Genomic DNA, 121,896 nt, shown 5'->3' on the forward strand with positions numbered 1-121,896 from the left:
TGCTTACCTTATGGAAATGCCTCCTCAAATTCACTAGAAAGCTTTGGCTGATTGGGTATGCCATCAGAGGCATCCCATCAGAGGCAGTGAAGAGTACTGAGAGAGAGCCACAGTCATTCTATTTTTAAGCCTACATTTGAGAGGCAGCAGAAATTCAGAATAGCTCAAGCAAAGCACAGCTACAAGAGCTTGCACAGAGGACAGAAGGTCAGCAATAGCTAATCAAATGTCAGCTAAATGTAAGGTGCTCTATTGATTTTAAGGTCATAAATAAATTTATAGTCCCTACTGATTCAGAATTTCAACAAACAACATCCACCGGGAACAATTATTTACCAGCACACAGAACTCAATTTATGTGGCCATTGAAAGGATATTGTGAGTCACCAAAAAAAGATATAATAATTGAAATTGTGTGTGCAAATTATGTCATCTATGTTTAGTTTGAACATAAGAAAGAATGGACTGGAAATACAGACCAGAGATGATTGACAGAAAGCACAAATAAACATTAAAATAATTTAGCTACTTCTTAATCATAGATCTATTATAGCAGGGACACTTACAAAGGCAGAAATTTTAGCATTTTTACACTTATAATTTTGCAAAAAAACACTCTTCCAACAAAATACAGAAATACATCATGAACAGCAAATTATTTCATTTACTCGGGAGCCTTAAAAACACAACATATTGTTTTTCAAATCACATACTTACATGTAAATTGCTCTACCAAAAAAGACCAGGAGTTCATCTGGTTCAGCTACCTGCTTCTGGCATCAGGAGGTGTAAAAACACACCTCATAATGCCCTTGGACTGCTGTGCCAAGCTGTGTCACAGGGAGAAAATACCAGCCCCAGCCTGAGCTGGCAAAGGCATTTTGCCTTCAAGTAGGAGTCCAGCTCAATTTCTCCAGCGCTCTTTATTTCACTCAATGCCTTATATTTCATTTAAGTATAGACTGCAATCTCTTAAAATCTGAAATCTCACTTTATTTCAGTCAGTCCATGGAGGGACTTTTGTTTGTCAAGCCCATGTTTGTCACTGTGCTCAACGTGTTGCCTCCATTTCACTGCCTGACTTGGAAGGCCATTTCCTATCAAGGAATTAGACAAACCTCTCTCTGTTAGGACAGTGTATGTGATCTTTTATTTCAGTTCTTCATAAGGCCAGACCTTTTCAATGCTGTCTAGCACCTGAGTTTTTAACCCAGGTTCTATTGTACATGTCAGCAAAGTCTTCTAATGTTTCATGAGAGCCTACTCAAAACATTTTTTATTTGTTTTAGATTGTGTTCTTCTGAAAGCAGCACCTAGAAGTGAGGCATTTCAACAAAATATGTCCATTCCCATGAGATCTTTCCATAGAAATATGGCTGCAGGTTTTGTTTAGACAAAGGAAAGCACTCCACTGTGAGATTTTTCTTCCACGTGAGTTTTGATACATTTCAGTTTTTGAGTTTGATTATTTTCTCTAATATATCAGTGAGGTAAGAGTGGTGCTACAGTACATGGCATTTAATGCTACATAAGCTGCACTGTGTTTAATATTGAAAAGCAATAATAAAGTCAAAGCACAGCATCATAGAATCATTAATGTTGGAAGAGACCTCTAAAGCCATCAAGTTCAACCATTAACTAACACTTCCTGTCCACCACTAAACCATGTCCCTGAGAACCACATCCACACACCTTGAATACTTCCAGTGACTGTGATTTCACCACTTCCCTGAACAGCCTGTTCCAATGCTTGACCAACTCCTCAGTGAAGAAAATTTTCTTAATATCCAATCTAAACCCTCCCCAATTAAACTTGGGGCTATTTCCTCTTCTCCTAAAATGTGTACAGATACATGATTATATTCTGAGTTAGAGCAGTATAAATAATAATCACCAGTTTAGGACATTGGAGTAAAATGTGCTTGGCTGGGCTCCATGGAAAACAAAACAAAGCAAAGAGACAAGGATATTAGAATCTACCAGTATAAAAAAATACAATTGATGGAGAAAGGCTACACAAAAAAGGTGATTGTACAGTCTTATACAAGAATTGTCTTCACTTACCATCACCTTAACTCCTGACTCAGTTGTCACAGCTAATCTTCATAACAAGCTGGGTTTGTTTTTTTCCATACCAAAGCAGCAGCATTGATTTCCATTAGGAAATTTCCATTGATTTCCATGTTAGGTTTTCAGAATAAAGAATTTGAAAAGAACTACATTTCTTCTCTGTAGACTATGTAACTTTCCCTTCCTCTATTAGCATCACCTGGCCTGGTTTATGTGTTCTGCTATCTGACATGGTGGCAATGTGCAACAGCTGAGCCCTCTTCTCATGAGCCAGGAAAATGCCCAGCTCACAGTATTGCCTAGAGGATAAAGGACCCAGGAATTAAAGGTCTTTCTCAGGCAGATCTGCAGGCACTCTCTGGATGTTACACTGAACTTCAAAATGGTATTAAACTCCAATCCAAAAATGCCTTTTGTCACTAATGTACGGACACTTCTGCAACCAACCCCATGATTCAGACAGGAGCATCATTAGTCCTTGGCACAAAAACAGAATTCAAAACACAGTGTGCTGGTCCTTCACTGTTCTTGTCCTGAAAATACCTGTTTGGTATTTTCCATGCACTGTAGTAACAGACTCAAGAAAACTGCCAAGGTATATGTCAGCCAAGATGTGAGGAAAATGGTCTTTTGTATTTGAATAAATGCAGCAAATTATTATTGATCTGTTCCTGGAAAGAAAATTCAAACTCTCTTGGCTTTTCATGCTTTAGAAAACAACTGTGTATATTCCTTGCACAGCAAGAACCCTTAAATCTCCTTCCTCAGGCTTCCTACAGACATGGATACAGAAGCTGAGGGTATAGGAGGGAAATTGGCCTCTTAGCAGAAAGGTGCCCTGATAGAAAGGTGCATGATGCAATGAATCAAGCCCCTGAGAGCACCACCCTGGGCAGCATGTCTCGTGGCAATCTGCAGAAGAGCTGCTACAGGCAGCCACAGGAATGCAGGGCATTTGCTGATGGGCTAGTAACAGCAGATTTTTGTAATCACCCTCAGCCTGGGACATGTCATATCTCTAAACTTCCCTAGTGTGGTGGTCAGCATATCTGGAAAAACAGAATTATCGAACTTTGTAAGGTTTAATTTCCTTCTCACCAGCTGTGGTGTTACCCAAGAATGAGCCTTGAATGTCACAGCAGTTTCGCAGGGAGAAAGGTGAGGTGGCAGAACAAAGGCTTCCCATGAGGGTTTTTTGTATTTTTCAGTTTTGCTTTAACTATTCAAAAATTCAACTGTCCAGCCAAGGTCAACCTCCAGTTGTGAAGCTGTCTTTTACCAGGAGATACCTACACAGTGCACATGGATTTCAGCCCCCTGGTGTTCCACAAGCCTCCTGAGTCTCAGCCAGTGTCCATCAGGGGCCAGGGTGGGCAGCCTGCCCAGTGTGCAGGTGTCTCATGGGCACAGATCAGGGGCTGTGCAACAGTCACTCGAGGCCATCAGGTCAGACAGCATGGTCACAGCTCCAGCTGGCCAGCCTCTGCTCCAGCCTCCTGCTTCCAGCTGGTCAGCTCTGAGGTCAGATCAGCCTGCTCAGGGCTTCAACCAGTTGAGTCTTGAAATCATTCAAGGACAGAGACTGGACAGCCTCTCTGGGCAGCCTGACTGCCTGTCCTCATGGGGACACATCCTTCCATTCTGTGCCATCCCCTCAGTGATGCCCCTCCCCAGGGGTGTCCTGTAAGGTCCATCCCCTCCCCAAAGCCATCTCTATTCCAGGCTGAACAAGCCTGGCTCTCCCAGCCTCTCCTCACAGGGTCTGTGCTCCAGCCCCACCACCTTAGGGGCCTCTCCTGAACAGCAGCTGGTTTAATGGCATCAGTCCCACACTGGATGCACAGATGTGGTCTAACAAACAGTGAGTGGATAGGGACAGTGACTCCCCTTGACCTCTGACTCTGTCCCTGTTCATACAGCCCAGGCTGCTCTTGGACAGTGGTGTTCCTGGACTTGTCCTTGCTGCTGACCCACGTCCCTCTGACTAGCAGAACCTCCAACACCTTCCCCACAACCCCAGGCACTTGACCCCAGCCTGTGTTGTTGTGCAGAGCTCATGCATCCATACATGGGGCAGGACTTGGTACTATTCCTTTCTGAATTTCATCAAGTATCTGTCAGTCCATTTCTCCAGCCTGCCTAGGTCCATCTGAGTTATGCCCTTGCCTGCCAGTGACCCAACAGCTCCCCCAATTAACAAATTGCATGTCATCTGAAAACTTGACAAAAATGCACATCCAACCAGCCCCTGCAGGCATGGCTTCCTGCCTTCTCAAGAGATGCATATTTTATAAATGTATTTTATTTAAGAACCAATTCTGTTATCCATCCAATATCCTCTTTCCCACTGTATGGCTGCACTCAGACATGTTGATTTCACATCAGTTTTGTCCCAGATGTGTTTATTCTGGTGTTCTCTATGTATGATGTTTTGCACCCTGTGAGCTCAGATGGGATCAAGGGAAACTCTTTGTCTCAACAGCACTGCTCTCTTTCATTCCCCTTCCTCCTCCTTAGTGCTCAAGCAGTCTATTCAGTTTGCAAACTTTTTGAAGCCAGGACCTGGCTTCTCTCTGCTGGTAAAGCAGCTGGCACATGGTTAGTCCTGTACAAACAAACAATAATAATGCTCTCTAGAACCAGATGTTTGGAACCTGTTCTCAGATGGAAATGGCTCCATCTAATCTGGTGGAACACAAACAATGTGCTACATGCAATTACCTCCATAAGAATGTTGGACTCATTAATTAAAAGGGGACTTGGAGAATTTATTACACACTACGTCAGCCTGGCCTCACGGGTAGATGTTTTCCATACAAATGACTATGGGTGTCAATGCTGGTGTTACTAACACCATTGTGAAAATGTCACTGAATGCACTGGGACACAGACTTGGAATGACTGTGAGTATTCCCTTTTCCCTTCAACGTAAGCATAACTACAGAAATATTATTAAGCCAGTGAGGTTATTACTAGATTCTGATAGTTTTCTTTGAGATTTTAAAAATCTTTAAAGATAGTGCATCAGTACTTGAAAAATTATTCTGTTTCTCCACCCCATAGACAGATTATAGAGCTTCTGAGCTGCTACATCAACCATCAGTGGGCAGCTCTCAGACAGCAGAAAAGCAAAGATGTGAGATAGATGGTATTAATTCTGCTCATCCCATATTTCTTCCTGGATTTTAAAATGCTGACTAATATGCTAGGTGCTGAACTGGAAATGATTCTCCCTTTGGTCACCCATTTGGACCAATCAGGCTTTAACTGTAATCAGACACTCTAGAGACAATTTTAGCAGATTGTTTAACCTACTGGAATTTAGTGAAAACATATCAGAAAATACCTAAGGAAAAAAAGACAGTGTATACACACACACACACTAGAATATATAAATACAGAATTTCAATGTAGCAGTTTTCCTTTCAGCTGAAATTGACTCTTAACTTCCATCATCCCCAGCAGTCTTTCACAGATGTAGCTATCAGACCTGTGTGTCCTTAACTTGGCTTCTGGCTTTCAGAACCAGACTTCACTTCACCCATCACTACTGTTTATAACTGTACAATTTAAGTTATTAGTCATTACCAGCAGCATAAGTCAGAGAGGAATCAGTTTCAATTTTCTGCTAGGACTAACAACAGATTCAGAGCTACAGACACAAAAATATGTGCAGCAAAATACTTGTTTCTGAAGTGTCATCAAATTCACAATTTTTGGTGAAGAAACATGGATAATGGTTCTTCTGGCCTCCCAGGTTAGTGGAGAGATCTGAATCCTGATTCTGACTGTGATAAGTTCTGATCAAAACCTCATGGGACAGGCTTCTCCCAGAAAAAAAAAATGTTTTAAAGCAACAAAATTTGTTGGAAATCACATTCATTTAACAGCATATTCTGTGCTAGGGTAAAATGTTTTCAACATAGAGGAAAATGCTGGAAGACATCATTACTGTGAACAGTTGCACCTCTTGATATTACACAGTCCTTCTCTTTTTTTTCCATTCAGAATATAGTACCATTTAACTAAAATGTGAAGGGAAAAATCATGTGATTTACAGAAAAACTAGAGATGTTTCAAACCCATGCAGAATTATTTTTAAATATTATGTTCTGTATAATAAGGGATGTTCAAAAATTCTGCAGTTCCAAGCTGAGAAGAAAAACAAATACGACAGTGAGAAAAACCCTCATGGGAGGTAATTCTGCATTTTGACCAGCTCTATTAATAGCCCTGAAATTCTGATTAAGTTTGGGCTGCAGGCCATAAAGTTAGGACTATCTTCATATGGAATTTGAAAGAAAAATGGAGCCTGAATATTAGCAGCTATTAACTAATTAAAAAGCTCATTACCCTGGAACAGCATGTCAGAGGAATTCATGGAAGATCTTTGTCCTCTAGCACAGAATACACAGAAGGACAAAAACACTTAGAGAGCTCTGCTATGGACAAGAAGACAACCTGATAGATTAATCCACCCCAGCAAATCATTTCCATCTCCACTATCTGTCCCTGTCAGTGAACAGTAGATGCTGAATTCTATCAAGAACACTGAGTTTGATCTAACTGCTGCACAGCCTTTTGGAGTTTCATCATTTCAACTTTCAAAAATATTTTCTAATCCAAGAAATTTCTCAAACCTGAACGCTGCCTTTCATCTTTCAGAGGAAATTATTCCAAGTGCTGCAAGTGGAGCATTTTCAGCTCTGAGGTTTGAACTCACTGTAGTAATTGGAAATGTGAAATTTTTAAAGTGAGCTAATTTTGCTCCTTGAAGCTTCACTCTCTGAGGCATGTTTCCATATATGCTCTTTCACAGACACAGTGTGTTCCAAATTGTCCTGTCCTCCCATGCACTGGAAATGTTGTACCGGTAAGAACAGCACGTCTGCTTTTCTGGATTTTTGGTTTCTAACACTTCTTTAAGCAGTTGTTTACCTCCATCCAAGTAGCAAAGTTATTTGATACACATAAAGTATTTTCACAATGAAATTTTAAGGATGATCATTCATAATTTTGTTCCATCCAGTTCATTTTTCCAGTTTCCATGGTGAAAACCATGTGATATCCATAGTAAATTCCTTGCCAAAGTTAAAATATAGTCTGCTCTCAATTTTCCAGGAACTCAATATGATCACATTGTACTTCAAGAAATGAAAAATTGATTTTCTGAAAATAAGAAAGTGTCCGAGGCCCCAAATCCCTTAATTTTCTGTGGTTAGTTACAAGAATCCATTCCCTGGAATCTGTGGTCAGGCCATTAGCATCCAGAGCTTTGTTATCTCCTTGTTGCATTGTGAGATAATACAAATAATGTCAGCAATATTGCTAATAAGCAATAGAAACTTTTCTGTAGAGGGGAGAAAAGCTCCCAGACAGCACTGAACATTGATGTGCACTTGCATTGAAACCAGAGACAGTCCCCACCTCCCTGCCTGCTGCTCCCAGGGCAGAGCACATTTCTGTGACCCTGTCTCCTCCAAAAAGAGCCACACTTATGCATATTGCTGCCTCTTCTTTAGGCATCCAAAATTAAACAGCTACCTGGAAAATCTTCAATGGAAAGAAACAGAAATAACATGCTACATATTAGTCACATTAAAGAATTCACTGTCACTGTTCTGTGATGTTGAGAAATAAGCATAGCACAGCATATCACAGCATGGCATAGCATTGCAAAGAAGACAAGTTAGTTTGGCCAATTTCCACTCAAATAAGAGAAATTATCCAGTTCAGACCCTCCCTACATATACCTACAATCTCCTTATTTTCACTCCTTATCTAAAACTGTGATTCACTAGTTACAACAGGAGAGTTCTACCTGAAAAGTGATTTCATTAAGGAAATAAAATGCTTTTCTTACGATGCCTTACCTATGTCAGGGGCAATGGCATGAGTTTCAATGCTATATTAATGAAGTACTGACCATTTTTTAAAATCCAAGTGCTGGTAAATTACAAATACACCTGCATTAAGAACAGATTCCTTGTTTATATGAGGGAAGGTTTTTATCTGTGCAACTGCATCAACCTTGAGTTCTAGAAAAATTAAGGCTTTCAGATAAAATCTGAAACCAGTTTCACTGTAGCTGATACATTCGTAAAATGTCATTTTGCACTGGCCAGGCTAGTTTCATGCCAGCTGAGATATTTGCTTTAAACAGCTATACTCTTAGAGAAATCACAGCACTGAAAAATTCCCTGTATGTGGGCTGGTGTAAGAAGCCTGTTACCACAGACAGCTCAGTGGTGCTCCTGACATTTTTCAATAGCTGCTAAGAATAGGACATCTAAAGCCATTTCCTCCAGTTCCCTGTTTGGGAATGCAGGGAAGTGATTTCAATGATCCAGAAAGCCACAAGAAGTTGCTTTCAGCTCTGTTTTAATTGGACTCCATGGGCAGCAATAAAGAAAAGGCATGGAAAAAAACAGTATTTATGGTAATGTACAGGAAAATATAAAAATGTATGCTAAGATTGCCACAGAAATAAAGATGAGCTGCAGGGGAGAGGGATACACGAGCAAGATGCTGGGCTGAGAGCCTAAAGATGTGGCTTTTCTCTGGGACAGCTTGTGGACTCAAAAAGTCACTTCACTCCCCTGTGTCATGGACCTCTTCTCTGTAAATGGATTTAAGTGACCATTTCTGTAAAACACTTTCAACCCAATAAGAAACAAAATTATGTAAGAGCTAGACATTAGTAAGTTATTACTCATCCACAGCAAATTTGTGATTCAATATCCATGTGTTTCTTGAGACAATACTAGCAGTTGCTGCCAAGCTGACCATGAAAACAGGCAAAAAAATTATTTTCTTTATCAAAAAAATAGGCTGGATTGGCTTTGTAAAGCTGCTCCCAGGAACATCCCAGTGACTGATTCCTGCACATCAAGCTCTTTTATTCCCACCAGGACAACTTAGTGGATGAGAGATGTAGGTTTTGCCCTCTCTGGCTCTTCCTGCAGTGCAGTGTCACACTTCAGAGTATACACAGGTGCTGAGTGAAACATTTACCTGCCAGGTCCAATTCTAAGAGTTCCATGCTCACATCTTAGATGTGTCATCTGTCCTCAGTTCTTCTTGTCCCCTTTGGCCCCATCCCAGTCACATAAAGTGGCTCTCCCAGCTCCTTTTCAGGTCAGGCTCCTTGCACAAGGCAAGAAGAGGCAGATATCTGTCTGACCATCACAGCAAGGGCTCCAGCAGGAAAATTCAAATTATGGGTCACAGAGGAAATGCAGGAAATATAAATAAAGCAGCAATTACAGAACAGGGCATGAGGAACACACTACAAGGATTAGGATCAGAAGAAGCCAGCTGGAAATGGAGACTAGGAACATGGCAGGGCAGACATTTATTCTAGAGGAAGAGATCCTTCATCCATTTAAAGCCACCATGGCTGGCCAAAGGAAGTGAACTTTTGTCCACACAGCAGCCCCACTAATTTCAATGGGATATATAAGGTTGGGCTAGCTGTAGGTCCTGAGCTCTCCTTGAGTTATTTATTGTCTCTAATAGTCTGTAAGGAGCTGACTGTACCATCTCATAGTGGTGTTCCACAAAGATCAAAGCCTTTAGAAAGAATCCACCTACAGGGCAGTGGATTTTGGAAGGCAAGTGTAACCCACTTACTGCTCTGGGTGCTACATGAAAGCCTGCTTTGTCAGAGTAGGTGAAAGGAACAAGAGGGATTTTATTGTCTGGTAAAAACCAATATGGGAAGCTGAAATATTGAGATTAACTTTGGTTTTAACAATTAACAGCAGGGCTTTTTCACTTGTATGTGCTTTGAAGCAAGAGCACTACAGATAGCAACACAGAACATTGAAAAGAAAAACACGCAAGAGAATTTGGAAAAGAAAATGCCCTTTGAGCAAAGGAAAGGCTCAGTAGTTACTCAGGAAGCAAAATCACAGCCTTGTACCATTGGATATCCAATTGAGCAGAAGGAAAGTAATGGGTATGAAAACAAGTACAGATTTCAACCACACCAAATGGAACATTGTGTAAAAGGTACTGTGTGTCTCTGGATTTAGTAGATTTACTCAGATCCAGAGAACAGAAAATCATTCAAAACCTCTCAATAACAGGAAATCAAGATACAGATTTGGGGGGCCTTTCAAACCCTGCAATGCTCATCAAAATAAAGGATCCTCTATTTGTTTAACTTGATGCCTTAGGATTTTAGCTTTTATATTTTTCATATATTTGTAATCCTGCAATTCTTTAGTGTATAACTCTAAACTCCACGTAGAGTGTTAGCTACTGCTCTCCCATTTTATTCAGACAAAACTAGTCCTCTCTGGGCCTGAAACTCAAGGACACTTTACTGTCTTGAGAGATGTAAACAACAGTGAATCATGGGGGGCCAAACTTGGAGTAAATTACTTCATTACCTGAAACTGTAATTGGAGGATTAACCCCTGATATGTAAATGAACCAAACTTTTAACTGCATGAAAACCTCATGACCGTCGAACAGCTTGGGTGTGGCCCCTCAGAGACTTTTTACTGCCCAAGGTGTATCCATTGAAAACCTTCCAAAAATACCCACTTTTATTCTCTTAATCAAAGTTTTAGGTAGCCATTCTCTCTCTGTTTTAGCTAGCCACTCCAAGGCATCATACTGATGCCTCATATCCAGAGCACGGTGTTTTTTCCTGATGCCACTGACATCTTCTTGTCACTATTTTTAGTGGAGAAAGCAGACACATCCCACCCAGCTCTCTGCTCTGCAAACCAGCTAGCTGCACACAGGGACCCTGCCTAATGAAGCAATTACCTTTACCATGGAGCACAATTAGAAGAGGCAAACTCTTTGTCTCAACTTGGTTAACAAAGAAAAACTGTAAATCCTCTGCACAGGAATTTCAGATAGAGTAGTAAATTAATTCTAGTTAAAAACAGTCCATTTCCCAGAAATGAGGGTAGGGATTGAGGTTTCAACTATTACTGTCAAGAAGAATAGGTGATACCTTGCTACATAGCAGCTCCTTAAAAAATATTACCATTTATATAGCAGGAATGAAAAGTGTTCTGATAGACCCTTTGATTTAAGTGACATGCACTCATTTTTTTTTTTTATGCTGCCAGCACTAAGTGATTCCTAAATATTTTAAAGTATGTCTCTCACTTTCCTAGCTTGAAGGAAAAAAAAATCTATATTAGGCTTCATCTTGGCAGAAAAAATACAGCTGATTATGGAAGGGGTTGCTTCACTTGTAGTGGCTGCTCTAGATGAAGTGCTTGTGCATTGATTACAGGTCATGTAGAAAATGTCTTGACCACTAAACTGGTGCAAAGACAAAGATTGTTACTCACTAAATCAGCTGTGACAATGAAGTAAAAAGACATAAATTACCATTGAGAGAAGTTTAGAACACTTCCCAAGGTGCCCAAATAGCCAATGCTCTAACAAAAAATAGCTAATTAACAAATCAGCTGGAGAAAGAGAAAAAGAAAGAAAAGAGAAAGTAACACAGTGATAATGGATATGCAAATAAGGATACTCACATTAACCATCAGAAATTTAAGAATGAAAAGGAAAACAAAAGCCACAAATGCACTTCCATGACCTTCAGACTTATGAATTACATGTTGGGTTTTAAGCACCTCAGGTATAATACCAACTTTAATAACAATTAAGTTCCTGTGCTGTATTTAAACTTTAGTCTTGGGCAACTATGAAGAGTAGGCAGAAATGTTCAAGAAATATTATGATTCTTCTTTGGTTAAAAAATATATTGCCATCAAATTGATGTCAAAATACTTTTATATCGACAGGGCAACAAGTGACAGTGTCAATCAGTCGTTATAATAAATAAATAAAGTTAATAACTAAATAATAGGTTGTGTATTTATTTAACAAGTGAATAAAATAATTAATTTCTTTTAATTAGTTCCTTTTAATTAGCTTTAATTAGTTAATTAATTAATTGTGTAATAAGTAAATAAACATTATTTAAAGCATGTCTGTCTAAATGGCACACAAGAGTTTGAAGGAGCCAGCCCAGAACTTTTCTGCCTTATTTGTGATGATCTTATTAGTTTAGTCCTTAAGGAATGTGGATCCTAAAACACCTAGGGCCTTTAAAAATGTTTTGGCATTAAGAGGAATAGTGTTTGGCTACTGTGACCTGTGCACTTACAAGCTTGTTAGCTTGGCATTGATCCCCAGGAAAGTAAGAATGCCTGTGACATACACTCAGTTAACATAGAATGACAGAAGCTAATGCAATCTTTGAATTCAATGTAGATTTATAGAAAACAGATTTGGTGAAGCAGCTGAATGAATTTTTTTAATGGCTTTATATGTCTGGATGATAAAATGACTAGTGTTGATATAATAACAGCAGACTTAAGTAAGCAAGTTGGCTTAAGACTGCATGACATTTTAAACAAAATATAACCACACAATATCAACATGGCACGTATTATGTGGACTAAAAGCTGCCAAACTGATAAAATCTCTCAATTGTCCAAGAAGGATATTTTAGACAGATTTGATCATCACTTTTTAATATCTCAGATAATGTCATAATGGGGCTCTTTTGACAGTTAGTTCTATTTTTTTCATTATGCTGAAAAACCACAAGTAAAACCACGGATCCACTAGGTGGAAACTGAAGTTAAATGAGTGAGCAATTTCCAGAGGAAAAGAATCCTGCGGGTCACAGTGGAGTCATCCTCTATGCACATTTGAAAATTCAACAGTGTTGCTCTAGATCAGACATACATGAAATCAGCAAAATCTTGTGACTTGTGGTATGAAAAGGTTGGACTAAAGGATGGCCCCATCTGGCCTTAATATATATATATTAATATGTATATGATATCAGAACATGTGCCTGGATAAACCTGCCCAGTCTGTGTGGATTCTCAGGCAGAAACACAGACAAGGGAAAAATAATCTGTGTCTACATAAATTTTGGTTCTGGCTTTAGAGGCAAGATTAAGCAACTGAGAATCCATCTGCTCTGCCTGCCAAGTTAGCTTCATTGCCATTAGTGCCAGCAAAGCAAAGGTGTGGTGGATTCATCAGGCAGCTTCATGCATTGGCACAGAGTCCTTGCTGTTCACTGGGCTCTCTCAAAGGGCAGAGACATTCCACAGAGAAATAGGTTGGATCAGACAGCAGAAATTAATAGCAATTACTGGAAGAGGCTGCCCAGAGAAGCTGTGGATGCCCCATCCCTGGAAATGTTCAAGGCTGGATGGGGCCCTGAGCAAACTGGTCTAGTGAGAGCTGTCTGCCCATGGCAGATGATCTTTAAGGCCCCTTCCAACCCAAACCATCCTATGATTCTGTGAATGTCAGTTTTATCTTCCTTTAATTTGCAACAGAACTATGGGACTGACTTGCAATTTTGAAGTTATAAACTGTATATGAAGATAAATACATGCATCTTTACACAAATAGAGCATTAAGGGAGTATGAACAAAGTCACTGTCAAAAGAGCACATCCTCACTTATGAGGCAGGTAATGATATTAACTGAGAAGATTCTCAAAAAGGCATAAAGAGAGATGACTTCTGCTTGAATAAAAAAATCATACAGGAACAAAGCTGATTTGAAAGACAGACCATGTTAAATTTACCCTTGTGTCCAAAGTTATGCAAAATCTATTCATTCTTTAAGTTTATTTGAATCTCAAATGGGATATAAGAAATGTTAAGACCAGTGCTAAAATGAATTCAAAATATGTCTTTGCATCATTAAAAAAAATCTCAGAAACATTTCATTTTGCAGCAGGTGGCATGTTACTGTGAAAAAGACATGTTATCTCCTGGTGGCAGAACACACGAAACAAAGCACAGGTTTTTGACTCCTGAAGAGAAATTAAATGCCTCTTAAAGCTGAAGGGAAGAACAGTTTCATGAGTATTACCTGATGTTCAGAAGTGGGGGGGCTATCCTTCCTTTTGTCTTTATGAATCCTGATTAGCAGTAGAATTATTCCAGTGTGAAGTAGGGGGAGAAAGCAGTGAGGCCCACATGTCAGAAGACAGAATTAGCCTGTTCTAGTGAAGTAATCATGTACCAGACAAGTGAAAGATGAGAAAAAGAATTAATAACAATTATTATCTCCAAGGCACTGTGCTAACACTGATGTCTGTTCTTACAGCTAGAGGTTATGTTTCATGGCTTCTCCTGTAATAGGGGAATTCCATCACTAATTGGGTTTTTATTTGCTTCACAGACTTAATGGCAGCAGGCAATATTAACTACAAACAAATAATTAGATTTCATTCCTTCTGCCTGTCCATTTTAGCTTATTAGTAAGCCTTAACCTGGAGAAAAACCTCAAAATAAAATCTTCTGAAAAGTATTCTGTTACTGAAATAAAAAAAAACTTTAGGATTCTTACCCCTAGGTTTAGGTAAAATATCCTGAGGTGAACATATTAACCATAGAATAATGCTTGCACACTGTTTTTCTGCTGTATTTATAGTGCATGAGTTGCTAAGAGCCACAGAATAGGTGAGGAGGGAAGGGACATCTGTAGATCACCTAGTTCAAGCCCCTGCTCACAGCAGGTCCATGGCCAGTCTGAGTTCCCTGCCAAGTTGCTTTCCAGCCTGCTGGCCACTGAGTTAATTCTGTGTCTGCTGTTATTAATATATAAACACAGCTTCACTCACCTGACTGGCACCTACAGTGCTTTAGAGTTTGGCTATTAATTTAGGAAGGATGCATAACCATCTCTAGGTATTGCAAATGGTGCTCATGCAAATGCACATCTACTGCAAGAAAAGCAAGACTAGATTGAGTATACAGACATCATCAATGCTGATTTAACATGTGTGATTTAAACATGTGATTTAACATGTGTGACTTAAACAACACAAGTACTGGTGTAAAGCTTGAAATATCTATCAGTTAAAACCATTTTACACCTTGTTTAACTGACCAATATTATTATCTTCTATGATTATGTGACTATGGGACTTCTGTGATCTTCATGTTTGTTCAAAGGACTTGTTCTTCCTCAGGTACTGCCATCTGCCAGTTCTTAAAAAATAAAAAAAAAGCTAAGCAAAAACAACAGCAACAAAAAAATACTGCTCATAGCAAAACACCCATAGAGTCCTGTTCTCTTATGGTTGTGATGAACATCATTTTCAAAAGTATCAGTCAAATGTAACACATACCCTCGACCACCTTGGAAAATCTGAGTTTTTGTGGGTAAGGTTTGGAGTACTTTTAACTCCCGTGTAACATATAGACCTGTGGATTGCACATGGTGAATTTTTGACGATGGAAGCAGAAAGGGTGGAGAGAAGAAGCTTGCAACATCCTGTTGTGACCAGTCAGAAGTTACAGGATTTATGAAAAAAAGAAAAAAAGAAAAAAAAAGTTTTATCACACCAGCAGGAGTGCTGATCCTCTAATAAGCATGCTCAGAAAGTAAACTGACGGCAGGTTGCTGGGAGAGGGTGTGTTACCAGCTAGAGTATTTCCTCTGGCAGAAAAGGAGACAAGAGCATGGATCTGCATCTTCTCCTGTTACTCATGTTTTAACTCAGCTTTCAGCCCAAAGTGAAAAGTTAACTGTGAATACCCTCAAAAAATAATGTAATCAAAGGCAGAATTGTTCACTGCTGCAAACAGAACAAAAATAACCATGTCTGTGCCAGCAGGCATGGAAACCAATGTCAGCTGGGATTTGGAAGGGTAAGAGCTAGGACATTGGAGCAGTCTGCTGGGGAGATGGGAAAAGGGAACTGAGAAATGTACAGGGACAGACAGCACAGCCTGAGCTCTGCTGCTGCACCCCCTGCCCTCTGAGAGCCGCAGGGCACCAGGAGGGACCAGAGAGAAGCAGCCAGGGCAGAGCACAGAGAAGGTCGGGATGAGCAGAGCTGGAGCCGGGCACAGCCGCAGCACCTGATCGCCAGCTGTGCTCCTGAGACAGGCACATCCCTGAGCCAAAACACTGACACACAGCTTGGAGGGACAGGGGGAACTCCTGGGCAGGGCTGGACCTTGTTAGGAAGGCCTGCATTAAGAGAGTCATGAGACAGTAGAAGAGACTAAAAAGTGAAAATAATTTATTTTAAATTGCGAAGCTGATTTTGAAATGCATGACTTGCTGTGCATGGTCTTTATCTGTCACATGAACATGGAGACTGACACAGTGGAACAAATCAGTCCAATTTAATTAATTACTTGATGCTTCATAGAAAACAGAATGATGAAACAGTCTTCTTATGTCCTGTCACTGGCCTATGCATTGAAGCATAAAGATTGCTAGCTTTTTTTTACTCATCCTGTTTGTTTGTGGATGGCCTAATTTTCCATATTATTCTTGATCTCTTGTTTCCTCTTGGGTCTAAAAAAAAATTAAAGAAATAATCAAAATTACTCTGCTTCAAAATGTAATTCATGTTTTGCCTTTCACTTCAGTTCAAAACCATTGCTGTCTATCATGTTTGCCCTCCTTGGTGACAAAGAAAATTCAGCAAAGGGATGCTAAAATACTAGTGAGGGCTACTCAAGTCTTTCTCTGCAAATTACAGATAACTACTTTATTTTTCTGATCACTGCAATCCAGTATATAAAAAAAAAAATCCCCTGTTAATCTTCAAATTATTTATAAAATGTTTCCAAATTGTGTGACATCCCATAAGCATGGTTTTCAAGATATTTTAAGAGTAGGTTTAAATTTACTCAATTAATGCCTCTTTTTAGAGATATCTGAAGTTTCCTCCTTTTCAGAAAGCAATGACCTCTCCCCTCTATAAACTACGTGCTGTCTGAACACAAAAGACAGACTTAAAATCACTGTTAAAATTAAAAATAAAAAATTAAAAAACTCACCCAACACAATTTACTACTATAATTCTACTGTAATGAAGCAAGTTATTTCTCTCCAGTATTTCTTGGGTGTCACTATGTGTAGGAGATCTGAAAAATACTCCTTAAAATAAGCAGTGTCATTGCTTCTGCACAAAGCAGCACCCAGCATCCTCTGGAAATGATTCTTCCCAGAAAAGCCTGCTGCTGTGCTGGGCTCTTCTGAAACTACTTATCTATTTGCTGAGACCACCTAGGAATATGGATGGGGAATTGAAAATTTTATTCACAGCCTATTCAAATAAATAGCATTTCCAGCTTATTCTTACAGGCTCTGCCTCAGGACATTTAGCAAACAGCTTTTAGTTATTCACTTGGCTTGTAGCTAAATCATTTACTTGACAGAATTCCTACACACTGAATCTTCTGCAGCCTGCATCCCATCTTGCAGGCCTTGGTCTTGCTGAGCATCACCTGTGTATAACAGAAATGGAAATAATTTTCAGAGTACTTTGAATAAATTAACCTGCCATGAGAAATCTGGCGTTTCCTTTGCTCTTGTCAGTCTTCTTGATCCCATCTTAAAAGATCAGCTGTTGATACCATTGACAGCTTTATTATTACTAAGTGACAGCATATGTCAGAAAATCAAAAGAAAGTCCAGCAAGAATATGAAAAGGTTAAAAGCAATAGAGACATCACTGTTGCCATGGTACAGCTCAGCATCTAGCAATTCCAGCAGGGCAGTAGCAGTGACAGCCAGTGCTCAGGCAGTTTCCTTGTCTCAGATAATTTCAATAAAGTGCCTGGAAAGAGGCAGAGATCATCCTGCAGAGTCCTAGTCTGAGTGAGGACTCAGTGAGAGCCACACCAACAGCTTGTTCTGAAAAGTCAGAGCTGGTGAGGAAGGAATGCCCAAGTCCTCCTCAAGCTCCAGGGACAGCCACTTAGTTATTTGCCTCAAGGACTGCCAGCCATGTGTTTTGGCAGGGGCTCTGATAAGCCACCAAATAACATTTTATCACTTGCCAATTCTTGGCCAGGTCATGGAGCACATTAGAAGAATGGGCCATTAATCACATCAAAAGAGAAACAAACACTTTGGTATTTGGGACTGAAGTTCATGGGGGAAAAGCAAGTCAAAAGCAGCTTGTTTTCCAGTTCTGAGCTTCCCAACATTCTTTATTTTGATTATTCTAAAAATTTTGCTGCTTCAAGACATAAATATGGTGGAAAGCAAAAAAAATTAGCTGATTTAATGTTGATGGGAAATTAAACCTGGATAAAAAGTTGTATCATGTTATTTCCTATAAATACTTTTATTTCCTATTATTTTCACCTTTTATCTATTTTTGATAACCTGTCTCAGAAGAATTTCTTCCAGTGGAGGGACATAGCAGAGTTATGCATCTGCAGTGACCCCAACAGCTAAACAAGGAAGAAGGATTGTAGGAAAAGGTAAATCTTTTAATGCTCATGACTGAGCTTCCCTGTACCCAAAACCATGGCAGAACACCAACCTTCCTGCAAACAAACCACTCAGAGTGGTTCTCTTTGAAGAACTGAGTATACAGCTTCTACCAAAGCATTTGGCTCTAACACAGTAACAGTCTATAAACTCATTCCTTAGGAAACAACACATATCAATGCTTTATGTACTCCAATTACACATTTTTTATAAAAGTTTTTACCAGAACAAACACATCAGCTCACTGGCAAAAGCAGCCTAAGCATCTTCCCAATATTTTTGGAGGCACAGAGGGCAAACTCAGTCAGGTTCACAGCAGTTATGTTGGTTTAGGCCCATTGGAAGGGACCAGACAGACTGTTACAGAAGAGGAACTTTTATTTCTTCCTCCTCATCTTTGACCTCACACACCTTTTCCTGCTGTTCATACCACACTGGTGGGTCATGAGCAGGCACAACACTGAAGCAGATCAGTCAGAAAACCAACCTGCTGGGCAAGACGTGGTGTCCAGTTTTAGAACAGCCCAATCCACCTGAAGACCATCTCCAGCCTCTGTCTGGATAAACACTGCTGGAAAGGCCAGAGAACACTAAATCCTCCATAGAGCACCCCACATTCTCAGCATGGGACAAGGGGTAACAGGAGTTTTTAGCCTCTCACTCAGTGCCAGGGGCAGTGTGTAGGACAGCCCTGTACATCTGTACATCACATGGCAGGGTGTACCAAATCTATTCCATCAGCCTGCACTTTGGCAGTGCACAGGTGTTCAACCTTTGCTGCCCTTTAGTCTGTCATTCTTGTATCTTCTCTTAATATTTTCCTAACACTACAAATATTGGGCCAAAACAAATTATGTTTTGCAGGGAATACCATTTCTTTGATATGAAAGGAAGCTATACTTGGAAAAATTATGCAGAAACAGATCATTTGTTTCTAGTCCATCCCCATACAAAAAATTCTCCCCATCTATAAGATTGTTTAAAGAATAAAAATCAGTAAATTTCCATAAAATCCCATGGAATGTGACTCAGAGAAGGTTCTATAAAAGTACACATCTTTCATGTCTTCTTTGCAAATCCTGTCCCAGCTCCCACTGCTCTGCAATACTATCAAGAACACAAATTAGACTCTTGGTATATTCATAATTGCAAAGTCATTAATCTGCTTATGGACCACATGAGTTCTGATTCTCACAGAGAACGAAGGAAATTTTGTAACAGGAGAAATGTGGATCATCATATTTACAGAAGCATTACATGAAAATACACACAGAGCAGTTTTGACAGACAGCTCAGTGTGTTTCTTCAATGTTCTCTTTTGTGTATTTCATAGGCTTTGCAATCAAATGAATGGAGATCTCATTTCTATTATGTTCTTAGATTGCTTCCACAGAGGAAGAGCCAGTTCTTAGAACCCTAGCCAAACTAAGAGAGTTATTTGGATTCAAATCCTTCCCCTCACAAGGACTTCTTAATCTTCAACTCAGGAACAATTTTTCAACCTGCCTGCCATGATGCCACTATGAAAACTTCCCAGCTTTGAAAATATCCCTTGGGGTTAGCCTGTTGGAGGCATCATGTGCTGAACATTTCTCAGAATCTGCTAAATATAACTCCAGTTTCTGACTGAGTATTAGCAAGTCACTAACCTACAGAAGGATGGAATGTTCTTTCCCATCTGAAGTACAAAGAAAACATACAAACATGCAGTTTTTCCAAACAGTGGACATTGGCTGCCCAGGGAGGTGATGAATTCACTATCCCTGGAGGTGTTCGAGTTGTCTAGGTGGTGATCAGTCAAAGGGTAAACTCGATGATCCTGAAGTATTTTCCAACCTAAACAATTCTGTGATTCTGTGAAATGTAACTTGTGATATACCAAAATGTTTGGTGAAACTTTGATTCGAGCACCAGGTCTAGGTTTGGGCACTGTACATAAAGAAATAGTCATCACTGGGAATCTAGAAAAGAGCAGGCTGGAGTAAACTCCATCCTTAGGAGCACAGTGAGGCACTGGAAAAGGACAGCTGGGAAGACTATGGAATCTGCAGTCACAGCTTTTAAGAAAATGCAGAATAATTAGGAATCATTAATTATATAGGCACAAGTTAATCCTGGCTGAGTGAGGAAAGACAAACTAAACAGACTCTCAAGGTTTTAGGATTTTTTTGTTTCCGAAAGTGCTTTGTTTTTATGACAATCCACATTCATGTTAAAAGAAAGTCCTGCAGCATTTTACTCAGAGAGCTTGCACAATGTAGGAAGGACAAGCTATTTAAATCAGCTTGCTTTTCTGTGCAAACAAAGCAAGAAAATGGCAGATCCAACACTGCGAGGTCCTAATCCAGTATCTTTATGGGGTGCGTAAGAAAATTATCTGCATTTTAGGGACACAGCCAGCCTCACTTAGCTCCTTTTTTTATTTTATTTAAGCTCACTTATTTCTGCTGAGAAGTAGGATGAAGGGGGTCATCTTCATCTTCAGTCTTAACAATGTCTCTCTAAAGCTGTTTACCATTTCAGCTGAAGTAAGAGTAACTCAGACAGCTCAGTGGTGGGTATTCAGTTTTTTCCAGCTTCCTTTATGCCACACAAATGCCACACACTGTTCACAGAGTAATTTCCATTTTCCTCATCAAATAAAAGCTATCTTTCTTTTCACCATTAATTCTTTAATGAATTTCTAAAAAATTAAATTAATTAATAGATTTCTAGAAATCAGTATCTAATTCCTCTGCACTAGGCATCCATTACTCCACCAAATGATAGCTGTCTCAGGGGATTAAGTCATTGCTGCAAGCAGTAGACAATTGACTGGCCTAGGAGCACACATACTTCAAGCCACTAAGGGAAAAGGGTTGTTAGAAATTACAGACATTCATCTGCCCTGGGACAAATCAAAGATAGATTTCCTAGAAGTTGTTCTCCCAGAAACACTCTCAGAATCTGACCCAGCAATCCATTAAGTTGAAGAGCAAGCAAGCCAGCAACATGCAGCTGAGCCATCTCTCAGACTCAGTAATGACTCAATTCAAAATTATTTATGCCGAATACATCAGCACCTCCTCAGGAAAATCAAATCCCCATAAATCTGGGGAAAAGAATGCCAAGCAGGTTGTTTTTAATGACATAAGTTCACTAATAGCAGAGAGGAGAAAAATTTACAAACCTCGCTGAAGATATTTTTTCTACTAATGTGTTAACAGAGGTCTTCCAAAATTAGTGGATCAAGCATTGATCTCACAGATTACAGGACTTAAACACCTACAGGAAAATGTCTTTTTGATGCCCAGAAATCCATCCTTATTGATCTTGTTAATTTCAGATGGCATACTTGGATTTATTCTTTGCAATATGTGAAACAACTTCACCTATCCTGGGGAGCTACATGTCACCAGTCTTTGACTCCTCAGAACCTTCCCAAACCTTCTCCTGGAGGGAGAGTCCACAATGGAAAATTCTATCCAGTCTTTTAGGCTGCTCACCTTATAAACCTCTTGCTTGACAAAAAATGGCAGCTCTGACTTTAAGCTTGAATGCTGGGAAATTTGGCAGGAGGTTGCAGGATTCTGGACATAGGGGTGATGGCTCCTGCAGGCTGGATCCAGCCTACAAACTTTCTGGGGAGTTTGCTTGGGTTCCTCTTGAACCCCTCACTGGGCACCTCCTGGCCATCAGTTCTTCTTCTGCAATGGTTTTCAGTGTGCCCTTTCCCTTAGAGTTCCTGACTTAACCCTGAGCATCGAGAAACTGTCCTGCAGAGCACTTACTGCTGGCTCACAGCATCACCTCTTGTCACACCAACAAAAGATTTGAGCCTACCAGTGTAGCTAAACCATCTCCGTGCACTGCTGTTTTGTGTCCTTCCCTAACTGATGTCAAAACTGATGGAATAATACAGGAATTAGAATCAAACTAAGAAAAAAAAAAAATGCTGCAAATCTCAGAACCAAATAAATTATCTCAAAATGAAAAAACTAGTAAAAATAAACCCAAATGAAAATTAAACTACCTTCAGCAGAAAACAGTCTCCATATTTCTGTCCTAGACATTTCCAACAAAACTGAATTGAGGAGAACTCAATAGATAGAGTTAAGCCATGCTTGGGTAACAGGAGATATAATAAATAACAGGCATGGTAGCAGAAGCAATAATGTTTTTATACTGCCGTCTGGAAAAACTTATTAGTATTTTTTCCATTTTGCAATTTTCCCCATAGCAGTGATAAAGAATGACACATACTCTACCTGTAGGGTTTATGAGAAAGGGACTGCATGCTTTCTCCATGAGAAGATATTCAGAGTTTTGCACCATCAAATCAGCAGTTTCCTAACTCCATATAACTTGTTGACCCAGCAAATACGTGTTCTGGATGGCGTCCTTGCCAAATGCTGGTCACTGGGCTGTTAGTGCCCATTGTTTCCTGCCAAACAAAACTGAAGTGTGTGCCTTTTTAATGAAATTGCAAAGAAAGACATGTTAGAGCTGGCTAATAAAAAAAAGGAAAAAAAGATACTTTAGATGAAATCACAGCTTTTTATTCAACCAGCATCACAATGAAATTGATAATGTTTCAGTTTCTCTATTACTAACAGCTGTGGATGCAGAGCAAGCCCAAGCTTCATGCAAGATGGTCTCTTTTGTCTAGCATTTTATATGTAAACTGTGTCCAAAGGCTTTACAGAAGTAAAAACACAGCTACAGGGGGAACAGCAGAGTCTGAGAGAAGTGAAAACGAAGAGCACAGCACAGCACAGTTGCACTGGCAACTGAAGAGGCAAATAGGTGCAGGTATTCTTGGAGGCAGCCACTGCAGAGGATGACAGCCAGAAAGACCAGGCTAGGGAAGAGCCTCTGCGTAGAAGTGATGGAAAAGATTCATGGAAGTTTAAGTTCAGGAACCCTAAACCTGACCTTATATCATACCAATCACTTCTTAAAGGTATTTCACTGGGAATGCAGGCTGCCCTAAAGCTCTCAGCAAATCCTTGAGGACAAGGTTCCATATGAAGCATAGCAAAATTAAAGGGAAATAACTTTCCAAGTAATCAATCTAACATAAACTAATAGAGGCAGATGAACCATAACATGCATTTTTTTCAGCAACAAAAGAAATTAATTATGCAACTGTGAATCCAGAACTGCATTTTGAGTCTAATACTAACTGCGTGTTCTCTTCCCTGCCATATGCTTAAACTAATTAGATGAGATAGTAAAGAACAAAACAGTTTAAATTTAATATGACTGCCATTAGAAATGCCTGACAAACTGCTAGTAACCAGGTTATTTCAAAAACAGCAGAGCAACACTAAATAGCTATATTCAGCTATTGTGCAATGTTACATATATGTTAAGCTTAAAAGGAAAATTCCTTAGCTAATCTTTATGATTTACATAGATATTGGTACAGCAGGCAAAATTAACTGCTGCACATTTATTTAGAAGTTGTTCCTATCTTCCTTTTAACACAGAAGTAGTTAGAGAAATTTACCAGAAATGTTTAAATGTACCTGTGTTTAAAATCTCAAAAGAAGACAGGACAATCCTTATTTTAGAAAAGGGATTCATTTTATTTATACATGGTAAAGATACCTGCTTTCACTGCAAAGAAAATGTTCTAGAAACAACTGTTCCCATATCTAGTCAATACAATGACTATGCATTGCAGCAATACCACAGATGCTACAGGGATTTGGCCTTACATACATTTCGATTTCTGGATCTTAAAATTAACACCTTCTGAGTATTCATAATGCAATTACTTAAACGAGATTACTTGATTAGAATGGCATGTTAATATAAAAACCTTGCAGTTTAGATTTTGCTCTTAACTCTCTCCCCTTTTTCCCTGAGTAATCATCATTGCAGTAATGACAACAATAAAGGCCCATATGTTTCTTTGTCTCACACGCTGCTGATTGAGGGAGCGTGGTGCAAGTTAATGCACAATGAGCTTCACAGCTCACTGTGCCAGATAAAGATGCCTACACAGAATTACATGAGAGCAGCCCCAAGAAGCAGAGCATCCTGGAAGGCTGGGGCATGGTTCAGTGGGGGTTGAAGAATCAGCAGGGAAAAGGAGACAACACCCTTAACACAGGCTCTGCCATGTGATTGTTAAATCATAACCACAGATACCTGCATTTGTTGAGATGAAAGAAGCTAATGCTGTCTGATGGGGTATTCATGTTCAATGTGCAGGAAGCACATGCTGCAGATGTCCCAGCCAACACAAAAACCATGTTTTGAAAGCTGGCAGCTCCTTGAATTGAGGTCATTTGTGTCTGTAAGCCACCTCTTGTCTGGAGGCACATTTGCCACTGGTGCAGCTGTGCAGGTGCAATTCTGTCAGGTGTGCATGGTACAGCAGGATGGCAAGCTGGGTCTGCACCAAGGCTTTGCACCAGGAAAGTCTGAACCCAGGTGCAGTTCAGTTGCCAGAGTGTGAAAAATCAGTCCACATTCCTGATCTGCTGCTGTGGCTGCCATAGTGCAGACCACAATGAAGAGCAGATTGAGAGCAAGGTTTATGAGAAGATCTGCTGCCACACAACAGGAAGATCTTTGCAGTAGTTTTACCTGTCCAGAAAGGTTAGGCTTTACTTCAGCACTTCTGCAGCTATGCCAGCAAACAGCTATCCTTTTGTTCTGCCCACAGACGACAGTGGCCCTTGTCACATAGCAGCACAAGCTGCATTCCCAGTTTTGCTTACTTTTTCTCACTTAACCTAAACACTTTTTGCAAGACAGGAGAGCACCTACCTGCCTCCTTCTGTTGTGCTCCTTGCAATGTAAGAAAACAGAAGGTGGTCACCTTTTTCTTTTAAAGGCTAATCTTGATGTGTCATTCCTTGATGCTGGATGCCCCTTGTGTTGCACACCGTAATTTTCTCCTTAGCAATACAAATTTAATCTAGACTTTTTAGCAGAAAAATCCTGTGCACTGCTGGCAATGATCATGTGAGTGAATATCCATGCTATGCTGTCCTCTATGCTTAGCAGCTGCTCAGAATGTCCCCTGCTAATATGCACAAAGATGCCTTGAAAGCAAAAATGCCTTCCTGGCACTACCTTTCTGTTTAAATTTTTCTCATGAGTAATGATTAAAACTTTTGCCCATGAGAAACAGAGAGAAAAGAAATAAGACAGGGAGAAACTACGATGCTAGGTGAACTAAATTGCTACTGCCATTTCAAATAGTTTATGAGGTTCAATGTGTATATGGGGAAATCACTGGCATGCACATTTTCAGACTAAACACTACTTTTCATGAATTTCATTCATGCAAAGAGACTCTCAGTTTAAAATAACTTGGCCTTGGTTTCTATAGAGGTCTGAGCATTACTGTTTCACATTGAGCTGAGTGTCTGCTATGGATGCTTCACTTTTCTGAAAACCAGTCCCATACTGTCCATACAACATTTCTATTTGCATCTGTATATGGGTGCCTCTAGGTGTAGCAAGTAATATTTTTTTTTCCAGTGTTCAAAAGAAGAAAGGCAAAGAATGTCACTGGAGTTCAAAGTATCATTGATTTGATTCACATCTCAGTTTTTGATCTGGGAGAAACTTTCTCTTCCAAGAGAAGCTGGCCTCATTAACACTGACATTAATCCTTGACAGCAGAAAGGAAGGACTGGTTCCTTAATTTAAAACAGCTCTGTTGATTGCATTCATAAAGAAGAAGGAAGAGCAGGGATTTCTGTATAACCTTTGTCTTCCTTCTTCATACTAAATGAAAAAAAAAAATTGAACAATTCTGTTGACCTCAGCAGTGCAATGTTTGTGGGTTAGGGGTAATGACTGTAACCATCCAGCCCATCTTCTTCTGTAAAATCTACTATTGATTGCTAATGGTATTGATGGATTGATCTTGATTTTCTCTTTCCAAGTGAAACCTTATATTTTGCCTCAGAAACAGTCCAAGGTCTCGTTAACTGTCCAAGGAATGGCTTTGGGGTGGAGGCTGCACTCCTTGCCAACACCAATTGCCTTGTGGAAAGCTTTCTGGCTTAGGAAACACTGAATGCTTCAACACCCATCACAGCTTTTCCTTTTCTTTCATAAAAGCTATTAAATCTACATTTGGGCAGGTACTTTAAAGTCTTGCTGGGAAATGGGAGAAGATCTCCTTGTGAAAATAACCTTAAAGCCTCTAACAGCCTTTCCTGAAGGCTGCAGATGATAAACCACTAATTTTGAGGGAAGTCAAGTCCAGCATTAGCAGAATTTTCTAGTTCACATCATATCTGACCTGCCTCCACAATATATACTCAAAGCATATTTGTTGTTTCTGGAAGAATTATGTCTGACAGAAGAGCTGTCTCTTGAAAATTCAGGGTAGCTATTCATCAGAATAGATGTCAAAAGCTTTGGGCATGACCACTCAGCCAAAGCTTTCTTTCTGACAAAAAAGATTTTCTTTATTGATGCAGATAAAGATGACAGGCTTGACTGATCGTTATTCAGTTTCATGCTGTTAATATTTACCTGCTTTTTACAAAAAATCCTGCACTTGCTGCACTTCATGGGTTTGGGAATTACAGAGATTTGAATTTAAAGGCTTTATTTTCAATATCTCCTTATTTTAAAGAGAATAAAATCTAGTGATATTTTGAAGTGATCTGGTGAAGGCTACAGTGTGAACAGAAAACCTGGCTTAAGGAATCAAAGCTTCATTCAGTTTTGCCCCTCTATTCCTGCCTAAACTTAGAGAGAGAGAGTCCAGTATGATATAAGTGAGATCTGTAGTAAAGCAAGATAGAAGGTCACTGAATGGGTCAGATATTCTCATAAAAGTGCTTTAATTTGTAGGGCACCCCTTTGGCTGTCCAAGCCTTGTGACTTTTCTGTAGAAACCACTGATGTGTATGGACATTAGTAGTGCTTTCATTGTCTTGTTTCTTTGAGCATAAAACATTTCTTTAAGGCAACAGAAGACGAAACTTAAGAGCATTTTTTCCATAGAAGTACATCACTGAAAAGGATGTCCAGGGTCACTGGGTCTTGCCTTGCTCTGCAGTAATGTTCCATAAAGACCTTTATGAAGTGAATTAGTTTCACCTCAAGATTTGCTATTTATTTTGGTTCCACTGTTCTTGTTTCAGAGGCTCCTTTCCATGATGGCAAAAAATATCCTTCATATTTCCCAAGTAAAGGTACTCTTTCAGCAGGATGAGGAGTAGGCTGGCAACTGAAGAGGTAGGGGAGGGTCTGTTAAGCCTTGGTAAGGAGGTGGGCTAAGGCTTTCCATTCTCCTGAAGAGCACAAGAGGAAAACAATTAAAGCTCCCCACCTACAAGGAGAGCCTTTCCCAGCAGACAGAAATTGGTGTCTCCCATCACCTTGCCCACATCCAAAGTTTCCCACCAAACTATGACCAACCCTCCCAGCTGACCAACCTAAATTCCCAGAAAAGATACAGGCCTGAATTATCTGACTGAAAGCTTTCCCTAAAACCTTTTTCAGTCCTGCCTTCCACAGCCCCACAGGAACTGGCCAGCCCTTCCCAGCCTTTCCCTGATGCACCCACAGAACCCCAGAGGCACCTGGGAAGACTCCTGGTGCCCATCCTTTCCTGCTCTTTCATTGCATCTACTCTGCCCTTACTGCAAAACTGAATGACTGCTTGAAGATTTCCAGCAGAGTAATTTAATCTGTGTGACTGGGAATTTTCAAGACAAGACCAGGTTTTGTGCCAAAATTGCCTATACTGTTTAAATAATCCTATTTCTTCTCCAGTATAATGTCTCTCTTTCATGTTCTCCTCTCCTTTCTGTCACCTCCAGTTAAATTCTGGAAAGCAATAATGTCCACTTTCTATATTCAGCTCAGTAGAAGAAACTAAGATCTTTTTTGTTTCTCTTAAAGAAGATCCCCTTTATTTCCTCCATTATGCAAACAGCCCTTTTAAACAGTGTCTACTCCTCTGCAATTAACTCCTCCTTAAGCATTCCCAGCAAAAGCAGAGACTCACACTCCATGGGCACACTTGGTGAGATTATATCCAGTGGAAATACCTTGCCATGTTCATTGTTTGAACAAAATTGTCTGTTTCACAGCTGTAATCCAGTTGTTCCTCACACTGGTCCCATGGTGGCTACTGATCACACACATCTCTTTTTCTCTAGTTGGGTCTCTCTCAGTGTTGAATTCCTACATTACTGCACAAGATACTTTTCAGTTATTTCTGCTTTGTATTCTTTCCCTTTGGGTTTTTCCACTTTTCCATTTCTGCACTTTTGAAGACTGTCCTCTTTTGCCATGTGACATACCAAGGTGTGTTTGAAGGCAGTGCCTTCCAGCCTGCCTTTCCATGGCTCCCAGCCACCCCTCACGGTCCTGCAGACCACAGAGCTCCAGGTTTTGTACACAGAGGCTGCTGCAGACTTGGAGGTGAGAGAAATGAGCAGATCTCTCTCTCTCTCTCCCACACGTTCTTACTTGGCACTTTTGCATTTCTAATTTAAATTCTATCATCTGCTCTCTTCTCTGCTGAGCGAGGAAGGTGATTGCATTGACACAGGCCATCTGTACACTGGAAGGTGTAAGAATGAAAAATGTTCTGCTGCCACCACAGAAAACAGTCCAAGGGAGCTGTGCTTTAGGTATTACAGTAAAATGTGTCTTTGGGTAAGAATCCTTTTGGAGTTTCTGTTACCTCACTCTGCAACTACATTTTTAAAAAGGCTTTGGAATAATAAGTCTATTTGTCTCAATCCTAATATTAAACATAATAAAAATGTTTTTTCAGCTTACAAACATTTCCCCTCTGAAATTACTGAAAGTCTCTTGCTGACATCAGCTCTGAGGAATTCCTCATGCTTGTTAGTTAGATTTACATCATACACTATTTAAAGTAGGAGAATTTAGCTAGCATTACACCAGTGTAACAACCCAAAAGCTAGTAGGGTAATTATTTGCATGCTCAATACCACATATTTAATTCCAGGAACTTTGCTCAATCTGTATTTATTTGCATTCTGATTAACCTCTTTATATTTACTTACCTAAGTACTTTAGTTTTCTAAAGGAGAACAAATAAAAAGAAAATGGTTGTTATCAGTGTTTTACTCAAATGACCTGAGGAGTTTTATTTTGAGAGAAGTGCAGATGGCTGGGCAAGAGGACTGTAGACCTAGGATGATGTCTAAGGTGGCACAGAGGTGAGAAGTGTTCAAAAGATGGAATTAAAATCACCATAAACTAAATGGAAAACAAGAACCAAAAAAGCTATAAAGAAAGTGAGGCAGATGGAACTGAAATAAACTGGAGAGGACAGGGGAGCTTCTCCTTCAGACACCTCATTCCAGAGCTACAAAAGCCCAAGGAGAGTCTCCCCTGCAGCTTTCATTGAAGCCAGAATAATTAAACACAAGCACCACTGGCCCTGAGAGAGATTTGGGTGGGCACCAGTAATAATGCTTACAGCACATCTGATTATAAAAAGAATTATTTCATGACACATCCATACAAAGCTTTCCCAACCACAAACTTCTGAAGAGAAGGAATGAAGAATCTGCTAGGATGGCATAACATGTGCATACACCATGATCCTTAAGGTGTTTGGCTTCATAAGGGTGAAGTCTAAAGATAAAAAAGGAAAACCATGTGCTGGTGGAAGTTTTCAAAGATGATAAACACTCAAGCACATAGTGACTGAATGAAAGAACAAGCCATTATTTAAAAAATGTTGAGTGCTTATTGTTAAATGCCATTTTGAATGGTGTCAGAAAAAAATTTCAAAATGAAAGAAGAATTTTTACTACTTGAGCAGCATGCTTAGGAAACTGCATGTTTGACTGAAATAATGTGGTATTACAGTATTTTGAGAAGAAGGACAAGTTCATTTTTGTAGTGAACTCACAATTCTTTCCAAAGCTTCTAATTCATTTTAATGTGATGCACAAGGACTAGACTGACTTTACTATTTAACAAATTCCTAGTTCCCATGTTCCATTGTTCAATATAGAAAGCTCCTCTATGATAAGGACTACATAATTGAAACTATATTGCTTTCTGCTATGTCATTCTTGAAAATACAGATGCAAGAGTATTAATGCATTAAAATATGGTGCAGGGTACAGCTAAAGATGAATGAGACCATTTAGATATGATATTAAAATCCACTGAAAGATAATTTGGCAAAGAAAAGTACTTTTTACTTTATTTATAGATGATAGAGATCTGAGACAATATTGACAATTACAAATAATATCTCTATCATATTGTATGAAAAGAGTACCTAAGCTCCACAAACAACAAAATCAAGTAAGTTTGTCAGCTCAATGCCTGAAAATTATTTTTTTATATGGAACCTCACATATTTCCTTAAAAACAGTGAACCAAGTCGAAGATATTTGTGGATGCCTATGCCTATGGAAAAGTAACTGGGCATTCAAGTGGCATTTCACTGCCACACATGAAACAGTTCAGAGAAAACAAAACATTTAAAATCAAAAATTATAAAAAATAACAGATGACTGGAAATTGTAAAGGGGAATTGTTTTACAAGCACTGAAAATCACTAATTTAACATACTTCTGGAAAAGGGAGTTCATAGTATTCAGTGTTGTTGGTAAATATAGTATGAGACAGCTTAGTCAGATGCACGTGTTTATTCAGATTTTGGAAAAGGTAACATGATGGCAAGCCTTCACTGGCCAGAATTATCCATAACTGTCTTATCAGCAGTAACCCACAGGCTTCATGTGTTCTGCTATTTTGAATCTTGATCTCAAAATATTGAACTATTTCAAGATCATGAAAAAAATGTGCAAAGTATGCTCGCACTTCAAGAGAAGCTATTTTCAAGGATTACATTTGAAAAGTTAAAATGTTTCCTGCTGCTGAAGATGCTTTGATAAGAAGAGGGAATTTTCCTAACAGTGCTGACAGTAATTCTGGAACATGGAGTTACTAAGCAATTTTTCCAATTTAATTTTTGTTTGGAAAAAAACCCCAAACCAAACAAACACAAAATGGAAAAATATTAGAATGATCCAATTCATGAACCCCCAAAAAAGATAAATTAAAAGTATTACAAATACTAAATTTTGTAAAAAACATGTACAGGTGGAGGAGATTAATTATTAGCTAAGTTCATTTCATAACAGTTTTACAGGACTGATATGGGAGAACAATGAAAAACTCTTCATTGTGAAACACCAAGTGGCAAGATCAAAAATTAAATCCTAAGAGCCTAGAAATTCTTTTTACCGCTGGCAATGTGACATTTTCGGAACCAATGTATTTCTCTGAGGAGCTGCTCTCATTTAATACAAGTAAATACCTTACAGAGCAATAGTGTGACACCTGTAAGTCCAAAAGCAGCCCCACTCAGGTACAGGTTATGTAGGTCCACAGAAGAAAACTTTTTCATTTGAAGATAATTAAGTCAGTTACATGGAACTGCTCATCACTACATTTTAACCTATGGTTCCTTCATATTTATAGAAAAAACTTCTTCTGCTGATCTGAATTTTCAGGTTCTTGTACCTTCTGGAAAGATACTCCCAAAATTTAAACAAACTCTCAAATGAGTTTTGTTTGAACTATTCCTGTTATACCTGGTCATGAATCACTCTACAGTGCCAATTTGGATTTTAAAACAACTTTTTCATTCAATTGCTAAATGAAGTGGGTGAAGCAGATGGCAGACTATATGAGGAAAATACTAAAATAGCAGGATGCAGAGTGTTCACACTGGGATTGTGGAGGAAACTTATGTCTCCAAATCCAACAACCAAGTCAGAAGGCTCTACCCTATCACAGCCAAAACTTCCCAGCTGGATGGGTGGAACCACAAGCCCTCTTTGCTTTACCCTGTGCTTTGGAGAATACTCAGAGTAGCACAGACCAGGAGTTATCTTCCTAAAACCCATTTCAGATCAGACATCAGGCCCCTCATGCTGTCATTTCACCTTCACTTTGAACCCTGCTAGGCAGAGTTGTAACTGGAAGGTCGCAGATGTGCAACTTTTGTACTTTTGCAGGCATGTCAGAGCCTGAAACAGGCAAGCCTTGCCCCAGCTTCCTAAAAAGACCTTCAAAATAGGCAAAGCTTTTCATGTGGGTGTGTAAACAGGAAAGCATCTGGCTTGCTCCAAAGCTAGAGAAAGTCCGTGAGAAAGCCCCATAAAGCCCATGGATAGCCACTTGTCAGTTTCAGTGAGATTCAGATCAAGTTTTTATTGCATTACTTATAGCTCTGGAATCTACAGGGGTAAAGAAGCCTTGAACACAAATCCTTAGAAAAGGAAATAGAAAGGGAACACCCTGTGATTTCTCATTCCAATTACAAATTTTGAAGCTAAGGCAAATAGTCAAAATAAACAAGTGTTTTCACAGCTGCTCATAATGGCTTAAAATATATAAAGCTTCAGTTGCAAGTTATTTTTCTATTTTAGAAATGCATCATAACTTCCACCCCCTCATGCATTTGCTCAGAGAGCTTGCTAAAAGAATTTGCTGAGGAGTGCATTGCCATCTGCTAACAGTCAAAAGAGACCCACTTTTTAAAAGAATCTTGTTTTCATATTGCTATCAATTTATCCTCGCCCTCTGTCTTGATGAGACCTGTTCTCAGTTTCTGAAAAAATCCTGAGGTTACAAACACCAGGCAAGAATATTTGGATATGGCAGGGCTAGGTAAATGGTTGGACTAAATGATTCTATGAAGTCAGAGAGGAAGAATACCAAGAGGACAACAAAATCTGCCTCCTCCAACCTACATGATTGCATACATATTTTCTTACTTAAAGCACATTTTATAGCCTGCCAGCTGTCAGTGCTGCAAGTCAGTGCTCCTCCTGCTTCTGTTCAGAAGTGATTCTGTAACTTGCCAGTTCTTACTTCCCCAAGGCATTTCTTCATGTCATGTGAGCATTTAGGATGACCCTTGACATACATGTCTCAGTTGTTGCTTACTTCAGAGAAGTTTTGACTATTCTGGCTCTCAGAGGAAGGAAAGCTGCAGCCCTTCCCTGGTTGCCAGCCATTGAGAGACTGGGCTCTGCAGTTTCCTCTGCAGCATTTCTAAACAAGGTCCCACTGTGGAGCTACACTGATAATGGGGACCTTCCCTTCTCAGAGTGGGAACATCTCACCCATCATGAACAGCACCCCAACTGCTCTGAGTACTGATGATTGAGTGGTTCTTCTGCTCAGTGAGGAAAAGCCATGGCACTTCTGCTGCATAAAGATGTGATTCCAGCAAGCCACATAACCCAAGGCCACAATGAGTTTCCTTTAGGGAAGAGATATTCCCGTACTTGTCAGCTAAATAAGGAGATAGGAAAAGTCTCCATTGTGTTTTGTTGAAGAAGAGTCAGAGGAGAAATTGGGAACAAAGCCAGACTCCTGGATATACAGATGAGGTAATGTATCTCCAAAATACTCATGTAAACAGCAAAGATGCCTCTCCTTGGGGCCAAGATGAAAAACATCACCTTCTGCATCTTTTATAGGCATGTCATTCTGAAGAACTTAATCAAAGGCAATATGTCCTATAAGCAGATGCTGCATTTGTACAATGTATGGCAATTCTGTTCCTACAAATTGATATTATGATATTACATTTTAATAAAGACATGTGTCAGGTATCCTCTTCTTACCTCTTACTCAACTGACTTTCTTTCTATGGTGCAAAGGCAGTAAATTTTCCCAAATTAACTTTAATTGGAGAAGAGAAAGGAATATCTTTTTTATTTCTATTTATTTTCACTGTAGTTCAGACATCAGAACTCACTGTCACTCGAGACAATCTGTGAAACCAATCTACTCAAAACTGACCTGCTTTTACTCTTTTTAAAAGAGGAAAGATTGTAAAATTTGACAGTGGTAGGGCCTCAAAAATTTAATAAACTGAATCTCTGAACTGTTTATCCACACATCTTATATTCTCACATTTTCCTCATTGAATGATTTCATCTGTAATCCAGAATAGATGGAATAGTGTCAGAAGTCTGAAAAGTGAGGCAGGGAACAAAAAGACTCCTCAAGTCTTTCAATTTTGGTATTTTAAGTTTAACATACACTGTACAACTGCTGGGCTTCCAGCAAAAGCTCATAAGCAAAGAATGGGTGTTTCAGCCTTTCAAACTTGATTAGCCAGCTCAATATCATATTCATGAATGAGCCTTAGAAAGGGAAAGCCTGAAATGCCAGTTTTGCCTAAAGACATTTCACTATGTACATCATGTGATGTACTGGGATATGTTTGTGTTATTTTCAGTAATATTATTCCTTACAGTATTCCTCTAGCTGAAAGCAAGAACAAGAAGCCTAAAATTTAAAATGCTCCTGCTAATTTTGAACCCCATATCTTGGAAGTCAACTGGAATAACCTTAGCAAAAAAACAACACACTCAAAAACTGAAGAGCAGGTTTTGTATAAAATTGCAGGTCTAGAACAACAGAACTGATTGGACTGTAGCTGGTACAAGTTGGTACTTGGATTAGTTTCTCTGCCAAGGGGTGAATGATCACTTCATTCGGCTGTGGAGGGGGCAAGTAAGCATTTACATACAAAGCCTTAGAGATGACAAGTCTTGTATTGTTCCTATGAACATGTATCAGACATCTTTTGTGTTCTGAATCAAAAAGGGGATCAGAAAGGGCATGAGGCTGAAATGTTATGTATCATTATTCCTTTATCAGAGACTGAGGTACAACCACATCCTGGGATTGCTAAGCCAACAAATGCAAGATTCTTGTACCTAGAGGTCACAGAAATGCTTTGGCAAATTCAAGGTTTGTAAATCTTCTTTTCCTTTGAAGAGATCACTGATCAACTCTACTGATTTTAGTGTTGTTCTTAGTTTGTAAACAAGACAAGAATGAAAAGCAGATATTTACACAAGCAACAACTCTTGTGATGATAGCTGCAATATTTTGTCAGAGTTCAGGTACATAGAGAGATGAAATCAAATAACTGGAACTGAACCGAAACATGGCAAGAAATAAAAACATCATAAATTTTCAAACACAGTAATAAAACCAAAAATATATCAGACAGTCTGCAGAGACAACAGATGATGATGCTACAACAGAAAGACACAGAAACAAAATAAAACCATAGACAAAAAAAAAGTATATTTTGTAACTGCACATGTTGGGGAAAGGGTGGGGTGGGGAGATGTGCTGTCACCCATCAGGAAACTATTCCATGGTAAGCATGTGGAAGATCTGTCTCAGCCCAAGGTGCCAGTAGCAGTAGTTATAAAGTGAAGCAAAGGGAAGAGTGGTAACCATCAGATGGGACAAGACAATAGGAACTTGCAATTGCTAAAGGTACTCTCCAGGACAAAAAAGCCAAACTACTTAATCCTTTACAGCTGCTTCATGTGCAGAGAAGTGGCAATGGTTTTTACAAAGGTTTTCAAGATAGATTTGAGGAACTCTAAGCAAATAACCCCAACATTTCACTAGGAAATTGGTAGCAACTCTTCCCAGGAATAGAATTAGCAGGTACAAAGTGGAGAAGATCAACACAGTATTTACAGAGATCAAGCATCAGAAATCTGCCAGAATTCTCTGATTATACTTTAATAAACACGTGGGCAAAGAAGATGCATTTAATATAATCTACTTTCATTTCCTTAACATATTTGGAAGGGCTTACTATGAGACACTTTCATAGAAACAAGCTAAAATGCCCAAGAGAAAAGGTCTCCACATGGCTACATGACTAGAAAACAAAGGGTAAGAATATTTACATAATTTTCATGACTGGGAAGTTGCTATGAAGCCCTGCCTGTTCACCATACCTTTAAAGAGACAGATAATATGCATAAGGGTTGTCAGTGTTTGTTAAGAATACCAAGGTGTGCAAAGTAATAGAGATGCCAGCTGACTGCAAGAAATAGAGACGGGTCTCATGGCTAAGTGATCAAGGGAGTAAATGAAATATAGTTTGGTACAGGTGAATCTAAAGTAAAGGAGGAAAATCATAACTGTCTAATTCCTAAGAAATATTTTTCCATGGTTAATGTAGCTCATGTCATTTCTCAGAGGATATGTCACTGTAATTTTCAAGCCCACCAATTTGTGATGAAAACATCTGTTGGAATAACAAACAGCAACCTGGAAATGGCAATCTGAAGTCAAGGAAAATTACCTTTTGGATAAATGGGAATGACATTTCTTGAAAGTAAGCCAGAGACCTGTAGATGCAGATAGGGGAGAAACTTGAACTTCTTTAGAAAATAATGAAGTAAGAGCAAGTATTTTCCAGCATACTATGTACCAGAGCTGCAATCTGATCATTATATCCACTCACTCCCCTGGAACACAGTATATTCTATGATTTCACAACTAATCAGGTCATGTCATTCTTAACCATGTGACTTATCCTAAATACTCTTAGAATGTTTCATAATGAACTGTATTATTTTCTCTTATATCTCTCTAATGGAAACTAAATACATTTTCCCTTTGCTACCAAATATGCACACAAAAATCTGACTCTATATAGATTCATTGTGCAGGCTGCCAGAACCCTGACTAGAGAAGATCCTTCTAACAGCAAATCTTGATGAAGGACAGAAAGGACCATTAGAGCCCAGAAAGCACCACCAGAGCACCACAGAGCTGCTGCACAGGCCAGTGCTTTCAGGTGATGTGACAGCAATTGACTCTCCCAAGGGAGAAGGGAATCTGCTCCCTTGTGAACTGAGCTTTCCAGCCTTTATTTCCCTGGACATCTTAGGAAAGTCTTCACAGGATATGTGCTGAAGAACCAGGGGATGCTACATACTTATTAGAAAATATCTGTGAGACATGTTGCTGCATGTGCTGGAGAGGGGAAGTGGTTTGTCCCCTGATAGTCATGATAGGAAGAATTTAAACAAGTTCTAAAACTGAAGGAAAGTGTGAAGGCTGCAGTAAGCATATAAAAAATTTAAATGGACATCTTTTTTTTTTTTCTTGATATCATGATCTATTCCAGCTTTTAGACACATCTGTCTGTCCCCTTGAAAAGACTGCCTCATGGAGGGAAGGCTGCCACCCTGCATCTCAGACCCTCTAGAATCCTTTGATAAACTTAATAAAGAACAGATATGGCCAAAAAGCTGCTTGCTAGAGTCTGAATAGGGAAGTGTCCACCCTGGCACCTCAGCTGAGACAGAAGGAAGGATAGCAGCCTATAAACCCAAAACTTAAACATGAAACAGCGTCTCCTAATTATCCCTGAGGACCCTGGGTCTTATTGCCCAAGTACTGCCAGCAAGATTCAAATCCCAAAGCCCTCTCAGAACTGCACTAATGGGAAGATGGCTTTGTTTGAGAGGGAATTAGTAATTTTTTTCTTCAATCTGGATAGGTGCCTCAAAAAATCTTATTAGTTCCTTTTCCTCAATAACATGATGGCAGGAGTAATGTGAGTTCCCATCCCTCTAAAATTTTGACCTGAAGAATGCCCACACTGGGCTTTTTCTCTCCCTGCAACACAGAAACCCCAGTGTGAATGTAAATGGTCCCAGGAAAGGGCATTTAGGGTTCCATATTGTCACTGATGATGAGAGGGACTGGACTGACTCTGGGAGCTCTGACTCCCATGGTATTCATCTCCAAGAATTCTCCTGGCCATCGAGGGCACACTGTACTCAGACCCCACAAGATCTGCTGCCAGGCCAAGGCCAGGACCACCCTTGGCCTGGGTGGGTGGCACAGGGCCATGCACTGTCCTTTCCTTCAACAGCATCTGGAAATGCAGCTCAGGCAGCACAAGAAGGGGCAGGGCTGCAACAATAGGGAAGAGTGGGAACACCCTGTGTCCAGAGGAAAACAGCTCCTCTGGCTCCTCTTCCTGGAATGCTGTCTGCACGTTTGTACACATCCATGGAGCAAAGGGTGTGGACAACTTTTGCTGTCTGATGAGAAAGGACAAAAATACCTAAGTACGAACGCTGGCTGCAAGTACATTCAGTAGAAGCTGAAAGACCAAACCACTTCAACTAAATATTCACAGTACTGGCAAAGGCTATCCAAACATCCTGGCACCACTCTGGGCTCCAGTATGGCTCAGATATCCCACTGTGATCTCAGAGCAGGGGAATATGTCATACATACATACACACTGGATGAAGGTTGTGTACATGGGCTGAAGGGCAAGTCTGGGTGTTTTGGATCTGTTGCTCAAAGTAAAAAGAATCACAGAATGGGTCAGGTTGGAAGGGGACACTGGTAGGGTCAGCTGGTAGTCCAACCTCCATGCTTAAGAAGGGTCTTCCTAGAGCATATGGTATAGGAATGTGCCCAACAGCTCTTTGCTATCTCCACAATCTGTCTGGGCAATCTCTGGTCACCCACACTTGACAAAGGTGTTGCCAGGTACACTGGGAGAGCCAGGCACTATGGACACTGCCTCCAGTGGGAGCACATCAGCACATAAGTAACATGGTTTGTTGAACACAGGCCTCTTGTTCTTCACTTTGCTCTTTTTACTTTTTTACAGCTTCATTTCCAAACATACACATTTACAGTAATCTTAATTCTCACTCTTATAGGTAATTGAAGCACAAAACTGAAGTAATAGGTGTTACTTGGAGAAATTCAGAGCAGACTCCACACCATCTGAAATCCCTTGTGCAGTTCTTTGTTCTTTACTTTGGGCCTTTTCCCTCATTACAGATTACATTTCAGTCTTTATAGGGTTGACAGGTAATACATGTTTTTAATATGTGTCCATGGCAACATTTATTTTGTTAAAATACTGTATTTGCATTTGGCAACAAATTGACAGTATCTAAACTAATTCCAGAAATAATAATTACACCTTTCCACATTGTCAACAAAAAGATCACTATCAACATTCCCAGCCTCAGCTGGTGAACTCAGTCCACTCCTGAACTTAATTTTGGTCTAAAACCTCTTCCAGGAAACATTTGAGTGAATGTAAAGCCTTGTACCACTACAGAGGCACCAAAATAAGTCTGTAGTGAGATAAAGAATGAAGTATCTATGAGACCAGAGGATGTTATCAAGGATCTCAGATCCACATTTCAAAAAGAACATAAAATTGCTTTTAACTAAAGCAGTGGGCCTGCATTCAGCCTTCTCACACATTTATACAGTTGCAATGAAGTCCTCTTCAGTGCTTTACAGGTTAACATTTACCTTCTTGGGCTATTTCTATACCAGTTGGATTTACAATGCCTCTAGCAATGGCCTTATTCTCATCTAAATGAAGGGAAAATTCCATATATTGATCACAGATTGTATTTCCTTCATTTACTGCCTTATTTTTCAGATTCTGCTGAGTCCTTTCATGATCTAATGCTCTCCTCCAGGTTAACTCAGCCACAGAAGGATTTTGTTGTGCACAGTACACACAGTACTAATACACCCCTAATTCCTCTAAGTACTGCCTAAACACGTGCCATCTACCACATTCAAGTTTTACCTTTTTCCTGGAAAGCACTGTTCTCATCAGCAGTGACTTTCTTGCCAGGTGAACACAAAGTCAGTATTCTGCTTCTTGTCAGGAAGATTCAAAACAAGTTAGCAGATCATTAGAGATCATTGGCAGAACAGTTCAATGAAAATTAATTAATTCGTGTTCTGCTCTAAGTGGACATTGTTTGCCTAAAATTGACAGGTTTAGAAAATACTCTGCAATGATAATCCTTCATTCTCAATGGAAACCAGATCTCTTAGTGCATATATCTTATCTGTGTTAATCTTCATGTGTGTTAGAATTTACTACCCTTGGCCTCAGACCAGGTAGAAAGGTGCTTACCATCATCCTGAAAAGCATAGTAGTCTTCTGGGATATCAGTGACATTGTAGAGATCTGATATATAATTCCAGCCCATGCCTCCAAGATTAACATGTGTAGAAGAGTTCAGTCATCAAGAAGAGATGATTAAAGATCCTGAGTAAATCTATCTGCCTCACACCCCTCACACCAGTCCTGTTTCCTACACTCTATTAATGAGTGCACCATTGGAAAATTCATTATCAATGTTCTTATTATGCAAAGGTCACAGACTGCATTAGCATTTGCAATACACCATGTTTTTCCTAGAAGCTGTGCAAGTCAGTCACTTGCCAGACAAGCTACCATGTACAGAACCCATCATTTCTCTCACATTCACTCCCACCCAGACTCAGAGCAGAATCTGTGAGAAGTCAAGAAATTCATGAGCATCAAGAAGTCAGTATTGTTCACATCTCTTCTGTAACATTCATTTTCTACAAAACATCTGTCTACAGAGATCTCAAAAGTAGCACAGCTGAAAGTATCTAGCTGTCAGCATGTTTCAACAGATTTCTGTTTGTTTTCAGCATGTGATTTTGTGCCTGCCACCAAGTTCTCAAGCAAATGTCAGTGCTGTTCCCAAAGCAGCAGCAACTCTACTCAGAAGACAAATGGGGAAGGAAAACACAACAGCTTTTTTTTTTTATAGTTAGCAAACTTTGCAGAACTCTGAGGTCAAAGGATGATGACATTCAGATCTCGATAATGAACACGACATTTTCACAGTTACATTATATTCTCTAAATGTCAGAACACAGTACTCCAGTCACAATACATCAGTGCACTCAGAGAGGATCTGCTCTTCCATTCCTTCACATCAGTTTTGTACCAGTTTGACTTAATTTACATTCACAGACCTGTAAATTTTAAAAAATGTCTGAAAGAGGAATATAGCAGAAGGATTGAGCCAATAATGATTTCTGAAATTCTGCAGGGAACATTTCCCTAAGTAAGATATCTTAGACTGGTAACAGCTGTAAAGTCGATTATACTTGAGGAAGAAATCAACTCAGCCATTCTCTAATATTTTAGACAGTACAATATCTGGGGCTGTTCTCAGATGTAAACCAAAACTGACACTTTCCCTGGTGTCTGGAGCCTGCATAAGTGACCCTGAAAATCTGAACTACACTTGCAGAAGGATGCTTACAAACTGGTGAGCAGAAAATGAAAAGAGCAAACCAAAAAAAGGAACCAACTCCCAAATATTGATTCAGCTCCCTTCAATGCAATCAGTTCAGAAACTTTAGCTTTTTGCTCAGAATGATTGAAAATATCAGGCAGCTGTGGGTACATGGACAGTTAGAGGAACTACACTGTTTAGACCATTTGTCATTACACTTTTGGGTGCACATGCAAAACCTATTAGTGAAGCTAATACAATCTCTGGCTCCTTATCTCTATTTATCTTTGGCACATCACACTATTAGATTCATAAGCTTTAGTGTAAGAACAAGGAATAAGAAGGGAGCACATGAATTATAAATCTCTGGTTGTTTCTTCCACATGTTGTCATAAAAATCCTCATTCACTCATAATGATATTTTAAACTACCTTTTTAAAGGTGTAACTGACTAAATAAATACCTAACTTAGACAAACTTGTGTCTGCAAATCTGAGTGGAAAAACAAATTTGTTTGATTTGGCAGGTGAAAGCTTCAGAAAGCAAAGAAAATGGCAGGGATGTGAGTATGAGCTGAGAGTGATTTCATTTTAGTTGAGAGCAACTTAATTTTAGCTGAGAACAAAAAGGCAACCTCACAGTGCATTAGCAGACACTACACAGTTGAAGTGGTGAAGTGGTAATAATTCAGTACATAGCATTTTTTCTGGTACTCATGTCAGAAAAACATTTAGAAAGCTGTTCAAATGGCAGATATAGCTTTGCCATCAAAGAATTAAAAGCAGTTTCTCTCGTGGAAGGCAAACAGAGCCTGATCAGTGTCTAGATATCTGAACAGCTAGAGATATTTCTGAAAGTAGATTAATCTTTAAGCTAACAAAGACATTATGAAATTCAATATCTAGACATGGAAACTGGAGACTTTGGCCTAAAAATAAGTGAAAACTGTTAACAAAGAAATAAAAACTTTTCTTATAAATGTGGTTTATTTTCTTTAAAATGTACAGTATTGAAAGCAAACCCAGATGCAGTTCTAAAGGTTATTGACACTCATAGCCATTAACAACTAGCACAAAACACAGTGAGGACTAGTAAGAGCTATTTTATTTTTAATAACTTTTATTTAATTCAGCATGCTTAAATCACATCTACCACAACTGATAACAAAAGTTACAAGACATAAAAATTATTGCAAGGACTTTCAAACCTATAGAATTAGCACTAAATGTGTTGACCTAGAATATATTTGCGACAGTTTGACTTCCAGCTGACTACTCCCCCAAAGCCAGTGGCTTCTCACCACTTAAAGAAAATCACACATTGCAAGTGTATTTCTCACATGCAACTGCTCAAACGAGTTTTTTCTGTGGATGTTAATCACTAGCAGTAGAATATAAGTAGTCACATTAGGTCTAGAGAAAAAGTAATGAGAAAATATCCATTTTCAGATCAGACAAATGGAGCAAAGTAGAAGAGGAAGAAACTCTAACCAAGTTAATCCTGGTCCCATACAAAACTTCACCTATCCAACAGCTGGACACAGCTCAGCAGGATGCATGGATAGCAGGGCTCAGGCACACTGAGATCTCACTGCCAGAAAAGTAAAACTTGCGAGCAGTAACATTTCTTTGCTTCCTTGAACAATGTGCATTTTTCTTGTACAATGAGTTTTACCTGCTTGATTTAGTTCTGCTTGGAACAAATTGTATTTCTGATAGATGGTGCCTTATATTAGCATAGTATCAAGATACAAGCATTACCTGTTCTTTGTCTTGTGAAATATCATCTTTGACCCTCAAGTTCTTTTGTTTACAAATACTGTTACTTATATCTACAATTCGACAGTGACAGACACAGGAATAAAAATACAAAGACCTGATAAGTACAATATTTATTAAAATGCTTTCATATATATCTTCTAACATAGCCATTACATCTTAATGGCATTATTTTGAAGTGTTTTGATCACTGCAAGTAACTGTCCTCATGGAGTTCTAGCACTCTTTTCAGAAACCCCTTCTTCATCCCTTGTTAGTAAAAAGGAGACAGGAACATAAAATGCCTTCCAAGCATGGCTCTTAAAACATTTTCAATTATAAAGAGAACAGTTCCACATTAAGATTTTCCTTTTCCCATGCACTTTTCCCACACTTTTCATTTCTCTCATCATTTTTAAGATATCTATTCCAGCAGCCCTGGGAGGAACCATCATTCATAGTGACTGCCAAGACTGCAGATCCATTTTAGCATCTGACCATCACATAGCTAACAATAAACTCTTGACTACATATAATTGTGTAAGTATTCAGTAAAACTCTCTTGTCTTCATTGTTGATGCTGACACCCAACCTGCTGATTACCAAATTTATCACTGTGATCAAAGGTTTTGCTTTAATTCTCAATTATATGGGGAACACTTTCAAGTTGCTACATATTAAGACTGTAGGAGTAGTGAGACCACAGTCAGTAGCTCACTGAGAAGGCTGCTCTAAGATACTCAACCATGCACACAAATTCAGTTTTCTTCACAAGTCTGCTGGGGACAGCTATAGCTGTCCCAGCTATACTCCAGCCTGCAGCTGCTGGAGGCAAATCCCCTGCTGGCTTACAGACTGGCAATTCTACATCAATAGGACAAGAATCTGCTCCCAGTGGATTGTCTGTGCTAGAGGCTGGATCTGACAACATTTTGTGTATCTTTCTGTGTTGCTCACATTTCTAAATGGCAGTTGTTAGCTCCTGACTGGCTGGTAGCCTCTGGCAGACTCGATATTTTGAGAACTTTTTCACCTTCATGCAGTAAGAAGTATGCTACTCCATTTGGAATTAATTTATTTATGCTTCTATAGTTACTGCTTAATGTGGCCTACCTGATATTACAAGGATTCACACTGAATCTTTTATTTATTTACTTTTCTTTCAGAATCTTCTTTCTCATCCATGCATTCATTTTCCACCATGAACAAAACAGTTTCACAAAAGTTAAGTAAAATTCAAAAATATATCAGAGAGATAAAAATATAGAAAATTTCTTAGTAGAACAAGATAAAGTAATCCAAAATTTCTGGGCAGTAATGGTGATATTCCCCTTATCCAGTTCAAATTTGCATGCTTGATATTGTCAAAGTAAAGGTAATTTTCTTCTTCCTAGCTCTTTCTAATGAAAACTCCATGATAAACATTATATTAGATGTTATTCGATTTTGCTAGCTGCTAAAATTTTTATTTGTATTTGTGGGAGAATGCATTTATGAAAATCCATCCCTTTCTGTACTGGTTCCCTATCCTGTAATGAGCTGACTGCTGGAAGCCCTCTGTCACAGTGCACAGCAACACAACAGAGTTTAAACTGAGAGGAAAGGCTGCCAAAGGGGCAATCATTTCAAAAGATTCTGACTTTTGTTTCTCCACAGAGATATAATGAAATGCCTTTTTTCCACAGTTTTTTAAAATAAAGCTATTAAAGGAAAAAAAAGTGGGTTCATTATCAATGCTTGTCCTTACTAACCTATTCTACCTCCCTGTTTATTCACAAATGTCTTCTCCAGGGCCTTATGCACAGGTATATTCTTGGGGTATGCAGGGCACTGTTCTGAACTCCAAGAGCATTCCCAGTCTGCAAGGGAATATGCACACTGTGCAAGCCCCAGCAGCTCTGACAGCCAGTGCTGGAGTGTTGTGGGACCTGTGCCTTCTGCCCCACCCCTCCAGCACAGCAGGCCAGCCTTCATGCTCAGCTGGGAAGGTTGTCCTGGTGGAGATGCTGAGAGATGCTTCTGACCTTCTCCACACAGGCACAGCAGGCTCCAGCCCTCCTGTATCTCTTAGGCTGAAAATATCCATCTGCTTGGACTCTGTCACACATGGGAAAGCTGTGCTCCCTGCACACTTGTCATCTTGTAATTCACAGATCAGCAGCCTCACAGAGGGACAAGGGAAGCAGAAAAGTGTGTGAAGGTGATGCTATTAATGCTCTGTAGCTCTGCAGGATGCTGGGTTATATTCCTCTGTGTCTGTTTTGGCTGCTGTGCATGTACCTCACACCCTTGGCAGTGCAATGCAGGGGAAAATTTTCACCAGTAATATTCCTAACCCCAGTCTCTCTTATTTTGCAGTTTATCCTAGTTAAACTTGTATTTATTCTTAATTTTTTCATAATATTCAAGCAATTTTCAAAACTGCACAAAAAAAAGCTGGAGTACTTCCTAGTACACTAAGTTAAAACAAAACAATAATGTTCCAAACTAGCTAAGAGAAATGCAAGAAATTAAAGTCCATAATGATAGCTACTTTTAAAAAACAATATAGATTTTATCCAATATAACTCCAGTTAATCCTTAACCAGGTTCTTTCACACACAAACAATCTTTACTTCAACTGGATCAGGACCAGTTACAAAGCTTTGTTATTTTTGGTAGTGATTGTAGTAACCGCAGCAGTAAAAAAACAGCTTTTGTAATTTAAATGGTATTTCAAACATTTCTAAAAACAGAGTTTATCTTTTACATTATTGAAAATTCATTAGTTATTCATTTTGTATTGCTTGAGGAAAGCTCTAAGAGTAGTCTTCTAAGACTGTAACTCAATATGTGAATTAGATGATGTTGTCCAAGTATAAACATATTCTAATACTAGACTTAGCACTGTATTCTTTTGACTTCACATGGCTTTACAGAAAGATTTTCAAATGTGTGAGATGGCACAATACATTTAGGTAGCCATAGATAAGTATATATAAAGATCTCTAGAAATCCACCTATTAAATTATTGTAGATGTTAGCCTTTACCATGGTTGCAGAGAGGCAAGTTCATCCAACATTATTTTCCCACAGTCCTAACTCCTTTGCTGGATTAACTTCTTTAAAGTACATTAAAGTCATCTGGAGTCAAAACTCTCTCATCAAGAAGCAGTCATGGAAGAGGTCCAGACAGGGTGGGCACCGAGTGGAAATGGCTCCATTAGCAGCTGAGAGTTACACAGATGAGAGAGAAGCCTTTTCCCTTTTGGGTGAAGGGAAAGAAGGAGCAGAGAGATCAAAGCACAGCAAACACAGCAGAAGACCAGATTTTCTCAGTGATCAGCAACTGTAAACAAAAGGCAGTGAATATTATAGGGATGTAAGTGTTTAGCTAGCACAGAGTTACACTCTGACTCCATACTGATATCAATGGCTAAGAACTTTGTGCTTTGGGGAATTCACTGGCCTGATTTTATAGCTCTGGCTGCATGAATTACGTTTTGCATAATCAAATTGTGGCATTCATTATCACAACATGCCAGGGACATCATATGCATAAATAGATTTAAAATAATTAAACAAATCCATGCAGAGAAGAACTATCAATTACTATTAAACATGACTAATACTTGATCTACTGATTCCATAAGCTAAAAGGACTAACCAGGAAAAGAAGGAATATGTACCTCTAATGTTTCTCTATGCACCCACTATTTACCACTGATAGAGTTTCAGATTCAGTAAGACTGGAAGGCACATGTGGAGATCATCTACTCCAAAATATCTCCTCAAAGCATCGTGAATAGGTTGTTCTGTGAGTTTTGAGTAGTTTAAAGTAAGGTGACTTTACAGTCTCTGGGCAAACTTTTCCAACGCTTGACCACCTTTACAGCTAGAAAGCTTTTTCTTAATTTTAAACAGAATTCCCCACTTCTCTACTTGTTCCACTGCCTCTTGTCCTCTCACTGGATACTACTGAGAAGACTCTGGTTTCATCTTCTTTATTCCCTCCCATGAGGTATAAACACTGATTAGAATACCTGAGTCTTCTCCAGGATAGAGTTTCAACTCTCCATGCCTCTTCTCATAAGAAAGATGCTTCAAGTGCTTAATCATCCACATGGCCCTTTGTGGACTTGTTCTAGTTTGTGCATCATATTCTTACATTCCTCTTTCTTGCCTTCCTAGCTTGCTCTCTCAGCACAGCTATCCTACCTCGCTGCTGTGATCACCATGAGATTTAACCTGCAGTTAGATGCAGTGCTATAACTCCTCCTTTTTGCTCCCCGTGGAGCATGCAGCAGCATAGAGGCAACCAGAGAGGTATTTGGTCATGCTGATTTAGTGGCTTAGTTCAGTCTTTGGTCTGATCCTGTAAGCATGCTGTTCTGGAGTGACCCAAATGTTCACTCACTCCACCCTGCAGGTGGAAGAGGGGAAAGAATCAGAAGGGTAAAAGTGAGAAAATGTTTGAGTTGAGATAAAGACAGTTTAATAGTTAAAATTTAATAATAATAGTGATAGTAGTTGTCAGGAAAAACTAACAAGGAAAAAAGTGAATTCCAAGAAACATGATTGATGCTAATGAAAAGAGTTGCTCACCACGAACCAACCAATGCCCTGCCAATCCCTGAGAAGCTGCTGCCCCTTGGCCAACCTTCTCCCCAAACTTTATTTCTGAACATGACACAAAATGGTCTGGGACATTCTTTTGGTCAGTTGGAATGAATTGTCCTGGCTGTGCCCTGTCTCCTTGCACACCCCCATCCACTCACTGGTAGGGTGGGGTGAGGAACAGAAAAGGCCTTGGCACTGTGCAAGCCCTGCTCAGCAATAACAAAAACATCCCTGTGCTATCAACACTGTTTCCAGCATAAATCCAAAACACAGCCCCATACCAGCTAGAAGAAATTTAACTCTATCCAGCCAACATCAGCACAGCTACTCCTATAACCTGGAACTCAGGGTTTTGCCTTTTCCAGGTCAATGTTGCAGGTAGTTACCAAGAATTCATTGGCAACAGGTAGAGAAGAAACATGATAAGGTCATGGTCCAACACCTTGCTCTCAACTAGGGTCAAATATTGTTCCCAAGAGATGCTTTTTAATATATTCTTAAGGTGTGCAGTAGTTTTGAATACCAATTATCCCACTGCTTATCTCTCCCCAACATTTGAACTTCTCCATAGTACTTAACATACTTAGTCTTTGCTTCCACTAAAGTACAAATTCTCACTCCCATTCCTTTAATTTTCTTTTCATTGGCTGTGCTTTTTTGTCCCCTGACAAGTCTGGCTGCTTTCCCTGTGACTCTACCCAGCCAGGCCATCTTTTTCTTCATGCGCTTCCCCAAAAACTGACTAAATAGAGCAGCAAGGCCTTCCAAACACAGAAAGTACATTAAGGATCTTTCAGATGTCACTTGCCTTGTTCACAGTAGCATACCATTAGGTACTCCCATTTACTCTGTGATTTCTAAACTACATGATTGTAAAATCTTTCACAGGATATTTACAGGCATAGTTTACATCTTACCTGAGGACATCCACAATGTAATGTCTAATGGAAAAAAGTAGTACTCGTGGTCTTGGGACAGAAAAACATCTGAAAAAGGCTATCACTCAGAAAACAGATGGGTCACAGGGGAGATATGGCACAGGCAGGAGAGGACATGTTCCTTCTACACAGCAAAACATTTCTCTTTCCCAAAAACCTATTGCACCATGAAGCACCCAGCCCCAAATAATTCCTGCCTTTCTCTGAAGTGAATCTAACAGTGTCATCTTGCATGAACATAGTGTAAAATACCTGATATCTTCCATGCTATTGTTGAAGATAAAGCCCACAAGATCCACCCCTGTAAATAAAGTCTGTATGTCACAAATTAGAGCAAGCAATTCCTCATTGTGAATAACCTATGTTCCTTCCATGACTCCTTACTGACAGAACTTAGAGTTCCTCTGTTTCTTTCAAAGAAAAAATGTGTTCAGTCTATTTTCACTGGCCTGAACTCCCACCAATTCAGGGTAAGAGCAATGTGAAGCAGAAATCCTGTATCACTCATTCAGTAGTAGGCAGCTCCCAAATGGGAGAAGCCAAGGTGACTCCAGTTATACTGAAGTAGCTTCACACTAGAAGAGAAGATGGATGGATGGATGGATGGATGGATGGATGGATGGATGGATGGATGGATGGATGGATGGATGGATGGATGGATGGATGGATGGATGGATGGATGGATGGATGGATGGATGGATGGATGGATGGATGGATTGCTCTTCTGACTCCAAGGGTTTCCAAGCACAAGGGCTGGAAAACCAAGGATGTAAGAACATTTCTTGAACACTGCTTAAAAAGGCTTTCAAGTTGCATTTTTTATTAAGCAGATACAGTTTATATGATCAGAGGTCAAGATAAATATTTAAAAGTATAGATAAATACATAGCTCCATAGGAGTTGCTAAAAGCTTCTGTTTCCATCTGCATATGGGCATAGGAATTGTTTCATGAATATGCTAAGTGCCACTGTCTTCTCCTAGTCTTCTGGAAATGTAGTACTTCTGAAAACCAGACATATCTTAGCTATTTTAAACACAGTAGATTAATTACCTTAAATTAGGTCACTGTGTCTTTTAATTATCATTTTCATTCTCTCCTTTGATGCGGCACATAAGTAAAACTTTCCTTCTGAGCAGAAGTTCAAATGAGTATTAGAATTAGAGCAGGGATAAAAGATATCAATAAAGGGGAATAACAGATATATGTGGATTCTGAAGAGAATTTTTAATATACTGTTTAGGCCTCAAGTCTGAGCCTCAAGCTCTGTTCCTCCTGGTGATTAGGTAAGTGAGCAAGGTAAGATGTTTACAAATTCAGGGTATCTTGAAGGGAAATCCTTCTTTGTAATTAGATCTTCTGTTCCAATAACAACTATTACATATTGCCAAAGCCAAGGTATTTGTCAGACACCTGTAGATTTCTGTGTCATGGAGGGAAGGGAAGGGAAGGGAAGGGAAGGGAAGGGAAGGGAAGGGAAGGGAAGGGAAGGGAAGGGAAGGGAAGGGAAGGGAAGGGAAGGGAAGGGAAGGGAAGGGAAGGGAAGGGAAGGGAAGGGAAGGGAAGGGAAGGGAAGGGAAGGGAAGGGAAGGGAAGGGAAGGGAAGGGAAGGGAAGGGAAGGGAAGGGAAGGGAAGGGAAGGGAAGGGAAGGAAGGGAAGGGAAGGGAAGGGAAGGGAAGGGAAGGGAAGGGAAGGGAAGGGAAGGGAAGGGAAGGGAAGGGAAGGAAGGAAGGGAAGGGAAGGAAAGGAAAGGAAAGGAAAAGGAAAGGAAAAGGAAAGGAAAGGAAAGGAAGGAAAGGAAAGGAAAGGAAAGGAAAGGAAAGGAAAGGAAAGGAAAGGAAAGGAAAGGAAAGGAAAGGAAAGGAAAGGAAAGGAAAGGAAAGGAAAGGAAAGGAAAGGAAAGGAATTACAGTCAATACTTTACCCTAGGGAGACAACAGACAGTGATATCCATCACTCTTTAAATCCCCTTGTTTACTGTACCACTAGACTTTATGTAATGTTGTTTTTCTTCCTGAAATGGGTCTGCCAGTGACATGAAATGATCACAATGTAATATCCTAAATGTTTTCATCGTGTGTAATTATTTATTTTCATGCCATTCTGAAATCCTAGGCAGATTGCCGACTTGATGATCATGTTTTCCCCCACAAAATACTTAATAGACAAGAGACAAAAGCCTTAGAAGGATCAGAAATAGAAATGTTTATATAACCTGCCACTTGAATCATGAGAAAGCAAATGCTATATATTCTTAGAAAAACATAAACAAGCTTTTCTTGTGCATGGCTTTTAATTAATTCTTTGCCATAAGTCTTTATCAACTAATTAGAATAGTAATTACAAACAGAAAACGTAATTACACAAAGAAACAAAGAAAATAAGAAAAAGACAAACTGACTGAATTAATTTTTACTATCTTTGAAAAACCTGGCAAAAAGTTAACATGTAATTTCAGATAATGTTATTAATTTAATTGAATGATTCTAGAATGGCAGTTATATTAATCCAATTTACAGAAAAATGCAAATAAATTTACAGTACAGGACTTTAGACTCAAAGGATAGAAATCAGTAACAGTATTACAATCCTTTTTTTTTTAAATAAAGCTGTAATGCAAATATATGAAAAATAATGTTCTATAAATTTTCATATCAGAAGGATAATTCTGAAATCTGCCATCAGAGTGGATAAAAATACATGACTTGTGGAGCATAAAGATGGTCTCTAATACCGCAGCATGAAAAATGCTCTTTTATCTACTCTGCAAAAAGAAAGACACCCTATAAGTGTTTTCCCTGTGGTCAGATTATTTTACCATTTGGGTTGAATTAATTTGACTTTGAAGTGTCAGTTGTAGACAGGCATTAAATGAAACCTTTTATTTTTCCTGAGATTTTAGGTATGTTCAGCACCTGCTGCATGCTCCTTCAAAATTTCATTTGTAGTAACCAATTGCACTTTGGTCTTTTCTCAGTCATGCTTGAAAGCATTAATAAGTCCCAAACCCAGGACATGGCTCATGTACACAGACAATGCAAAAGAACTTGTACAGGTTGGAGAGAAAATTCTTCCAGACACATTATTAAACAGCTGAATCATCTGGGCAGAATTCATGACAGTGACAGGTTTAAGGCAGATGTCCCAATCTCAGCTGGTCTCTCTGCTACCTCTGTGAAGTCATACTGACATTTTGCCAACTTCATTTTTTTTCCAGCCTTACCAAAATAACTATTGGAATGGAGAGCAACCTTAGCTTAACAGTACTCTGTATTTGCTTTGAAACTCCTTTTGAAGCTGTACCTTTAAATAGGCAGGAAGCCTGAAAACACCATGCTGTCATTAGCCTCAAGAACTCTCACAACTTAGGGAATCTTATCAGTCCTAAGAAGAGTTTCTATGGCTACATCAGCAAAATACAAAAACCAAGGTAAGTAAAACCATTCCGAAGACTATTTTGGGCAGGGATTAATACACTTTTTGTCATTCTTTCTTTCTTTAAGTCCCTTCTTCCCACCCACATTTTCACAAACACCATATCTCTTTTCTACATTCACAAGTAATCTCCCTCAAGTCCACATCCAGAAGCTGCTGAAACAACCTGTCTTATGTAATGGCATTCCTCAGCTGCAAATTGCATGCAGAACCATGTCTGAGATGGATGTTTGTTAAAAGCACCTGGAAAAAATACTCCAACAAAACTACACTTTCAAACCAATGTGTAGGCCCTTTCTTGGACTCATCAGCAACTCCAGGGAAACAACATGATTAGAATTTCTAAACATGTGTCCAGGACTCTTAGACCTATGACCTGCTTGGAAGAACTGAAAACAACTGGCCAAGGATGAACTGATCAACTTTGCCTGGAATGTAACTGAGCACTGCTTTGTAAATACATGGAAAGATAGTTTGAAGAATTTCTAGCATTTCTGCTTATATTCCAGTATTTTCCATTATTTTAACTAAAGTCTCCTTCAAAACTTTGGATTTATTTTTCTCCTTGTTCCAGCCACTGCTCTACCACTCCAATCTGGCTGTGTATGTTGTTCAGTTTCGAAGAACAGGTTTCACATTTTCCATTTAGAAGTCCAGTGATTCCTGGAACATAGGCGGGTTAAGCAAAGAGCTTCCATGCATTGTTTCAGCCTGACAAGTGTGACTGAAAAAATGGAGAAAATAACATAGAAAGAAAATCCAGCAAAGTGTTTACTTCTCAGAAAACAGACACTGGAAAATACTCAAGTTTTTTAGCCCTTGATTAAGAATATGTCATAAATTTTCTCTTTGTATTCTCTACAATACTACAAACCTGAAGCACATTTTAAGTATTCACAAAAAAGCTCTGGTCTAAATGAAAGAAGGTGCTAGAACAACTACCATAAGAAATGTAATCCTAGGCTTTAACTGCTCTTAATGATTCCCCACTGCATTCCAACAGCAAGCAGTCAGTCTACATTGGAAGGATTATATCTTCATGTGAAGAAACCTTTTTTCCATTCTCAACTCACAGTGTCATTTTTGCTAAAGTCAATGTAATAGCCAATATGTTAATTGGAATGTTTACCCAACCATGGAATCCACTAAATATAAAATATATTTCAGTGATGATAACAAAGAGGGTATGTCACTATTACTGCTAATACAAATGCACAAATGCACTTGTTAAAAGTGCATTTAAACAAATACAAAAAACTAATTGCATACCTGAAATAAGTATATGTGAGTTAAAATTTTATTGTATCAATACTTAATAATCTTGTGCCGTGGCTGAATTTAGTTCTCCTAAATCATAGTATCACTCTGTAACATTAACTTTTTGTATTAAACCTTTATTAGATTCCTGGGATCAGAATTTATTAGCATGGAAATACAAGCAAATTAGTGTATACAAAGAGAAAATTAGAGAAAAGTGGCCTTATCTCTTACTGTGACCATAAGTGGGTGTTTAGAGCAAACATATAAAAATAGACCATTATGGAATGGTGCTTCCCTTAGTAAACTCTTTTGATGTGAGCACTGAGAAACTACCAGAATTACAATGTATGTGTGCACCATCCTTTCTAACAGTTCTAATTCATGGACCATAAAATTGATAGATCATATCTTAATGCATTTACAATTCTGTAGGAAGTAGGTTTTGATGTCTAATTACAGATTGTTTTCAAAAGTACATTCTGCTTAAGGTCCATCATTTTATCATGTCATCAGGTGCCTTCTAGTTCTTACATTACTTAGAAGGAATGAACAACCATGCCTGCCCAAATTCTTACAGAATACTCTATTCTATACTCCATTCTTCAGCAACAGCCATCCTAAGAGTTATAGCCCATGGAAGCTTTTTTCTACAGAAATCTCTGTATTTATAATCATTCACAGTAATTTTTACCTTCAAATACAAAGGATAAAAGTGAGTACTCTTGTGATTAGGAGTAATTTTTACTCATGTACAATTACCAACTTCAATTTTAGGCTCAGCATCATATAAATGTACTAAAAGATAGCTTTTACACCAATATAAGTTATTAACCACACATTTCAATTATTATTCCAGAAAACAAGAAGAAAGAAAGATGAAGCAGACAGCTATACCAGCCAAAATAAAAAAAAGACTTTATGTTCCTGATATCTTCTTGTATTTTTAAAGGAAGTGAAAGAAGCATATAGTCATGTTTCTCCAGGCCCACAAGCATATTCTTTCTCGGATTTTTTATATTATGCCTTATGTAGATTGAAAAGTAAAACACTCACAGTCCTGAGAATGTGCTCCACTTACTTAGCAGTCATTTTAAATTCAAATTATCCATTTTTCATTTATTTCATTCCTCTTTTTTATGCATGAATAAAACAAAAACCTTAAGATACAGAGTACCTTCCAGTAAAATATTTTATCTTTCCTAGAAGAGCCAGAATTAATTTGATAGTAATTACAATGACAGGGATTGGAATGGATGTGCCACAGGGTGGTAATCCTCTTCTTTCTACACAACATCATTTTCATCAGTAAAGCAACAGAATTCAGAATCAATGGTATGTGATATTTGTCATCCTAACAGCCATCCAACTCCTTTGTTTATACTTTTGGAGGAACATCACAAAGAAACCAAAATAAATAAGGGGAAATGATGATCAGCTAACTAACTAACTAACTAGCTCAAGGTCCAGCAAGGAGTTAGTGGAGGAATATGGTAATAAATTGTCATTTCAGTGGTATCAGCAGTCAAGCTCTTAATCATCAGAAAAAGCCTTATTAACTATAAACCATACTCTTCCCTCATCACTACCCATTTTCAGTGCTTTGTAAAGAATTCTAACTAGTAAATCCTCTAAATGCCTTCTTAAGACATGAACAATTTACTATGTATTCCTTATAAAAGACAAAAAACCTAATGGTTTTGTCTTATGAGGAGATCTGTTAAGGCACACCACACATGAGCATCTCAGGGGAATGCTGAGAAATTTATACAGATGCACGTGGTAAATATTTGCAACAATCTGCTGTGAAGGGAATATCATTGCAAATTTACACCTTGAACTGCTGAAATCTTGTGTACAGGCACTGAAAAAGTACTGCTGATCTTTTCACTTCCATATTGCATTGGTGATTCCAGAAGATCTTCTAATAAATTTGTTTCTTAACAAGAGAAAGTAATTTGTTAGGAGTAATCTTGATCATAGGACCAGATGGAGTTTTTGCTGTGAAACCAAGTTTTTTAAAGATAAAGCAAAAGAGAAAGCTTAGTTTGCCTAGAGACAGATTTTCATCTTCAATGAGCCTAACAATGGCTGATCTACAGAAAAATTTCAACATCTTTTATACCTTTCCATGCAAACAAATGAAATTGAAAGACCCCTAAAACAACTTCAGTGCCCACACAGAGGCTTCAGTCAGACCCCACAGGATACAGCAATCTCTCAATTTGATATTCATTTGTGTAATGGGACCCAAATCTGTGCCTTGCTACAGATACACTGAGTTTCAGAGATGGAAAACTGAGGTCAGAAGATTTTTTACTTGTTTAACAAGTCTTTATTTCCAGATATCCCTACTTATACTGTGTGGTCAAGGTGCATTATAGTCTTTTCAATAATAAATCAAAATTTATTATTGAATATACATTCAAACCTCACTACTGGCTGGAGCTAGAGAGATGTAGCTTCAACAATCTCACTTCTGTCAGGCTACAGCAGACCCAGAAGCTGAGTATAATAGACAGGCTAACTTACCATTCCATGTCTGGCTGCTTGATTCACACACTAATAGTGTGGTAAAAATCACAGTTACATTTTAAATTAAACACTCTTATTCCTCTGAATTTTGTCATTTTTTTTACTATAAATATATCTGAAGACAGACTCAGCAGATTTCCTACATTGTGTTTCAGACAGAAATAAATCTCTAGAGAAAAGCAGCAGTGTGATTTCAGCACCAATGCCACTAAAGTAGCTAGAACCAAACAGTCCAACCTTACAGATGGTTTGTTAGTTTTAACCAACAGGGTGGATGAGGTATCTGGCACACCCTGCAATTAGTTTCATTCACAGAAAATTAGATAAATAATAGCTACTGAATAGAAGCACCACCACTAAATGGTTATTGGGTAGGGGTGCTACTAAGCCCAAGAACAGCCACTGACTGCATTATTAAGTACAAGGCTCCAAGGCTCTTGGTATGAATTATGAGGGAACTAAAAGGTTACTCAACAGCAACCTGTACAACCAGCCCACTAATCCATCCAGTATGGTGCCAGAAACACTAGTAAAGGGTGAAACACTAGAAACACTAGGAAAGGGTGAACACACATCTGGGATGAGAAAAATGCAAGATCAACCCTTTCAGCAACAGCACAGGTTTAGATCAACACTAACTGGTCATAAAAAGTAATTTTAGGCGCAGTGATAAAAGCAATGTAGGAAATTAATATAAGTAAGCAATAACTCTTAAATTTTATTTGAGTGACTGCTACCAGACACTAGAGCTGTAAAAATTAACTATTTATCATCATATAAACATCATGGAAGAAAACACCAGCTGTACTGTTAGAGCAGAAATTTTGCACATTGAGTCAATCTAGAAATCACGAATGTACACAATGGCTAACAAAAAAATCTGATGATCATGAAAAGTCAAATCTCTTTCACAGTATAAATTACTTAAACCTGTGATACTTCAGAAAGGTAATTGTAAGTACTGTGAGCCAGGAGTTAACATTAAGTACATTTCTCTCAGCTTTCATTGGCTCTGTGTTAGGCCACCACAATATTTTGAAGTTACTCATCTAATGGGTAAACCTTCAATTGTTAATACTACACAATCAAAGAAATCATACTTCCAATACACCTGCACAACCCCTACCTACAAACTGCTGAATTGTGTCATTTGGCCCTGCCTGCAGTAATGTAACAGGTATCCTTCCTTTTGCAAACACACATGGAACCCATCACATAGCATCTAGGGCAAGACTATTTCTGCTTAGCACTTAATCAGTGCTAGTACACAGCCAAAGTACAGGAAAAAAATCTAATAGTGATTACATACCAAATTAACCAAGATACACATTTGCAGAATCTGTAATCTAAATCACAATAAAAAAAAAAAATTGGGCAGTTTTAGTGCATTTAGTAATTAAATTTTGAAAGCAGAAATTATTGCTGAGAAAAGGCAAGATGCAGACAATGAGAAAGGAAGATGCAATTATGCATTTGAAGAAATAACAGATGGCTGGAAAGATTATCAAGAAAACATAGAATCATAGAATAGAATCATAGAATCATTTTGGTTGGAAAAGAGTTCCACCATTGACTTCAGCCTCAGATTAATCACCTCTTTATCTACCAGGACACAGCACTATGTGCACATCCAGTCTCCACTTCCAGGGATGGTGACTGCACCACTTCCCTGGGCTATTTGTTCTAATGTTTGACCCCCTCCCAGTGCAGAAATGCTTCCTGATGTCCAACCTAAACCTCCCCAATGCAACTTGAGGCTGTGTTCTCTTGTCCTGTCACTTGTTACCTGGGAGAAGATGCTGACCCGCCCCGGCTCCCCCTCCTTCCAGGCAGCTGCAGAGTGATGGGTCCCCCCTGAGCCTCCTTTTCTCCAGGCTGAACACCCCCAGCTCCCTCAGCTGCTCCTCACAGCACTTGTGCTCCAGACCCTTCCCCAGCTCCGTGTCCCTTCTCTGGACACGCTCCAGCCCCTCAGTGTCTTTCTGGCAGTGAGGGGCCCAGAGCTGAGCACAGCATTGGAGCAGTGGCCTCAGCAGTGCCCAGGGCAGGGGGACGGTCCCTGCCCTGCTCCTGCTGCCACACCACTGCTGGCCCAGGCCAGGATGCCACTGGCCTTCTTGGACACCTGGGCACACCCTGGATCATGTTCAGCTGCTCTCTGCCAGCACCGCCAGGTCCTTTTCTGCAGGGCAGCTTTCCAGACAGTCTTCCCCGAGCCTGTAGCGCTACATGGGGTCGTCGTGACCTAATTCATGTTTTCCAACTGCACTATAGCTTTGGAACACAACCGCGGAGTTGACACGCAGGCTGGCAGTCTGCTCGGCAGCATCCCCCGATCAGGCCCAGCGCCCCTCTCACCGCAGCGCAGCCGAGGCGCCGCTGCCGCCGGCCAGCGCTAGCCCACGCTGCCACCGGCCAGCGCTAGCCCATCCTGCCGCCGGCCAGCGCTAGCCCATCCTGCCGCCGGCCAGCGCTAGCCCACGCTGCCCCGGCCAGCGCTAGCCCATCCTGCCATCGGCCAGCGCTAGCCCATCCTGCCATCGGCCAGCGCTAGCCCATCCTGCCGCCGGCCAGCGCTAGCCCATCCTGCCACCGGCCAGCGCTAGCCCATCCTGCCATCGGCCAGCGCTAGCCCATCCTGCCATCGGCCAGCGCTAGCCCATCCTGCCGCCGGCCAGCGCTAGCCCATCCTGCCCCGGCCAGCGCTAGCCCATCCTGCCCCGGCCAGCGCTAGCCCATCCTGCCGCCGGCCAGCGCTAGCCCATCCTGCCGCCGGCCAGCGCTAGCCCATCCTGCCATCGGCCAGCGCTAGCCCGTGCTGCCACCGGCCAGCGCTAGCCCACGCTGCCGCCGGCCAGCGCTAGCCCATGCTGCCATCGGCCAGCGCTAGCCCATGCTGCCACCTCGCGGGGACTGCCCGGGACACACCGGCCCTTCAGACAGCACACCGGGAAAACTGCCGTTCTCTTAGGAATGATCAACCCAACTGCCGGTCTTGTCTTCAGATTTTCAGAGGGGCTAAACTGAAGAGATGATGTCTATGTTCATTTATTCTTTCACATACAGGCTGACAGAGCTATAAAACCCCATAATATATACATTATACATAACATAACCTGTATGCACATCTTAATAATTCTTTGTAAATGCATAGAGAGCAGAATGTGAATCTATACATTTTTAAATTTTGACACAATTAATAATAAGAAAACTATGACTTGGGAATGCATTGCTATCGTGCACAACTAAAATATAAGCAAGAATGAGTTGTCCTCCCCAAAAGATCTAATTAGGCCTAATTAGGCTTCTCATAGCTAGCTACAGTGCTTTTCAGGCAATCGTGTTCTGTTAGTTTAAAGCTGCATTTGGACCTCTAATCAGGTAAATCTTCCTATCATTTCCCTTTCTCTGCTACATCCACAGCAGGTCTGCCATCACCAATCCTACTCCTCAGCTGTTACTCATTATGATCTTAAGAAACTGTTTATGAGCTGTGAAAAACAAAATTCACGTTTTAGAATTTTTAAAAGTTTGATAAAAGATAAATAGGGACAATAACCAGTGCTGGGGTGCTTGGCAATTTACCAAAAAACACACACGGTTAGCTTAAAACAATGTTCTTATATATTTTTACATTACATGGGTTAATGCATATTCATGAGCATCTATACATATGTAAACATTTTTTAGTTGTGAGTTTAGATGTTTTAGAGGTTTTTTTGCTTGGTTTTAACCTTTGACTTGTCTGCATGCCATCTTGTAGATTAAATCAATACATTTTATTTCTTTCAAAGCTCCCTTTTGTTGCTTTTACACTACTTAATAATGGAGAGTCTAATTTTTTCTCTTGGTGTCCTGGTTTTTGTCACTGTTATTGTTCAGACAAGATAGTCCACAAATGTGAGAAACAGCATAGCTATTTCAAACTATTTGAGTTAGTTACACAAATAAAATAATTTTAATAATACATCATTTCTATTTTAATATTATGCTAATGCCTAATATTTATTACACTACTATTCATATAAGCTACATGGTACATACAAAAACTGACATACTATGCCAAAAAGTAGTTAAAAGGAAGTACAAATTGTACTATATCAAAAATCTTTGTGATTAATAATAACTTGCAAAGGCTAGTACATAAATGCAAAAGTCAATACTATATTGTCATTTAGAACATGAGTTGAATTTTACATGGAAATTAACACATAATAAGGAAGATGAAGACAAATTTGGGGTGTGCAAGCCTGCCCTCACCTTGCAAGTAGAGGAAGCAATTTCCAAATCTAAGTACATGTTAAGATTTTAGCTTTATTGCAAAAAGTGATGGGAGGATTGGAGAGGAAAGACCACTGGTATTCACAGAGCAGGAGAAGAGGGTTTATCTCTTATGGGTCACATAGAGAGAGATTTCTTAATTTCTTCCCATCTGAGGGAAATTACTTACAAGGGAAATCAGTTTGAGGGTAACTTCTGTTCCACCCCTCATACACAGATCAGGCTCATTCAAGTGTAGATTAAAAAAACTCCATGCACACTTGTTTGATTTGGGTGTTTTACCAAAAAGTGGACAAGTCCCTACTCCACAGAATTGCATAATTTTTGAACTTCACTGCTCCTTTCTTCATGCTTTCTTTCTCATTACTCTTGAATTCTTCTCCTGCCCTTTCAGCAGACAGTACTGTAGTCTCTCCTCCTTTGCCTCTTTTCCACACAAATACTGTTTGCCTTGGCCACACCAACTGCAGTACACCTTGTTATTAAGAAAACCTTGAGTAAGGTTTGTATTTCAGCATTCCCTGTGCCCACTATCAGTGGTATGTCCTTCTTGATAAGTTTTGGTAACCTTGCTAAGCTTTTGGTAATCTTCCCCAGAGCATGTCAAGCTCAAAAAACTTAACATGGTAATTCTACCAATGAGAAGCTTATCGTTTTAACACTTGGACATAGCAGAGGAAAAATCAATGTCATTTTGTTTTTAAAACTTAACTGTATTTCACTAGAGGTGAATAAACAGATAGCTGGAGAGTCTCATGCTACATTTGTGACAGCCAACACACTAGTTGCAAAACACTGCAAAAACATCTCTCACCTCTTCTGCAAGTAACAAGAACCCATATAGAATAAAGTAATCCCAAACCATGGACTTAATGGCTTCTAATCCAGTGCTCTGCTTTCGGATGGGGTAGTGTTAATTTCCATGACAGTGGCTGGTATGGGGTTGTGTTTAGGACTTGTGCTGAGCAGAGTGCTGATATTGTAGAGATGTTTTTGTTATTGCTGAGCAGGGCTTACACAGAGCCAGGGCCTTTCTGCTTTTGAATTGTCAGATTTGTACTGATGTGCTGGCGAGGAAGGTGTAGGTGCACCAGAGGTTGGGAGGGGACACAGCCAGGAGAGGTGACCCCAGGTGACCAAAGTGACATTCGAGCCCATCTGACACGATGCTCTGTGTATAAACTGGGGCGAAAAAGGAAGGAAAGCGGGATGTTTGGAGTGATGGGTTTGTCTTCCCAAGTTACCATTGTATGTGATGGGGCGCTGCTCTCCTGAGGATGGCTGAACACCTGCCTGCCCACGGCAAGCAGTGAATTAATCCCTTGTTTTGCTTCGACCGCGTGCGTGGCTTTTGCTTTCTTCATTAAACCGCTTTAACTTCAACCCAGAGCACCTTTTATGCCCCATGGCGGAGAGACCCGGCGGGAACACAATCCCCTCCGAGCAGGGTATCTGCCGTCCCGCCCCATGGCGGAAGGACCCGACCAAGAACACAATCCCCTCAGAGCAGGGTGCCTGCCGTCCCGCCCCATGGCGGAGGGACCCGGCGAGGAACAAAATCCCCTCAGAGCAGGGTACCTGCCGTCCCGCCCCATGGCGGAGGGACCCGGCCGGGCGTGGCCGCCCCGCCCACGCGCCTGCGCGGTATTGGCCGCGGCCGCGTCGAGAGGCGCCATCTTGGCGCGCGAGGGCCTGGGGAGGCGCGGCAGCCGCGGGTCCCTGGGGCAGCAGCGCGGCGCGGAGAGCGCTCCTGTGGGGCACTGACCGCGGGAAAACAGCCGGGGAAACCACGGGCGGGGCCGGCAGCGCTCCTTGGGGAAGGGAGTCGGGGTCTGTACACGGGGTGGATTGCAGGCAGAGAGTGCTTGTGGAGATGATTGCAGCAAGGAGGAATCGTCCCGTTGGGGATACGGGATCAGGAGGGAGGCTGGAAGAGCGATAGTGGCGCGTCCTGGTGCGCCCGGAGCCCTGGGAGGATCGGGGTGGGAGAGCTGGGCAGTGCAGAGCAGCCTGCTGCCCTGTTGCATTTAGATTTGCTTTTCAAGGAAGAAATAGATGATGTGATTTCTGTGTCTGTCACTTCATTTTACTCTTCTTAAAATTACGTAAACCTGTAGTGTTGGCTCAAGGGATGAACTTGACTCTGTTGAAAAGAATTTGTCATTTTTCTGTTTTGTTTTGTTTTTGTTTTTCTATCAGGCACCACGGGTGGAAGGGAAGAGTTTTTGATGAGTGATATTAATAACGAGCTTCCCAGAAGTACAATGAAAGGTGTGAGGTATGTGAATTTGAGATGGTAGTTTTAATTTTTTTATGGTCTGGCAGTACAACTACCAAGAAATAGAACTGAGAAAATGCAGAAAGTAATGTTTGTGTTCTGCAGTGTTGCAAGTGAGTCCGTGTTATGTACGTGAGCAAAATACTCAGTTTGTGAAAAGTTTCAGTATTTTGGAGTAGGTTCATGGGAAGAGACATTTTAAATGCAGGGTAGTACACTATCAGATATTATATCATATTGGTTGATATGTGTTTATTACAAATTAGCTGTGTTGATCTACTCAGTGTGTTTTAAATAATTGGAAGGAATGTGGTTAAAACTGATTATATAACTATTTATTGGTGCTGGTTTTAGTTACCTGAAATAATGTAATGCCAACAGCTGTAGTGTCACCTTTATGTGTGATGAATTCAGTGTCACAGAGCTAAAGTACTTCCCCAGTTACAAGAAGGTAACCATTTCTGGGTGGTGTGTTTTGTTAACTGCAGTTTCCTCATAATGTCATTTGGTAAAAGTGGATGAGCTTAGCTCTAAAAGAGCTGGAAGTCAGAATTAGGTTTCTTACATCATTCTTGATGATCCTAAATCTTTATTTTTACCTCTGAAGGCAATCCCCTAAGCTTCTAGAAGAGCATTTCACAGAACCACATCAGAGAAATGGTGGTTTGTGTCATATGTCAAAAGCTGTCAGCACAGAAGGTAAGGTTTTGGGATCTTTTCATTTCCAGCAGTTTTATGGTGTGCACTACTCACTGTTAATTTGTATTTCATGTGATCTGTTGAGGACAGTAGATGGACTGCTAGATTTGATTAATACATTGTTTATTTGCTACTTACCCACAAGATAGCAAAAACAATCCTTTTCATTCCTCTCCTACGCCTTTTCTTGATGAAGTGATTGACAAGTTTGTTTTAAAAGAAACTTGTCTTTCTGCATGAGTAACTTTTTTCCAAGGGTTGAAAAATTGTATGGGATGTGTAGTTTTTATGGGTGTTTATGAAGCAATTTTTTCCTGTATGTAACTATGCTTTTTTGAATGTGTGGGGTTTTTTGCCTTTTTTCTTTTCATATAGTTATCCTGTACTAAGTATAGAAACAATATATATAGCTAATAATAATAGATAATTAGTCTGTTAATTAGATAATTAGATCATTATTACACACAGGTCAGTCCTTATAATTCTCAGCTAAGATTTATATCTATCTATCTGGCTATATTACTAGCTCTTAAATTCTCTTACTAAAAAACTCAGGGTTCTAATTCCTGTTGACTTGCTGAGTACTATTTAGAAGACTACAGTGGTGTTGGTGTATTCCTATGGATTAGGATGCACTACAGGAGTGGGGTTTTACTGTGTTTACTTTTGCAGTGTTGCATGGTGATGGGAAGGATGAAGACACTGATTTATTTTGTTTCTCATCTCCAGAAGTAAGTTAATTTAAAGCTTTCAGTTCAGTAGTCACTGTGGTGGTATGAAGTAGCAATATTACATCTCTAGCAAGTGCTGCCTAGCATTTCTCATTACACAGTGTTGCTGTGTAATGCACATCAAGTGTCCAGATCCTGGGTTTAGGAAGGTGCATTTGTACAATTCTCATTAGTGCCCCATGTTTCCTGATCTGTTCCACCCTCTTGTATGCACACAGTGGGCAAGAAAGCGACTCATAAATATTTTTTGTCAGCTCCCACATAAAGAGTTAAAAGATACTAGAAAAACAACTTCACTCTGCCCAGTAGTGCTTAGGTTCTGAGGTTTTCTGTTTCTGCATCTAAAAACAAAAGCTTTGTGTGTGTCTCCTATGTGTTGTGTCATGTTCATGTCATTGCTTCATGGAAATTTGTATTGTGGAAAAACATGATGTGCCTTTTTTTTTTCCTCTTACAAAATTCAGGTTTAGCATTTATTGCAAAATATAGATGAGTCCGATTTTTGGCATTTTAGTTCTTCGATTAGGCCTTATTGAAAAGGTACATTGTAGAATCTGGCTCAGGAATCCAGTATATTACAAGTTTTGCATAATAATGGGGAAGATCTTAAGTGCACCCAGAAAGTCAGGAATCCTTTTACTGGGAATGCTTTTCACACACACTGATGGATGCAGATGTTCTGTTTGGGAGCTCTTTCCTTAGACCTCCCCTTGTACAATTCCACAGCACTTACTTTGAAGTTTGGTCTAATTGAAATGGTGGACAGATGTGGATACTGGAAGTGAAAACAGTTTATAGAATACCTGTTCCTGGGATTTGGCTGTAACTCTGTGGTTGAACTTATTTTCCTTTTCCCTTCTGAATTTAGAGCACAATGGACTTTACGCTTGGCCTGTGTGGCAACAGCTCAGAAAGACAAGCAAGGTAAACCTTTAATAAATCTTTTCATGTCTTTAAATGCCAGCCCAGAGGGGGACCTGATTGATTCCAGTAAGTAATTCCAGATATTTTCCTTGGGCTGATTTTTTAAAGTGCTCTTTAAACATCACTAATGTGTTGTTGGTATGAGTGTCTGATGCTGTGGGAGCACATTGAGTGCAAATATAATTTCACCAAGAGGCAGCAAAAAACAAATTGGTTTGGCTTGAAAATGTATTAAACTGAAAGTTCTAAGCACTGGGGTAGATGGCTGATAGGGGTTCAGAGGAAGAGAGATCTTCTGAAATGCCAGGCTGTGGTATGAAGACTGCCTTCTTTCCCTCACCACCTGATGATCCCATTGCTCCTTCTGTTTTGATAACCAATCACAACTATATAAGGATTAGATGCCAGCAATATTCTGTGGTGTTGCCAAATCTAAATTACATTTACTTGGTTATTTGCCCAGTCTGTGTGAACCTGAAAGACATCTTAAAATGGGCATCTTTCCCCCGTGGTGTTTTTGTTGTGGAGATTAATGTTCATGCAAATAAGGATAGCCCCTGATAATTCTTTCAGGTCTGTTGTATAAGGAGTCTGTTCTGAAAGGAAGTTGTAGGAAATTTTATCTTCTGAGTTTGGTTCATGTAAGACACACTTGCCAAGTTTTCCCAAAGTCAAAGATGTGTGGCTGTCAGTCTCTGCAGCAGTGTTCAGTCAGACACAACAAACTGAGCCCAGGAAGAACAACACAAGGCTTCCTTCCTGGAATAAGGCTGGTTCATGCAGACTGCTTTTGTGGGAGCCTTGCAAGCTGTTGCAGAAGAGCAGCTGTAGAGTAGAATTAAGTAGAATACTGTATAATTTAAGACCCTTCCTAACAGGTTGCCAGTAAATGGTTTTGGTCTTGTATTCCAAAGATTTTAACAGTAACAAAGGAAAAATGAATCCTGGAATGTTCATAGTCATGCGTTTTCTCTCACTGAGGACAACAATCACTACCAGCTACTGAGGTTTTGTTCAGTCTTGCCAAAATCGTCAAATGAAAAATAGCTACTTTTAAGGGGATTGTAGTAAAAAGAAGATTGGTTTTTTGTTGTTGGTGGGTTTTTTTTTGGTTTTTTTGGTTTTTTTTAATGGGGCATTTGCTGTATGTGTGAATTCATCTGTTACACAAATAGGTGTGTGTTATGTATTTAATGGTAGATTGTGAAATATTAGTATAAAGCATTTGTAGGAAGTTTGATACTTTATTTAAAATGTGTAGGTCTTTTCTTCACAAGTTTTTTGTTTGCAGACCCTTCAGTCACAATACCAGAGAAAAAATTGTTCAGCACCCGTTTCCTTCCAATGGTGGACTGGGTGATGGATCAGCTCTAGCTCCATCATCTGACACGGTGTGTTAACATGACATTTCTTTATGTTCTCACTTGGTATACACATAGTTAATAATGCATTTTAATAATGCACTGAAACAAGAAACCCTGCAACCTTAACAATTGCATGTTACTGTACTGTCTTATCATAGAAGGGATGTGCAGCTACAGTGTTCATAAAATAACTTGACAAAATGAGTGCAGCTCAGACCCCTCAATGAGATCATAGCTGAAGACTGTTAGTTCTGTCCAGCTGTTGTGAAATGATGTATTTTGAATTTTGCATTTCTTAAAAGATGTCCCAGATTTCGCATTTGAGTTGGGGACTTCTTTGTTTTTAAATTTGGGACAAAGCTCATGCTCATCTCCTTAAAACAGTAATTCAGGACAGATTGTTGGACAAATGAATCCCTCTTTAAACATTCTATTCAATTTCCTAACCTCATCTTTCTAAATGAGGTTTGTGAAGTTTGAGACCAGGAGAACTTAAGTTGTAGATATTTTAAAGTGACTGGAAATGAACTATATATCCAGTGCCAGTCATGTTTTCTTCTGTGGAAATTGTCCTGTACACTGTTACAAAAAAAATCATAACTTGCAGATGTCTGATGTTATTTTCTTTTTTTTTTTTTAGGTAGTTTTGTTACAGTGCCAGTTAAAATTTGAAAATGGTTTTCTTGTATCGGCAAAATACTGGAACCTAGCTACATTTTTGGGTGGGGGTTTCCCCATGTGATATTCCTAAATATTTTACTGTCGTTCTAGGCTGCAATATTCCTGTTCTTCAGTCTTCCATGTTTTCATTTCTCTGTATTAGTAACTTTATTTTGCTTTTTTTTCATGTATGGTTTTAATTTGGTTTTTGTGTGTGAGTATGCAATTAAACTGTTAAAAAAAAACCATTTGGAATCTGCTTCAGAAATACTGCAGTGGAAATGTTCTCAGTGGAATTCAGGTGAGCCAAGTATTTTGTGCCTGATGGCCATTATGGAGCTGCTCAGAGTCTTCACATAGCTCATCAGTCACCCACATCAAATGCCTCTGTCAAAATGGCAGATTGTTATAGACTATGTTGTCTTTAAGCAAGCAACTGTTATTTCATTGGCAAACCTTTTCTCAGGAGAGCAACACTGGGCAAGATATTGATGAAGCTTTGGATGTAGCTGTTAGTAATCTTGGCCACTTCTGTGATGCAAGCAAGGTGGGTGAAAATCAGTAAAATCAGGAAATTATAAATTCTCTCCTAGACTGAAGGTTCATGTTGTGAGTAGTCACATATTAACACACTATTTAAATGTGCTTTTCCTATCTTTGTTTTGATATCTGTTGTGTCTTTCAGCTGTTCATGTTATTTCTGTGAATAAACAGCCTTAAAGTCCAGGCTGCAGCCTGAGAAGTCTGCAAAGGAGTACACGAGCCTGTGCATGGTTTAAAGTTAATAGCTCAACACATATATTTAGCAGAACTATATGCAAGTCAGTCTAAATACTAAGTTTGTGTTTCCTTGGATCAGGATAAAATTCAGCTTTTGTTTTTGCTCTAGCTACTACTCCAGCTTTTTAATCCTAGTGTGCTTCTTTCTGCATTTAAAGGTGGAAAAGATGTTACGAGGCCAACAAAAGTAAAAATGTGCAGAAAAACTTAAATTGAGTAATTCATTTATATACATGATATAAAACATACAGAGAATCCTAAAATAGTGGATAATGCTGTTAATAGGTTTTATTGAGTAACTTTTGAACTTTTTCAATTATAATTAATTTATTTAAACTTTCTCTTCTTAAGCATACTGTAGAAAAGCTTGGGCTTCTCTCTGACATCAGTTTGCATTTTACTTGTAAGATATTAAATAGTTCTATACTGTGTGTTTCAAAAGCTAAACTCTGTTAAGTATGGTCTGTTCTCCATTCCCTTTCTACTGGCCAGTCTTTCTGTGAAGCAAAGTTGTGTTGAATTCCTAATTCATACACTAATAGCATCTTGTAAAAACTTGTCATTTCAGCAGCTATAATATAATAACCCATGGGTATGACTGTGGTCTTGCAACAGCTTTTCAACAAAGAATGAGAAATTGCCAAAGCAGTATTGCACTACTGGGATTTTTTTTTCCTGTATTCTCTTCATGAAATTAGCTCTAGTGACAAAACTGATGTTTAGCCAGGGGAAGAACTCTAAAAAATTTCCCTTTATGCTCACGAGTTTTAAAAAACAGTGGAAATCTCAGCATGTTGCTGTGCTTGAATGTCAGGTAAGGAAAGTGAGACAATGAGCCCAAGATCTGTTTCTTGCCTCATAGACCTTGAGGAGGATTCAAACAGTGCCAGCTAACTCCAAGTTAGAGAAAACAGTTTTAATGAGCTATAAGTGGTTTAATGTCACTCTATCAGCTGGGGTATCCATCAGTGTCTTACTGTTCATTGCTCCTGTTCTGAATTTAAAAATAAATATTATTGTGAGAATAACAAAATAATAATGAAATAATGCATGTTTATTCATACTGAACAAAATAGGTGCTGGAATACCTGGATTTGAAAGTAAAGCATAAAAAAGACAAAGTTACAGAAGCTGCAGATAGAGCACTGGATGACCTTATTGCTCTTCTGTCAAGGTAGTAATCTAGTTTTGTAGTATGGCATGGGGGAATTACTTTTATCACAAATATCTTTCTAGTTCAGATAAAAAATTAAAATTTTGTTTAGAGTTTTCTCAGAGCAGAAATAGAGCACTTATAGTGCCTGGCTTTCATTTGTGCACTTTCATTGTGGTGTCTTGGAGCTGGTCTGTGTGGTTGGAAAACACTACAGCTTATGCTGTCTCTGTTCTTAAAAAGTCAGAAAAACTAGTAATAATGTTAATTTTCTGAAGAAGCTCAATTTTGAAGTTTTTTTAATGCTGTTATTAGCAGATAATAAATTTTAAAAACAGGAATCGTAAGGGTTTTTAAATTTACTTTCTGTGCATTTTCAAACTGATAGAAGCCCAAGGGCACTTCACTTCTGTATTTTCAGAAATATTTATGCCTTCAGATTGAGGGGAGAGAAGTGTTAAACCTCAAGTTTCCAGAAGAGCCTCTGGGCAAGGGGTCTTCAATCTTATCTTAGTAGAATGAATTGTAAGATCCAGCTGTTTATTTTTCAGTTGGATGTGTTTGGAAATAGGAGGCTGAAATGGAAGAGTGCTCCTAATATTTAATTAATAAATGTATTTTTGGTGTGAGCTCTTTAACTTTTGTGGTTCCTCCAATGACACAGTGCATTTCCCATGCCTCTACTTTGCACTGTTTGGGGAAGATGATCCCTTTGTGTGAGATGTATCCATTTTGTATTGTGTGGCTGGCAGTTGTGTGTTCCTGTTCAGATTTGAATCTGTGCAGCTGAGTGCATATTAAATTCTGAAAAGTAATGTTTTTAACACAGGAAAAGGAAATTGTTTTCAGACTTAAAGGAGAACATTGACAACTACAGTTCTAGTATTGCAAAAGCAAAGGAAATGATCGACGAGAAGAAGCAGCACTTGATTGGTGCTATTAGGACAGCAAATGAATTAAAATTTTCACATTCTCTAAGAAACTGTTGTGATCTCACTCAGGTAGTAGCATTCTTACTCTGTGAAATAATTTATTTTTAAGGACTATATTCAAATTGAAAGTTTGTGGTCCCAGTTTGCTGGCCTCAGTACTGACATTTTTGAGGTATTATGTTGTTACCCTGCCTCTTCACAAACACGGCATTTATATTTGGGCTTGGTTACAAGTTACAGTCTGGTGAATGATGTGAAGCAAAAAAAGTGGTTCTTGCCTTGAGGGGTTTGGCATCTGAAAAAGGAAATGGAAAGGAGGATAGGAAAACTGACACAGTGCTGATCAGTGAAAAGGTGGTGTTTGAGTCAGCTCAGTTTCTCAAACCTTTTCCATTTCAGAGCTCTCCAACCTTCTCACTGAACTACTCCAGTATTCCTAGCCACACTCATTTGATCCTCTTGGTCCCAGGCCTTTACTTGCATTCTTTCTCCTCATCACGTTTTGCTGTTCATTGACACCCATGCTACCTGTGATGCTGTATTAGAGTAAAGATCCATCCTATGAAGTCTCTTGCCTCTGGCAACAAAGATGAGAATTGGCTGAACCCTTGGGTTTTTCACCATAAAATTAAAGATGTTGTGCTGTAGGCAATTGGTGTCTGTATAATCTACTTTCTGCTTAATGCAAGCTAAGATTGTACTTCTTATTTTCAGATTATTTATGACTTGAAGTTGCCAGTGGAGGCTGAGCTCTCAAGAGTGAAGAATTTAAAGGAAAAAATACTTTCAAGGTAAATGACTGGAGAGGGAGATATACAGGGAGGTAAACGGAGGCACAGGTTCTTAATTACAAAAACAGTTCATGGGGCAGTTAAACAGCAGAAATTGAGCTTTTTCACTTGCAGTTGACTCAAAAGCTACTACTTTGGGCATAAGTATAAACTCTTCACTAAAAATAGGTGATAGCCTTCATGTGAGGTGTAGGGTAGAAAGCACAAACAGTTTGCTGAAATGTAGAAAAATACATGTGCATTTTAAAAATCTGTGGCAGACTTCTGCCACTTCTAAACTCCTTTCCTTACAAACAGAAATAAATTGGGAGAATAGGAGCTTAATTACTTCTTTAGTGAGTCAGCTTCTGACATTCAGGAAACTTTAAATGCTTTTTGGGATGCTGATGTCTAAAGAAAGCTGTGGGAATTCCCAGTTGCCATGCTGTCTTCACTGGAAGCAGCTGATGATTTCTGTAGCAGAAATGAGTAAGAAAGTAGGTCACAGCTGAGGTACACCTCACCCTGTGCAACGTGGTCATAAGGCTGGTCAAGAATGCTGCAGTTCCTAGTGTATAAAGGCCACACTCGAAAATGATGGAGGAGCAGAGCAAAAATGATGCTACTTTGGAACATCTTGAGGCCCCCATTATATTTCAAGATGTGGAAGTGCTCTGGGAATAGAGTGGGGGGGGTGTGATTCTGACTGACACAGAGAAATTAAGCTTAGTAAGTTGATTATTTGCATGCTAAATGCTAATGGTTTTTATAGGATAACAGAATAATTTAGGTTGGAAAAGACCATTAGGATCACTGAGTCCAACCTTTAACCTGATGTTGCCAATTTCACCTTTACCATGTGTTTAAGTGCAATGTCTGCATGTCTTCTAAATTGAAAAAACTTAGAATGGTTTGGTTTGAGAGGGACCTTCAAAAGTTGTGTAGTCCAGGTGTTCTCCAGTGAGTAAAGGCATCCTCAACTCGAGGGGGTTGCTCAGAGCCCCATCCAATCTGACCTTAAACCTTTCTAGGAGTGGGGCCTTTACCACCTCTGCAGGCCACTTGTTCTGCTGTTTCATCACTCTTACTGTAAAAAAATTCCTTTTATTTAGTCTGCATCAACATTCCCTCAGGTCAAAGGATAATGGTTTTAAACTGTCGCAGGAGGCTCTAGCAGAAAATTTGTGCCTGTCTCTGACAAGTGCTGTAAAGTGTCCTGATGTCTTGCTTTCTCCAGGTGGAACAACCCCAGCTCCCTTAGCCACATGCCTTCAGGGATGGTGTCTCAGCCAATCCCTGGGTGGGTTGTTCAAATACAAGACAAAAATTAGGACCCCTCTTGTCATGTTAGTTGGGTTCTTGAGTTAAAATATGCATAAAGCAAGCTATAGAATCCTCTTTTTCCCTACATGCCAAGTCACTGTTTTGAAGATACTGTCAGTAATGAATGGCAGTTTCAGAGAAGCCTGTTTAAATATACAATGGTAAACTCTCCCAACCTAAAAGAAAGCTGAAACATAATAAGATCCAATTTTGTTTTGCACTGGAAAACATTTAAGGCGCTTCAGCTAAAAAGGAGACAGAGGAAACCTGATGGAAGGATAAATATAAAGGTGTTACGTACCTTGTGCCACTCCAAAATTGCACCAAAGGTGAAAAAAGGCACAAGCAGGAGGTGCATAGAAGTTGAGGCACATGCTTTAGTCATAAAACAGTGTAGAAGGAAGAGTGGAAACGTTCCTGAAGGGGCAGTGAGAGAAGCACAGACAGCTGTTCAGTACTATTTGCATTTCAGTTTTCATTGATTAAAACTGGATAGAAAAGCTAAGCATTTATTTAAGTTATATTCACAGTTCCATTAGCCTAAATGTAGAAGTGCTTAAAAGGCTTCGCTGGTTCTCATTGGTACAGAAAATAGTTAATAGTGTAGCAATAAACAGAAGCATATATTTCAGACTTGAGTTATGGTTTTGTTCCTTAAAAAGAAAAGAAAATTCTTTTTCTCTGTGCAGAATGATATACTGAAATAAACTGAGTATAGATGGGAAAAGTGAGTGAATGTTGCAGTACTCTGTGCACGAGGGAGAAAAGCATTAGACAAGAGTTTTTAAGTATGAACATGAAGATAAATGAGCAGCCAAATCTGTTTTTTGTAGGAAGAAATAAACTGGAGTAGGTAATCAATCTCTTACTTTGCCCCTCCATGAATATTGTGAAAAAAAAACATAGTTCTCAAACTGTCAAAGTGATTTAGGTATTCTTGTCACCTTCTATAATATTTGTTCTCTTCTCTTGAGATTGTTCCCGAACACTTTGGAGATTACAGCTTCATTAGAAAATTCGGGCGAGATTAAATGGGGAATGACAGGGAAGTAAGTATTTTTAAGTGAAAGAGAGTAGGTACAGTAACTTACCTGTTCTAGTGGTTAAGCATTTATTGGAGATCAAATTAAAAAAAAAACTGTAGGTACTTAGGGAATTCTAAGAGTATTTGAAGCAAAGCAAATATTTATATCCTGATATTTCAATCAGCATTCCAGTCAGTTCAGTTTGTGCTTCAGTTCTGACATTTTGGTTTTACTTGTGTTTTGCCCTAGTATATTTTGCTGAATAACTGAAGTTATCCTGATATTATTTATGCTGTGTACTTTTCAACTTCAGTTGGCATTTAATGATTGATATTTAATGATTCAATCATGAAACTGGTTAGACTGGAAAAGGTCCTTGAGTCCAGCTGTAAACCTAACACTGCCAAGGCAACCACTAAGTCATGTCCTTGAGTACTGTGTCTGCTATGTTTGTCATAGGTGTAGTAGGTATCATTTCAGTGCATGAAAATGCATGTATGTGTAAATTAATCTCTAAAATGAACAGCAAGTACTAAAATTGGTAGTATTTCCAGTACATAGTCTAAATACTGATTGTGTCAAATTCCAAAAGAAATTTCTTAAGATTAACCAAAAAGACCTTTTATTTTTAGAATTGCAGTTGCTTTTATTTTATTAGGGATTTTTTTGTTTGTTGGTTTTTTGTTGTTGCTTGGTTTTTGTTTCTGTGGTCTTTGACTAATACTTGAAAAAATGGAATGGAGGTTTCTGTTAGGGCTGTTGTAGTTAACACTGATTGTGCTGAAAAAGGCTTATTGCTTACTGTAATATTGGAAAATCCTTCATATGAGTGAGTAGTATCTGTTAGTACAAAAGTATCTGATAGGCCTCTTGTTTTCAGCATGAGCTATCTTATCACATCATGGACTTTTTTTTTCAAATAGTCCTGTGGTCTCTGATCATTTGGAGGGGGTAGCTCTTGGAGTAAGCTGTGCCCAAGCATATCTACTCTGTGACAATTCTTTCTAGGATTCAGGAGTTAAATTACTGGATTTTTTTGTTGTCTTGGTATTAAAAGATTTAATTCAGTTTTGTTCTAGCAGCTCTTATGAGACATTCTTAATATAATCTCTGCTTTGATTCATGCTTTTCTGGAAACAGAATTGTGTTAATTTTTTTTTCTAAATAAAATTTTTCCCAAATACAGTGAAGATAATGGACAAGACACTCTTATCCTGGACCAGGAAGAAACATCTGATGTCATAATAGAAGAAATAATTGAAGATGACTTGGAAGGCAAGTGTCTTAATATCTCATGCTTTCAGTGTTCCATTGTTGAGCATGATCTTATTTTTGAGTCTTGTATTACGCTGTGTGCTTGGCTCATGCAAGTTCTTTAATGGTGTCTGTTCCAACTCTTTTAGGTTTTTTTTGTTCTCTTTACCTTATTGAAAACTTTATCACAAGCTCTCTCAGAGGGGGTGAAAAACACTATTTGCTGTGATCATTAACTTGTGGTTGTTGTAGTCTCCTCAGTTTCTGTCATTGGCTCCTGGAGAATTCTTTTCTATCAGTTATCTCAGCTTCTTGAATCTTCTCACGGGCCATTGTCCCATGATATTTGGCAGGAACCATTAGGTTCCTCAGTTTGACAGGTTTTCCCTGGATTGTACTGTCAAGCTACAGGTGCATCAAAGGATCCTTCCCCTCTGTTAGAAGACTGAATCTGGAGTGCTTTGTCCAGTATTGGATCCTACAGTACTGAAAGTCACTGTCACACAGGAGGGAGTTCAGCAGAGCCTGCCAGGCTGATGTGCAGGAGGTGCTCAGGGTCTTAGAGTTTTTTTCCAGCCTTAATAATTCTATGATTCTGTATGTAAGACAAGATATCTGACTCATCACTCTTGGGAAGGGTGATTCCAAAGAGGTTGTGCCTATATAGGGGAAGTTCACAGAATGGCTGGGTTGGAAGAGACCTTCAAGATCATAGAGTTCAACCCTCGCCCTAACATCTCAACTGGACCATGACACCAAGTGCCACATCCAGTCTTTTTTTAAACACATCCAGGGATGGTGATTCTACCACCTTCCTGGGCAGACCACTCCAGTACTTTCACTCTTTCTGTGAAAAACTTTTTCCTAACATCCAACCTGTGCTTCCCTTGGCACAACTTGAGACTGTGTCCTCTTGTTCTATTGGTTTCTGCCTGTGAAAAAGACCAACCCCCACCTGACTACAAACACCTTTCAGGGAGCTGTGGAGAGGTCACCACTGAGTCTTTTCTCCAGTTTGAACCCCCCCAGCTCCCTCAGCAATTCCTCACAGGGTTTGTGTTCCAAGCCCCTCACCAGCCTCGTTGCCTCCTCTGGACGCGCTCAAGCGTCTCAACATCCTCCCCAAACTGAGGGGCCAGAACTGGACACAGCACTCAAGGTGTGGCCTCACCAGTGCCCAGTGCAGGGGAAGAATGGCCTCCCTGCTGCTGCTGGCCACACTGTTCCTGATACAGGCCAGGGGCCATTGGTGTTCTTGGCCACCAGGGCACACTGCTGGCTCATGTTCAGTCAGACACCACCCCCAGGTCCCTTTCTGCCTGGGCACTGTCCAGCCACACCATCCCCAGCCTGTAACACTGCAGGGCGTTACTGTGGCCAAAATGCAGGACTCAACACTTGAACTTGTTAAACTTCATCTTATTGGACTCTGCCCAACTATCCAACCATTCCAGGTCTCGCTGCAGAGCCCTTCTACCTTCCAGTAGATCAACACACACTCCCAGCTTAGTGTGGTCTGCAAATTTGCTAACGAAAGATTCAGTACCCTCATCCATGTCATCAGTGAAATTACTGGACAGAACAGGCCCCAGCACAGACCCCTTGGGGACACCACTGGTGACTGATCCCCAGCTGGATGCAGCACCATTTACCACTCTGGGCCCAGCCAATTCTTAAGCCAGCAAAGGGTGCTTCTCTCCAAGCCATGGGCTGCCAGCTTTTCCAGGAGTTTGCTGTGGGAGACAGTGGCAAAGGCCTTGCTGAAGTCCTTATACACAATATCCACAGCCTTTCCTGCTTCCTCCAGGCAGGTCACTTGGTCATAAAAGGAGATCAGGTTGGTCAAACACAACCTTCCCCTCCTAAACCTGTGCTGGCTGGGTCTGGGACCCTGGCCATCCTGTTAGTGCTGAGTCATGGCATTCAGTATAAACTATTCCATTACCTTACCAGGTACTGAGGTCAGGCTGACTGGCCTATAGATAGCAGGATCCTCCTTCTGATAGTGGGGGGCATAGTAGTCTTTTGACTCTTTGTAGACCTGCCTCAAAGATGGAAGGGCTGAACTCCACCAGTCTATTTCCTTTTCACTTTCCCTGATACTTCTTAGTCTTTCAACTTCCTCCCTAAGCTCTGCCACCAGTGAAAGGAGATCATTCTCCTGTTCACACTGCAGGCAGGCTTCTTCCACAACACCCCCTGAAAGCATTATAAGCTCAAACACTCTGGGCAGGAAAGAGTCTGTACAGACACATCATTTGTGGAGGATTCCACTTGGCTACATGCACTTGTACTAACCACAGGTTTTGATCATGCAAAAGCCATTACTAACAGAAACCTTAACAGCCAACAGAAACACTGCAAACACCACACAGCAAATCTTACTAGCAAGAAGACCTGGAGCCCTGCCTGCACAAACTGCTACACTAACTGTTGTGCCATGACCCTGTTTGCCTGATGCCCAGAGGGCTCTTAGAAGCAGCCAGTCAACGAGGCAGGAAGCCCACCTTGTTCCTGCCTCACAAGAGTGAGTAAATCTTTCATGTCATTCAGACTCCTTGTTCAGATGCCATCTTACACACTGGAAAGGGCCAAGAGAAATCTGGCCTCTGTTCTGGATGTGACGTTTCCTTAACTTGGAAGTGCAGCCCTCAATACCTGTTCAGATTGTTTCAGATGCCAGATTCTGTGTAGTCTTTCACCCAAGATGTGTTGCAGCTCGGAGATGGCAGTGCTCCAGGATGTTGCAAGTCTGTCTAGTTGGTTTGCCCTGATCAGTCATTCTGGTGACATTCAATCTTGATGTTGACCACTCTTTGCAGGAAGCTTTGTGGTATAAAATACTCTTGTAAGAATTGGGTCATGGGGCTTCTAAAACCCCTTTGGCCCATTGAAAACCTTTATTGAGTAGCTTCAGAAATAGAAGCCTGTCTAATGGAGGGAGGTACGTGCAGTACTAAGGGTTTGGATCATGAGTCCTGTCTTATATAGGATTATCTCCTGGCTAGTTCCTTGGTCCTCATACACTAACACTGAGTAACTATGGGAAAGTGCTTAGCATACCTGTTCTTAAGGGTAGGAATCTTAACTCTAATTTGGTTTCTAGAAGCTTTCTGTGTCTTTGTTAGAGGGAATAAAAACTTTGAATTGCCCACTAAAATACAAGCTATCACTTTGTGAGGCAGCCTTTTGTTTTGGAGAGGAGCATAAGGGAGGTAGTTCAAAAGAATAATTTCATCAGGAAGCAAAAATGGTAATAGTTTGAAACAAGTATGAGCAGATTTGTCAGATTAAGATCTGTTTGTGGTAATATTATCATGATTAATGCAACATAAACTCAATCATTGATTATGTCTGATAATATTTGTTGGAGTCACTTGGAGGGTGTTTAATTACTTGTATTGTGTCTTACTCAGGTTTGACAGAGTTGGTGTTTGTAAGCCATGTTATAAATCCATGCCATTTCTATATTCGGAAATACTCACAGAGGAAGGAAGCATTTGCTTTGCAAACAAAATTGGAAAACTTCTGCTGTACTAAGAGTTCCTATCTCTTGCCTTCAGACATTTTGGAACTAGGTAAATGGTTAATTTCTAAAGGTCTACACAGCATAAAATATTATCTTGCAATATACCTTCCGTAGTATTGTATTTTTTCCTTTTTCTCTTCTTCCCCCACTCCTTTATGTAGTAAGGCAGTTCACTGTTTAAAGTTATGAAGTTCACTGACTGACTAGAAACCATTCTAGAAATCAAAGACAATAATACATTCTTAAATGATTACAATTATTTCCTAACCCGTATGCTGATAATATTATCCACTTCCATAATGTGTTCAGAAAACCAATTAAAGGTACAAAATAACTTCATTTGTCGGAGGGGGTTTTGCCACTTTACTCACAACTGTAGAAAGTTTGCCAGAAATGACTTCTTGATACAAACCAAATGCCTGCCAGCCTTAAAGACACTCTGTAAATGAATATGAGGGGAACTTCTGGTGGCTGTGTAGACAAGGTTTTTGCTCTCTTTGTGTCTTTATTATAGCAGTAGCACTTTTGCTACCTGTGTGGAGGATGGGAACTGGAGAACATTATGCAGAACTGTAATAATAGTTTCAGTGTGAAATACTTTAAAATACTGAAATAGTCCTTTTGTATGTGCTTCCATATAGGTGCTAGAACTTTCATTAAGAGTAAGGAAACTGGAATGTGGTGCCGTGGAACTATCACTGAACTAATTCCTGTAGAAAGTAAATATCAGAGGAAGAAGCCTTGTGATCCAGTAAGATGCCAAGTGTGTGATGTTGCACTGCTGAAAGTATTCCTGACGGATTATGGAAGCTCTGTAGTTCTGATTTTCTCAGGGTATGTATGTGAAAAGAAGGATTTTTGTCTGCAATTGTTGTCTTTGACTGTGGTTATTCAAGATCTCTTCTGAGAAGCAAGTCCTTCCTCATCCTCACACAGGTGGATAATCAGATACCCAAATGCATCTGGTATTCTCTTCATACATATTCTCCCCAGAAAAAGTGGCACTGTATTTAAGTACATACATTAAAATAGTTAACTGAAACTTGAGTTGTAAAAGAGAGCACGTAAGTGCTAAATGCTTTGCAAAGTGCATTTCACCAAGACCTTAAAATTCTGTTTTATTGACATGACACAATGCAAATTACTGCCATAATAACTTATAATAAAAATCTGGGGATTTGGTTTGGGGGGGTTTGGGTTTTTTTGCTTTTAAGCTAATGCTGCATTTGTTCCCATTGATACTAGATGTGATCCCACTGAAAGGCCTGATCCTGCTACTCTGCAGACTATTGAAACCCATGACATTAGTCTGTTTGTGAGGAAGCCTGACCAGCACATTGAGGCAGAGCTTGCAGCCATTCCTCCCTTAGCAGTACGGTGTTCACTGAAGGATGTTGTTCCCAAAAATGAAGTAAGTATAAACTGCTTTAAGTGTTTCAGGAACTTTTTCATAAGATTTGTGTTAAAGAATTTAAATATGGAATTTAAAATTATCATATTCCAGTATAAACATAAGGAAACTCAAGAGTACAGGGTGTATTTTTTTAAATTCAATTATCTTGTAAAAAGGCATATTGCATTGCTTTCATTGGAAAAGAAGCAAAAGCAGCCTTTCTTTAAAAGCCTGTGAGACTGCAAATACATGTTTCAGGCTTAAATCTCACTGCTCGTACTTCAGACATGTTCTTTTGTGGAGTTGTAAAATTAATTACAAAATTGATCCTCTTATTTTCTGTCTGTCTGATAACTATGCAAGTAGTAACTTTCAAAAGTCATCCAAAGAATAAATGGCTTCTTAAAAATTTTTAAGATAATCTCTTCAGGGATTGTACTTATTACTTATAAAGTTTTGCAACTATTGTGAAGTGTTGTTTATTCTCTTCCAGTATAATCAAAAATAAAGTACTGCCATTACAAAAGAAACTTGCATATTGCAGTATTATTTTCTTCAGTATTCACTTTTTATTAGGCTTGCTTTATTCTTGCCACATTCACATGGAAACAGACTAAGGCCAATGCAGCTGTGCATTTCTGACAGTATAATTGTTGGTCAGTTTTGAGGGGTTTTTACCAGTCTGATGTTGACTGAAAAACATTTAAATAGGAACATTCTGGAACAATTTTCACAAATGTAGTTTAAACTCCTTCCTTATATGTGCTTTCTTTTTTTTTCAGTATCAAATGAGAAATGCACTCATTTGATCCCAGAGATATAAATTCATACAGGCTTTTGCAAGGTAGATAAAACGTTGCACAGGATACTGTGGAGATCAGCAGTGTGTAAATTGATCAGATCAGGTTGTGCATTTGTGTAAAGACACCAGAAGACAAACCTACATTTCTGCTCTCTCATTTCATGGGAAAGTCATGAAATGAAGTAGATAAGACGATTCTGGTTTATGTGTCAAAAGTATCTTAGGGGATCTTCAGAAGAAACATGGGGGAAATGCAATCCTTTGATCTGACTCAGTTTTGTTCTGTTTAATGCATGTACTAATCCATAATAAAAAAATTCTGTGCAGTGCTGTCCTGGCTATGGACTAGACATGTCTGACCATGTTCAGATACACCTGTGCTTTCTTCTTTGCCTTTATTTTATCTTATTTTTAATTATAGTTTGTATTTTTTTGTTTTAATGTTCTCTGACATTCTCAGTAACTTTTTCTTTCTAATACAGGATGAAGGTTGGGGAGAGGAGGCAAAGACAAAATTTTTAGAAATGGTAAATAATAAAGTTGTTTCAGTGGTGGTGTTTAGAGAAGAGGATGGTGTTCTCATTGTGGATTTGAGAAAACCTCCATTTAATGAAGTAAGCAGTAATGTACCACTGTCTCTGAAGGATGCATTGGTTTTCTTAGATCTGGCAAGGTATGTGTCTTCCTTTGCTCCTCTAAGCCATAGCTGATAACAGAGTAATGCTTATAAAGTGAAATTTACTAAGCTGGTTACTTTTGCAGTATTCCGTATATTAAAGTGATATATTAACCTTCAGCAGTGTCTGTTGACTTCCCTTTTTCACCTTCACCAATAAGCACCATGCTGTACTCATTTGCACTAGTCAGGCTTCATTTAGATAGGGAACTTTATTTTAGAAAATGGCAAGACATATATTTCTGTACAAATTATAAATAACGGGGGCTAAATGAGAAGCCCTTGGTGTCTGTCATGGACAGAAAACCATACAGAAATGAGCCTGGGATCTCTTTGATATGAGTGGTAGGCAGTGGGAGAAGCATAATTGGCTGCACCAACTACAAGAAGGAAATTTTAAGCTATATATATGAGTCAAGTAATTTTTACAAGATTATTTTGTGCTTTTTTTCAGTGTGAAATTTGAATATAAAAGGATTCGTTTGCAGTTAATTTTGACTGACTTTATTCAAAATTTCACTTTGTTTATCTTAGGTTTAAATTGCAGCTTCCCAATCAGTTGGAAAATTGCACCATCTCACACTACAGCCCACCAAATATTCCACAAGAAGGAGAAGAAGTCTTTGTTGTGGTTTGTCACATTAATAGTCCGAGTGATTTCTATCTCCGCTTGGTAAGTTTAGAAGTAAAGTCCATTTAGATGAAACTATGAATAAAAATTCTAATATTGAGCTATTTGTAATCCACACTAAATAAACTATAACTTCTATTAAGTTCTGTTACTTGTTACCAGTGGTAGGATTCCTAGAGCTAAAAGGTGAGGCTAATTCTAACAATCTTAGATTCAGTCTAGTTAAATTCCAGGAATTCTTAAAATCCCAGAAGGTTTTTGTCAGTTATATAACATGATTAATTCCTTTGTGGATGTGCAGTGTTTTACTGGTTGAAATGGTTATCAAATAGGATTCTTCAATAATAGTTAGGTGCTTTAATTCACTTGATGTATTCATGACCACTTTGATTTTGGAGGGAAGACTGGTAAGTACAGTACTAGAAACAAAATTAATCCGTTAAAGAGAAAAAATGCCATTAAAAAAGAATATCTGCTCTGTATGTTTGTTCTGTTGTTTTTATTTCAGAGAGAGAGTGTAGAATCTTTAGCTCTTCCAGAGAAAATTCAGGAGATATATAAACAGGAGAATGGTAATAACTTGGAAATTTTCTGCCCAGTTGAAGGCCAAGCCTGCATTGCAAAACAGGAGGATGGGAATTGGTATAGAGCACAGATTATAGGTGAAGTATTGGTTCTTTTGCTCTAGTACTAGGTTGCAAAATCAGATGTGTGTGAGGTCAGTGTCACCCTCTGGATATGAGCAGTAACATGCAGCAGCATTTTTACTAGGAATTATGATGCTACCAGGTAGCTTCATAAAGTCAGTAGTACTAATTCATATTATTTTGCTATTAATAGACTGGTTTACACACCTGTTCTTTCTCTTTAAACAGAGATGCAACATACTCAATTTTCTGGATATTACTGAAATTGTATTACATAATTACTTTAAGTAGTATTTCTCTTGCTATTGCAGTTGAATCACAGATTTGGCTATTCCAGCCAACCTGAGAGTGTGTCTGATGCTGGTTAATAATTCTCCATGGTAATCCCAAAGGGAGTGGGGGGATTGTGCTTATGCTGAGTCTGTGTTGCCTGTATGTGGGCACTGTAGCATGTCTGTGCTTACATGTTTTACTTGGCATGTGTTCAGTGTGCCAGTGTCTCACAAAGGGGGCCAAAATGCCAAGCCTGTCGTTTCAGGGACCTGAAAGAACTGGCTCCTAAAGAATACTCCTTTTGATTAGGGTATAAAAATTTAGAAAAAAATTGATACTGGGTGATTATATGGCATGAATGTGGGGTCTGCTCTGAAATTCTGGTGCTTTAACCTGTATCAGATACTAACACTTGTTACAATGACTTGGATTGTTTTCCTTGAAGGGCTGCCCAGTTGTCGGGAGGTTCTGGTAAAATATGTTGACTATGGCAACACTGCAAACTTAACTCATAAGGACATACGCAAAGTGAAACAGGAGCTTCTGAGCTTTCCAGAAAAGGTAAATGCCTGGGTTAAACACTCAAAATTAACAGCATCTCAGTGAATGAGAGAGGAAAGAGGGAGTTGTTCACTTCCTGATATACATAAAATAAATAAAATGTTAATGATCTTCCTTTTTGCCCACCATTATGAAGTGTCTCATAATAGTTAATCTCATAATAGGTTTTTTTAAATATATTTTTGTTTGGTTTATGCCATTTTAAATTTGGTATTTTTTTATCTTGAGGAGTGGTTGGATTGTCCCCCTTTTGACAAGGAGTAAAACTGACTGGGAAAGAAAATAGCAAAGTATCTCTGTCAAATAAAAAATACATATAAATGAAAATTTTTTTCTTTGCTGTTCTTTTGATAGTTTTGGTTGCCAGTCAACAGTTATGCTGAACTGTGAAACTTCATATGTTGATAAGGTTTTTTTTTAACTAGTTGAAGGCACCAGTAGGCATTTTTTATCTCTTCTGTGCAATAATCTTTACTGATCTCTGCACCAGTTCTATGCCTTACCATAAAGGGAGGCAAAGAGATTTAAGCTCTGTATTTCAGCAAGAGGGTCTCTGAATGTGAGGTTTATGCTCAGCTACTGGGAAGGGAGGAATCATTTTGAACTAAATCAGATTGTGGTAATGTGGAGCCAGAAGCCAAGGTCAGGCTGTCTTGTATAAATGCAAAGCAAAGCCTGAGATTCAGTTGTAATGAGATGATCTCGATCTGTATGTGTTCTTAGTTGCATAATCTTGAGTTATTTTTCAGGCAATCAGGTGTAGGCTGGCTTGCATTGAGCCATTCAAGGGGGCAAAGGAGTGGAACAGAGAAGCCAAAGAAAGATTTGAAGAAATGACTGAAGATAAGCTTATGTTGTGTTCAGTTATTGGTAAGTTACCAGGAGTATTAATTTCTATTTACGTATGATTAAGATGACTCTTAATGTAAAATGTAAAAGCAATGTAAATGTAAAAACAATCACTTTGATATTTAAAATAGTATTTATTTGAAATGCTTGTGTTCATACCTGCTAGAGATAGCCTGGAGTGAGAATATCTAAATTCCATCCTCTGATTGGAGGAGGCGTAACAGAGAAAACTTGGAACAAAAGCTCTGTTCATGTGTTGTCTTACATCATGTAACACTGTGTAGTCTGTAAGTGTACTAGTTACTCAGATGGGCTTGTTTCCTAAAGTACTAGCTGCCCTTGATGTTTCTTGACTTTACTGGTAGCTGGGAGTGTGATTGCTGCTGCTCTAAGCTATTGTCAAAAAGAAAACTAATTTCAGTAACACATACATGCCTTAGGATTTTTCTCAATACCATATATTGTTCATATGTACCTACTTTTCAGCCCTGGAGGAACAATGATTTGGAACCCATTTAATAAATGGAATTATGTGTAGCAGTTGGAGTTTTTGTACAAAAGCATTCTGTGATTATTGGTGTATTTTAAGTTAATTTTATAGATGTATGCCAAGTTAAGTGTCTGTATGTTGTTCAGAATCAATTATTTTGTACATCAGATGTAATTTTGGAGGATTCCTTCTTTTAGTGCTATTTGTTATTCCTCTAAAACCATAGTCTTTATACTGTCATTGATTGGCACTAATTATGTTGATATTATTTATTCACAGAAATTTTAGATAATAACATCTTATCTATTGAACTCTTCAATGCCTCTGCTGATAATGGGAGAAAATTTAGTATTAACTGCCAGCTAGTTGAGGAAGACTTAGCCTCCTACATACCTGGGTAAATACACTGTGCATCACTTCTAAAGTATTTGGAAATACTGAATTTTTGTGTTGAAACTGCTGGTGTTGGTGTGTCACCTCCAGTGGCTGGAATTACCATGTCTCTGATAAATTAATTTTCAAATCACATTCATCAGCTGGTGTAATTTATAGTGTAGCTGCAGTTTGATAGTTGAATTCACAAACTAAGTCTTGACTAATGTATTGAAGTTGTACCTGTGAAAAAAAATTGAGATCAAATGTTTGCATCATACTTAGTGTCCCTAAGTGTTTACTGTTTAGGTTCCCATCCCCATTTAGTAAGAAAAAGAATGTGTTTGTTAAACCTGCACCTAAGGTGGGTCATCTCTTTGGGAGATCTGTTACTAGAAAACACTTGGGTAACCAGCTATGACAGCAACAGAAGAATTGAGAGGACAGCAGCTATGGGAGGTGTGGTGGGGGAGATGAGGATATAACACTGCTGCATTTAATTTGCTGGCTTTTTACCAAGATAATCCATAGGATGTATTAATGAAAATCTGTAGTTACTCTTTCATTAATAATGTTTGAATACTGGTGGAAATACATCATTAAATGAGAAGTTTTCATTCCAAAAGGAAATTCAGGAATTTCCTTTTTTTTTCAGGAGGGAGCATGTAAGTGGATTTTTTTCTCTTAGCTCAGAAATGCAGCTAAATCTTAGTAACCCTCCAGTACTGTCACAGTCACAATTTTTAGTAAGATGTTTCTGAGCTACACAACCTGAAGCTGAGTTGTTTTTTTTTTCCTTTCATTAAGGTATTTTGTTGTGTTCCATCTGTACTTAGATGCCTGCTTTCAGTCAAGGGGTATATTCCTTTAGCATAAGTTGCTGTGTAACACTGATCTCTTGAATAATATGGATTTTGATTGTTTGCTCACTCCCCCTTCTTTAGTTGGACTGGGGAGAAAATAAAAGAAACTTGAGCAAGAAAACTCATGGGTCAAAATAAGGTCAGAGAAATCACTTACCAAGTGTTGTTGCGGGCAAAACAGACCTGATTTTACTTAGTTATTCCTAATTAGCATAAACATTTAGTTACTAATTTGGGCATTGGTACACAGAAGATGAACATTTATAGCACCTACCTGCCCCTTTCCCAGGGTCAGTTTTATTACAAGCACCTCTCTTTCCTTTCCTGCCTGTGAATTACACTCAGTCCTGTCAAGAAGGAGTAGTGCAAGGAATGGGGTTGGGACACAGCAGTTTATTCATGCTGCTCCTTCCTTCTTTTCTTCCTGTGCTTTGGAATGGTCCCTCCATAGACCTTTGTCCCTTATTTTGTGTGCAAGAGGCCCTTTCCAGATCTTCTGTTCTTATGGTCTTGGTGCCTCCTGTGCAAACTCTTATGTCACTGCATGTGCAAGGGTACCTTCTGAAGGAGAATTAAAATGTTACTGCCATCAGTGTTTCAGAAGTAGCACTTACAAATGTTTTTGTCAAAGCTGCAACTCACTTTCTTCCATGTTGAATAATTCTTGTCATTTTGTTATAGAGCCTTTTTCAATTGGTTTAAAATCTGTTTAAACTTTCTATGCTAATTATTTAGTGCTCGTTACAGGTACACTGAAAGAACGGAAGTAAGGCCCAATGAAATATGGGATGATCCTCCAGAAGAAATCTCCAAAACCTCAGAAGCTCTAATTCCTATGGACATGGAACCTGTGCATGAAGATGATTTCAGATCACTTCATAACAAGGAGTTACTTGGGAGAATTAGTCATGTTGTATCTCCTAGTAAAATTTTTGTACAACTGCTGTTATCAGAAAGAGTACTGAAAAGGTACTAAAATTCAAAGAACTTTCCTTCAGTTAGTGTTCTTACTACAAAGTGGTAAAGTGTAATTAACAAACAAACTCTGCTAAGGGTTGCATTTGACACTGTGTACTTCTTGAAGCTGCTGACTTACCTTTTCTGAGGAAAGTATAGGAGGAGAAGAGAGGTTGGCACTGTATTGTGGCTTATTAAATAGTTCTGATTCCAAATTAAATAGACTATCTCACTCATATTTCAAATCAGTTTTATTGTAGTAAGTCTTGGGCCCTGATGAATGCAACACTGTCCAAAAGATTAAGTCTTCCTGCTCTTTATTCTCTCCTTCCTATTCCTTCATTAGAAATCTGGTTAAATAAAACCTGTATCCCAAGTCATAGAACTTAGTAGTAGTAGGGTTTTTAGGTTTGTTGGTTTGGGGTTTTTTTCCAAAATGTTTCCAGTGCCATGTTAGGAAGTTTGAAGAATTTCTAGCCATAATGTATATTAGCCTGCCTTTGGCAGATATTTAGGTAACATTTAAGTAGTCATGCCTACTGCTTGAAGATAGTTAAAAGAGTGTGTTATGGTTTAGTGCAAATTGCTTATTTATGTATTTATCTTTTCATCTTGGCTCTAACCACCTAGAGTTCCATTTATATAATCATGGCATTGAGTACCACACTCTAAAGCTGTCAGGAGAAAACAGTGCAGTTTTCAAATAATGCCATAGAAAGCACTCAGGGTTAACATGATAGGTTTACAGACTTCTAATCAGGATGCATATGTTTTGTAATGGCCATTTCATATATTTCCAACATGTCATGAAGAAAAACTGCAATACTGTGCATCTGTTAAAACAGTAAAACTTCATTGCATGCTGGTTAAACAATGGCTGAATTAGCTCTTTATTTTCTGCATTAAATTTTATCACTAAAGTAGTGGGTTTTGAATGTTAGTTTACAGGAGGAGATGGCTTCCTTCTACAAACAATCTCAGCCACAGTCTGTGAAGTGGGAGAGTGAAATGCACTGTGCTGTTTACCTACGTGATGTGGGACAGTGGCAAAGAGGTCAGATAAGCAGGATTGTCTCTAAAACAAGTGCAGAGGTAAAGCTCTTACCATAGCAGGGTTCATACTGTTATTTCCAACTTTGAAAGTGTTCACTGATTAAAATAAAGTCAAATCTTTTATTTCTTTCTTCTGTGTTAACATTTTCTCAGAGTCTTGCTTTTGTTGAGAGTTTGTCATGCTGTACGTTGCTGCAGATCAGTTGACTGTCTTGTCAAAGCTCAGGGGCCTTCAGCAGGGAATCTGGTAGTTGAGGAAGGCTCATGAGGTTGATTTTGTATTTATACTGCCCTTTGGAATATAGCAGAGATTCCTAAGCTATAACAGTTCATTTCAGATTCCAGAAGGTGTGTGAAACTGATGGTCAGAGTAATTCAAACTTAATGATCCTTGTTAAAAGATGGAGCCAGTTGAACCAAGTGCAACACCACAGGAGCACATGTAGTCATGCAATTGCATGAACCCTAAGCTGGTGGTGATGCACTGTGCCATGTAGCTATGTTCAATCCCAGTAGTGTTTGGCATTTTTTAACCTCCTCAGGGATGCTTTGAATTATCACTTCTTACAGATAGTAAGAGAGGGGATTTTTTTTCTGTTGTGTTGTTTCTTGCTTGTAACAGGTACTACTTTATGATTCTGGAGCTGAGGAAACTGTGGAGATCAGCTGTCTAAGAAAACTTGAGGAAAGCATGAAGACCATCAAGGCATTAGCTATAGAATGTTCACTGACAGAAATAAGGTAGCCTTTCTCTTACATTGAGTGACAGCATTAGAAACTAAAAATTACATACCTTTGTTAGCACTGATTATGTAAGATTTGGATGTGACTTGCTTTTTGAATAAATGGGGTGCTGGCTGTGGTTTATTTAGTAAAGGTTTGTAGTTTTTTCTAAGAGTTACACTGTACAGTAGTAAAGCAGAAACTGTGCTATTGAAATAAATAATATTGATAGGTTGAGTTACAAAATAGTGATCAGATTTATTTCATTGAATACTTTTGTTCCCTTGGCACAGAATTTGAGATGAATTGGATCCCATGAAATTGTACTGAAGGTTTCTGTCCTAGATGGTTATGGCAGGTGTCATAAGTTCTAGAGTTCGTGATCCTCCTCAATTTGAAGTTCTGGGCTTTTAAATTTTTAAAATTTTCCAGTTGTAGAGATCTAGAAATTAATAACAATTTCAAGTTAATCTTGATTGTAGTAGAAATTCTTTTTTTTCCTGTGCCAATTTTGGCAGTTAAAAAAAAAAAGCCAAGTTTTTAGTAGAGGAAAGATTTGTTGGTTATACTCAGGAGATGCCAGCTTCTTTTGTACCTAGAGATAATAATTTCTTCTATGTTAGACCCACAGGTGGAAGCACACAGTGGACAGCAACAGTGTGTGAATGTTTATCCTATTACCTAACTGGAGCACAAGTGAAAATAATCATACAGGTTTGTAATCAAAACCAGTGGTATTTATAAAATTTCTGTCAGGCTGTCTGCTAACCTCAGATTTTTTTCTGAATATTTTATTTTTCAAAAAGTTGTGAGTAAAACTTGATTGTACAGCTGTTTGCTTTAGGGAAAAAAGGTACTTTTTCTTATTTGTGCTTTATTTTTGTTATTCACTGAGGCATTAGAGCAGTTGGCTACCCAGTATGGAGAGAACTTCAACTTAGATGTATTTGGTTGCTGAAGAGTAGTAGGTGTATCTTGGGATCACTGGATTCTGTCAGCCTTTATGGACAGATAGGCAAGCTGCTCAGGTTCTTGATGGGAATGATTTCAGAAGCTGCTATATTAGTTTTCAGGCCTCAGAAACTGAAAGAATCAGTCGAGTGCTGTATGAATACCATTAGTAATTGATCTCTTCCATGGTTTTAAAAAAAACCCAGGATTATTAGAAGGATTTGGTTTTTTCAGACTGTGTTGGCAGCTGCCAGTGGTATTTTGCAGTGTGTGTGGAAATAAAAGCAGTGATGAGTGAAGTTATTTATGCATGATTTTAAATCTCCTGCTGGAAAACAAGTGTTTGGCACTTGATTCTATTAAAAAGCTGAGGGGAAAAAGCAAACTTTTCCCCTAGCAGCCTACAAATGTCATGTGTAGAATAGGTAGTAAAATAATTGGAACTGTCATATGCATTAAATAAATTTGTGTCTTCTCATGTGGGCATCAGTTGTTCAAGGATGTCTGATTGACATTCAGTACCAATAAAATTAAAAATATGCCTGTAGTTTAGAGGAAATCATATATGTAATATGTTGTCCAGCTCTCCCATTTTTTTTTCCAGGAAAATGATGAGGGCTGTGCATTGCCTGTGAAAATTCTTTGCAAAGATGAAACAGGAAAAATGACTGATACTTCTGAATATCTTATTGAACAGGGTTTGGCTCTTAGAAACAGAAGGTTTGGATGATTTTCTTTTATATTCTCTCAGATTCTGATGTTCATATTTAACCAAACTAATTAGTAAATAAATAAAATTAGATTGTTTTCTACAGTCCTAGCAACAGAATTCCATCTAAAGTGGACTTGCTCGAGTGTAGTGTTATTTATGGCATCCATGGCACATTTCAGTTCTCTAAGTTTGTAGATGAGATACATGACTGTATTTTGAGATATCTTTGCCACTTCTGTGTATTTGGTTTTCTTACTTGTATTATTTTGTAGTTTAGCAATTTTCAAGTCATATAACTTAACTTTAATAAGTTATTTATTTGTCTGTTAATACACTGCTATTTGATTAAATCTTCTAGAGCTGGTAAAGCTGATGGGGCTTGTTTAGCCTCCAAGGAACATCTTGAAGTACATTTCAAGCAGGAGAACACACAGCTGGATGCTTGTAATTCAAAAATTGCAGGTGCAAGAAACAAGACTGTTCCAGAGAAAAATACCAGTGTTCCAGAGAGTGAACAAAAATCACTCAAAACACACGAGCTACTGCCTCATTCAGGAATGGATGAAGTATATAAATTTCCCATTGTTCCTGAAGCAAAAGTTTTCCAGGCTATAGTGAGTTGTATTGGAGGTGATGGAACTATTTATATAATACCAAAGTTATTTGGTGAGTTTACATAGAAGAAAAGACATTTATGCATCTGAGTGCTCTTGGGTATCAGAATGTATACTAGAACACCTGTTTGGTCACATTCACTCTTCTGAAAGATTCTTCTTGGGAGGTCATCTCCTTTGATGTCAGAGGCAAGGATTCTCTCTGTCCTTAAATCAGCTTTCCTATCCTTCCACTCTCCCTAGAAATCAAAAAACCCAAAGCACTTGGATGAGCAGGTTTACTTGCCTTTCTTCTCTGGGCTGTAATGGGTAAAGCAGCAAGTGCTTTGTTTTGTAATGTTGATTGCTAAAGTAAAAGTGATGAAGATAAAGTGATAAAGGTTCTTGGAAGTTAGCTTTGTTCTCAGATACTCCTGTGTTTTTTCCCTTCAGTTTAAGCTCAATACAGTTTCTTCAGGCTCTTTATTTGCATTGTAATACATTCTCCATCTACATGATTACTTGAAAGAAGTTCATTTTCTTCTGACAGATGGAGGTCACTTCTCAGTTCTGTATTAGTATATTGTGCTTTAGAAAAATATTTACATAAGAGAACATTAATTCTATCTTCTTTTGCTCCACAAGTGCATTTAACTACTAGATTATGTAACTGTTCATAAAATTTTGAAATTCAAAGCACAGTAACCCCACTTACACAAGACTGTATTCTTCCTGCAGTTCTTGCTGTACCCATAGCAGAAGAGGTTCTTCTGGACACCTCTTCTGTGTTGTTTCATGGTGTCCTACCACTCAAACAGTGGTCTGGGAGTTGTCTTGTTCATGCTTTGTTTGGCTCTGATCTTAGTGCTGCCTAGGTGTCAGTTACAAAATTTATAGACTCTTCTACAAGTTCTTCTAAGATCAGAATTTGGAATTACTAATGGCTTCAGAACTGGAAAAGCAGTTTACTGTTTAAGTAGTAACTTTTCTGCTTATACTAGATATTGAACAGATATATTGTACCAGTGTTGGAAAATACATTTTGGAGTTGCACATGTTTTGTTTATACATGTCTTCATCTGAATCTGATGGGGTTTGGTGATGGAAATATTTTGCATGAATGTTAGGAAGTATTCTTAACTTTTTTTTTATTATTTTACCCCCTCTCCCAAGAAACTGCACTAAACAAATTGATGGCTGAAATACAAAATACCTTCAAAGGCCTTGGTCTCCTGATACCCTACTGCTGGAAAAAGGGGGAAGCCTGTGTTGTAAGAGGATCAGATACTTTGTGGTATCGAGCTAAAATTGTAGAAGTCAGTGGTAGTACTCTCCAGGTAAGTTTGATTATATGGGGGGAAAGATGCATGTGTATCTGTATACATGTATTTTAAAAAGGCATATACTCCAGGCCCCTGATCATCTCACATTTTTTCATTCAGCTGACCTGACTGTGCAGATGTTCATTCTGCTTAAAAGTGTTGATTACTGTCCTTGTTTTTGCATTTATTTTGAAGATCAAATCTGTCTACCTGTTTCAGTTGTCACAATTTTTCCTGTAGTTTCCCCAGTAATGATAAATTTTTTTAAGTAAAAAACTGCTCTTGATCTTCTGTAAGTAATCCCTTTTAGTTTTTTTTTTATTTTATTTTTCTGTTCTTACCCTATGTAGAATGCTTTGAAAACATCTCTACCCAAAAAGTATTGGCTGTCTTTTTTGAATTCTTTCTTCTGCATAGGTATAGAGTTTCTTCTCATTAGCTGTTAATCTTACCTAAGCTCTTGAGTCTGCTCATGATTTTTGAGTGCAGATTTGCAAAATCTATCCTAGTTCACAATTTTTTTTCCTTACTATTCTAAAATGATGTTGGCTGTTTCATAAAAGGTAGGAATTCTTGCAAGAGAAGTTTATAGACTGAATTTCTAATCTGCCATACCACTTTTTTAATTCTTTCTTGCTTTTCCACTTTGTCACCTCACCTACTTACCATTAATCCTTTTTCTTTTTTTCATCCATAGAAGTAATGCTCTAAATGAATGCATTCCCTTACTAAACTTAAATGTAGGAGCCAGGAATTTTTACAGGAAAGCTTTGCATTTCCTCTAGGTACAGTACATAGATCGTGGTTACATAGAGAGCATTCCTCAGTGTCACCTGTACCCAACTACATTTTACACTGGCATCCCTCCGTTCTGCATCCCCTGTCAGCTCTACAAGACGCTGCCGGTGAGTCATGGCACATCTCTGTGGTCTCAGGTGGTTACAAAAATCAGTGCCCTGCTTAGTCAGAAAGGTTGGGAGTAGTTGCTGGTGTCTTCTCTTGCCTGCAAGGATTCAGAGAAGAGATGATGAGGAGTGTTTCAGCAGGTCCTTATCAGGACCCAGCAGGTTTGCTTTATGAGGGGACTGTGCTTGAAAGGTAGCTGTCAGTGGAGTTAAACCTTTGTGAGACAGGGAGACAGGACACTGCTCTGAAATGATAATAATTCATTTTGCAGTAGCAGCAACAAAAGTAAATCCCAGGTTTCTTAATGCAGAATGGCCAGACAATCTGAAATTTTCAAGTAGTGCAAAACACTGCTTCTAACATTCTCACATCAGGAGAGAGGCCAGGGCTGAGGAGGACAGTGCCATCTGCTCCCTATGGAGCCCCCAGTGCAGCTAACAAAAGGCAGTGGGAGATAGCAGGGGATGCTCCCCACTGAGAGGTGCAGAGTAGCTCATGTGCTGATCTGACACTCTCTAGAGAGGGGTGGAGTTCCTGCCTGTTTGTGTCAGGGACATCACTAAGAGGCTGCCAAGCCTCATACAGTCCACTCACTGTTACCCCCTGCCATGAGTTACCTGCTCCTCTTAGCACCAGTGGTACTCCTCAGGCAGCTCCTGGCTCTGTCTGCAGGGTCCCAAGTGTTTGTAAGGTACTGTGGATGGCCAGCGGTTCTTTCATCAGTCCTGTCTGTCAAAAGGAAGGGAGTTAAAAGATTCAGTCCAGTCTGGTGAGTTAAATCATTACAGGACTGTTGCCACAGCCAGTGGTTGGGCTGCTTGCATGATGGCACTCATTTTGAGGAACCTGGTCTGGTGGGGCCTGTCTCTCAGAGAAGAGGAGGAGCATCTTTGGTCCATAGGCATGCCAAGTTTGGAGAGACATCTCAGGGCAGCAGGAGAGCACCTGAAGACCAGTACCTGTGGGAGCAAGTCCAGGGAAGGCTGATGAAGATCAGAGGGCTGGAGCACCTCTCCTGTGACGACAGGCTGAGAGAGTTGAGGCTGTTCATCCTGGACAAGAGAAGGCTCCAAAGACATCTTCAGCACTTTCCAGTACCTAAAGGGGGCTACAAGAGAGCTGGAGAGGGATTCCTTACAAGGTCATGGAGTGATAGGACAAGGGGGAGTATCTTCAGACTGACAGAGGGCAGGTTTGGATTTGCTGCAAGGAGGAAAATATTCACTACAAGGGTAGCAAGACATGGGAACAGGCTACCCTGGGATGTTCTTGATGCCCCATCCCTAAATTGTTGAAGGCCAAGTTGGATGGGCCTTGGAGCAACCTGGTCTAGTGGAAGGGGTCCCTGCACACAGCAGGAGGGTTTAAACTCAATCTTTACAGTCCTTTCCAAAACACACCAGTCTGTAATTCTGTGTAAGACAGTCTTGAAAGCATAGAGGTTGGAAAGCAAAGATACAGCAGAGAACAAGAAGTACTTAAGGTATTCTGTGTTTTGTTGTTTGTTATCTCAGATTCTGTAATTCTTTGGATTATGCTTCAGATAATTGTGTACCCATACATTATTGTGTACATAGTATAGCTTGATTTGGCAAGCAGCCATTTCAGGATCTGAAAATTGTGGGTTGCATTGTCACAAATTTCAGTGCACCGAACTGCAGATATTTGAATGGTTGTAGACAATCAAATTAATGATGTGTGTTTTCTAGTCAGATTTCTTTTTTAATGGTTGTTGTGTATTTCCATCTACCCTAAGAATAAGAAGAATATTGCTGGTTAGCATCTTAATGTGTTGGTTTCTTGATTTTCCCAAAATAGATTGGAAATTTTTGGCAGCAGGATGCAGTAGATTACCTTCAAGAACTTCTCAAAAACGAAGAGGTTGAAATTCATGTTAAGGTAGCCTAATTTATTCATAGATGTGGAATGAAGCAAAGTTATTGTTGTCTTTTTCCTTTTCACTGGCATTAAGAATGGTACATGAAGAGAGTATAGAAAAACCACAGCTGAATTTACTTCTCCTGTGACTTTACCTTTTTTACAGTTTTCAGGCCTTGAATGTGTCTATTAGAGTTAGTGCTGTTTTTTCACCTTGTTCATGTTGAGTTGTCATTCTGACAAGTAACTTAGCTTTCATCAGCATAAATGGTTCTAAATTCTAAGTGATAAAATTCATCCATAATTAAGTATGGATGTGCTTAAATTTATTTATTAAAATTATAGTGAAATGCATCATCTATATGGTCTGAGAACAAGATAAATTGTGAAGGGGAACAGTTTGAGTGAGCAAACATGGGACAATATTTCAGTGTTAGAATGAGCAATTGGTGCTGCCATATCAGAGAGAGATAATCCCATTTGTGTTATAACTGATGTTAATAGGCATCTTGGTCTTGTATCTTTGAGTGTTATGCATATCAGCATGAGAGGTTTGAATTTCTTGGTCACTGTTTCTAAAACTTCAGTCCCAGTGTTACTATTACAATCCTGTTTTGTCCTGTGTAAATAGGAATTGCCAGATAACCCATGGGGCAAGTTGTCCATCAGCCTGTATTTTGGGGGGATGTCACTTTCATCCTTCATGGCATACCAGAAGTATTGTGTTGCTGAAGATTGCCAGGATATACAAAAGATGGTGAGACTTTTGTGTGTGCATGTCCCTTTTGCTGTTGCTGTTCTAACATTGCAAAGATTTTTCAGTGGCTTGTTGTGGCCTTGGAGGTTTTGTTATTTTTTAATATTTCTGTGGGGTTTTGTGCTGTAAGCAGCAGTAGGACTGAGCACACAGGTCTGCAGCACAACATGGGGAGCTAGGATGTGCTGATGAGGCTGTGGAATAGCAAATTGCCAAGAGTTTGTTCATGGACTCTGTAATGAAAAGATACTTTTGCACTTCTGTTTGAAGTCCAGCTAGTTTTTGTGTTCCTCTAAAACACTAGGAATAGGGTAATACTTTTTATCACTTGAAAGGATGAGTTATTCACAAAAATATATCCAGGAATGGAGTAAATTAAATCAAGTATTTAATCATAAACCCAGTGATTTATAGGGGAGTTACCTAGGTTCTTTATTCCAAGAGCCTGGGTCACTTACTTGATGTTCTTTAGGGGGGAGTGTTGAAGTTTCCACCTAACTTCATTGTCTTAACACAAAAAACCTGTACATAACTTATTTCTCTGTATTTGTTTTAATTATTTTGTTCCTTGAAATCTGAGGATCAGGTTTATTTAAATTGCTAAGACTTTGTTGTTGCATCTTTCTCTTAATTCTGTTTGTCTGCCACGGTACTTTTCTTTCCAATGCACATCTTTGCTCCAGAAAATAATTTTCCAGTACAGAGTCTACTGCTGTCACTTGCTGATGCAAGGCTCAAGTTATCTGCCACTGGGCTCATGATGCAGTCAGAAAAATCCCCCAGTGTATATTGGAATTGACTAACCATGGAAAACCTAATTGTAAATCAGTCTCTCATTGCATTTTCATAAAGTCAGCACAACACACAGCTTTCAGCAAACTAAATATGGATCTGGCAATGAGATTCGTACCTTTAACTCAAAAATTAAATTTGGAAAGCAAAAATAAATCTGAGTAAGAAGGTTTTGAGCAAGACACATTGATAAAATCTGAAGTGCTTTCCTCAAGGAATAATAGCATTAAGCAGATCCATTCCAGGAGTAAGTGACTCTGAACAATTTGTAAGAAAATGGACATCAGAAGTGTTCAGTTGTAGACCAGAAAAGGAGCAAAGCATCCAGAACTCAAGCTGAAGCTGAGAAACAGCAGAAGTGGGAAGCAAACAGCTCTGAACATGTTCAGACATAATCAGCTCTGGTTTTATCTGTAGAGACTCAGCAGCCATGCTCATGAGACAGCTGAAGTGCATTGTTTTTACATAAGGTGGAACCATTATGAATTATTGTGTTCTGTAGTTCTGTAACTTCACTTGACAGCTTTGAATCTGTGATGTGGGGTGAGTTAAGCTGTTGAGGACTTTATTGCATGAGCCTTGCAACTGCAAACAGTGGCTGTGCAGAGCTCACTGCACCCATTGCTGCAGTGTGTCACTGTCTGAGATGTGCTCCTGTTGAGCTGCACTGATGAGTTTAGGAGCTGGTCTTTGTTACCATATGACAATCCTAGCTTGGGCATTAGCCTGAAAGATTCCTGGTCAGGCACTGGGATGTTGAAGAATGCATCAGAACCTCAATATGTGCTGAACTTCACAGCAGTTACTCTCATTCCAGGTGTCTGTCCATGTCTTGTCAGGTGGCTCCTGACTCACAGTGCTCCAGAGATCTGGCATTCAGTTTGTGTGTCTATAATTTAGACATCCTTTCTTTGCTTGTAGGAATACATACTTGGTATGGAAAAAATCCTTTTTTCCTAGATAAGTTTGAGGAACGTAACGATTTTTTTACTGCATCCTATGTTAGATCCTGCATGAGAAAGAAAGGGCCATAATTCATTGTTTCATTTAACAGTTACATATGTTGCTTCTACTTTTCTCTTTTCTTGGGGCATAATAAAAAGTAAAATGCATAAAAATGCATTTTGGACAAATTGTACATTTTGTTTCGCATCATGTTTTAAGTGCAAGAGATGATAGGAGCTCTCATCATGACCTATGATCTAGCTGAGCTGTGTGCCATATATCCTTCTAAAAGTTCAATTCAATGCTCCAGGGTTTATGTGAACCAAATGCAGTGATGATATGTAGAATTCAAACTGTGTAATACATGGTTCTAAAAGATGATACACTGGACAGTGCCATGCTGCTGAGAAAAATCTGTATCTATGCATTGCAATGTCAATTTTTTTCATCAAGGACACAGTGCTGGTTGTTTTGTACACCTTCTTAGGTAACTCCTTTGAACCAGAAGTCATACCTAAGTTAGTTTCTATTTTGTTATTCACTATGATGCTCAGCTGAAATCTGTCTTGGTCTAGGGGGTGTTTGAAGGAGACTTTTCACCTTCGTACCTGCTGCAGCCACTGCCTGTTCCAGGAGAAACCTTTCCTGTCACAGTTACTCACTTGGTGTCCCCTAAGGAGGTAAGTGTGTTTGGTCAACATCTCACATGCTGCAATCCCATCAAGCTGCTGAAAAGGAAATCACAGCTGGTAATGCAGAGCATTAGGGGCTGCAAAATGGTCCTGAGCTATTGGTGCAGGGGGTTGTCTGGGGCAGCTCTTTGAATGAACTCTTAGTTGAAATAACCTCATAGGTGAGGGCAGTGAAACACTAACCATTTCTCTAGAAAAATGAGTTTACAGAATTACACTACTGCAGTCTGCTACTTAGCTTTTTCTAATGAAAAAAGTGGTTGTTGGATTTTAATGTGGCAGAACAATAGCGAATTCTGTGTAAGCCCACAGAACTTCCTGCAGTTCTGCCCAGTCTCCCAGGCAAAAGGCAGGATGTCATGTGCATTGATTGAAAAAAAGATGCCTATGTGGAGTTTGAATGTTGAATGATGAAATAGAGAAGAAAAGGGAGCAAGGAGGTACTGAACCTTTCAAAGATGGAATCTGGATTAAAAGTAATCTTTTAAAAATGGTTGGAATTCCTAGTTTCTAAATCACCTGCAAAAATAGCAACATCCCCTATTTTCTTTAAATAGGTTTATATTTGTCTTGATTCTTCTGGGAACTTTGCAAATCACTCTGCCACAGAGAGAGCTGCCAGCTGTGACTCAGAGAGCCTTAATAAAGCCCTGAAGTGGTGCAATAAAATTGTAAAGACTCTTCCTCATCTAACAAACTTTAAAAAAGGTACATTGTGTGTTTATTTTCCCTGTTGTTTCATGTGGCTATTCAGAAAACCTGAATTTCCTTTTCTGTTTTTATGTAACTTTTATTTTAAGTTTTGTAGAGTAAGGAATAACATCACACTATACTTACATGATACACTGTAATAAGTTTTTATTCTTCATTAAATTGAGACTTTTGTGTCATTCTGCTTCACTGGAAAATGATGGACAGAACTCAGACTCCTGGTGCCTGTTAGTTATGAACTGGCTTTAGATCACATTTGGCTGTAATAAAACTTTTACCTAAAGGCACCTGCCACTGAACTGTGAAAATTGTATTAAATATTCAAAAGACAAAAGTTATGTAAGAAAATTATGTTATAAATGTTTAGAAGTTGTGTGAGCCCTAAGGAGAACCACTTTAATGTCCACAACTGTTGGGCATAAACTAACACAAGTGTGGTTGTCTAAAGTTTGGTGAAGAAAGCAGTTCTCACTTGTACTTGATTCTGCCAACTCATTAAACTCTGGGTGAGGCTTTAGGCATTATCTGCCTCCTGTCTCCCAGACTTGTCTATCCACTTGGATGTCAATCCATTTACTAACTGGACTGTGCAAATGAGTCCAAGCTGAAGAGTTGGAACACCAATCTTTAGATCACTGTCTTTCCCACCAAGAATTTTGCTGTTATTCCTCACTATTGCCATGGACAGGTAGAGAAAACTTGACTTAAATTGCATAGTACTGATTGGATTTGAGTTCAGAGAGAATTGGAGGATGCATGGAACAGAATCATAATACATTTTTGATAAGGAAGAGAAGAATTAATCTTGGTCACCAAGTAAAGTGGATTTTCAAGTTCAGTTTGTACTGCACTGAGTACTGTGGGGTATTATGTGATGGTTTGGGGTATTTTCTTTCTTTTACAGAACTGCCTTGCCTTGCAGAGTATGTGGATGGTTTATGGTATAGAGCAAAGCTCCTCTCTGTTACACAGCTTGTTCCTGTTCAGATTCTTGTTCAGTTTGTCGACTATGGCACTTACTTAGTTGCTCCAACAAGCAGGTAAATAAGTGAAAAAAAAATGCATGAAAACTGTCTGTGTATGTATACGCTTAGATCATTAAATACGTACTTATAAATAAATACATATGTTACACTTATTATTAATTTTATATAACTACGTTTTTTATATAACTGTATATTTTTAGCATAATTTACTACTGGATTTCAGTTAGAGAGAAAGTGGTTTGGCTGGTTAAATAATTGCTGTCTGCAGGGTGTGGGGTTTATGCACCTGCTTCTCTGTTTCAGGTTGTTCTGAGAAGCCCATTATAATAATATCAGATTTCTCCATTATCTCCAGTTACTTAACCTGTGAGTGGGTTCAGGTTAATTTGCTTCTGCACCTGAGAACCTTACTCAAAACAAGGATTGTCCAGGTGTACAAATAAATCCCAATCCTGTGTGACTGTAGTCTACACAGAAGACAGCTGGGGAATAAACTAAGGGATAAACTCTGCTCTGCCTGTGTGGAAAATGGAAGTGCAAATCCGTGTTCTGTGCAGTTCTGAGATGCTCTGGACTGCTCCTCTACTGTCATAGCTGTCAGCTGAGTGTCTCTAAACATCCTAGGCTTTTAGGGTTCCCTAAGCCTGTCTGAATTTCTCATATACACAGACACACACACACATATATATATAATGTGAATAGCACATAGTACTACAGTGCATATATATAGAACCTGTATATATATATACACACACACACATATGTACTGTTTAATCACGATGACTTGGTCTCAAGCTTGTTGTGGAATGTACATTTCCTTGCTGAAGGTGATGCAAAAATGGGGATTTGAACAGATTGTGTTTTACACCAAAAAAAAAATGGGTCTTGGGAGTCATTGTCTTTCATTTCAGAGTTGCATTTCCTGCTCTGCTTCCCCATTCTCTTGCTTCTGGGATAGAAAGATAAAGAATGGGAAAATGATAATGTAAACTCCAGGTCCCTATTTCCAGTAGTGTGTTTAGAGCACAGTCAGGCATGAAGCATTTGGACCACGAGGGTTTGTGGCACTGCGTTGTGATGATTGCACCTGGGTTCCTGTGCTCTGATCTGTGGTTGGCTCTTGAGACTCCTCCCCAAGCAGGGTACTGGGGAGGGGTCTCTGACGCTGGGCTGCTTTCTGATAGTTCCTGTGCCAAGTCATTCAGCTGTCCTGACATAGTCCTGCCTGAGGGTTGAGTCTGACTTTGGCATGTTCCCGTAGAGCAGGGACTCCAGTCCTTGTTCCCACACCATAAGTGTGCTGCGTGAGCCACATCCTCAGGTCCTTCCTGGCAGGTGGCTTGCAGTGGGCAAACACTTCTCATTTTGGTTTCAGGTTGCGTCACATCCCTTGTCATCTGCTGAAGTATCCGGTTCAAGCAGTACGAGTTCTGTTGGCTGGATTTAGACCTGCTTCACATGACAAAAATGTGGAAAGAATTCCTTATTCCCCAGAATGGAGCCTGAAAGCCTTGTGGACCATGGTGGACTGTGTGGAAGGAAAGCGTCTCTCTGCTTCTGTACTTGTAAGAAATGCCTCTTTTTGGTTTTTTTCCTAGTTCTTGGCGAGCCTAGAATTCTTACTAGCACTCTAATTTCTGAGTCTGTTTTACTGCGAACCCTTATAGTTTAAAAATGAAAACCATTTACCATGAAGGAATGCTAAGAGAAAATGGTGTGGTGTTCTTAGTTCTACAGTCACAAAGTTTCTGGACATTCCTGCTATTTTAAAACCAGTTTTCTTTAGTTAAAAAGAGAGGTATTCTTTTTATATTCACAGTTCCATTTAGACAGTGAATGCGGCCAGTAAAATCTTTGAGTATCAGCTTGAGATTTAAGTCTGTAACTGTCAACACTGTAAACTTTCAGACTGTTTCACCAGAAGTTACCATTTCTTTGTATGGAGATGACAAAAATCTGGTTCATCTGAAGCTGATAGAAATGGGTCTTGCAGAGTTGGATCAGTGACACACGTAAGTGCAGCGACCATGAACTACAACTCCACGCCATTGGGGAGGCATGATTTCAGAAGTTTTAAGTGAAGTATAAACTGTGGACAACTAGAGTTTATTTTAAAAAATCCCTTCTATCCACACATCCATTCTATTAGTAAAGTATTTAACATTAAACAAAAAGCTGTTAAAAATTGACTTCTTTATATGCCATTACTGAAACCCACAGTTTTAAGAACTTAAAAGCACTGAAACAAAGAACCCTAGGGTGGTATAACATAAAGAGGTTCTGCTGCCAGTAACAGAAGAAGGCAACTTGAAGATGTGGCAGTGTACTCTGCCCAAACAATCAAAACTAATCTTCTTTATTTTCTGCTTTTAGTCTGTCTCAGGTGCTGCTGGTTCTCAGTGGTTACTCAGACAGACATCCATGATAATATACTGGTGCCCACATGTCTAGACAAACATGAATTTTTTTTAATGAAGAGCTTTATACTATGTCTTATCCATGGGGAATACCAGAGACTTGGATTTTCACATTTCTTGGCCACGCTGTTATATTTTTCCTTCCCATTCAATAAGCACTCTTGTAGCAGATGTGAACAGATTATGTTCTTACCACTTTATAATACTGAAATAGTGAAACCACTTTCTAATATTGAAAGAGTGAAACTGTATCCACATCTCAATCTTTTCTGGCCTTGGAGCTTTAAGTATTGTTCTGTACCCTTCTCATAGGAGTAGATGGAACTCATGTATAGTGGTAAAGAATGATGCTGAGACACTTGTTCTAGTATCTTATTAGAAGACTTGGAAGGAAGATGATAGTTTTATTATCGTGACAAAATTCTTGTCTGTGTTTCAGGTTTGTTTGGTGACAGATGTCTTCACCCAGCACCACACAGGGAGCAAACGGTTGGGGCTGCATTACTGTCTTTGTTCTGAAACACGGTTGCATTGTTGCTGGTTTCTGTTCTCACTTTCAGGTGTTGTTACACCTCTTTCACTTCAGAGTTTGGGAATAAACAGTTTGGTCAGCATGCACCTGAAAGCTTGTTTTTCCTTTACTGCTATAGTATGTGATGTTTCTTTGGGTGTCTCTTTATTGCATTAAATCCTGTACCTGTAAAGCTCAGCCCCTTCCAGTCTCTCCAAGGAGAGCTTTGTCTAGACTATCAAGGAAAACGTGTGTGATAAAGCCTGCACAGCCTCTCCAGGCAGCCAGTTCCAAGGCTCAGTCACCTTCCCAGTAAAGCAGCCTCTTGCAGTTCAGAGGGACCCTGCTGTGCTTCAGTCTGTGCTCATACACACAGAGCCTTGCACATCTCTTCTGTCCAGCTTCCATGAAAGCAAGGGTCCAAAGCTGACCTCAGTGCCAGGCACAATGGGACAAGCAGTGGAAGGATCCTGTCCCACTTTCACTACATATTCTGGTACTAACCAGACATTGGCCAGTCCTAGGTGCAGTTGCAAATACCCCAGAGAGCTCATGCTCATTTTCAAAATGTTTTCATTTAAAAAAGACTAAAACCCCATTGTTTACCACCCATCTTGAAAGTGACTTAGCCCTGAATCAGCTGCTATTTGAGCAGTTTGATGCAAAAGGCCAGGACCCATCTCTCCATCCAACCAGGTAATTTCTGGATGTGAGTGAGCACAGTTCTCATTGCCACCTGTGAGTAATGAAGGGCATAGACAGAGTAAGGAGAAAGCTTGCCTTCACTGAGGAGGAAAAGGGGAGGGGGCAGAGGAGACATGGAGAAGAAAGTACCTTCTGCCCTATGAGAGAAGGAAACAAATTCTTCAGCATGCACAAGCATGCACAGATCAGCCAGCCCAGCAGCAGCCTTTTGATAGTAGGTACTGCAGAATTTTTGAAAGACAAGTCAGCTTAAAAATACCTGTTAGGTGGGAAAACAGGTCTTGTGTTAATTTTCTGGTGTTTCTGAGTAGCTTGGAGACTGAACCTGTCCCCTCAGTCTCACCTGTGTTAGCCCTGTGTATATACAATATAGAACAGACACTGCAGTCTGCTAATGCTGTTGCCTCCTAACTCCGAGATAAAGAAAAAAAAGATGACAAAGGAAAAAGAAGAGCCCAAGACTGCCATTCCTTTGGTCTTTTAAGACAAGCAGTAAGTAAACTGATGTCTGAAATAACTTGTGGTCTACAGCTGTTTGAGTGTTCACTGACAGCTGCTGTAAAAAACACCCTACTAATGCCACATGACTGAATACTGACTCAATAAGCTGTTTTTTAAATATAGAAATGGGGAAAAATAATTAGCAAAAGCTCTTATGTAGTAGCACCCACTGAAAGTTAAATTTATTTAGAGAAAACTATAAATAATACATATATATATACAACAAGCTTTAAGCATTTTCACTTGTTTACAGAAATGTACATTATTTTTGTTGATGTGCTAACACTTCAACAGTTTTGACATGGTCTACAACTTGGTGTCCATGATAATATTTCCATCCTTGTCCTTTATTCTGACTCTGCCAGAGACATACTTGGTTTCCTGCTGTCCATTCATGTACACAGTCTTGACAGTCCCATCTGGATACTCCCGTCTCTTGAACTGTGATGTGTGGAGTTCTCGCTGGCCATTATTGAACTCTATAGTTTTGCTTCCATCTCTGCATTAAAGGCGGAAAAAAACCCCAAGGTTTTGTTGAATTACATTGGTGTAAGATTAGTCTCAGAACAAGTATCAGATACAGAAGCCTAAATAAAGGAAGACTTTTTAAAACAGTATTTGTGGAAAAATCTGTTAAAGATCTCAGTTGATTCATATTCAAAAATCTGCTTCTGCAAAACTGATACAACTTCTTTATACGTGAGAGCCTCCACTGCACTGTATCTGCATCAACTCCCTCACTGCTAGAGGACAAGGGAAGTTTAATACTTGGTAATTTGAGCACTCAGTTACCTGCTGTTAGTCACCTACTTCCCACTACAGCCAGGTTCCTGGGTATTTTTTTCTAGAAATATGTACAAATACAGAAATCTCTTAGGTTAGGGTATGAGACAATACACTGTCTTGATGCCTTTTCCATGCTTCTAAAAAAAACCCAAAACTGGAGCACTAAATATGTGTTTATAGTCCATTGAAATGTAAACCTTGAGGAGCTGTAGAAAGACACCTGTCACCATCTACTGCTCTGTCACTGAGCCCCAGGTGCTCCCATCCCCTGCCCAGCCAGGGGACCCTGGAAGGAAAAGCTCACCGCTGCACACGAACAATGGTACCATCAGGAAAGATACTTTCTTCTTGGCCATCAGTAAATAAATTCTTAATTGTTTGATCAGGGAAGGTTATTTCCTTCTTGCCATCAGGATAATGCTTCTCTGAAACATATTTTGAGACAATATGCTTGTTACATAAATACATACCTATATATGGGCAGTAATTCTGACAATTGGGTTGGATGATTGCTTTACCTATTTGTCCATTTGAAAACTGCAAGACCTCTAAGCCATCAGAGTATGTAGTGTGAGTAGTCTTAGCATCAGCATAGTAATAAATCTGCAGACAACAGTTGAGATTTAGTGTAACTAATGAGACATTTTACATGAGTGTACACATGCAGATAAATAAGTATTTATTGAAAAATGCAGATACAGGATACCTACCACTGTTTGATCAGGCATAATCTGCTTCACATCTCCATTGAAGAAGGTTATAGTTATGGTCTTCCCATCAGAGCCCACTTTTTTGCATGTTCCATTTGGAAAAAATATAAGGTGACAGCCATTTTTCAAAACCTTCTCAACCTAATGAAACATGAGTGAGGTCAGTATTGAGCCCTCACACTCACATTCTCACTCATCTTTCCCACCAGCTATCTTCCAGAATTTCCAAGTGCCAAGCTCTCACCTTTCCATCAGGATAAGCAGTTTCTCTCTGTATCTCTTCACTGTCTGTAAATGCAGGAGCAGATGGTACTGACACATAAGCTTCATTAGGAGAGGTGTCCTGAGATGACAAGCAAAAACTCATATTAAAGCTTTGTCTTTATATACTTTTCTCCTAGGCTGACAGGTATTTTAGGAAAAAGAAGCATCACAGAAGGAAGGTAAGTATAAACACAATCTGGCATTTAAGTAATTCAAGCGGTACAAGAGGTGGAGACTGAGTAATCATTGGTTATCTGTGGTCAGTTGTAGTCTGGACTAAAGTGGAATTCAGTGAGGTGCTGTAACATGATGCTCAATTTCCTTAAGAAATCCACATCATGGTATGAAACAATCAAGTTCTCTAAAGCTTAAGTGTAACCTACAACAATTAATTTAAGAATTAATTAAACTATTTAAAAGATCCTTGCAGAGTTGCCCTACATGGAGCATATGAACATCCTTCTTTATATACTCTCCCAAAAGATAAGATAAAATTTGTAAATTCCAAAGAGTGGGAGATTATTACTTTGGGGTTTTTCTTCTGAGCCAAAGAGTAATGCAACTACTAGACAAAGTACCCCTCGTAGACTAGTACATAGCCATTTTCTGTTATGACAATAAAAGATGAACATAAAAAGATGAGTCCACAGCCTCATCAGTCACCCTCCAGATACTCTAACTTTTCTGTTTTAAGCTTTTTCTTCCCTGCTTTGAAAATCAAATCAAGACACAGGACTTACTACCATAAAAGTCTGAGAAGAATCGTGTAGTGCTGTCATTGCCTCAGAGTTGTTTCTGTCATTAGCAGGTCCTGATGTAGGTGTTCTAGGAAGTTTTCCTATTGAGATACATGTAATAATTAATTGGACAGACAAATTGAAGTATGGTTTAAGAGTTACAATTATATAGGAGGTCAAACTGTACAGGACACTCACATTTCTTAACTGCAGTAGAAACGGAAAGCGGGGTATTTATTAAAAGAATAGCACATGCCCAGAAAAGAATCAATCACTGTCATTGCTTTGTGTGTCAGCAAGAAGCTAGAACTGAAGAATCATTACAATGGGCATTTAATGCATTTTCGTTCCTGTTTCATCTTTGTAGATTTACAAAGGATTTGCCCCTCCTAGAAATTTAGACATTATTAGTTACACCTTATAATGAACAAAGGAATATGAATATCAGCTTTTAACAGGAACTGATCAGCATATTTTTTCCATGTCTCTCCTATCAAATTACCAAAGTAAAACTACCTTCAATTCTGGAGCATAGTCCTCTAACAGAAAACAGGATGGTTGGATGAGCTGTTAGTGGGTGTAAAAAAGTACCCTGCAGTTACTTTCCATACATGATTATCCCTTAGGAAGGCAGACAGCCTTTGCTCCTGTGAACAAGGAACACCTGCCACAGCATTGCCCATATGATTACAGCTCCTGGTAAGAGAAGGTTCTGAAGAGGTACAGGAGCTCTGATACTGTCAATGCACTCAACTAGACATCAGGAAGAAATTCTTCACTGTCAGGGCAGTGAGGCACTTGTACAGGTTCTCCAGAGAAGCTGAGGATGTTCCATTCCTGGAATGGTACAAGGCCAGGCTGGATGGGGCTCTGAGCACCCTGATCTAGTGGAAGGTGTCCCTTCCCATGGCAGGAGGTTGGAACTGGATGATCTTTGAGGCCCCTTCCAACCAAACCACTCAGTGACTCTGATCTAAACAACATCTGCAGCTTGGAGAGCACTAGTGATGAATGTCATTTTTGATTCCAGAAAACAACTTCTGCAGTGCCCCACACCATCAAGTATGACCAGAAGCATTTTTTGCTCCAAAACTGGTCTCATCACAGCTTTCTCCAGAATCTCTATGAGGTATTTATCCATATGCTCAAAACATAACAGATCACACTTCATTTCTTTTTGAGGTGGTGATGCACCCCATAAAGTAAACTTCACATTTATTTTATTTTAAAGACTTAACAGAATTCTCTGCACGGACAAATATTTTTACCTTTTGCCTGTGGACAACTTTTGCCATTTATCTTGCTGCACTTCTGTACTGGAAGAAGCGGAGATCCAGTTCGACTTTTTGGGCCTCTGTTTGGTAGACACTAAAAGAAAGGAAGTATTTGTGGTTTATGTGATACAATCATAACTGTTCATACAAAGTAAACAAAATTTGTAGACCATATGGCATGAAATTTACTGGAAGCTTCCTTCACAAACTGTACAGTTGTGAGACTTGATCAGCAGAAGGCTTGTGTGATGTAGCCCAAGATGCACTTTGGAGCTCTTCCTCCATCAGCTCCCTTGTTATGAACAACTCCAGAATGTTAACTTGATACAAGCAATCCAGAATAATAGTTACAGTTTCAAAACTTAATAGAACTGCTTTAAACAATCCTGAATTGCTTGGTTTGTCTGGTTGATCCCAAAGGGGAAGAGGTTAGACTAAGTAAACAGCTAAGTTGTAGCTATTAGAGTCCAAGTATATAACATAAAACTCACCAGTATTCACACTAATGTATTTAAAGCACTAAGATTAATAACTTACAGATTCTGCTCTATTTAGACTCATCCCAGGATTTTCTATTTTCTTCTTGCTTCCAGCAGCTTCTACCTTCTTCCAGGCTTCTAGACGAAACTTCTCCATAATTTTGATTTCCTCTTTTAGCTCAAAATTCTCATTTACCAAAGCTTCTATTTGATCTTTCAGGCGTCGATGGGTGGTTGACCATTTTGCCTCTTTTCTTTTTAGATCTTCCTGTAACTCTGCAATCTGCTGCTTTAAAGCCTTAAGAAAATGCATTTTATAGAGAGTTTCATTTTAAATATAAAAAATATATTTTAGTCTCTAATAGAAATACAAACACAAGGAAAAAAGGCACAAGTGGTAAAAAAGTCAAAGCAGCTTAATAGTGCAGGGGTGAAAGGTAAGGAAGAGTTTTCTTTACTGAAAGAGTGATTATTTACTTTGGACAACTAACTTTATGAGCTCTACTCCAATCATAGGAATTGGATTTTTTGCTTTCTTGGCATTCTTAACACTTCCTAGATTGGCCAGTACAAAAACACTTGAGGCAGATACACAGAATCATTAATGCTACCCTTAGAGGACCCTTCAAAAATATTGACACAGGAAAACAAGGAGGACACAAAACGTGTAAATATGCTTAGTTTAGCAACTGTCATATCAGTTTTTTGAAGGTAAATTTGTAGGGAAGGAAGAGGGAAACCTCTGTGTGGTGTTTAATATGGTTTGTTTATACATCTCATATACCATACATCCTGATAGTGAAGGATTACATCCCTGATACCTAAAAGACCTATGAGTGATAATAAAATGTAACTTTTAAAATTGTAGATTACTACATACACTGCATAAGAGTTATAGACAGAATAAAATCCTTGTGGAGTTCTAGTTTGCACTTTGATCCACTACCATGAATAAAAACTTAGTACTTTAACTTCAGTAATTTTGTTTCAAAGTTGAAGGTCATTCTATCAGTGATCAGCAGTTTTTAATATGGAAATGTGACAAGAAGATTTGCTCATGAGGAGTTTTTGCCTTAAAAACATCAAACAGCATTGTGAAAACTGTAGCTCCCTTCCTCAATTAGAATAATTTAGATTGGAAAAAAAAACTTTAAGATCATGGAGTCCAACTGCAGCACTGCCAACTTCACCACTAACCCACTGCTAGCAGTTCCCATCTTGAAATCACCTGTAATCTTTGAACTAAGTTAGAATTTAGTTCTTGACTGCCTTCAAATGAACTTACATGTTCCTGTGTGGACTAGAATAATAATATATTCTTATACCTGAATTTCATCCCGTTCTTTTTTATCTGGAATTGCTCTAGCTTCTGTGGTGTATTTTTCAAAAACTTTACGCTCCTTTTGCAGTTTTTTAATTTCTTTTTTTTTATATTCTTCTATTTCAGCCAGTTCTTGGGCTTTCTTCTGTTCAAAGTCTGCAATTTCTTTCCTGTAATTAAGAAACAAAGTTGTTGCTTTAGCCCAAATCTCCTTCATATCTGGATTTTAAGAAGGAAAGTGAAGACTCAGTATTTTGTGGTCACAGATTTCAATTCAGTACCCATTACCCCCAGGAAGATTTACATATAAATAGTATTATGTATTTAAGGAGTAAGAATTGTCCCATAGTGAGTGTTTGAAGTCCAACAATATATATTTTTATATTTTCTAGTCACAAATTATCCCAATTTAGAAAAGCTTTGGCTAAAATCCATGCTATGTTCTTCAAAACATTAGAACACTATTCCCCAAAAGCACAAGAGAAAAGAATCTGCTAATAGGAGGTAAAAAATTAAACATTAGCCAAAGACCAATGCTGTTCCCAAACAAAAACAAAAGTGGCTGTGGTAGGAACAGATGTGGCCCATTTATATCATCAGAGGTAATTATTCTGTTCTATCTGCCATTTATAAATGCCCCAGTTCAAATGAAAAGATTCTCAGTCTGTACACAAATACCAAATCCAAACAAAAGCACTAAGAGCAGTTCTGCAAGGCAAATTTAGGATTGTGTTATCCTTTAGAACTCACATATTCTCCAAAATACAGCCCTTAGGGACATCATATTAATTGTGTGTAATAATTACAGTTAAACATACACACAGAGCAACAACTTGTGTCTTGACCTATCTCCACTGTAACTGAAGAACATGAATTATTTACCTGTGCTGTTGGTAACTGGACATTAGGAGAGTCTGCAACATGCTATGAAAGTGAATGCACCAAAATGTTTCAATTAAGAATTACCTGATACTTGCCAGGGCCTGCTCTCTCTCTTCACGGAGTTTAGTCAGGGTTGTGTTTTCTGCTCGGAATCTCTCAATTTCATTTTCCAGCTCAGCGAGTCTCTCCCTCAGTAGCTGGGATGGAACAGTGTTTCCTGTCAAAACAGCCACATGCACATTATCTAAATGACAGTCTTAAGACTGAAGAAAACAATTATCACATACCAGCTTTAAAATTGTTTAAAAAACCCCCAAAAAAAAAACCACAAAAAAAACCCAAGTAAATACTGTTTTAGAGACAACAGTAATTTTGCAAAAAAAAATCTATTATCCAAACAACACAAGTTATGTTTTAAAACTCTGCACTATTTACTCAAGTACCTCAAATATGGAGTAGATTCATCACTTATGTGTTACTTTTAAGTACTGGATATATCCTTCATCTTGGTAGAACTAAAGTTGTGTTTGGAACTGGAACGTGCTTCACTTCAAACCAAAGAAATAAAATGAAGGTGTAAGGGTAAAATGAGTGTATATGACACATGTGTAGGTACATACCATACCTATGTGCCAGGCACATGGATACAGTATCATGGAATATCAAACAGGAAAGTTTATGGTTGTAAGTTTTTTCAAGTTTTAGTCACTACTAAAACTAAGTGTTCACACCCATCCCTGATGGAACATCTATTGCAGAGGCTGATAATAGGGAGGGGGTTTTGAGTTTTTTTCCCCATCTCAGTTTGCTGTTCAGTCACTGCTTAAGAATACCCAGGGTTTTAGAGTCTGGGTATGCAACAGAATAGATGAAATACTGATGTTGCTTTGTATGTGGTTTCCTTGCTTAAGGGTTTAAATACTCTGAAATGCTGTAAAAAAAAACCCAACTGTACCCCTCTTCCTGCAAACGTTTAGCAGCCATTTTTAGACAACCCTTCACAATCAATTCTCCAGAAAACAATAAGCAAAAGTAGCAGCTTTCATATGAATCACAGAATATCCTGAGTTGGCAAAGACCCAAAAGGATCATCGAGTCCAGATCCAGACCTTGCACAGAACATCCCCCAGAGTCACACCATGTGCCTGAGAGCATTGTCCAAACACTTCTTGAACTCTGACAGGCTGGTGCTGTGACCACTTCCTTGGGGAGCTGTTCCAGTGCCCAAACACCCTCTGGGTGAAGAACCTTTCCCCAACAACCAACCTGAACCTCCCCTGACACAACATCAGGCCATTCCCTTGATTCAAAGGCATCTGCTCCACAGCAGGTCCTGTAAAGTAAAGCACATCTTTACTGGTGCCCAGAGAATCTGCAGGGGTTAGCACCTCCATGTGCACATCTGACTGGGGTTCATTTTATACAGATTTAAACTTTACAGGTCTGGCATCCGCCCTTGTTTGTCTGCTTATCTAAAAGTTGCAGTTTTAAGGGTTGGGGTCTTATATAACTTGTGGTTTCTTTATCCTAGGGCTACAAACACAGTACATAGTTCCTATCTAACATATTCATCACATTCACCTAAGTGCTATTATGTTTTTCTATAACTGTAGTTCATTTATTACATTCTTCTATTTTCTATCTATGAAAATGAACTCTATGACTTTGTATTTTTCTAGCCTTTTGTGACAGTCACCATGCCTCTCTGTTCTTACCACTTTAGCCCAACCCAGGGACAGTTCCCTGCTTACAGAAGTGGTTACAGTCAGATGCAGCAGTCACACTGAAGTTTTTCTCAATTCATATTTATGCTAAGGTACTGCTGTCCAATGAGGCCTGTGTTTCACCCTCAGATCTATCACTGGTCACCACAGAGATCAGTGCCTGCTCCTCCTCTTCCCCTCACAAGGAAGCTGCAGACTGCAGTGGGGTCTGTCCTCAGTCTCCTCCAGGCTGAACACACCAAGTGACCTCAGCCAGTCCTTGTGTGGCTTCCCCTCCAGACCCTTCACCATCCTTGCTGCCCTCCCTTGGACACTCTCCAATAGTTTAGTGTGTCTTTTATACTGTGTCACCCAAAGGTGCCCCCAGCTCTGGAGGTGAGGATGCCCCAGCTCAGAGCAGAGCAGGACAATCCCCTCCCTTGCCCAGCTGGCCATGCTGTGCCTGATGCCCCCCAGGACAGGGCTGGCTCTCCTGGCTGCCAGGGCTCTGCTGCCTCATGCCCAACTGCCACTGACCAGGACCCCCAGGTCCCTTTCCATGGCTCTGCTCTCCAGCATCTCATTTCCCAGTCTGTCCATACATCCAGAGTTGAACCATCCCAGGTGCAGAATCTGGCACATTTCCTTCCTGAACTTCATCTGGTTGGTGATTGCCCAGCCCTCTGATTTGTCCAGGTCTCTCTGTATGGTTGGCAAACTTACTTAGTATCCCTTCCAGTCCTGCATTGAAGTCATTTATGAAGATGTTGAAGGGCAGAGGATGGAGCCCTGTGGAACCCCAGTAGTGACAGGTCACCAGTGTGATGTCACCCCATTCCCTGTAACTCTTTGTCCCTGACTGTGAGCCAGTTGCTCATCCATCACATGATATGTTTATCCAGCTGAATGCTGGACATTTTGCTGAGAATGGCACTGAGAGAGATGAAATCAAAGGCTTTACTGAAATCCGAAAAGATTACATCAACTAACTTACCATAAAAACCTAAACAAAATCCTAAACATTCACTGAACCAGACTCTGAAACCAACACAGTTCACAACCTCAGAGACAAAAGATTTAAATATTAGGCTGTGCTATCATGCTCAGTGAACAACTCCATTTTTAATGATAGCAGAAATGTAACGGGTTTTAGAGGCAGTCCTGCACAGACTGTAACCATATAGATGAAATCAAACTTGGGCAAATCAGAAAAATGTATCCACATTTTCCATATTCCACATGAACTCAGTAGATAGTATACTACTCTCAGAAAACACAGGGAATTTGCCACTCCCTTGTATTTTATAAGAGGAAACAGTTAACCTAGCAGTGAATAGGATTACCCTACTGTGGTGCAAATCCACTGTGGTGGAAAGTACAACTTCATTTTCAGCTAGCCCTTGATATTTTCCCTCATTCAGAAACAGTGATCAAGCAGCTTCAGATCAAGATACTTCAATGAGCTGAAGCTTCCAGAGGAAAGGAAGAAAAAAAAAATCAAACCACAAATTAAATAAATTTTTAAAAATATGTTTTCACCAATCACAGTCATTCTGCAAGCTGTGCAATTGTTAGATCAGGCATCAGACATGCAACAAGACATGTAGGGAGAGAATAGGGCCACTTCTTGCAGCAAAAGTCTGTAATTAAACCCCTGGGTGTAATACCAGTTTGGAGCTTAAGCACTAGTAGGGAAGATTCACATGATATGCCTTCCTCACCACTCCCTACCAGCTGCTGTTCTCTCACCTCCCAGCTCTGGTTCCACATTTGATTTGGTTTCACGCTCTGGATGGCAGACTGCCTTCTGCTTTGGCTTCAGTGAAGGAAACAGTTTCAGCATCAGATTTGATACAGGAGGTCCATTTGAACCACTGTCCACTGCAGACTCTTTGGACATTTCATCTCCTTTCTTTGAGGCAACTTTTCTCTTTATTGCTTTTTCTGGGACAGTTGTATCATTCTTAAAGGAAAAGTCCATCTGCAAAGGTGTTTTAGTATATTTTTCAGGTAAATCAACACTAACATAATTTTCATCAAGATCACTCCATGTTCTTTCATCATCAAACTCAAACTTATTCCTACTTAAACATGACATGCTTCTGTGATTGTCTGTAGCTTTTCTAATCTTTTGCTTTGACAGTGCACTGCAATCTGTGTCTGACAAGCCAAGGTCAGCATCTCCATTTTTGCTCTCTTTGCTGATATCTGTAACAGAACTTTCACAATCAAAAAATTCTGGATCGCTTTCTCTATGGTTCACAAGGGCTGACTTAGCATCTTTGTTATCATGCTTCAATGTGTCCCCAAATTCACTCTCAGAATCTGTAGCAGTATCGCCATTGTCCTCACTCTTATCTTCATTTACAATCCAGTGATTACTTTTTAAAGCAGGAGCTGCTTTCATGGAACTAGCTGAGAATATTACACCGTCTGTTGTACTCAATGGATCCTTCATTCTAAAATCTGTTCCTGAATTTGAGGCTGTATGCATAACTGGGCTGTCATTTACATCTTCCCGTGCCATGCAGTCTGCCCTTTTATTTCTCTCATTTGTAAGTTCGATGGCCAGCGCACTGACTTGCTGCTGCTTTGCCTTGATAGGAGTAGAAGACATCCTACGGCCTTTTGAAGTTTGCTGGTCTCGTTCCAAGATCCTTTGCACAAATGAGGAATTACTTGAGAAAGATATTTCATCAGCAGCTTGTTCTAGAAACAAAAATTCATCTAATTCTAGGTTCTCTTTTTCTTTTTCTTTTTCCCAGTTGTCCAGTTTATTCTGAAATGAAAGTTCAAAAGACAGTTCTGGATCTTTTACAGGGTCACCTATGGGACACTTAGAATTAGAAAAGGCACTGGTCCTTTCTTGAGACAACTGAGACTCTTCTGCACCAGGTAATTTGGTTTTGATTTTGCCAGTGTTCAACTTAGCAAATTCTACTCTGTTCTCTTTATTTTCTATTTTGTTGTTAATTTCTGATGGATAAGAGTCTCTCATCTGTCCATCATGATTTTTTCCTGACTGCATTCTTGTTTCTAATGGCAAGATATTTTCTCCATTGTGGTTCCTGAGTACCACTGTCTTCTGAATAGGACAACGTTTTACTTTATTGGGATGGTTGTACTTTTTACATGGTGCAAAAGGATTTTCAGAAACCAATTCTCTGCCAGAAGGTGCAGTTTTCTTCTGTGTTTGTGATCTGTCCACTTTAATGACATTTCTTTCATCTGAAGCCCTTTGTTGAAGTTTTGAGGTGTTTTCTCCCAGTTTTGTCATTTTGGACTTGGCATTAGTGAATCTTGTTAAACCTTCTCCTCTTTTCAGGAAGGGTCTCTTGATCACTGGTTTTTGGACAGCTGATCCATTTGTCTTCTGAAAATTAGTAAAGAAAAGCAAACAATAAAGAAACAAGAAAGCTCCTTACACAGTTTAAAGATTTCTTCAAATCCCATATATCAGTTGAAATTTACATGATACATTTCTACTGGATTTCTTGAAGACTTAAGCAAATGGAATATTTCAGATTTATTATTTTTAAGACTGTGAATGTTGCTATCAGTGTTAGCTTTCCCTGCTAGTATCTTCCTTTTACACTTTTAAAGCACCTATCACATCTCAGCACAATATATAAAGAAGATTGAAGGTTTTTAAAGTAATAATAAATAACCTGTAACTTCTGGTTTTGCTCCAGACGCTGTTCTTCTAGTTGTATCTGTTCTTCCAAGAACTCTTCAAAAGTTTGTTTCTTCTCATGTATTGCAGCTTTAATAGGTCTAGAGTAATTACAAAAACAACTCTTGGAATTCTCAATAAAATAACTGTGTTTAACATCACTGGTATTTGAAGACCAAGGTGGAATTGCATAAAAGATGACATTCTGAGGTGCTTTAGGCATTAAGTTAATCTGAGAAATGCATTTTAACATTATGTGTTTATCCAATCCCTGCAATAGTTAATATACGTATCTAAAAGACACTGTGTGCAGATTTGTTGCTTTTTCTTTCACTGCTTTTCTTAATGACCCTTTCTTTCAGACAAATCACCAAACTTCCACTCAAAATTCAGTCACACTGCCAATTCCTACAGTATCACCTTTCCACTCAGGAATGCTACTGAGATTATGTTCCCTGTCTCCCCCTTTGATACTCCTCCTCCTTCACAGGAGTGCTGGGTATGGCTGGCATGGAGTGAGCTTTTTTCATAGCTGTTTTGGTCTTGTGACTGCAACAGCACTGATAACATGATAATATTTTAGCTGTTACTGCACCCTGCTTGTACAGCATCAAGGCTTTCTTTGCTTTTCCAGACTTTTTTTTTCTTTGCTCACCCCAGGAAGCAGGCTGGGGGTGGGCAAGACCTACCCCAGGGAGACACAGCCACATTTCATAGAATCACATAATCACAGAAGGGTTTGGGTTGGAAAGACTTTAAAGATCATCTTGTTCCAACCTTCCCACCCCACCACAGTGGGCAGGGACACCTTCCACTGGACCAGGCTGCTCACAGGCCCTGTCCAGCCTGGCCTTGGACATTTCAAACAATCATAACTCACCATAATAAACTAAAAAGTCACAGCCTTGCCCTCCTCCCTCACATCACTCCTTTCAGCACATAGTAGTGGATAGGAGGTTACAATAAAACAAACTGGAAACAGCAATCATAACTGCTTATATAGGCAGCTATACTGAAAGGTGCTTCTCAGCTGTCATTACCCCAGGCTGCACACACACCTCTTCATCCAACACACAACATTTCATCTTTCACAGCACAATCAGTTCCAACAAAGAGCCTCTCTTAGCACATACCTCCACAGTACCTAAAAAAATCAAATCCAAATTCAGAGTATCAGACTCTTTCAACCAGGACTCAGAATTCAACCAAACTTGTGTAATTTGATAAAAACTGCATAATCATAGTGTGAATTACCTTTCCTCTGTATTAGTCAAGAACTGTACACCTCCACTGGAATTTTCAGAGGCATCTGCATTTTCCACACCTAAAGGCTTGACGTGATTATCTTCACTCTCCATGTTTCTTCCTGTGAAAGCAATAGAGTTACTTTTTTTTCATCCCAACAACAAATCAGTTTTCATCACATACTTAAAACAGTATTCAGGTCAGGTGAAAATCAGAAGGGAGCTTCATGGCCACGTAATCTGAATTTCTACATAAAACAGTCCTAAAATTTTCCCAAAGTAATTCTTATTTGAATTTGCACTTTCTTTTTAAAGGAACAAGCAATTATGCATTAAAAAATTTCCCCAGACCTTAAATATAATTCATTCTGATTGTTCATCTGCCTTGCTATTAATGTTTGGCTTAAAAACATAACTGAACAAATTTTGATGCCTGCTGTACAACGACCTCTCTTATCAAGCTTCTGTTTCCCATATATATATGCATAAATTCAGAAGAATTTTATTTTTAGCTCATGCTGCTTTTAACTAAACTCGAATGGACAACAACAGGAACATTCTGAGGTCTGTAAGCTGTCAATAAACAACATACCAAGTAAACCAACAAAAATCATAACACCTTCAAAAGAAGTAGCAGAAAATTACTCTCAGTGACAAGGGAAAAAAAAAACCACACATCAAGTTATCTTTCTGCAAATGACTAAGCAGTAATGTAATTATTTTCCTTGTTTTTAAAACAATTTGGCCTTTTCAGAGGCCCACACAGACCTTGCTTTTCACAGGCAGACACTTCTGAAAGATTCTTCTTCAAAGATGAGGTGCATTCTCTGTTGTTCAGCTTTTGTGAAGAATCATTGTCTTGTGTGTGGGAAGAAACAAGAGCACGAGCTCTGTCTTCAAAGATATTCTGATATCCAGATGATGGCAATTGAGGTGAAGGTGCTAAACCAGTGGAATACCCAGGTCTTAGCTTTTGACTTTCAGACATTATAGTATAACCTTGAAATGAGAGGGAACAAAATAGCTGTGTCATTCTATTTGTATCACAAAACTGCTGCTCCACAGGAGAAAAGAAATGGCACTGAAGGGCAGGATTGATCACCAGCCTCCATCCTTATGTCACCGACCAAGAATAAATGATTAGGCAATCTCGACTTTCTTCTCCCAAATTAAGCCCTAATTTAATCTTCTCAGGTAAGCATTTAAGTCAGGTTGGACTGACACTGCCAAGAGCAGAATGTACCCCTCCTCAGCTCTAAAAGCTTTTCCCAGCCAAGAGCCATCCCCTCTCCTTGCACCCAGCAAACAAGACTGGAAAAGTGATATGGGTTACAAGCCTTTGTTTTAAATACAGATCATCTCTCTATTCTAGTTCAGTTCATCACCTGAATGTGATATGTGTGAGCACAAACAAGGAGGGACCCCTTCATTTGGTTACACTGAAAGCTTAAAGCAATCAAAAGTACTGTGAAAAGCAGCTACTCAGAGAGGGAAGTAATTTTTTTACACTTCAGTACATGTGCTTTGAAGCAAGGGCTCCCATCATAGCACGTATTGATCAAGTCACAACTACAGCTGGCATTTTATAAAAATAGAACAGTATTCCTTCTTCAGTAGCACTCAACTTTCAGGCACTGAAGCCATGCAGCATTTATCTTTGTCTGACCAAGTAATCCTAAAATTAAGAACACAGAAGACACTTACAGATTTTAACTGGAAATGAGATTAAATTTTTCTTTTATACAAAGTACATAACGTGCTTTCTTTCTCAGCTTACCAAGAGCTGCTGGCTGGCCAGATACCATGCTAAGTAGCTTCTGCTGCTCTTCCATTAACCTTTGAAGTTGTTCCATCTGTTGTTTCTTCAACTGTTCCTGTTTCTGCTGTTGCAATTCCTTCAGCTTTTCAAACAGATAAATAAATGTATTAGAGGCTAGGTTTATTTAGAATGTACCACAGAATTATTTTGTTACAGATTGTCAATAACTTTCTAGGGACACTTAATAATTCCTCTTAAGATAACAATAAATCAGCTAATATTTATTTAGCCACTGATTACTGACAACATTTAAGAAGTGGGTAAGTATTCTCCTATTATGTAAAACACAGGAGAAAACTTTTATAGCACCTGGTAATTCATGGAATTCTACTCTGGAGACACACACTCTCCCTCTCTCCACTCGAGTGAACAGACATAGGGATTTATGCTGATGTAGCTGCTGGCAGAGTGGACAAGGACTTCTCAGCCCCTAACACCAAGATCTACTAAAGTACTGCTGAAGACTTCCAGCTAACATAATTTGTATCCAGTAACTGGATAGAGCTTTGAGTCAACACACAGCCACTTAACAGTGGATTTACTGACAAACTTGCACTGGAAAAAAAAAAAAAAAAAAAAAAAAAAAAAAAAAAGTAACATAACAGCATTATAATTCGAGGCCTTTTTTGTCCTGATATCTTGGATACTTTATCACATTCAACACTAACATATCTCCTCATCTAAGCAGAACCAGGTATGCCACACCTTCATGGAGAACTAACAAAAGATGTTGCTATAGATACAAGAACATTCAACTCCACAGTGCTGTGAATACCTGTGGTCAAGCACTACCACTGCAATGAGCAGCACCCCATTTCCACAGCCTCAAGTGAAGAAACACTGTAAAACTGTGTGCACCTTTCCAGGTAAAATGATTTTGAGAATTATTTCATTTTAAACTGGAACATGTGCCATCTGGGAACAAAAGTAGTCACACTCTCAGTAAATCCACATCATGAGGAGGACACCAACTTTCATGTGAGCATAACTGGAACTTAAGATTTGCTCTTTAAGCTTGTTGTGTCCTATATGTTGCAAGGAGTTTGCTTATTTGCATGCATGAAAAATCACATGCAGGAACAAAATAAATCTCACTGTAAGTATGTCAGGAATTCTAGGTATATTTATTACCTGTTCAAGCTTTTGTAAGAGTGCATCACTGTGACTGGGTTTCTTCTGACCACCCACTTCACCATGGACTAAGTCTGGTTTAGAGCTTTCGAGGTTTCCAGCTGCTGCTGGAAAAGGTGTTCCAGTGGTACATTGCTGAAGTGTCTGAGAGCTGCCAGACTCTTCACACAGGGAGTCATCACTTACAGAGCAGCTGTCTGAAAGATGTAGCACTTCTTCAGGTAAAGCTGTGATGTTTTCAGGTCCAGGTAACAAATTTTCTTTCTTGAAGTTCAAACCAGTAAAACTAGGACCTAATAAGACTCCAGCACGGGAAGTATTGAACATCCAATGTGTACTGAAGTTTTGCTCACCACTCACATTTTCAACAGTTGGCATCTTGCAAATTGTATTGCAATTTATTTCTGATCAGCATTACACAATAATATTATAATATCTGTAGGGTTAAAACAATGTAACTTTCAAAGTTTCAGGCAGTTGGTATGGATGGTTATCTATCTACTTCTAGCACCTAGAAATTAAGCAGATAAACAAAATCAGAAATCTACAGTAACAGATTCCCAGTAAAAGAAAGTTACTTGCTTATAACCAACCCAGTGTAATTATAAAAATAAGTCATAATCAATAGAAACAACGTGGACAATAAGTAATAAACACACCAGGTGCAGAAAACCAACATAATCCAACTCTTAATCATATTAGTTCAGTGCAGCTAATATAATCTCAAATACTATAAAGCTGTACATAATATTTTCTTCAGTAGTACTGAGAGGGATCCAGAATTTTTTTAAATACTTGCAACAAAAGAAGCTATTTGATGAGCTGAGAAATCTCCACCACATGACCTTCATATAAATGCAAAGTTCCAGATATGTCCATCTAAATACAAACACTTTATTGCACATACTTCAATGCAACATTTATCATTTTCACATCTTCCTTAGTTTCTCAAGGAAACAACTACGCTGCCTGTCATCTTCCTTCTCCCAAAAAGCTTCTTTAAAACCCATCCAAAGGAAAGTTTAAATACAGCAACAAATCCTACAAGCACCATAAAACATGAATGAATTCATGTAGGAAGGAGACTCAAAGTAATTTTCTAACTTAGAAAGAAAAAGACAAAACTGCTGCCGGTGACAGTGTGGCAGCAGGAGCCGGGCCACTCAGCTGTGCTTCCTCAAACTAATCCCAGGGCAAATCCTTCTCTGCCTGTGCTTGCGGTGTGTCAGGGAGATAGAGAGGAGAGAAGGGGCCAGGGCACCAAGGAGAGACAGCCACAGCAGCCCGGGTTCAAGAGACCAGCTAATCAGGAAATAACTTCTCAAAGCTCCCTCATTGCCCGGAGATCAGTTCATGCCAGCTCTCAGTTTGCCCTCAGTAAAAATACCTATGCTCCCAACCAGAGTTTCAAACCGCGACTGGGAGAAACTTCATAGAAATGTTTCATACAGAAACGAGTGCCTTCTGTTTTGAGACGCTGAGGGAAGTTTCCCAGCCAGGTGCAGTTTCCCGCAGCGGCAAATTGAAATCTGCAAGGTTCACGGTTTGTTGTCCCCGTCCCCTTTCGGAGCGCCTCTGGACGCCGCTTGCCAGTCTAAACCTCCCCATGAAATCTACAGCAGCAGCACCTTCACGCCAGCCGGAGCAGCCGGCAGGGATCAGGCTGACCCGTCCTGGAAAGGGGAGGAGGGACAAGGGGATCCCCACAGAGGTCGGCAGTGGGGAGATGAGCACAGCCCCGCTCCTCAGCCGAGCCCAGGCGTCGGGCCCAGCGCCCTCCTTCCCTCACCGACACCGCCCTCACAGAGCACGCCCCAAACGCACCCCCGGACCCAAAGCACCCACACTACAACAGCCCCGACCCGCGACCCCTCGCATACAGCGAGGCAGCTGCCCCGGCCCAGCTCCTCCGGCCGCCACCGCAACCGCGCTCCGCTCCGACTGCCACAGCCTTCTCTTTCCATTACAAACCTGCCGCCATCGCACAGCCTCCCGGCGCCACAGGCGGGCACCTCCCCTGCGGCCCGCATGCTGGGAGCTGTAGTTCGAGCGCCGCAGAGCCGCCTCACAGCTGGCCGAGGAACGCGGCGGACCGGGACTACAGCTCCCATGAGGCCCCGCGGCGGGAAGGCCGTTGATGGGCAGCGGGAGCGGCGGCCGTGCCCTGTTCGTGCCGGGGCTGTCCGGGCGGGAAGCGGCGGCGGGATCCGCTCCGGGGCTGGGGCCGGGGCCGGGGCCGGGACTGGGCCTGGCTGCCGAAGGCGCTCGCAGCTCGCCCTGGCTCCCGGTAGCTCCTGCTGGCAGCCCTTTGCCGCTCTGCTGCTGGGGCCAGGCTGCCGACTTCTGTGTGCTTTAGCTGCGGCTACTCACACAGCCTTTTAAACTTTAAAAAGCACCGGGACGGCAGGAACGCAAAGATAAAAGGACAAAATGCACCCCTGGGCTTTCTGACAATTTGTGCTTTAGGCATGCTCTGTCTTGCTGAGCGGAATTAGTGTTTACCTGTGAGCTGCAGAAAGCGGCAGAGCATCACGCTGCGGTGCTGGCGCTGCAGCTCCTGAGGGCGGATCAGCACCGAGCTCTGAACAAACCCGCCACAGCCTTGCCAGGTGCCTTCTGCTAGTGCTAATTTTCGCTGTTGTCTTCTGTAGTCCCTTTTGTGGGGCTCTTTCTGCTGTACTGCCACCATTTTTCCTGGACTTTGGTTTAGCAAGTTACAAATACAATGTCTACATGATTGTCCTCAGACTCGAATCTTCAT

The 121,896-nt window shown here is 39.4% G+C and overlaps 2 protein-coding genes across 2 annotated transcripts; one reads left to right on the top strand and one right to left on the bottom strand.

Moving 5' to 3' along the window:
- Positions 1-62,263: 62,263 nt before the first annotated feature.
- RNF17 (ring finger protein 17) lies at positions 62,264-102,008 on the top strand. The gene is made up of 36 exons (XM_079328014.1): positions 62,264-62,299; positions 62,907-62,998; positions 63,671-63,729; positions 64,598-64,653; positions 65,945-66,044; positions 67,144-67,224; positions 68,534-68,631; positions 69,440-69,611; positions 70,257-70,333; positions 72,610-72,684; positions 73,847-73,935; positions 77,331-77,492; positions 78,085-78,277; positions 78,689-78,854; positions 80,121-80,311; positions 80,849-80,987; positions 81,454-81,607; positions 82,311-82,426; positions 83,176-83,296; positions 84,045-84,162; positions 85,736-85,969; positions 86,899-87,049; positions 87,633-87,751; positions 88,357-88,447; positions 89,289-89,404; positions 89,755-90,062; positions 91,163-91,326; positions 92,097-92,216; positions 94,036-94,116; positions 94,727-94,852; positions 97,165-97,269; positions 97,839-97,989; positions 98,897-99,032; positions 100,354-100,543; positions 100,887-100,988; positions 101,835-102,008. Exons 1-35 carry the CDS (start codon positions 62,286-62,288, stop codon positions 100,983-100,985), a joined length of 4,464 nt encoding a protein of 1,487 aa, XP_079184140.1. The 5' UTR covers positions 62,264-62,285; the 3' UTR covers positions 100,986-100,988; positions 101,835-102,008.
- A 1,302-nt stretch (positions 102,009-103,310) lies between these two features.
- Positions 103,311-121,186, bottom strand: CPAP (centrosome assembly and centriole elongation protein). Its single transcript, XM_079297919.1, has 17 exons — positions 121,107-121,186; positions 119,136-119,646; positions 117,963-118,086; positions 116,954-117,184; positions 116,196-116,307; positions 114,937-115,042; positions 113,018-114,641; positions 109,650-109,782; positions 108,688-108,853; positions 107,421-107,660; positions 106,878-106,977; positions 105,613-105,710; positions 104,853-104,951; positions 104,609-104,749; positions 104,417-104,501; positions 104,203-104,323; positions 103,311-103,611 (listed from the first exon to the last, which is right to left on the bottom strand). The coding sequence occupies exons 2-17, from the start codon at positions 119,511-119,513 to the stop codon at positions 103,419-103,421; spliced, it is 3,951 nt and encodes a 1,316-aa protein (XP_079154045.1). The 5' UTR covers positions 119,514-119,646; positions 121,107-121,186; the 3' UTR covers positions 103,311-103,418.
- Between the last annotated feature and the right edge of the window lie 710 nt (positions 121,187-121,896).

The sequence above is a fragment of the Erithacus rubecula genome (genome assembly GCF_903797595.1).
Source record: "Erithacus rubecula genome assembly, chromosome: 1".
In the NCBI taxonomy this organism is placed as follows: domain Eukaryota; kingdom Metazoa; phylum Chordata; class Aves; order Passeriformes; family Muscicapidae; genus Erithacus; species Erithacus rubecula.

Bases quoted from the DNA above. Each gene is read 5' to 3' on its own strand.
- CPAP (XM_079297919.1), bottom strand. From the start codon at position 119,513: ATGCCAACTGTTGAAAATGTGAGTGGTGAGCAAAACTTCAGTACACAT. The intron at 118,087-119,135 runs GTAATAAATATA...CTGTTTGAAAAG, and splicing joins TCTTACAAAAGCTTGAACAG to CTGAAGGAATTGCAACAGCA. The intron at 104,750-104,852 runs GTGAGAGCTTGG...ATGTTTCATTAG, and splicing joins CTGCTTATCCTGATGGAAAG to GTTGAGAAGGTTTTGAAAAA.
- RNF17 (XM_079328014.1), top strand. The intron at 92,217-94,035 runs GTGAGTCATGGC...TTCCCAAAATAG, and splicing joins AGCTCTACAAGACGCTGCCG to ATTGGAAATTTTTGGCAGCA. The intron at 94,117-94,726 runs GTAGCCTAATTT...CTGTGTAAATAG, and splicing joins AGGTTGAAATTCATGTTAAG to GAATTGCCAGATAACCCATG.